This window comes from Diceros bicornis, chromosome 5, assembly GCF_020826845.1.
Source record: "Diceros bicornis minor isolate mBicDic1 chromosome 5, mDicBic1.mat.cur, whole genome shotgun sequence".
Classification (NCBI taxonomy): domain Eukaryota; kingdom Metazoa; phylum Chordata; class Mammalia; order Perissodactyla; family Rhinocerotidae; genus Diceros; species Diceros bicornis.
This window is the reverse complement of record NC_080744.1, coordinates 81027153-81149368: the sequence shown is the minus strand read 5'-3', so window position 1 is coordinate 81149368 and position 122216 is coordinate 81027153. Positions and strand designations below refer to the sequence as shown.

At 39.6% G+C, this 122216-nt stretch overlaps 1 protein-coding gene across 2 annotated transcripts; it reads right to left on the bottom strand.

The window, feature by feature from the left end:
* Positions 1–4746: 4746 nt before the first annotated feature.
* On the bottom strand, positions 4747–113230 carry CERS3 (ceramide synthase 3). 2 transcript variants are annotated; one of them, XM_058542322.1, is made up of 11 exons: positions 113125–113230; positions 87685–87858; positions 77246–77360; positions 71965–72083; positions 65933–65990; positions 64939–64989; positions 60505–60597; positions 57498–57626; positions 53982–54088; positions 42826–42979; positions 4747–7250 (listed from the first exon to the last, which is right to left on the bottom strand). In XM_058542322.1, the coding sequence occupies exons 2-11, from the start codon at positions 87855–87857 to the stop codon at positions 7095–7097; spliced, it is 1155 nt and encodes a 384-aa protein (XP_058398305.1). In that variant the 5' UTR covers position 87858; positions 113125–113230; the 3' UTR covers positions 4747–7094. The 2 variants fall into 2 exon arrangements, with proteins under 2 accessions (XP_058398305.1, XP_058398306.1); XM_058542323.1 differs by lacking the exon at positions 113125–113230 and adding an exon at positions 105516–105561.
* Between the last annotated feature and the right edge of the window lie 8986 nt (positions 113231–122216).

The window sequence follows — 122216 nt, the reverse complement described above, 5'->3', positions numbered from 1 at the left end:
TTTTAAATGCCAATAGAGATTATCTGGTAGTGAGATTGTGGGCTTTCATGTATACTTAAAAGATATTTACGGTATTAACAGTTTTTATAAAAAAGAAGGGGCTCTGGTCAATAACATCAGCTGTCTCAGGAGGTAAGGACTTGAAAGTAGCTAGCTTTTTCTTTTTCTTTTTCATTTTAACAACTTAAAAAAATTGTAATATACATACAGAAAAGTATACAAATCATAAGTATACAGTTTAATGATTTATCACAAACCAAACACACTCATGTAATCACCACCCAGATCAAGAAGCAGAAGGTCACTAGCACCCCAAAGCCCCCCTTGGGCCCCATCCAGGCACAGTCCCTCCCTCTCTAAAGGTAACCACTACCCTGAACTTTTACCATCATAGATCGGTTTTGTCTGTTTTTAAACTTTATAAACAATGGAATCATAAAATATGTATTCATTTCCATTAGATTTTTCTGCAAAACATTAAGATTGTAAGACGAAGCCACATTGTTGCAAATACCAGTTTGTTCATTTTTCAGTGCTATATAGTATCCCGTAGTATAAATATGCCACAATTTACTTATCCATCCTACTGTTGAGGGACATTTGGGAAGTGTTCTGTTTGAGCTATCACAAACATTGCTGATATGAACATTCACGTGCATTATTTTGGTATTCATATGCATACCTTTCGGATATGTACCTGGGAGTAAAACTGCTGGGTTATAATATGTGCATATATTCAATTTTAGGAAATGATGACAAACTGTTTTTCAAAGTGGCTATAACTATTTTCACTCCTCCAACAGTGTGTGAGTTGCTACTGTTCCGTGTGATACCATGTGCCATTTGGTACTATCAGCCTTTCTAATGATTAATGAGATTGAGCATCTTTTCATGTGCTTTTTGGATCTTTAGATGTGGTACTTTGCAAAGTGTCTGGTTAAGTGCCTTGCTCATTTTTTTTACTGAGTTGTCAGTTTTGGGGGGATTTTTTGGTAGGAGTTGTGTATAAATTCTGGATGTGAGCCCCTTCTTAGTTATAAGTGTTGCAAATATTTTCTCCCACTCTATGGCTTGCTTTTTCATTCTCTTAATGGTATCTATTGAGAAATAGAAGTTCTTTATTTTCATTTAATCTGATTCATTAATATTTTCTTTTATGGATAATACTTTATGTTTTAAGAACTCTTTATTCAGCTTAAGGTCATGAAGATGTCCTCTTAGGTTTCCCTTTCGAAGATTTATTATTTTACCTTTCACATCTAGAAGTACAAAAAACCTGGAATTTATTTTGTGTGTGGTGTTAAGCAGGGGTCAAGTTTGATTTTTATCTTTAAAGATATCCAAACGTCCTTGTATGCATGAGTTTGTTCCAGCACTTTATACACTTTTATTGTTCTGTCTATCCTTCTACCGATTTCCCACTGCTTTACTGTCTCTTTATAATAAGTCCTGGTTCTTAGTAGAATGAGTTCTCCCACTTCATTCTTTTTAAGGTTGTCTTGGCCAGTCGTGTTCCTTCGCATTTCTGTATAAATTTATACACACACGCACACATACACACACAAACACATACACAAAGTGTGTTCGGTTTTTTTGCATTTACATTTGCAATAACACTTTTTGTTCTTTATTTTGAGCCTTATAATTTTTATTTCTTGAAATATTACATTGGCTAAAATGAAAAATACAAGTTGAATATATTCAGGGTGATGGGCATCCTTGAATGGACATACCTGTTTCAGTCATAATCCCAGGGGGAAAGCTTTCAATATTTCGCCAGTATAGCATTATATGAAGCTGGCTCTACGCTTTTTGAAGATGCTGTTTATCAGATTAAGGAAGCTCCTTCCTACTTTTCTGTTAATTTTTTTTTTTTTTAATAAATGAATGTTGAATTTTATCTAAGGCTTTTGAAGATAGGGCTTTTTCCTTTATTCTTTTAAAATGGTGAATAACATTGATTTTCAAATAGTAAACCAACCATGAGTTCCTGAAATAAATCCCACTTGTTTGTAATGCACTCTTCTTGACATGTTACAGAGTTCAGTTTGCTTTTGTTTAGGAACTTTGCACCTATGTTCATGAATGATTTAGCCTATAGTTGTTGGGTTTTTTTCTCCTAAAATTCTCATCAGATTTTAGTATCAAGATTATGCCAGCCTTATAAAACAAGTGTGGAAGTGTTCCTTCCTTTTGTCTCTGGAAAAGTTTGTGTAATACTTGTGTTCATTCTTCCTTAAATATTGGAAGAACTCACTGGATAAGCCATCTAGGCCTAAAGATTGTTTTTGTTTGGGGGGGCAGATTTAAAATTTCAGATTTCATTTTGTTTTGTATAGAAGACTATTTAGATATCTATTTATTCTTGTGTGCATTTCTGACAAGTATTTTTCTGGGAAATTAAACATTTTATTTATTAAATCTTAAATATCTTCAAATTTATTGACATAAAGTTGCTCATAATATTCTTGTATTATCTGTTCAACATCGGCTTGACCTATAGTGACAGATCATTTTCGTTCCTAATATTGGTTATTTGTCTTTCTTGATCAATCTTGCTAGGATTTTATAAACTTTTTCTTTTAAAGAACGAACTTTTGGTTTTTTGATACTTTATATGATACATTTCCTATTTTATTAATTTCCTTTCTTACTTTTCTTTTGCTAAGGAAGATTCACCTGAACTAACATCTGTTGCCAATCTTCCTCTTTTTTTGTATGTGAGCTGCTGCCATAGCATGGCCACTGACAGAAGAGTGGTGTAGGTCCATGCCTGGGAACTGAACCTCGGTCGCTGAAGCGGAGAGCGCCAAACTTAACCACTAGGCCACCGGGCTGGCCCCTTTCTTACTATTTTTGATACATTTAGAGCATTGATTTCCATCAGCCTTTTTCTTTACTTATAAAATCTTTTAATATTATAAGTGTTCCTCTAAATTTGTCATTAGTTGAATCTTACATACATTTTATTATTTTTTATTATAGTTCAGTTTAAAATGTTTTATTACCATTGTGATTTCTTCTTTGTTATATAGTTTATTTAGAAGTGCACTGCTTAAATTAAAAATACGTGGTGATTTTTCTATTTATCTTGTTGTTGATAGATTTCTAGTTTAATTCACTGGGATCAGTGATCATACTCTATGTGACTGAAAACCTTTGACATGTTTTGGGATTTGCTTTAAGGCCTATCATATGGTCAACCTGGGTAAATATTCCATGTGCACTTGAAATGTTCCATGTGTATTCTGCAATTGTTGGGTGCACTATTCTGTATATGTCAGTTAGGTCAATTTCGTTCATTTCATTGTTCAAATCTTCTATGTCCCTATTGCTTTTTGGTCTGCTTGTTCTATCAGTTACTGAAGGGTGTGTTAAAACCACTCAAACACAATTATGACTTTGTTACTCCTCTTACTCTGTAAAATTTTTATTTATACTTTTTAAAGCTATATTATTCAGTGTATACAAATTTATCTTTTTTGTATTTCCTGGTGGATTCATCCCTTTCACTGTTATGAAACATTCCTCTTAATACCCACAAGTTCTTCTTGCCTGTGTCTGACGTTAGAGTAGCCACGTCAGCTTTTTGAGGAGAGAGTTTGCATAGTATACCTTTCTCTGTCCTATTACTTTCCACTTTTCTTTCTCCTTATATTTATGGTGTATCTCTTATAAGCAACATATAGCTGGGATTTTTTTTTTTTTTTTTTTTTTTTTTGCTGAGGAAGATTCACCCTGACATAACATCTGTGGCAGTCTTCCTCTATTTTGTATGTGGGTCGCCGCCACAGCATGTCTGCCTATGAGTGGTGTGGGTCTGCGCCCAGGAACGGAACCCGGGCTGCCGAAATGGCGCATGCCGAACTTAACCACTAGACCTCAGGGCCGGCCCTACTTGGGATTTTTAAAAATCCAATCTGGTACTCTTTGTTTTTACATTGGATGTAATGACTAATAAATTTGGGTTTAAAGCTACCATTGTACTAACCATTGCAAAACGCGCACAATGTTTTCTATTTGTCTTGCCTGTTCTTATGTATCCTTTTCTCTTTTATTATTTTATTTGGATTTATTTTGGATTAAATATTTTATATCATTGCATTTTTCCATCTATTAGTGTATGAAACTGCTAGTAGGAATAAAAACCAGGGGGGGTCACACAGAATCCTGACTGCTCTTCAGAAGCACCTGGACTCAGTGAAAATACAGATTTCTGTTTCTCATGCCAGAAGTACTAAATCAAAACGTGAGGCAGGCAACAGGCCAGGTATGTTTTAAGCTCCACAGGTGATTCTGATGGACAGCCAGTGGAACCATCAATCTAGACCCCATTTCCTCCTCCACATTTGAGGGTAGGTATAGAAAAGGTGGCTGAGAAAATACTTTTAGGATCAGCCCCCTTTCCTAGCACTTCGACAGTGCCTTGTGCCACAGCGCCCAGATGCCATGACCCAGGTGGACTCCAGCCCACAGGTAACTGTCTGTCTACACTGGCCATGGCCAAGAGGCTCACCCCAGTCAGGCCTGATCTGCTACTTCTTGTCTGGTGTCTGGTACCCAAGGCCAGCTGCTCTAATGTCCTAACTTGCCTCTGTTCTCCTCACTGTTTCCTCTGATTCCTGGCAGGGCATCTCTAGAGGACTGCCAAATCTCTGTTTCCACTACGTGGTAAGACCAGTGATGCTCTCCAAGAAGCCACGCAATGTGTGTGCTGATTCCACTCAATCACCATGCATGCTGGATTCTGTCTTTGTTTTATGGCAAGTCATTACCATTACAATAATATTGGTGGCACGGTGGACTGCATTTTTATAAAGTCATCTGGTGTAGAGCCTTTATTTATTGTAGAAAGAGAAGTTACCTTTAAAATTAACCACAAAAGTCCTAAAGGATGTACAAAAACACCTCTTAAGAGGTAGTCTAGTGCTTCCAGCTGCATCAGAGAGAGTTGAAATGGTCATATCACAATTTTATCTGTAACATTCAAATAAGAAATAAAGAACTGGAGGATAAAGCAGCAAATAAACAATTTTTAACCTTAAGCAAGAAGATATTTGGTACAGAGATAAGACCAAAATATATCAAGGAAAAAAAAAGTCTGTTAACTGGAAACAAGAAAATAATATCTTAGTGTGATCTTCTTCCACCAATAATATTATTATTATTATTAATAATAATTCAACAGCTACGCCCCAAAATGAGTAGAGGCATTTGAGATTTATAATATAACATTATACATATAATGCATGTGTTATTGTACTCATAAAGCAAATATTATGCAGAGAAAACTTGACACATGTTTTTCTATTGTTCTAACAATTTCTCAAAAACAGATTTTGTTGAATAAAGAATTCTGAAGGGTTTTTGGTTTTGGTTTTGGTTTAGCCTAAAGGTTTTAAAAACATCTTTTTATTAAAAAACAAAAAACGCAGACACTTTTTCTGTGTACAGCCCTTCCCGCTCCAGGGCCACAGCCACCCTGGTGGAGCCTGTGTGGATGCTCTACTAGGCCACAGTCCCAGCTCCTACTGGTTTATAACACAGGTCCTGAGCAAAACAGGATGAAGGTGCAAAATGTGACCAAAAAATGTGAGAGACTGGGGTGGGGAGGGGGAGGTTGCATATTCTGCTCAGGCTCTTTCTCTGCAAGGCTCTGCCTCTCTCCAGTCAGTAGAAACCTAAGATGTCTCTGAGATCTGCCCTGCACACTGGCTCAGGAGATGCACCCACTGTGGGGGCCAAGAGTGCTACTGACCCGCCAGCCCCTATCCATCCTCAGGTGGCCCCAGGAGCTGTCACTGACGCTAACACCTGTCCTTGGACATTGCTCAGGGCTATTTTCCAGCCTTTTGTTTTGTTCTGTTTTACTGTGATGCAGTCTGCTTGGGTTGGGTAGCAGAGATGAAATAGTGTAGCATCCTCTTTCTGTTTCCAAGATTTCCTTTTGGTCAGGAGCTCACATGTAGGTCAGCCCCAGAGGCTCAGGCTTCCTGGGTGATAATGGTTCAGTGAGCAACCTGACCTGCTCTGACTCCCCCAGAGAGGCCCCAGGTGGACCCAACGGCCACTGAAGCTCAGGGAGGGGCTCAGGGCAGCAGCAGGGAAAACAGTGAGAGACCAGCAAAAGACAAGAAGGAATGGCACCCAAACTACCTCCCCTGGGCCACTGGGCCTAAGGGAGGAGAATTCCTGGGAATTTGAGAATTACCTTTGGGCTGCTAACAAATAAATAGTCATCAAATAAAACGGAAACAACCTTCTAGGTATTTGCATTTCCAGGTATCTCTAGACACATTTAAAAGGAATGTTTTTTAAGATCGTGTCTTTCATTCAGGCCCATTCAGTGCCATGTTTAGCCAGGTTTCTCTCTCCCCAGCAGAGCTGGAATCACAGTGAAACGAGGGTCAGGTAACAAGAACACCCCAGTTGGCAGCCTGCACGTTCACTTCTGATATTATCTCATGGGATTCTTCCTCCGACCCTACCTGTGAGGTAGGCAGGGCAGGGGGCACTGTCCCACTGGAGAGATGGAGCACCAAGGCTTGGAAGGTTTAAAACCTGCAAGTGGCCCGTGAGCCCTGGAAATCCAGTTCCTGGTTCGGGCCTTCTGCCACTGTCCCATCGCCACCTCTAGCTCATTCTTGGGAGATGAGCTATTCTCTGTGGCCAAACATACCCAGAAAAAGTGGGTCAACTCAGTGCTTCTTTAACCATCCTGAGGAGAGGCAAGGTGGGAAGGAGAAAAGCCTGCAATGAAGTGAGCTCCTAAAAAAGCCAAACGTCTCAAATGCGTGAATGAACACAATCAGAACTGAAACGGTTCTCTGGAGAAATCTTGAAATCTTTGGCCAGTCTGAGTCCTAACTGCAGTAAAATCCATGGGGATGCTTATATTTAACATTTTAACACAAGTTAACGACATTTTGTTAAACACATCTTGTGGGGGTGGAGAGGAAGGTGGTGGTCAGGAAAAGGGAAGGGCAGAATCTGGGGTCCCTGGGGTCCTATAGGCCACAGAGATGGGGGGAGCACTTCCAGCCTCCAGGAACCCTTGCAGCGCACTGTGCCCCAGGAGCTATGTGGGTTTCAAGCTAATGGCCATGCTGACCGTTGGGAATGAGGGTCCTGTTGGCTCCGAGGCCGTTCTTCAAAGAGTCTTTCTCTTTGCCTTTGATATTCTCTTCCTCCTCTTCCTCCTCCTCCTCTTCCTCCTCATCCTCATTGTCACTCCTCACATCCTGCATGTCCTAGACAAAGGAAAGAATGGGCTGTGAGTGACGACCTTCCAGTAAGTCTTGAGTGAATAAGTAAACAAATGGGCCTAATTTAGAGGTATGGCTCCCTTCAAAGAAAACCCAAGATCCAAACAACTAAACATCCACCAAGACAGAACATGTCATGGGTCATAAAACAAACCTTAATAAACTTAAAGATTTGAAATTATACAAAGTATGTTTCAGGTCATAATTGAATTAAGCTAGAAATTAATATCAAAAAAATAATAGGAAAATCTCAAAACATTTGGAAATTAAATAACACACATAAATAACAGATCAAAGAGTAAGTCTCAAAATATTTTGAGAAAATATTTTGAACTAAAATGAAAACACAACATATCAAAATTTGTTAAATGTAGCTAAAATAGTGCTTATAAGGAAATTTATAGCATTAAATGTCTATATTAGAAAAGACTCAAATAATTCGAGCTTCCACCTTAAGAAACTAGAAAAAAAGAAGAGCAAACTAAGCCCAAAGCAAGCAAAAGGAAGGAAATAATAAAGGTATGAAATTGAAAACAGAAAAAACAATAGAGTAAAGCAATAAAATCAAAACCTGTTGCTTTGAAAAGATCTACAAAATTGATAAATCACTAGCAAGATTGACAAAGAAAAAAAGAAGGCACAAATTACCAGAAAATAAAAAGGGGATATGACTATCGATACTGCAGATGTTACAAGAATAATAACAGAAAACTATGAACAACTGGATGCATATATATTTGACAATTTAGATGAAGTGGACCAATTCCTGAAAACTACAAACTACCCAAATTCACCCAAGATGACATAGGTAAACTGGATGGTCTTATAACTATGAAAGAAAATAAATTTGTACTTAACAGTCTTCTGAATAAGTATATCATCAGGCCTAAATGATTTCACTGGCAAATTCTATGAAACATATAAAGAAGAAATAACACTAAATCTCCATAATCTCTTCCAGAATATAGAAGAGGCAACACTTCCCAATTTATTTTATGAGGCCAGAATTACCCTGATACCAAAACCAGAAAAAGACAGTATAAGAAAAGACAACCTCAGATCAATATCTCTAACAAACATAGACACAAAAATCCTCAACAAAATAATCCAAATCAAAAGCACCAATGTATAAAAATAATAATATACCACAATGACATGAGATTTGTCCCAGCAATGCAAGGCTGGTTCAATATTTGGAAATCAGTGAATGTAACCCATTATATTAATAATCCAAAAGGAAAAAATAGATGATTGTATCAATTGATGTAGAAAAATCATACAACAAAATTCAACATCTATTCATGATTAAAAAAAGAAAAACTTCTCAGCAAAGAAGGATAGAAGCTAACACCATACTTAATGGTTTAATGGTGAACGACTAAATGCTTTCCCCCTAAGATTAGGAATAAGGTAAGGAGGTACACTTTCACCACTCCTATTCAACATTGTACTGGAAGTCCTAGTCAATGTAATAAGGTAAGAAAAAGAAATAAAAGTCATATAGATTGGGAAGAAAAATAAAAGTGTTCTTATTAGCAGATGACATGATTATCTATGTAGAAAATCCTAAAGAATCTACAAAAAAACTCCTAGAATTAATAAGTGAGTTTAGCACTAAGGCTGCAGGATACAAGGTTGTCTTGACATGAGTGCAGCCATGTTTGGCCGCTCCATTGACCTACAGCCACCAGCACAAAAAGAAATACAAAGCTGCTTTCTGTGTGGTGGGAACTGGCCTTTTCCCGGGAACTGGCCTTTCTCCCACGGAGAGAGTTGCAAGTTGTAACATTTCAAGGCTCTTGGAGCGTCGTAGCACGGGATGGACTGGCCATCTGTGCCGGGCTGAGACGATAACCAAAGAGAACAATGCACGTACACAACTACTGGGCTGGGACGTTAGCCAGGGGGCTCAGTGCACGTACGCCATTGATAACCATTTGTGCATGGAAACACTAAATGCTTGCTCTGCAAACTCTGTAATTGCTTACTCTGAAAATTACTGATGGTATAAAAACTGCTGGAAACTGAGCCCTGGTGAGAGTTCCACCTGTGGAAGGGACGCCTTGCCCAGGACGTGTGATCCTTGCCGTGTCGATTGACAGAGCTCTCCCGGCAGTGGGGCGTGGATGTTGTGAGTAACTGATTTGATGTGAAGCAATTGATTTGATATGAAGTAATTGATTTGATGTGTTCTCTTTTGGTCAACCTGGTGTTTCTCTTTCTGGTTGATTTGTGTCATTTCTCTTCAGCCGATGTGGGTGTTTTCCCTTTCCAGTCGGGCTGATGTTTTTTCCCTCTTAATATTTGACCTATTTGGATCTGTTTGCAGACTGTCGCCTTTACTATCCTCTATATAATAAAATATACCTTCAGTCCATTTGTTTGGAGTGGAAAGTGTCTTTTACGTCTCCGATCGAATCCCCGAACCTCTCGTAACATAATTGGCGCTGTGAGCAGGATTCGATTAAGGAGATGCCTTTCCTATTCAAACGAAAGGTAACTGAAGCCAAGGTGGAAGAAATTCCAGGATGGGAGGACCCTCCCTTTTGCACTCTGGCTGGGGAGTGGGCTCATAGGTCAGGGTTATGTGAAGCTTGGGATGCTCGTCTGCGACGATTTGAACCGTTGGATGTGACCAAAGCTTTGCAGACGGTGGAGAGGAAAGCGAAAGATGATGTTTCTTTTTTGGCACGGCGAGGTTGGTGTTTGTTGACTGCTTATCGCCGGGCTATAGAAGATAGGGATAAGATACAGACAGAGAAGGCACTCTCGGAAAAAGAAAATTTAGATTTGCAGTCTCGCTTGGCTATGATTCAATGTCAATATCTTGCACTGGGAGATCAGGCTCGAAACTACCAAGCTATAGCAGAAAAGGCTGCTGTAAGACTTGTCAAATATAAATATAGAAAGAGAAGAGGAAAGGTAAACGAACGAAAAGTTCATATGGCCATAGCATCGGCCGGTCCTAAGTGGGACCCGGACACATGGGATGGTGATATCTGGGATGATGATTCTGAAACTGATTATGAGGAAGAGGAAAAACCGCCCAAATGCACAGAGGCACGTCCTCTTCGCCGCCGGCGGATGGAAATGGATGGTAATCATCCTGTAAGGAAAGATGTGATTGAGGATTTTAACCAACAAGAAATTTCTGATATTTTAGCCCGGGCTACACAAAAGCCTGGAGAAGCCATTATAACCTGGCTTGTTCGCCTATATGATATGGGTGCTACAGGAATTAATCTGGATGTAGGAGATGCTTTTAAATTTGTAATTTTGTCCAATGATCCAGTAATACGGGGAGCTTTCAGAGACTGGAGCATGAATGCTCACCCCCCAAATGATCGTGGACAAGACACTGATGGTACAACTTTATTGGCTCTTGCAGTAAAAGGAGCTCAAGATAAATACCCCACGGATGATATGTGGCCAGACACTAATAGACCATGGTATACTTTAAAAGATTGTGTCCAAAAGATGAGAGAAGAAACCATGAAACGGGCTGTGTTTCTGGGGTGTGGTGAAGCTTTAAATGAAATGACTTTAAGTGTCCAGGTGCGAAACAAGTTGATAAAAACTGCACCTCCAGCATACAAACAAATAATTACAACCCTTCTCATGAATGAAACTGAAAGCCCCATATCAACACTTGCAGATAAGATTATGCAGCTAGCAGACTTGGGAGACTGGCAGACAACTGAAAATTCTCCAAGAAGAGAAAAAAGAGAAACATTCTTTAAAAAAGATAAAATGACTTGAGGTGATATGTTTTTGGCTCTACTCCAGGCAGGAGTACCTAAAGACCAGATTGATGGAGTTGACACTAGAGAATTATGGAAATTATATAAAGAAAAAGGGCTGAATGTAAAACAAGTGAACAGAAGGGACAGTATAGAGAATGCTTCCAACCCAGCACCTACTGCACCTAGTGCACCACCTCCTCCCTTGGATCCTCTTATTGCTGACTTATGTGATTGAGGGGAAGGCCAAACCTCTGTATCGATTAGTGCCACTATAAGAAAAGATATTAGACCACATGTACCAATTAAAATATTTTAGAAGAATGGATCTACAACTAGTGTGAAGGCACTTGTAGATACAGGGGCGGAGGCCACCCTTATCTATGGGAATCCAACTAAGTTTCAAGGTACATCAATTTTGATAACTGGATTGGGAGGAAAAGAAATCCAGGCAGTTACCACTAATCTTTCTATGCAAATTGGGCAACTACCCCGGCGTACATATCTAGTTATGATTGTACCAATACCAGAATATATAATTGGGATTGATATTCTAAAAGGATTGACATTAAATTTGGTTGATGGACAATACCAATTTGCTATTAGAGCTTTGTCTTTTCATATTAATGCTGTAATTGTGGGATGTTTGCATCATGAAGTAGAAATTCCACCTGCCACGCAAGTGATCAATCAAAGACAGTATCGCATCCCTGGAGGACAACAAGAAATATCTGAGACCATAGAAGATTATTTGGCTGTAAAAGTCCTTCGCAGAGTAACTACAGCCTGGAACAATCCTATCTGGCCTGTTAAAAAAGGTGATGGGACATGGAGAATGACTGTAGATTACAGAGAGCTAAACAAAGTGACTCCGGCTATTCAAGCGGCCGTCCCTGATTTGATTACTCTTATAGAAAAAGTGCAATGTTATCCAGGCACTTGGTATGCAGTCATAGACTTGGCTAATGCCTTTTTCACCATACCTATACCTAAAAGTGTCCAAGAACAGTTTGCTTTCACGTGGCTGGGACAACAATATACCTTTACTAGACTTCCTCAGGGATATGTGCATAGTCCCACTATCTGCCATCGACAGGTTGCTGAAACCTTGGCAAAGGTACCTGCTTCTGATGATGTCCAAATAGTACATTATATAGATGATATTATGATCCAAGGAAATGAAGAAGAAAAAGTACAACAACAGTTAGAAAAAGTAATGGACATACTTGAGGAGGATGGATGGAAAACTAATCCAGCTAAAATTCAGGGCCCGAGTTCAAATGTTAAATTTTTGGGAGTACTTTGGAATAATGGAAAACAAGAAATCTTACCTAAAGCTAGACAAAAGATATTAGATTTTGCAGCACCCCGTAACAAAAAGGAAGCACAAAAATTTATTGGATTATTCGGATTTTGGAGAGCACATATTCCACATTTAAGTCGGCTCCTTGCACCTTTATATAAAGTTACCAGGAAAAAATATGAATTTGAATGGGGAATACAACAAAAAGAAGCTTTTGAAGCAGCCAAGCATGCTATTCAGACTGCTTTAGATCTATGGCCAATTAAACCGGGACCCATTGAGTTACAGGTAGATGTCATTGATCAGTATGCCAGCTGGAGTTTATGGCAAAAACAAGGTGCCCGACGTTATCCTCTGGGATTTTGGAGTCGCAAGCTTCCCTGTTCCAGTGAAAGATATAGTCCTTTTGAAAAACAGTTGTTAGCCTGCTATTGGGCTCTAATAGACTCAGAAAGCCTTACCCTGGGACATGAGGTAATTATGCGACCTCAGATACCCATCATGCAATGGATTCATAGCACGCCTGTCACTCATAAAATTGGACATGCACAAGAATTTAATATCATCGAATGGAAATGGTATATTCAAGACCGGGCCAAACCTGGCCCAAAGGGGTTGTCCCTATTGCATGAACAAGTGTCTCAATATAGCAGTGAGCCAACTGTGTCACCCAAGACTGATATAACAGAATCTCCTGTTAAATGGGGTGTCTCATATGATCAATTGACTGAAGAACAACAAAAACATACCTGGTTTACGGATGGTTCTGCCAAAATAATATCGAGCTCACGGAAATGGAAAGCAGTTGCCTACAACCCATCCACCCAACAAACAATTGTCACCACTGGAGATAATATGAGTAGCCAATATGCTGAACTTTATGCGGTGTATCAGGCACTTCAACAAGAACAGGGGCAACAATGTCATATATATACTGATTCATGGGCAGTGGCACAAGGTTTGGCAACGTGGATGCCACAATGGAAAAAACATGATTGGAAAATTAATGATAAAGAAATATGGGGAAAGAAATTATGGGAAGACATATGGTTATGGTGTCAAAACACAATTGTTACTGTATTTCATGTTGATGCTCACAGTTCTTTAATTTCTGCAGAACGAAAGCATAATTCTCATGCTAATCAACTGGTGCAGATTCGTGCAACGCACAACCCAGGCTTAGCACAATGGGTCCACGAAAAGAGTGGACACTTGGGAGAACAAGCTTCATACAGGTGGGCACAACAAAGGGGAATCCTTGTCACCCATGATGATATTGCCACTGCAGTACAACAATGTCAGTTATGCCAACAGTTAAATAAACGGGGAGTTCCACACCCCTACCAAGGTCATATCCAAAAGGGATTATTTCCCGCCCATACATGGCAAATAGATTTTATTGGACCATTGCCAAATTCTTGTGGCTATACTTATGCCTGCACTGCTGTTGATACATATTCTGGTTATTTATTGGCTATACCAGCTAAAGCGGCCACCCAACAGAGTGCCATAAAATTATTAGATATAATCAAGTTATATTATGGAACACCAAGGCAAATTCAGAGTGACAACGGTTCCCACTTTACAGGTAAGTTGATTCAAACCTATACCAAGGAAAATTATATAGAATGGATTTATCATATACCTTATTACCCCCAAGCTGCAGGCCTCATAGAACGAATGAATGGATTGCTTAAACAACAATTGAGGAAACTTGGTCATGGCTCATTAAAGGGGTGGCACAACCATCTAAGTACTGCTCTAAATATGTTAAATAACAGGCCACTAGGCCCTAATGAGACTCCTCTGTCAAGGTTGTTACCAGCAAAGATTACAGAAGTGGCAGCCGCCACCCATGAGTTTATGACCTTAACCTATTGGCCCTTGACTCAGTCTGCTAAACCGCCTTTTCGTGCCACGGCCGAAGCGGCTGGATTGGATTTATCTACTGTTCATTCTATTCAATTGCCCCCTAGGAAGCAGTCTATAGTCCCTACTGGGATAGGGGTACAATTTCCCAAAAATACCTTTGGTTTGTTAAAAGGACGCTCTGGACTGGCAGCAAAAGGTATTGATGTACTGGGAGGAGTTATTGATCCAGATTACCAGGGAGAAATAAAATTTATATTATATAATGGTAGTGACACAGTACTAACTGTAGAGTCTGGGGAACGAGTGGGACAATTATTGGTGCTTCCCCTCTTGACTCCAAATGTGTCACAAGGACAACCTCCAAGTGAATTAACTAAAAGAGGAATACAAGGATTTGGATCTACAGATGGATGGAAACCTGGAGCAAAAGTGTGGGTGACACATCCACCCAATGCGGCTCCCCGTGCCGCAGAAGTAGTGGCCCAAGGGCCCACTGCAACACTCATAGTAATGTATCCAGGAAATGAACAATTATATCATGTTCCTAAAAATTCTGTTTCTTTGCGTGAATAGATATTCCTGCTGTGTTTACTATGCTGTGCTGCACTTCCATGTCTGCTGCAGACCTACACGCCAACTAATGTCTCCGTAGGACAACCTTTGACCCTGCACTGCTGGACCAACTGCTCTACACCAGTGGGACCTATAACCTGGACTATGAATGGCCGAGAAATTTGGTCTCAGAAACATCAAGCAATCTCTCGGTACAAGCCTATATCTGACCAGTCACACAGAACTAGTTATAATTTCTCCATTGCTCTGTCTTCTGTTACCCTCCGTGATGGGGGCTGGTATTCTTGTATTAAATGGAAGAAGGGAAATCCAGATTCCCCGTTTCTTAAAGAAACTCGATTTATTAGCATCCTTCCTAATGCCACTACTCCTCTTAAAAACACTAATCTGTGGTTACATTTAGCTCATACAGTTCTTAATGAAACTGCTTTTTGTCTCAGAAACAGTAATAATCCTTCTGGACTTCTGCAAGCTAATCTGTTGGGTCTAGGTGTTACTTTACCTAATGTGTTACATGCTAAAGTTACTATTCCCCCTTCTTTAGTAACGATGCCCATATCAGGAGTGACCTCCACTACATGTTACTGTATTAATTGTACATATATTCCATTCTATTGTAATAAGACTATCCCTGTTAGTATTCCTACCCCCTCACGATTACCTGCTGGATATTTCTGGTTATGTGATAATGCTGCGTATTCACACATTCCAACTGACACATCTGTTGCATGTGGTATTGGTCCAATAGTTCCCCTTATAGCCGCTTTCCCTACCAAGAATTCTCGAGTGAAACGAGCACTCACTGCAGATTGTGACCCTCATGTTAACCTTCTTCCCATCTCTACTGTGGCAACGCTGGCCGCCCTTCTACTACCTGATCCTGGTGTAATTGTAGACAACCATCGTCAAATTGAACACCTTTCCTGCTTGTTGACACATGTAATGAATGATACTGTTAGAGCCTTCTTGGCTATATCTCAAGAATTACAAGAACTGCGTAGAGAGACTCTTATACAACGAGCTGCTTTAGACTATTTGTTTCTTCTTCATCAAACACCTTGTACTAAAATACCGGGTATGTGTTGTTTCAATGTATCAGATCAAACTAATGTTATCTTTGATACTGTACATGATTTGCAAGATCAAGTTAATAACATTTCATATTCTAAGGGGTTGTTTGATTGGTTACCTTGGGGTTTGGGTCCTTTATTGCGAGATAGTTTTATAATTATTGTAGTCATTGGATTTTGGATTCTTGGATGTGCCTTATGTACTTGTGTACGAAGTTCATTGTCTGTGCGTATGGTGTCTTATGGTTAATGGAGACGGCCACGGCCGAATATGTCTTGACATGAGTGCAGCCATGTTTGGCCGCTCCATTGACCTACAGCCACCAGCACAAAAAGAAATACAAAGCTGCTTTCTGTGTGGTGGGAACTGGCCTTTTCCCGGGAACTGGCCTTTCTCCCACGGAGAGAGTTGCAAGTTGTAACATTTCAAGGCTCTTGGAGCGTCGTAGCACGGGATGGACTGGCCATCTGTGCCGGGCTGAGACGATAACCAAAGAGAACAATGCACGTACACAACTACTGGGCTGGGACGTTAGCCAGGGGGCTCAGTGCACGTACGCCACTGATAACCATTTTGTGCATGGGAACACTAAATGCTTGCTCTGCAAACTCTGTAATTGCTTACTCTGAAAATTACTGATGGTATACAAACTGCTGGAAACTGAGCCCTGGTGAGAGTTCCACCTGTGGAAGGGACGCCTTGCCCAGGACGTGTGATCCTTGCCGTGTCGATTGACAGAGCTCTCCCGGCAGTGGGGCGTGGATGTTGTGAGTAACTGATTTGATGTGAAGCAATTGATTTGATATGAGGTAATTGATTTGATGTGTTCTCTTTTGGTCAACCTGGTGTTTCTCTTTCTGGTTGATTTGTGTCATTTCTCTTCAGCCGATGTGGGTGTTTTCCCTTTCCAGTTGGGCTGATGTTTTTTCCCTCTTAATATTTGACCTATTTGGATCTGTTTGCAGACTGTCGCCTTTACTATCCTCTATATAATAAAATATACCTTCAGTCCATTTGTTTGGAGTGGAAAGTGTCTTTTACGTCTCCGATCGAATCCCCGAACCTCTCGTAACAAAGGTCAACACACAAAATCACACACAAACACACAATCTTGATTTCTAAACACTAACGTAGAATCCTGAAAAATGTCCTCAAAGATATTAGGTCCTAATCCCTGGAACCTGTGAATGTTATCTTATATGGTAAAGCTTTTGCAGATAAGACTAACTTAAGGATCTTGAGATAAGAAGATTATCCCGGATTATCCAGGTGGGCCCTAAATGCCATCAAAAGTGCCTTTATAAGAAAAGCAGAGGGAGATTTGACACAGAGGAGAGGCAATATGAAAACAGAGGTAGAGACTGGAGTGATGTAGATATAAGCCAACAAATGCTGGCAGCCACCAGAAGTTGGAAGAACAAAGAATAGATTCTCCCCTAGAGCCTCTGGAGGGAACACAGAGGAACACAGCCTTGCCGCACCTTGATTTGGGTGCAAAACTGATTATAGACTTCTGGCCTCCAGAACTGTGAGAGAATAAAGTTGTGTTGTTTTAAGCCACCAACTTTGTGTAATTTGTCACAGCAGCCATAGGAAGCTAATATGACTAGCAACATCCAACTAAAAACTGAAATTTAAAAATCAGTAACATTCACAATAGTTTCAAAAAATAAAATACTTGTTCACACAAAAATAAATGTTTATAACAGCTCTATTCATAACTGCCAAAAGTTGGCAGCAACCCAAATGTCCTTCAACCAGTAAATGGATAAACTGTGGTATATCCATACAATGAAATACTACTTACCAATAAACAGGAACAGACTATTGACATTTATAAGAAGTCAGATGAATCTCAAAGGCATTATGCTGAGTGAAAAAAAAAGTTAGTTTTAAAAGGTTACCTACTGTATGACCTAGTAATGTCATTTACATGACATTCTTGAGAAGATAAAACTACACAGATGAAGAACAGATAAGTGGCTGCCAGGAGCTAGGGTGGAGTAAGGAGTTATTTGGGGTTATGGAATTGTTCTGTATCTTGATTATGGGGATGGCTACACAAATCTACACCTGTGTTAAAATTCATAGAATTGTATACCAACAGAAAAAATCAATTTTACTGATAAGTTTAAAAATCAAACTCAAAAGTATTCTTTTTAGAAAGCAAACACTCTGATTTTCCCAATGAACATTTGCTAAGTAAAATACTACTCATATGGGCATTTTGATTGTTGGGAATTTTCATTGTTGTAATTAGGATGTTTTCTATTTTCTTTATGCAGGGACTCCTTCAAGGACTGTTCTTAATTAGAAGTATATGTTTCTCCTCTTCTCTCACAGTATTCTCTAAGGAATTTTATGAGGAAAACTCCTAGAAGAATAACATTGTCCCTGAGGAAGAGAGATGTAACTACAGATCAGATTTCACTGCAAAAGATAAAAGATGGGATGAATTATTAAAACAATACCAAGAACTCAAGCTCTGGGCAAGTTGGAGGGGGTTGCACATGACCCCTCACCCTCTAAGCCTGTTCACAAACATCTCTATTAAACCCAGTCCAGGAAAGAAACAAAATATGGGAGATAGAGGCTGTTTTCTCATACATAATTTTTCAAGATGACATCCATAACCATATGAGTTACTTTTTCCTTTCGTGAACTGCAGACTAAAACTGACCATCTCCGGAGATTCTCGGGTATATGTAACCGAATACCTCCTCTGTGTACAACCTTCATGCAAACACAGCTTTTGAGAAAAACCAATGTACACACATTCTGCTGGCTTAATCACAGAAATGTAACTTCATGGGCTCTTCTCTGTACATTCTGCTCTTTTCCACAACAACACAGAAAGGGTCTCGAAATAAACAAGCTAACTGTAAACACTGAGGAATAAACTTGACATCTCATCAGCTAAGATGCAGCAGAGCAAGGCGCCCTTTCTGTGATATGCTGGGAGCTGGGATCAGAAGTGCTCCCCCTGCAGACGGAGTCTTTCAGGAAAGGGCCATGTTTGGCTGACATTTGCTTTCACAGATGGTGCCCCTTGGCCTCCTTTCCTTTCTCAGAAGATTTTGGTAGGGAACAGGGGGAAATTTGAATCAGAACAAAGAAACTACTTTCTCTCTAGAAAAGCAGACCAGCATCTACCTTCCCATTTCTCCAGGACTTGAATAACTGCTTTAGCTGAGAAGTAAACTGGTCCTTGAGGATGTTCCCCATTGCCCCAAGCCACATCATCCAGCACACTGACCTCTAGGAAGAGGCCCTGGACCATATGCAGCCTTTTGGAAATTTATGGCATCTCAGAGTCACAAAGGTTGGGGAGTACTACTGACTTAATGAGGAGCGGCTAGGGATGCTGGGCAGCCTACAATGTGTATGACATCCAAACGTCCTACCAGACCTGCGTGTAGGTGAGAACCTGTTTATCATTATTCAAGCCTTGAACCTAATTCCATTTTATATTCAAGCACAGGAATTTTAATTGGTTTTAATATATTCTCAATTTTCCAGGAATGCAAATATGTACATAAATCAGAGGAAGATTATACTTTGTTTTGTTCAGAACTTCACAATTTCAGAGAACCATGTCACTGACGGCAACACTACCAGAGGCATTTGAGTCCCCAGTACAACACGCCTGTGTCAGTCTGTGCTTGCAGCTGCCCCACTCATGGTGAGTCTACATACAAGCAAGCACAGCATCTGTCCACTTGAGTGTGTTCTTGAGTGTAGTCATACACACTACACAGGAAATGCGTATTTCATCAGAAATGCCTTTCATCGTATCTCTTTTTTATTACAGTTGGGGCATTATATTGTTTTCTGGAAATATGATTATAGGTGAGTTATATTACCTAGGAATTTAATTTCTGGCTAGTGAAAGGGATGTGGGTCCAATAGGATGGAGAACCACTGCCCTAGACGACGAATCAAGCTCAGAAAGGATTTCCTGGTGGTAAGCGTTAGATGAATGTATAGGTGGTTGCATGTTATGCAAGCTTGAATAATGTAAATTAGAAATTGAGTGGTATTCAAATATTAGCCAACTCTCACTCTATATTCAATTTTATTTTGTATATGCATCTATAATATAACAGCAACAGCAATGACCCTCTTAAAGGGCTCTTTTTTTCACCACCCTAAAAATCCTCTGTGCTCTGCCTATTTATCCCTCTCTCCCATCCTAACCCCTGGCAACACTGACCTTTTTAATGTCTCCATAGTTTTGTCTTTTCCAGAATGTCATACGGTTGGAATCATACAGTATGCAGCCTTTTCAGATTGGCTTCTTTCACTTAGTAATATGCATTTAAGTTTCCTTCATGTCTTTCCACGGCTTAAGAGCTTATTTTTTAAATTGCTGACTAATATTCCATTGTCTGGATGTACCACAGGTTTATGTATCCATTCACCTACCGGTGGACATCTTCGTTGCTTCCAAGTTTGGCAGTTATGAATAAAGCTGCTGTAAGTATCCGTTCTATAAACGTCCAAATGCTGAACACTGGACTAAGCAATTAGTATAAACAATAACGTTTCCTCCTCACAGCAACCCTAGGACATACGAGCCATTCTCTTTACTTTAAAAGAGAGGAAACTGAGGCTCAGAGTGGTTAAGTAACTTTGAGAAGGCCACATAGCTATGAGAGGCAGCCAGGACAAGAACCTTGCTCTGAGCTTAGACAGCTTTGAGTCACAGTGCTCTACAGAGTCTTGCTGGAGCTGTCTGCATGAATACTTGGAGAGACAGGGCACCCAGGAGGCAGCCAGCCAGTTCTGTTTGAGGTCAGGTCTCTGTATAAGAAAGCCCCCTCTGCTCTCCTCCTCTTGAGCTGAGCACCAGCTGACTCTCCACCCCTTCTCTCCCTATTCTGACTTTGCCCTTGATACCATCAGCACTGACTTTCAGGCATAAAATTTGAAATAACGAAAATCATCCCTAAGTAATTATTTTTATTATGTGAGACAAACAATGTCATGTTTTATTCTATCATATTTCGTTTAAAAAATGATGGTTGTGGGGCCGGCCAGGTGGCGCAGCGGTTAAGTCCGCGCACTCTGCATCGGGGCCCGGGGTTCGCAGGTTCTGATCCCAAGTGCGCACCGATGCACCGCCTGTCAAGCCATGCTGTGGCGGCATCCCATATAAAGTAGAGGAAGATGGGCGCGGATGTTAGCCCAGGGCCAGTCTTCATCAGCAAAAAAGAGGAGGACTGGCATCAGATGTTAGCTCAGGGCTGATTTACCTCACAAAAAAAAAAAAAATTGATAGTTGAGATCCACAAAACTGATTTGGCAACCTATTAATGATTTGCCACCCAGTTTGAAAAACACTGGCTAAGGTATGTTAGAAGAAAATGAGGTTTATAATCAGCTAAAATCAGAAAAGTTTAAGATATAAACCACAATCCATATTCTGCAAAGCACCTTTTCACAACTGCAAATATTTCCTAGTAATTACAACACAATAGAAATCAAAAACAAGTCAAGCTTACTCTAGGGGAACAAGGAATTTACATACTTGCTAAAAGTCAAGCCACAGTGTTTTCTGGAACACTACCTGTCTGCTTTGACAGAACGCCAAGACTGCTTGCACAAGCAGCAATGAGTCCGTCTCTCGGGACAAGCCAGTTTCTTTTCTTGCATTGCTCTTCCCTTTTATTGTTCTCTGCACACCTGCACCCCTACCCTCCCCACTTCTTAGTTGTCACTGGGCTAAGAGAACTTGTCTCATGCAAACTGTTGGCCCTGAACCCTCCCATGAATCATTAAAGGGCCAAGAAAATACATGCACAAACAAGTATCCAAAACCTTTGAAGAGTGCAGGCTGGATCTGGGCTTCAGCAGCCAAAGGGCTGTAGCTACTTGGTTCACAGTTCCCATACCTGCCAAAGCGTACCGCAGCACGCACGCTCACCATTACTGCCCAGCTGGGCCTCCCTTGGGAGAAGGTTTCAGCGGCCGCCATTACAGAGAGCATATTACTATTCTGATAACTTTAGATAATGTTCTTTCTAGAATTAGCAACTGACCTTTTTCCAGAAATGACCTGGGTTCTCTAGAATACGTTATTAACAATATTATTCATTCCACAATTGGAAGCGGATGAATATAATTTTTGCAAGGTCTTTTAAAAGTTTCCTCCAGCAACTCCCTTTGGTTACACAAAAGGATGGTGAAAAGAATAAGGAACAAGTCACTTGTGTAGGAGAGACCTTGTTACTAGTCAATAGAGGTTTTGGAGCCGCCACATCATTAAACGCACCAGTGCTGGCAAATGTCGTCAGCGTGGCACTCCAAGAGGGCAGAGAAGACGTGCGTTCAGAGGATGCAGTGAAATCATAGTACCTATGAAGGGAGACCTGCAATCAGTCTGAGGGCGTCCCATACACTAGGAGAAACAGAAAACTCTGAAACTGGGACCAAAGCGAACTTCCTCAGATTAAAGTCATGTTGAAGTGAAAATTCCCCTTCAAAAGGCAGGTTTTAGGAGCAGGGGCACAGAGCTGAACTGAATCACGTCCAAAGACATTCATCCAAGCACCGGAGTATCCCTAAAATAATGGACACACTTCCAAATACTCCTACTCATCCTTTCCTCTTGGGGGGGCTCATGAAAAAAATGCTTGACTCTGTAATCTCACATGGTAATTAGCTTTGGCTGGTGCCAAATCTCTCAGACACAGAATACCAGGACCAAGACCACAGCCCTGGCTCCCTGTAGTCCTGAGTGCAAGTCAGAGCAGTACCTAAAGTCTTTCTTTTAAGTTCTGGGGAGTTTGAATCCAAGTTGCTAAAAACATGCCCTAAGATGGGCTTATTCGCGGTTCTCTGATTCGTAGAAGGAAAACACAGCCAATTTTTGTGACTGGTCTGTATACATAGAATGCCTTCTCTTGAATTTCAGAGCTAGACTCAAAAGTTGCTTTTTAAATTGTCCCAGTTCACCAGGGAAAAATAGAATATATTCTGTTTTCCACTGATAGTTTTTATTTTCATCACACTTGCTGCTATCAATGTAGCTAATTTCCTTAAGAAATGATTTCATTTTGCTAAGGTTTACAGGCTTTTAAAAATGAGCTTCTAAGAGAAAAAGGAAATTTTAGAGCTAGATGGACTCTGGAGAGTGTCTGGTCGGGCATGTTCCTTTTCCAGATGAGATAAAGCTGCAGGACTCAGCCCCACCCAGCTCAGTGACACAGGGTAGTGGAGCAGAGCTCAGACTATACTACATGGCTCCTGATATAAATGCATGGACTGCTTTCATATTCTCTGTATTTCCTAAAAAGAAGTAAAAAATGCACCAGGGTCTGTGGTAATCACCAAATTGTGATGGATGTAGAAAATGATTTAATTTCATAAATGTAATTTGCTTTGGGGATTAAAACCTTTAAAATTAGCATATTCTCTAAATTGCCACATTTTTCATCCTTTAGAAACAGTTTTACATTCAATAGGCTGAAAGATCCACAACTCTAACTGGACAAGGAAATGCAAAACCATTTCGAAAAAAAATCACTAGGATTTAGGTAAGCAACACTTAGGGAATAACCACGGCAAGGTAGAGGATTAAGTATATAGCCCAGAAAATGTGTATTAAAATTGAAATGTTAAAGTTTGTTTCAAATATTAGCATCCAACAAAGAACTCATATGCACCATTACGAAGGAAAAAAATCCAATGTGACAGAAAAGCAGGCAAAGGATATGAACAGGCAATTCACAGAGGAGGCAACACGGTTGACTAATGAACTAGACAAAATGCTCCATTTTAGGAATCAGGAAAATGCAAATTAAAATGAGATAAAAATCTCACGTTCGTTAAACTGAAAAGTCTGATAATAACAAACAGTTGGTGAGGATGTGAGGAAAGAGAAACTCTCACACACTTGGTTTGAAAAACTGGCCATATCTAGTAAATTTGACTGAGCAATTCCACCTACAGAGAAACTCTCATACGAGGAGACCTATATAAGGACATTTATGGTAGCATTGACTGTGAAGAGGAGGATGAACAGCCTGGGGAATATTCATGTGATGGAATAATACACAGGAGTTAAATGAATTGATCTACAGAGTTACACATATCAATATGAATATTATTATAATGAATGAAGAAAACAAGTTGCACAATTATATATACACTAGACCATACCACTTAGGTAAAGTTTAAAAACAAGAAAACTCAGGGCTGGCCCAGTGGCTTAGCGGTTAAGTGCGCGTGCTCCGCTACTGGCGGCCCGGGTTCAGATCCCAGGCGCGCACCGACGCACCGCTTCTCCCGCCATGTTGAGGCCGCGTCCCACATACAGCAACCAGAAGGATGTGCAACTATGACATACAACTATCTACTGGGGCTTTGGGGGGGAAAAAAAAAGGAGGATTGGCAATAGATGTTAGCTCAGGGCTCGTCTTCCTCAGCAAAAAGAGGAGGATTAGCATGGATGTTAGCTCAGGGCTGATCTTCCTCACAAAAAAAAATAAATTAAATAAATAAATAAATAAAAATAAAAAAAAATAAAAACAAGAAAACAATGCTCTGTTTGTGGCTATATCCAAACATAATAAGCATATAAAAGCACAGGTGGAAGGACACCAGCTTCAGGGGCCCCCTCTGCAGAGGGAGAGAGAATAGGGTGGGGTGGAATACACCGGAATATACCATCTTTCTTCTCTAGTTTCTGTTAGGTGATTTCATTTAGCACACACTAGGCACTCCGTATATATTTGATGAGTGAGTGAATGAATGAATCTAATACCACAGCCTTAAATACCAAGTAAATGCAGATGATTCCCAAATTTATATCCCAGCGTGGACCTCTCTTCCAGGCGCAAAGTCAAATGATGGGTAGATAGACAATCTCCTCTCAGCTGTCTCACAGTCTTATCAGACTCTAGTCTCCTCCTCTTTCACCACCTTTTCTTGGTCTTCCATTTTCCAGCAAATGGCACCACCATTCACTCAGTTGCTCCAGGCAAAAACCTCCAGATCATTCTCAAGTCCTGCCCTTTACAGGAGCCCTCATTTCCCAGCCATCGCACTCAGCTGAGCTCTTTGATACAGGCCCCTGCACTCTTGTCTTCAGCGATTTCCAAGCTGCCTCAAATCTCTCTAGCCAGGCTCCAGATCCTGAGCTGGCTTGGCCCGTTGGCAAGCCCCTGCCTAGGATCTTGGAGTAGTATCAGAGCGCAGCAGTCAGCCGAGCTGTGCCACACAAGCTGGCCCTCTGAGACGCAGCGGCAGAGCTCTAGGTCCTGAAAGACCCCTGCTGACCTCTGCAGCAGGACTTGTGACAGACACTTCAGATAGTTCCTGTGAGAAATGCATAACATCATCACCTCCCCAACCGTTACACGAGGCTGTTCTATACCTGAGTTTCCCAACTGATGTGCCGGGAAGGGGTGAAAAGATATGCTGAGATATTGATCCCCTCAGCCCTTGGGGCAGCTCCCAGAGCCCTAGTCTCCTCCTGCTTTGCCATGACCGTTTACCCTAGCGTGCTGTACAAATATCAGTTTCTCCAGTGCTCTGAGGTGATGGAGGCTGGGAGACACTGTCCTAGACTGACTACAGAACAGATGAAATGTTTCAATAAGTAGCAACCTTGGAAGCAGACTTCCTCATACGTAGGATGGCTTGAACTAGATATGAGAAGCTGTGTAGTCAAACTTTGATTCTGACTCCCGGGGAGAAAAAGGTATGTGCGCAGGGCAGGAGGTGAGAATTAGCTGCCTCCAGGATATGAACGGTTCTGCTGGTTTAGACCAACATTCAACAAGGTTAAGAGGGGAAAAAATGATGAGAGGTAAACGATCACTAGTGAATTAGAAGGAAGGAATAATGACTGCTCAGCATGGTCAACATGACCTTATCTGGTGTGCCCTTCCCAACCCAACTGCACATAACAATGGAGGAATTGAAGGCTGTAGTGCAGAGAGTGCTATAAAAGTCTTCATTTTCTCTTGGTTACAACTGAACAATTAGCTACAACCTCATTCTCTCAATCCATCAGAACTTTCCAAATGCAGCTGACTTATTTCAAAATGAAATGGCTGGCAATCATTTCTGGTTATCATTGAGTAATTTTAAACTGACAATATTTACATCTGAAGAAACGCTAACTAGTTAATTACGGAGAGCTTGGCTTCTCAAAAACTAGTGTGTTTGGCTATTCCTGCATAAACCTAACTTTTCTCTGTATAGGATGACACTAGCAGGTGGGAAAGCAAGGAATAATTTGGGGACAACACCAACCACAAAGTGGAATCAACCAAAAGAGAGAGAAGTTCACCCATTCATTCCAGGGATCTCAGCCTAGGCACTCCTGACATTGTGGCCAAATAATTCTGTGTGTTCTGCCCATTATAGGAGGTTTAACAGTAAGTATCCTCAGTCTCTGTCCACTAGATACCAGCTGTGACAACAAAAAATGTCATCAAAAGTTGCCAAATGTCCTTGGGGGCAAAATCGCCCTGGCTGAGAATCACTGATTCAAAAATATTTCTTAAGCCCCTGTACATTGTGCAAGACATCAGGGATATAATGATCTCTGTCTTCAAATAACTTACAGTCTATTGAAAGAGCCAAACTCTAAGGAATTAAACACGTAACAATAAATATATAATTACACATTTGTAAGTGTTACGAAGTAGAGAATACCACAATACGTAGATTAGGGATCTCACTTAGATAGGGGTGATGCCAGGAAGGCCTTGCTAAGGAAATGGAACTCAGAGATTGTAACCTGAAAGTTAAGTAGGAGTGGTTGGGAAACAGTGGGGTAAAGGACATTTTAAGAAGAAGAAACAGCATGTGCAAAGGCCCTGAGATGGGAAAAATCTTGCAGCTAAAACATGGTAAGAAAGATGGAGCATGACCTAAGATGGGGTCAGGGAGCAAGCCTGGATCAGATTATGGATTTCAGAGGTCAGGGTCAGAAGTTCAAATTTACTTCTAAGTCCAACTGGAAACCACTGTGTAGCACTGTTTGAGGAGTTGGGAACATATCAGTGACCAAAACAGGCAAGGTGACTGTTCTCAGAAACTTCTGCTCTAATGGGGGAGCTGGTCTATACATAACAGTTTTCCCCATTGTGCAGAAATGGCTGGAGGGAGTCCAGACTGGGCATAGGCAGAGCACTTAGGAGGCTGTGGTCACAGTCCAGGAGAGAAATGCCAATGCTTGGATTGGCATGGTAGCATTCAAGATACAGAGGGGGTATTACTTAAGAAACAACAGTGCCCACAGGCCTCTAGGTTTGGATGGGCCTTTCAAGCTCATCTAATCTAGTTTCTATTTGATGCTGATATGCCCTTTTTAATAACTCGAGCAGAAGCTGTACATACTCCTGCCTGTACATCTCCAGTAATTCATTACCTGCTTCCTTTTTTATATGGTGCTAAAAGATCTGCCTCCTTGTCTAAAAGGAGTTGGTGTACTTCCTTCAAACATTGATCAATTTTTCAAACATTTAAAGATAGTTAACTCCTCTTCAAGCTAAATAATCCCATTTTCTTCAGTTGCTGCTCATATGACACAGTATCAAAACCCCTCACCATCCTGTGTATCTTATGAGAACATATTCCCACCATAGCCATCTCCCTGCATCGTACTACATGTGTAACACAACCAGCATCACTCAATTAATACATGATTTACCACTTTTACCTCCATCAAAAAAAAAAACAGCGAGGGGCGGGCCCGGTGGAGCAAGCGGTTAAGTGTGCACGCTCCACTTCGGCGGCCCGGCGTTCGCAGGTTCGGATCCCAGGCGCGCACTGACGCACCGCTTGGTAAGCCATGCTGTGGTGGCATCCCATATAAAGTAGAGGAAGATGGGCACGGATGTTAGCTCAGGGCCACTCTTCCTCAAGAAAAAAAAAAATAGGGGAGGATTGGCATCGGATGTTAGCTCAGGGCTAGTCCTCCTCACCAAAAAAAAAAAAAAAAAGAGTGAGTACAATAAATTTAAAGTCAAGCCCTGATGTCTAGGCTTTTGGCTTTATTTTTTGTGTAATCTTTTCTTATATTTTAAGATTCCAGAATATATTATATATATCTTTATCAATTAATCATGATATGCCTACTAGTGAAGGTAAGTATCTGACCCTGTTCTGTATTTCTCAAAAATTCTTGCAAGGATTACCAAACAAAATAAACTTTGACAATGAGAAAAATATACACCAACGCTAATAGGATAAAATGCTCATTTCAAATAAATGAATAATCTGTGCCACAGCACTTCCATACACCTCTGGGAATGACATCTGCAACCACAGCTTCAATAAAATTGCAGAGTTGTGTTTTTGAAATGCTTTAACTAAACTCTGTGCTTGGGAATCTGTGGCTTTACAACAATGTCAAAAGCCCAGGAGGTCATGAATGACTCATAATGTCCCACTGTTTTTTGAATGGCTCCACATCTAAATCCACAGTTGGCAATGAAACAAAGAACAATATAATAAGCATTTTATGCTGTTTTGAAAGCAAACTTTCAGCTTTAACTGTATGAAAAAAAAGTGCATTCAGTCAAAGAGTTCAATTTTCTGAACTACTATCAAAATACATTCCTTTTTGTTATATTAGTTCTTATTCTCCAAACTGACAAGGTCACAGAAAAAGACAATTCAGTTTTTCCTTTTTTTTTCCTCCTCAAAGGAGTTGCATTAAATTTAAATTGGATTCTATGAAACTTGGCTATACATGGACATTTCCTAATAGTAATCTGGAACACGAATTCTAGACCAGTGCTTCTCAAACTTTAATGTACATCTGAATCACCTAGGGTTCTTAATAGAATACAGACTCTCCTTCAGAAGGTCTCTGTGGGCCTGGGATGTTGCACTTCTAACCAGCTCTGGGTGACGCCCAGGCTGACACTCAGGGGCCACACTGCAGTTAGCAGGCGGTTTGTTAGGCCCTAGATCCTCTCTAGATTGCTGCTCTCCATAAAAAGAAGTTGAAGCAGAGAGTCGCTAAGGGTCTTTCAAGTTTTAAAATTCCATGATTTCATATAATTTTGATTTCCTTAGTCTCTATGTCATGAGTCTTTTCACTCCAGAAAGGCAATATAAAATTACAAGTATGTCTTCTTTTCTATAATAGGTGGTTGTTTTAAAATAATTAGTTAAATCATCTTGTAAAATGAGTCATGTTTTTAATTTTCCAGATAATTGTACTATTTAAAGCATTCTGTTTTTCTACAAAGAATATCGATGTGCTTGTTTCAACAGTCTGAATTTTCATTTATAAGAATTTTTTTACCATAGAACACCTATGTAACATGAAAGTCTACTGCTCTTGTTAAAATCTGCAAGATAGGAGTATTTGTTGAGGTCACTTCAACAAACTCTACAAATGTGGGGAAGAGTACAGCTATCTCTGCTTTTTAGAAAGCAGTCATCCATGTATGCTTATCTAGTGGTGGAGAAGACGCACACAGAACTGGTTTTCTCCACCTCATCTGGTGGCTTTCAACCTGAGAGGCGGAGTGAGTCACTTAGGTTGGGGGAAGAAGAGGACTGTTAAAAATTCCAATTTCTGGGTCCCATTCCCCATGGATTCTGATTTAATTGGTCTGAGTTAGGACCTGGGCATGAGTTTTTTTTTTTTTTTTTAAAGATCCACAGGCCATTCTAGTCCACAGTAGTCACCATAGCCAGTATGTAACAAGGTGATCTGAAATAAAAAGTGGGACTCCTGGGAGATCGTGTTCTGGGTGCGAGCAGTATACCTTATTCTGTGTTAGCCTTAAATATGATTACAATCCTCCCTTGATTAAAATATATATAAGGCGGGCCGGCCTCGTGGCTTAGCGGTTAAGTGCGTGCGCTCCGCTACTGGCGGCACGGGTTCAGATCCCAGGCACGCACCGACGCACCACTTCTCCAGCCATGCTGAGGCCACATCCCACATACAGCAACTAGAAGGACGTGGAACTATGACATACAACTATCTACTGGGGCTTTGGCAGCGGGGGGAATTGAGGAGGATTGGCAATAGATGTTAGCTCAGGGCTGGTCTTCCTCAGCAAAAAGAGGAGGATTAGCACGGATGTTAGCTCAGGGCAGATCTTCCTCACACACACACAAATATATATATATATATATATATATATATATATATATGGCAAAATGATCATGACTTTTTCATGAGCTGGCTTAAGTAGAATACTCCTGAATTCCTTTAATAGGCCTTTTAGACACAAGGTCCTCAGAAATGTTTATGTACCTGTCACCAAATGTCATATTATCCCATTCTTAAATGAAAGGTTCAAATGATAAGCTGATTAAGCAAAATGAAGTAACATGAAGGAATGTAACTTTCGACAAAATTCACCACCTTCACCAGACAATCCCCAAATGGAATAAATGTGGGTTGGCCCATGTGAAAAAGACTTAGAAGTTTTAATCAATTTCAAGCTCAATATGAATTAACAGCATAATGTAACTACCAGCAACTCAGTACAAAACTAGGCTATACCATCAGAAGCAGAGTTTTCACAAAAAGAGACATCAGACCTTCCTGATTTTCTATGAGTCAGACCTTATCTGGAAATCTGTGTTCATTTAAAGGAGAAGCTGGATAAAATAAAACAAGAGAGTGATCAGGTGAAAAGATTCAAAGCATGCCTCACAAGGTATAGTTAAAAAGAATTAGAAGTGTTTAGCCTGCAGAAACAGAGCCATAGCAGTGGTAGTAAGGCATGATGTTGGTATCTAAGGGTTACCATGTGGTCCCATGTCACTCTGTACAGCCCTCCATAACTGAGACATTGTCAAGATCACTTTCGAGGAATGCAGTAAGAAGTCTGTCATTAAAAACACTTTAAGCACCTAAGTTTGCAAATGATTTACTTGAGGACTTCTGGCTTTGAAGAACAATGGTAGTCTGATTCCAAATTTCCCCCTCACTCTCTCAAAATAAGTATAGAATCAACATAGACACATGCCTTTAATTTTCCTGGGAAACCAAGAACACTGTTTAAATTATTTATAAGAAGAAGAAAGAAATGTACAAATCCCAATGAGCTCTCACAGCCCTCTAGCTTGTGGCTGGGAAATGGGGAAAGGGAAGTTGGAAAAATGAGCAGGGTGGGAGTACAGAACTTAGAAGCAGCACAGATAATATCACCCCTAGAAAGGAAAGGGAAACCATAAATGCACAGGCTGGGAGATGGTAGTTCATAGCCCTTATTAAGGAGAAGGGGCTCCAAAGTGTGCAAGACAGGAAGTGTGTCAGCCTCAGAGAAGCAGAGCTTGTGGGGGAAAATCAGGTATATAGAGAAGAGGTGGTACACTTGGAGATGAGCAGTGAAGAGAAATAAGGAAATAAGAGAAGAAAATGAAGAATTCTGTAGAAAAGAAAGAGAAACAAGACAATGGGCTGGCTTAAAGACAGCAGTTATCCCTAGAATCGTATCATCCTCCCTTGATCACCAACTGAGAAGCTTTCATGAGTGGAAAGAGCAGTGGGTACAGCCAGCATGTTATAATTGAGTATAACATCAGGGACCCCACGGGAACAGATCACACATGAGAATATCCCCAACCCTGTCCCATATGCAGCAGAACAGAAGTAGAATTGTTACTCTAGAGCCAGGAGCTACAACATCAAGTGTGGTAGCCACTCACCACATGTGCCTTTTGAGCACTTGAAATGTGGTCAGTCCAAATTGAGATATGCTGTAAGTGTCAAATCTACACTGGATTTCAAGGACTTAGTATGAAAAAAATAACGAAAAATATCTCATTAACAACTTTTTGTGTTGATTGCTAAATCACTATATTAGCCTTAAATATGATTATGATCCTCCCCTGATTAAAATACATACCAGAAAAAAAAGAAATATCTGGCAAAATTGAAATAAGATAATATTTTGCTTATATCATGTTAAATATATTATTAAAAGTAATTTCATGTTTCTTATTATTTTTAAATGCTACTACTAGATAACTTAAAATTATATTTGTAGTTCACATTATATTTTAATTGGACAGCATTGGCCTAGAGGGAAAAATCAGGAATAAAGAAGGAACAACCTAATGGTTACACTTGCTTGAAAAATGAAACAGGCTGTCTCAGGAAGCATATTAACTATCGTTATTTAGAAAATAAGATATTGTGACTTCTCCTTCTGGCCATGATGGAAAAACAGGGACTAGATTATCCTAGCATGCTAAACAACTAGAAAACTGGATAAAATACATGAAAAAATAGTTTTTAGACACTGTTCAATAAGCAGTTCAGGTCCATGATCCCCAAGAAAAGGGAAATGAAGGCGGGGGTGGGGGGCGCTTCAACCGCCCCAGCTCACCACCTAGAGGAAGTTTCTAAGCTGATGCAGAGCAAAGAACCCAAAGGGAGCTCAGTGGTGCCAGTGAGTTGAAGGAACAGAAATTGGAGTTCACCAAAGCCAAGGAGGCCAGAATGTGTAGGGCAGAATGCTGGAGAGAAGGGAGCTGCACAGAGAGAGAGCTCTAGACATCTGTAGTGGCGTCCCGTTCAGTCTTTGGCTGAGTACTGACCTGTGCATGTGTGGGAGGAAAACACCTGAGGCCAGGCAAAGAGCTGACAAAACACTCCCTGGAGCTCGTACTGGGTTGGCAATTGGTTGTCTTCTCACCAGCCAGAGTGGAAAGAACTCGTAGTATACAGGCAGCAAGGAGAATACTAAGAAGGACTCCACTTAATAGCCATAGATTAAAGGCTCATCTTCTTTTTTTTTTTTTAGCCCTGAGCTAACATCCATGCCAATCCTCCTCTTTTTGCTGAGGAAGACTGGCCCTGGGCTAACATCTGTGCCTATCTTCCTCCACTTTATATGGGATGCCGCCACAGCATGGCCTGACAAGTGGTGCATCAGTGCGCACCCGGGATCCGAACCCGGCTGCCAGCAGCGGAGTGCACGCACTTAACCACTACGCCACCAGGCTGGCCCTAAAGGCTCACCTTCTGGTCTCATCTTAACAAAGCTTAAAAGCAGGGCTTGAAAGGATCAAACTCATCACAAGCAACTTAATTGCATATAAAACCAAAATACACTATTTTTACCACATACAAAAACACTATTTAAAGGAATACAACAAAAGCTAGCATCCAACAATGTAAAATTCAAAATGTGTGGCATCCAATCAAAAATTACCAGGTTTGCAAAGAAGTTGGAAAATATGGCACATAACCAGAGAAAATCCAGTTAATAGAAACAGACCCAGGAATATCAGAGATGATGGAATTAGCAGACATAGATGTTTAAAATAGCTATTATAAATACGCTCCATATATTCAAAGAGGTAGAGAAAAACATGAATATAATGAGAGAAGAGAGGAAGATATAAAAAAGACCAAATGTAATTTATAGAGATGAAAAATACAATATCTGAAATAAAAAAAAAATTCAGTAGATGGGATTAACTTCTGATTAGACACTACAAAAGAAAAGATCAAAAATCTTGAAGACACAGCAATAGAAATTATTCAAAATGAAGCATAGAGGAGAAATAAAAAGAGTGAAAATGAATAGAGCATCAATGACTTGTGGGCCAATGAAGTGGTAATTGAAATCCCAGAAGAAGAGAGCAGAGAAGGGAAGATGGAAGAAATTTTTAAAAATTTGTTGAAATCTGAATTCAATGAAAACTACAAACTCACAGATTTGCAAAGCTCAACAAACTCCAAGCAGAATAAATATAAAGGAAATCACATCAAGACACATTATAATCAAATTTCTGAAAACCAGTGCTAGAGAAAAGTCTCAAAAGCAGCCCGAAGAAAAAAAACACATATATTTAGAGTAGCAAACAGAAGAGATAATAGACCTCTCACCAGAAAGTATGTAAGCCAGAAGACAATGGAGTCCTTAAAGTAATGAAAGAAAGAAAAAAGGAAAGAAAAAACCCACAGTATCCTAAACTCAGCAAAAATAACTTTTTTAAGTGAAAGGAAAAATAAAGATTTTTTCAGACAAAAAAAACAAAACAAAACTGAGAGCATTAATCACCAGCAGATCTGCACTGAAAAAAATGAGTGTCCTCATGAGGGAAAAAGGACAGAAAAAAAATTGATACCTGATGGATACTTGTATTTATGCAAAGGAATGAAAAGAACCAGAAATGGTAAATATGTAGGGAAATGTAAAAGACATTGAAATTTTTTTATCATTTTAGAAAATAATTGAATGTTTAAAGCAAAAAAACACAATATAATATGGTGTTTATAATATGTATAACTAACATTTATATGCAAATTTATATTTTCATATATAAACATATAATATATTATATATAATTAAAATGCATGACAACGATAACACAAAGGACAGGAGTAAATAAATAAATACACAAAGCAATAAAATGAAGCCTTTGAAACATCTATAAACAATACTGTTTCTGTGCTTGGGGAAGAAAACATGATTTACCCCTACAGAGAAGGAAATGGACATATGTACAGATAGGCTATGATTCTCAACCTGGGTGATTATTCCCCTCAGGGAACATTTGGCAGCATCTGGAGACATTTTTGGTTGTCACAACTAGGGGTGAGAGTGCTACTAGCATCTGGTGAGTAGAGGCCACGGATGCTGCTAAACTCCTACAATGCACAGGACAGCCCCCACAACAAAGAATTCTCCAACCCAAAATGTCAGTAGAGCTACTGCTGAGAAACCCTGAGACAGAGGCAGGCCTGCTGATTTCAAGGATGCCTCCAGAACTCATATCACTCATAGGGAAGAGAGGTGAGCCTGACCTCCAGAACCTCCTGTGGAGGCTGGGGGCCAGGGAGGCTGCCTTCTCCACTGGTGATTGAGAGCAAGCAGATGAGGCATTCAGAATCACCAGATCTGCCACCTCTGATGTTTGGCTCCCAACACCTCTCCGAAACCTCTTGGAAAGGCCCAGCCTGATTCCAAACCCCGTCATAGGGCAGCATCCAGGGGCTCAGGCAACTGCAGCCTACCCACCCCTTCCCACTCTAGAAGCCTCTAAGTGGCAGGTTTTCTCACCAGGCACCTCAGCAAAGTCTTTCAGTGTCTCCTGGGTGGGCTAGGGCACAGTTACCTATGTTCCACAGGTCAAAAAGGACTTACAGCATGAGAGAAAGAAGAGTCTTTGGAGTGAGGGGAGAATAGGAAAAAATAACTAGAATTGAGACTGATTCAGAAACCATGGAATGTCTAGTTCAGTGGTTATAACACCACAAATTTCTCACAGTTTAGAGAGTAATTTCATTTATATCTTGGTATTTTATCCTTACCACAACCCTGTAAGGAAGGTGGAGCAGTTATCAACTCCAATGAGAAAACACAGGGTAAAAAAATAAACAAAGGACTTCTCCAAGGCCTCACTTCTAAGTGTTTGGGAACCCACGCCCTCTGATTCCTAGTCTGCCTCCCTACAGAGGGTAAATGCAGTCCTTTTCGTGGAGACTGGTGTTAGGTTTGGGGTAGGGCAGGCAGAGATGGGGGGCCACATGGACACTGTGGTGCACAGCCCAGAAGCCCCTTCAGGACTGAGGCTCTAATCCTCCAGCTGTGGGAGGCTCACAGCTGTGTCCCCCTCTGGTATTATCCCTGGCTGAAGGGAGCCACCTTGCCCAGAGTTACGCCCCCTCTCCAGAGGGCAGCCTACATCTAGTGACAGGTTAATGTCAAGGTACAGAGGTCCAGCCGCTTTGCCTTAAGTGGTACATCTCTGAAGGGCCACCCAGCTCTAGAGCTCTCTACGAGGTTGGCTGAGGCCTTTGTTGCAACTGCATTACAGTTCAACTTCTCCCTCTGCCTGGTCCAGCTCCCTTCACTCCCTCATAGGTGTGGAACGTCATAGTACCCCCGAAATCCTCCTGCATATGCACACACGCGCGCACACACACACACACACACAAATACTTGCAACTGATATGAGGAAGAAACAATGGCTACAGAAAGTGAGCAAGGTTGGCTTCAGGTCTCCTCTATGCCTTCACTGAGTTTTACCCTCCCCCATTACTCTCTTTTTCTGGACAGCCAAATCCTGGGGCCTTCCCAGAGCTGAACTGTCTTCACATTCTTCACACTATCTTGCACTCAGATAAGTGGGTAAAGGAGATTTTTGGGGGTGCAGGTAGATTTAGAGGCTTCTACCAAATCATGATACAAGTAGTTACCCATTGTGGCTACTACGTAGGACCAGCTCTGACCTTAGCCTACACCCCAGTTGTGGCCAGGTCTCAGTGGAGGGCTCTAGAGACTGGGTCAGTCGGCCCAACCCAGTCAAATGAGTGAGAATAGCCAATCCCATTCCTTGGAAAGACATGACCAAGGTTTCCTGGTTTACACTGAAAATATTACAGAAGCATACATATAGGACCCAAGTTGCTTGGAGCAACATTGAGTCTGAAGCCTGACTGAAATGACAAATCTTAGGGCACGCGTGCCGAATGGGCTGCATAGCAAGGCAGAGAGTACTCATGCCCAGTGCTGCTCTCTTTAGGATTTCCTGAGTCTGTTACACGTGGCAAGGAGATACCACTTGCAGAAAATAGCCCCATTGGGAGTCTAGAGTTCCATGATGACATACGTGCTATTACCAAAACAGAACATGAATAAAGCCATCTGCATCGTAAATCATTCAGGCACTGAAGCCCATATGATAAATCAAAATGAAAAGTTTTAAAAACTAGTTTATTTTACCCATATCTACAACTGAATTAGTTTTCAGGAATAAGGTTTCTTTTGTGTTATATAAAGCTCTATTCTGAGACTTATGTGGTCGGGGTGAGGAGGTGGCCACAGGAGGGGGGAGCCACGGAAAATCAGGGAGATTAACGGGGACACTCTCCTCTCACACCTGCTTGCACCAATCTTTCTGGCCCAAGAGCCCATTCATAAAACTTTCATATACTGGTGTGAATGTGTAGGTTTGTTAACAAGCCATGAATTGTGCTTATCCCCTTGTCTAGGCTGATACAGAAATAGAAACTCAAGTTCCATGTAAGACATCTGTGTGTACGTTTGTTTACGTGCGTGTATGTGTGTGTCTGTTTCTCTACTAATAAAATGAAGAATATGTGTTTCTTTCAGGAATGTATAAAACTTCATTCCATTTTTGTGAAATGATTTTTAAAATCATGGATACAAGAGATGTCAGAGTTGTTTTGTTTTTGTTTTTGTGTTTTGGTGAGGAACATCAGCCCTGAGCTAACATCTGCCAATCCTCCTCTTTTTGCTGAGGAAGACTGGCCCTGGGCTAACATCCATGCCCATCTTCCTCCACTTTATATGAGACGCCTGCCACAGCATGGCCTGACAAGCGGTGTGTCAGTGTGCGCCCAGGATCCAAACTGGCGAACTCTGGGCAGCTGCAGCGAAGCGTGCGCACTTAACCACTTGCGCCACTGGGCTGGCTCCCAGAGTTTTTTTTTATCTCTTTTTATTCGGACCTTCCCCCATGCCTCATCCTCCTTTTCAAGTTCAGCAAGATATGATCAGTGGCTTTGGGGGAACATCAGGGTCGACATTTGGGACAGAAGAAAGGCAGGATTTGAGAACTCGATACTATCCTCAAAAATGCTTACATTGGACAGCTCTCATTTGAACAAGTTCCTTCGTTTTACAGTGGCTTTGCTTGACTTCCTATGGATCAAATGACTTGAGTAGTCTGGTACCTCCAAAGAACTAGTATTTTAAAAACCATTGTTAGAAAACACGTATGGCACGACATTTAAGAGTATGCACAAAGGGAGATAATAAGTGATAAATTAAGTATGGAAAATCATTGTATAATTAAATAGTTCATGGGCAATTGCAGGGAAGTGAGGTTCCCCGTTTTTAAACAGACACCTAGCAGCTGAAATCTCCTTGAGGTAACAATCCACATTCAGCTGCTGGCATCCAGCTGCTTTCTGTGTCTAGTTCCAAAGAAACAGAGGGTGTATTGAAGAAAACTGAAACAATATCTTGTTTTACTTATTTAAAAATCCTAATATAACCTTTCTCCATCAGAGGTCAATTTGCCTGGAATTAAGAGCTGAAAAGACATGCTGTTGTCATCAGCAGCAGAAAGAGGTGTTGCAGCATCTGGATGTGTGCAATCACAATGACTATCCTAACAGAAAGAAGAAATAGTTTAGAAAAAAGCAATAGAAGAATTTCCAAATAGCTTGGAAGAAGATATTGAAAACCCCAGTATAAGAAAATGCCTGGATAATGTTATCTTGGTGTAGAAAGGAGCTATTTGACTGAAAAGGTCACTGTGTGGGTTCCAGTCCTGATTCACACAGCCTTAGGAAGGCTGTTTCTCCCTCTGGGCCTCCGTTTCCCCATTTGGCAGGTGAACTCCTCCTTTCGGTTCCGTGTTGCTTCCATCTCAGACTGTGAATGTGAGGTGGGGTCTTCTCCCAAGCATTCATCTTGGTGCCCTTGTTGAGCCTGTGGGTCTATTATAGAGGCCTCCTAGCCTAGGGCAAAGCAACAGCAAATCGGCTGGGGGCAGAGAGCTGTGAAGAGGCTGGTTTACTCGTGGCTCTGTCTCTTCCTCATGACATGTTTTCTTTCTTCTATTATCTTAAAACCATGCAGATGGCTGTCTATTCTACTTTGACTTATTTAAACAACTCTACCCTTTCAGGTTTATAAAAACTCAGGTTTATAATTGCTTTAAGCCAGAAAAATCCTCTAGTGGGCATACCCTTAATGAGATTTTCTAAAGAGTGACGGCTATGAAGAGCTGGAATTCATTGATGACTCGCACAGCAATGATAACAAAGATAACTCAGCAAAGTCAATGATAAGATGATGAAGTTTGTGAGAACTGAGCATAAGCCACACTAAATATGTATACGTGTGTATGTGTGTACACAGAGAAACACATATAAACACATACACATGAAATATGTCTTTCTCACGTTCTGAGGACATATGTTCACAGTAGAGGATGACTGGGGAGGCAGAAGAGCACAGCATTAGCAACATGGGCTCTCAAGTCTCAGGCTTCATGGGCGTGAATCCCCACTCCTGTGTGACGTGGGGCAAGTAATGTACCTTCTCACTCACCTTCATTCTCTTCCTCTACAAAGTAGAGACCACAATTTTATGTGGCTGTGAGTGGTAAACTGCAACACAGTAGTAAGGATTTGAGGAAAGGGTCATGTGTCCTGGCAGACATTTAGCAGTCTCTTCTAGTTCTAAAATTATAGGGGATTCTTTATTTTGAGGCTGAGCTGAATGTATAGTGTGGAAGAATATTAAAATTTGAAACTCTTTAAGCCAAGCAACTTTGCACAGTTATTTTTGTTATCATTACAAGGTTACAAATTCTGTTGTTTCTTGAACAGATTGTTAATCTAGTGAATCTGTAAAAATATTCAAATATATGGAAATATAAACTGATAGCATTTCTATACTACCCTATTTCAACCATCAGTCTTTGTGGTATCTCTATGAAGTCTCGTTCAGCAAGGGGTTCAACACTCATATTCACTATTACCTACTAACAAGAGAGACTTGGGGGCTTCTCAGACATTACAGATTTTGTATTTCTTCCCTAACACGCTGACATCTGAGAGAGTGTGTCAAAAAGGATCATCCAGAATGTGAGTCATGAAAGTCAACGGGCAGAAGACAGCTTAGAAAACTGTCCCTGGAGCCCTTGGCTGCAAGTCAAGGACTCTGATGCCTGACCTCAGCTGCAGCACGGTCTAAGGGAAAACAAGAGAGGCCTTGATGGGGAGCTGACTGCCAGGCCACTGGGAACACACAAGCTCTCTGTGATTTGGCACAAAGAACCTTGGTAAATAATAATAACGACAACGATAATGGCAGCTAACTTTTATCCTATGTTTACTATGTGCCAGAAACTGTTCTAAGGGTTTTCTCCAATAAGGCCGGTACTAATAACATCACCTCCATTTACAGATGAGGAAATAGGGGCAATGAATAGAAGTAATATGCCCAAGGTCATACAGCCAGTCAGTGGGAGAGTGTAGTCGGAATCCACACAGAGGCTGGACTCTTAGCTATTACCCTAACTGCTTTACTCAGAAGTGATTTGGGATTACTAAATAATTACAAAACATTTCCTTACGCTTTTAAAAAATTCAAAATAAGTTAAAGGATTTGTGCTGTGTTTTAGCCTATTATCTTGATTACTCAATTTGTTTATGTCCTCACTATTTTTTATTCTATACAAGTATTTTAAATTAATTTCTTCCCTGAATTCGAATAAAGGATAATTAGAAAAGGCGAAGTATTACAAGTTAAGAGATTCCTTTCTATCCTTGGCTTTGCCATAAAATTGTGTGAATTTGGTTTAGGCCTCAGTCTCCTCATGTTTATTAGAGGGTTCCTTCTTTAACTAAAATAGCTCAGCGCATGTAAAATGTCATTCTGTGAACTTAAGACACACTGCCTGTCGAGTGCAGATGGCTGGGGCAGGTTGCCAAGGGGCTAGTTTCTCCATCCTGGCTTTAGTGACTGCATGCTGCAGCCCCTCCCTCCATGTCTTGGCTATGTACCAGTCTAAGATGTCACAGAGAATGCTTGAGTTGGCCAGGACCCAGTATGATATTTAGAAAGAAGAAAATAAAAGCTTAAGGATGATCAAGTTCTCTTAACTAATATTAAACAAAAGCATGCTATGCTCTTTCTAATTCCCTCTGAAAGCAGTTCTCATGTTTGCAAAGAGAATGACAGGATGAATGTGTCAGCCCGTCACACTTCTCGACGTGATGTGTGGGCTGGTAGTTCCATGCAAATTCATGGAGACCATAAAAAAGATTAATAAATTACTTTGTAACTTTCCACCCAAAATGGAGGGTTTTTCCCCCCAAATTATTTATTCATTTGCATATTCAAAATTACTTGTTAAAAGGGCTACCTGACATAAGGAACTTGAAGGGACAAATGCTCAATCTGTTATAAGATTTAAAAGAAATTTTTAGAGGCCTATGAACTTCTGCAATCCCATTTTTTAAATATCCAAGCATTAGTCTCCTTAGTAACAATCAAGGTGTGTATTAAATGCTAAAGATTTATTAAATAGAGTTGAAAACTGACTTGTTAGTTGTTCCTCTAAGAATCTCAACTCCTGCCTCTATCCCTCTCCTCCCCTCTGCAATGCAACCATGCCTTCAAATAGCATTCTTTAAAAGCAGGCTTTATGGCTTTGGAGGAATAAGCTGATTTCACAGCCAGCTTTGCCACTGCTGTGGAAAACAGAGTGCACATGCAAGCCAGCTGCAGTCACACGAACTGCAAGGACTGGGGCTGCGGGGCCTCCACTACTGCTGTCAAATTGCAATTGGAAACAGCTTTTCCAAAGTACAGCATGAGAAATCAGGAATTCCTGTCCACAGCTCCCCAACTCACTGGGTTTTTAATCAGGCCTGGCACAACCCATTAGAGATTAGAAATACAAAAATTACGATGAAACTAAACAAGAGTATCTTCTGGTTTCCAAGTTTTGTTCTTCCTGGATCCCTTCCAGGCCTGTAACTATTGTCACTCACCAGTCAATAATGAACAGTTTCTGCCTAGGGATAGGAGCTCCAGGAAGGCTTGACCCAAAGGCACGCCAGGTTCAGGTCAGCGCCCTCCTTCACCCCAACCCCTGGATGTGCAGATTATCTAAACACTCAAATTCCTAAACTTATCTCAGTTCTTTCAACTTTATTCGTCACTTAAGAGATAAAATAACTTTTGCAGAGATCATAGAAAAACTATTTAGAACATTAATGAACCAGAGACATTCAATGAAAGTTTTCTTCTTGGCACTCCAACTTTAAGGGAGAGTCCACTCTCAAGAAAACTAGCTCGAGTCAGTAATTTTGTTTAAAAAAACAGAACAACTTTCAGGATTTGTTTTGAGATTAATCTAAATGTAGTCCAATTTCCTATATCTCTGTCTGGATCTAGAAGGTAAGAGATGGTAGAAAACCCAGAGGTCAATTATTGAAATGTCCCTTTCATTTGTCAGCTCTTCAGCGATCTTTGAGACACATTTACTAAAGTAGGAAAATGAATTAATCAGAGAATTGATCAAAAAATGAGCTTATCAGATAAATTACCATATACCTGTTATATACAAGTCACTCATTCTGATGATGATATAATGCTGTGTTAGACATGGATGGTAACACCTGAAAATGGGCCAGCTGTAACTTTCACATTGAAAGATCCTTAATTAAAACTCCCTTAGATGCACGATTTCCATACAAAGGTGCTATGATCTGATTTTTTTTTACTTGTTTTAAAGGCTCAAGTCAAATTCCGTCTACTCAATGAAACTGTCCCTGGTCCCCTTGAGTCAATTAATTTCTCTTTTATCTTTTTTTCCATAGCAAGTTTCTGCGATCTCTCTTTAGCACAGCACATTCTGTACAACAGAGGTAGTTGCAAGTAGGTGAATATAGATGGTGGACTGTTTCCCCAAAGGTAGTGATTTTCTTATTCGTTTCTTATTCATTTCTGCAGCCCTCCCCTCCCCTGTTCTGGAATTAAAGCCCAGAAATGAAGTCAAAACAACACAAAAATGTCTAAAATGTATTATTGATTTGTTATTTTTTAGGGAAGAAGTTTTCAGGAAAAAAGTATTGGCAAATGATGGACAATATTTCCGAGTAGGAGAAAAGTCAGAGGAAGAGCACTATGTACAAATTGGATGCTCAGCAAAGCTAAACATAAGGCTTTGAAATATTACTCAGCTATCACCAATATGCTTATCCCAAACTAGAGCAAATTTAGACTCATTAGGACACTCTTTAAAAAGCAGCAATTTTTGGATAAAAATTTCTTAAAAATAACTTGTCCTCTAATAAAAGCAATTTCATAAAAGCACCTTAGAGATCCACTTAATGAAAAATCTAATTACATTTTAGAGAAATTTTTATCAATAATGATCAAACCAAGGAAAAAAAGAATTCTGGTTAACCATAAATTAACTAGAATGTTCCATAGTCTGGGCTCACCTTCAAGCTGGCAATGATGTCTTGTTAAGGCAGTAAGACTTGGACAGCTCTTACCTTCAAGAACATACATCTTATGAGCATCTTCAGGATGAAGTAACTCCAGTAAAGGTGAAGGATTTGCAGGACCATGAGCTGGAGGTTGAGGAAGATGTATGAAAAGAAAGGCTCGAGGTAGTGCATAGGCAGAATCAGCGTGCAATATAAAATCCTGGAAAACCAAACGGAGGGGAGTATTTCCTTACAGCCAAAGTACTTGTGAATTTTCAGCGAGAAAACAAATACTTTTTTCTCCCAAGGCATACAACATTTATTTCATTTCTAATGATGTTCAGGAAATTCTCAAGAGAAAACAATATGATAATATTGCCTTTTATGTCATTATTGGCACGTCACAAAAAAATACAGTCTGCCTCCTGGGAGAAAAGTTAAAGCAAATGGAATTTTTATTGCCACACTGCCTGCACTGTAATGTCTCTGTACCTCGGTTTCCTCTTTGCAAACAGAAGAGCATACACTAACACTACACACCCACCCAGGGGGAGGCAGTGGAGATGTGCAGAACAAATGAGATAACACATGTTTACACGCCGTTATTATTGCCTTAAGACACAATTTCATTTACTTGGCATCAAAGGTGAATGGGGAATTCTACAAAAATAAAATTTCCAGATAAAAGAGGCTTTTAAAGAAGCAAAAATTCCATTATTACTCCCACTTCCACTTATAAAGTGAATTGCATACTTTACTAATTTCCTAAACAGACTCCTGGACACAATCTGAACTGCTCTCAATGACTCAGGATGCACAGTGCCTTCAGATACTATTGCAGTATGAAGGGCTATCTGTTCCCTTCCCAAACTTCATACACTACTATAATTTTAGAGTTCTTGGATAGGTCTGTGTATAAGTATATTATTCCAATTACAAAAATAATTTATTCATATAAAATTTGAAAAATAAGGAAAAGAAAGAAAATTGTCCATCATACCATCACTTTAAACAAATAATATTGTAACTTTTGTGTATTTTCTTCCAGTTTTTTCCTATACACATTTATTTTAATTTTATTTTTTAAATTAACATACAGTAAAATTGACTTTTTTAGGAAAAAGTACAATTTCTATGAAGTGGTTGAACATTTTCTACAATCAGTGCAACTAATTGGGATATTTGATCCATTTCTCTGCCCATTCTTCCATTTGCCAGTAACTACAAAATAAAGTTTTATTTTACTGGTTTTTCAAAGAAAAAAAATTGTTTCCTCTACAGCTTTATGAATTACAATACATGTATAGGTTTGTGTAACCACTACCACCATTGGGATACAGAAGAGTTCCATCATCCCAAAAAACCCCCTTGTGCTATCCCTTTATAGTCACACCCTCCCCCACGCCTAACACTTGGCAACCACTTACCTGCTCTCCATTCCTTTAATTTTGTCTTTTCAAGAAGGACATATAGGGCCGGCCCCGTGGCTTAGCGGTTAAGTGCGCGCGCTCCGCCACTGGTGGCCCAGGGTGCGGATCCCCCGCGTGCACTGATGCGCCGCTTCTCCGGCCATGCTGAGGCCGCGTCCCACATACAGCAACTAGAAGGATGTGCAACTATGACATACAACTATCTACTGGGGCTTTGGGGAAAAAAAGGAGGAGGATTGGCAATAGATATTAGCTCAGAGCCAGTCTTCCTCAGCAAAAAGAGGAGGATGAGAGTGGATATTAGCTCAGGGCTGATCTTCCTCACCAAAAAAAAAGAAGGACATATAAATGGAACCATAGCGTGTGTCAGCTTTTGAGACTGCCTTCCTTCATTCAGCATAGTGCCTTTGAGATTCACCAAGTTGTTGTGGGTATTAATAGCATGCTCCTTTTTATCACTGAGTGGTATTCCATCGTACAGATGTACCTCAGTTTATCTATTCACCCACTGAAGAGCATTTGGGCTGTTTCCAGGTTTTGACATTTATAGATAGAACTGCTATAAACGTTCATGTACAGGTTTTTGTGTGAACATAAGTTTTCACTTCTCAAGGGTAAAGGCATGGGGTGGAACTGTTGCTTATCAAGTGGTAAGCTTACATTTAACTTTATGAGAAACTGAAAACCTGTTTTCCAGAGTAGCTGTATTGCATTCCCACCAACTTGGCATTGCCCTATAGAGATTTTTGCCACTGTAGTAAAAGCAGCACTTGTGGGATTTTATGTTCAATTCTATTTAGCTTTAAATCAAAAACATTTTACACCACTTGGACAATTTGGTGTATACAGTCTTTCCCCAATTGAAGGTTACTTCTTTAGAAGTGTATATTCCTAAATATGATATTATTGTTTCAAGTTGTACATTAAAAGTATATAAATTCAAGGTGTATATTAAAAGCTATTAAAACTTTGCCAAATTATTTTCCAAAATTATAACAATTTATAAGGCCACAAGCAATTTATGAAAGAAGTATTTCATTGAATCTCCAACCAGTATCAGGTAGCTTTAAAATCTGCTAATTTAAAAAACAAAATAATTTCAAATTGCATTATTTGCAGTGCTTTGACAGGCCCTATGTCTGCTTAGTTGCTGTATTTCCTCTTTTGTGAGTTATCACTCAAGATTTTTGTCTATTCAAAAAACAATTATATAAACTCTGAACTCTATATAATAAAGATAATGGCCATTATCCATTTTACTTATGCAAATATTTTTTAGAAACTTTGGAATTACAGAAAAATATAAAGAGGTTAAATAAAAATCACCTAAAATCTCACAACTCACGGGAAACCCAGTACATTTTGGTGAACATAATTCAAGACCTCTCTCCTAAAATACATTCTTTAAGGTCTTTTTTTTTTTTTGTCCATTCCCCATCACATGATTTTATATAACAGGGATCACACTAAGCATGTGATTTTGTACCCTGCTTTTTTCACTCAATAATGTGTTACAGAGAGCTTTCCATGTCAATGAACCTATCTATACAGCAGGAGTCAGCAAACTTTTTTGTAAAGGGACAGATGGTACATATTTCAAGCCTCTGGGCCATTCAGTCTCTATTGCAACAACTCCACTCTGCCTTGTAGTGTGAAAGCAGCCATAGACAATACATCAATTGATGGGTATGGCTGTGTGCCAATAAAACTTTATTAACGCAAACAGTCAGTGGGCTGGATATGGCCTATGAGTCATAGTTGGCCAACCCCTACCATATACCATCCCAATAGCTGCACAGAAATTCATTTTATAGATATCATAACTTATTTCCCTTATTGATAGACATTTGTTTCCCAAATTTTCATTACATTACAAAGAACACTCTGAGAATTACTTGTAAAGACATTTTGATAGAATCATTTGATTATTTCCTGAGAATAGCTAAAATCCTGAATCAAAGAGTATACTTATTTTTCATTTTGGAGCAATATACGAAACTGCTTTCCAGTAAGACTGTACTAGTTCATTGTCTTGCAGCCAGTGTACGAGAACACTTGCTCCTCAGATCTTGACCAACATTATATTTTCTAAGTCTCTGTCTAAAACATTGCACTGCTGATATTTACATTTTTATTTCTTATGAAGTTAATATATATAGAATTGGTTATTTTGATTTATACTTTGTGAACTGCTTGTTCACGGTATCTGTGCATTTTTCTATTGAGGTGTTTACTTTTATTATTGCCTCACAAGTGCTCTTCATATATTAAGGATTTGAACATAATTTTTTATCGTCTTAAATATCATCACATAGTCTGATTCAACCTTGTTTATGATTCTTTTCGGCAAATCAATTTTTAAAATATTTTTGTAATCAAATTTATCAATTGTTTCTTTTATATCTAGCTTATATGTTATGCTTTAAAAGACATTTCTCACCCCCATTATTATAAAACATATTTTCCTAAAGTCCTGGCTCTATGTAGCCTTGAGTCACTTCTTTGTGCATTTTCTGAATTGTAAAATGAAAGCGATGAGTATTCATTCAATAAACATTTATTGAGCACCTACCAAAGTGCTACCTGGCACTTCATAGGAGCCAGGAATATAGCAATGAATAAAATGGACCAAAATCCCTGAACTAGCTTACATTTTGGTGCCCAGGGATTAAGGGAAATAATATATGTAAAGCCTATTTGCATTCGGATTTGCTGAGTCTTCAAGCAATTGTGTGCCGTATTCTGTACTCTCTCAGCCTAGAATGCTCGCCCCTTTTTCAGTTGAAACTTTTTTCATCCGTCAAAGCGTGGGCTCTCTGCAGCAAAAGTCTCCATGCTACTCTGATCACCTCTGAATTTATAACTTTCCTCTAGGCTCCCCACTACCAACTTCTTTAGAGCATTTGGCCTGATTTCAACCTCCCTTGCAGTAATAGTTGCTTGTATGAGTTGACTCCTCACTAGCTGGCAAGCTTTCCAAAGGCAGAGGCCATGACGTCTTCAACTTCATCTCTGTATCCTTCCTTTACCTGGGCCAGGCCCTTGCCCCTTCCTCAGTCCCCTACTGGGAATTTGCCAAGGTCAAAATTAAGAAAGGAATCTACTTACAAATATCTCCTTTACTCATTCTACCAAAGAATACGGATAATTACCTAAACATGTAATTACTCATTGTGATCCATGCAAAGAAAGAAAGAAAAGGACAGGGACATATTGCAGAGTCCTTACTGAACTAATATTTCCCTGTTCCCTCTAGTTGAAGGGAAGACACAGAAAAGAGGCTTCCAGGTGGAGGGAACTACATGTATAAAGGCCCTCAGGTGGGAGGCATCATGGAAAATTCAAGGGCTAAGAGAAGACCAGTGTGGCTTAACGGAGAGAAGTGACGGGGAAGAACGGTATAAGATGAAGCAGGAGAGGTGAATGGAGCCATCTCATGTTGGCCTTGCAAGTCAAGGTCAGGGGCATGGTTTTCATTGTAAGAGCTTTGGAAGGCTCTGCCGGTTAGAAAGGGGAGTGACAGACTTGGCCCAGAATCATCAGATCTGGGTTCCAGAGCTGAGGCCACTATTGTCTTGCCTCATAACCTGCACAAGTCTCTGAGCCTCACATTCCTTGGACAGGGTGTAACTAACCCTACCCGTCTGACTGGGAGGCTCCAGGGGGACATACAGCTAGCTTTGCAAACTGTAGAGTCTTAGAAATGGAAGAGACTGGCATTAACATGCAAATGCCTTCAGAGAGAGCTCAGCCACTACAGAGAGGAGAGGTCAATGGCATGGGCTCTGGAGCCTGCTAGATTCGGATCAGGGCTCCTCTGTGATCTTCAGCAAGTTACTCAACCTCCTGGGCTCCAGTTTCTTCTGTAAAATGAAAACACCACCACTCACCTCATCAGGTTGTTATGAGGATTAAATGAGTTGACAAATGGAAAGAGTTCAGCATACAGTAAGCACACAAAAGATGGTAGTTATAACTATTACTATTACTACCACTCTGAGGACTGCTTTTCCACCACCACTCCTTTTCCTCCGCAGAGGGCTCACATCAATAGTACAGTTAGAGCAACACCCAGGATAGAGTGCTGCTGAACCAGCTGGAATTTCTGCTGAGGGGAGAGGAGGAGGGACCTGCTTTGGAGAGGGAGAGCAGGCCCAGGAGCAGTGGGGACTCTGTGCTGACTGAGCGTTCTCTGCGGGAAGACAGAGGGGACTGGAGGCCCAGGAAGTGGAGAGGAGTTCAGAAGGGAGTGGCGGTTGTAGCCCTGGAGACAGCAGGTTGTGGGGCTGCAGTTACATTTTCAGGACCTCTTTCTATCGGTCTCAGTATCCTCACTAAAGGAAGGTCCACTCTCTCAGTCTCACTTTCTTCTCCTCCTTTGCTAAAAGAAGAATAGGAAGAAGAAAAAAATAAACACATCTGCCCTTCCCAGTTTTGTCCCTAACACCTGTGCCTCATGTGTGCAGGCACACACATGAACACACAAACACTTGCACAGTTATCTCACAGGCTGAATGGAATTTCCCTTTTTACACAGAATGCCAAGAGACTCCTGACTCCTCAGTTCCCAGAACCGCTCTGCTCCGTCCGCTGGCCTTGAATCTCTCCGGATGACACACTACTACTGTGCATGTGCATTGCAAAGCTCTGCCTTTTCCCTGTCTTCAGTTTTGTTTCCCATCTTCACTCTTTCAATCACTAGAGCTTAGATGGTTTGAAAAAATCCCATTGTGAGCATAAATAGTAGTTGGTTTTGCTGGGCTAGATAAGGTAGCCACCAGAAAGTTGTATTTTTCTAAAGAAAGTTGAAAGTTAAAGGTCTTTTTTTCTTGCTAATTGCAGGTGTGAGCAGTAAGCCTTTTCAGGATAGCAAATTCTGGCTCTACAGGTGAGTAACTGCCTACTTTATATTTCAGAGATGTCTTATATTTCAAAGTGACTGTGTAGGTGAAGAAAACAATAAATGCTTAGGGATAGCAAATGATGCCTGCTCTTAATCATCCAATTTAGTAATTTGATTTAAAACATATCTGTTCTGTATTTCAAATGCCCTGTTTCTAGTCTTAGTTCTTTCACAACTAGTTGTGTGATCCTGGAAATACCTTAACTCTTCACCTAAAAAATAAATAGAGGTCTAAGTGCTTCAACAATGTCAATGACATGAAAGACAAAGAAGAGGTAAGGAGCTGTTCCAGATGAATGACAACTGAATGCAATATGTGATACTGGCCCAGATCCAGTAGTGAAGGGGAAAAGCAATAAAAGCCATTATTGGATCAATTGACAAAATTGGAATATGGATGGTAGATTGCTACATTTCCTGAAATTGATAACTATACTACTATTCTGTAAAAACAAATGTCTTTGTTCTTAGGAAATACACACTGAAGTATTTAGGACTAAAAGGATATGTTGTTTGCAACTTTCAAATGGTTCATAAAAAAATGTATGTGTGTGTGTGCATTGAGAGAGAGAGAGAAAAAGAATGACAAAGTAGATGGGGGAAATGCTAACTGGTCAATCTGGGTAAAAGGTGTATGTAAGAGTTCTCAGTAATACACTTGAAATTATCCTGTAAGCTTGAAATTACTTCAAATAAATAAATGAATAAAGGGGTTGGACTAAATTATGAATAAGGTCCCTTATTCTAAAATTCTATGGTTCAAAGAAGGGCGATTGTTGTAGCTGTCCTTTATAAATTTATAAGCAGCAAAGGAAGTGCTAAGTGTGTGGGGTGCAAGGGAAGGACCCCTCTGAAGGCACCCTGTTGAGCGAGACCTTGAACATATGCAAGGAAATTCATTGTCTCCCATCATGGGGAGTCCAACTGGAAAGTCTAGTTCTGAGACACACATCTGCAGCAGTGGCTCAAAGGAGCAGCCCCAGTTTCAAGAGAGCCATTCTCGCATTGCACAAAGCCCCTCCTTTCCTCTGGTGGCTGCACAAAAGGCATTGCCCCCAAGAGGGCATGGAAACTGACCGTGGCACCATTAGACTCATGATCTACCCTCAACTTATCATTCAGCACAGAGGCCCCAGGTCTTTTGAGGATAGAAAGGTTGTCTAGAAATCTTGAGAGAAAGAACTGGAGTTGTACATTACACTCAGCTTTCTCTGTATCTCGCTAGCCTCAAGCATACTTGCTTTCCTCTGAGTTTCCTTTTGTTTAGGTACAACTGTGGCCCCTCTTCTCCTGGCCTCCTGCTCTTTCCTGGGATCTTATTTAGTCGATTCTCAGTCAGTGTCAGCGGGAGTTAATTACATTGATTTTCTAAACATTGTTACAGGAACAGACAAATGTCAAGCTTACAGGAACAAACACCCCAGTCAGCTTTCTCCCACTCAACCCTTAGTCTCACCACAAAATGTGCAATAAAAGCAGTTGGGAAGAACAGAGCAACTAGATTGTAAATTGCCTCCCACAGTACCTCTAAAGTGTCTGCATTTTGAAATAGATCTATTATTTGCATGTTGTTTGGTCCATAGTAAATTCCCAACAAATCTGGACTCATAAAATATCCTTGAAAAATGAGTCTGCAGAGTTACAAGTTTTAGACTGATGGTTGGAGCCAGGCTAACAAGGAATTGACTTTTCCTCTTTGGCACCACCAGATGATTGTGTAATACATTCAAGCTGATGGGAAGACTATTTAAGCTAGAGCAATACACTGCAACTGATCCTTTCAAAAACCATTGAAAATCCATCTCCCAAACTTCCAATAGCTTAGTGAGGTTTTCCTCAACCTTCCAGTGAGGATCAGTCAACGTCAGTACAGAAAAGTTTTTACCAGCAAAGATTTTTTACAGTCAAGTCTGTTAATACTGGTTTATTTGCAATCCAAGTCCCTGAAGACAGCAAACAGTGGTATTGGCTGCCCTCTGTAGCCAGGCTGGTGAATTCAGTGAAATATCAAGACCAAGAAAATGCCAAATGCATGTAACTAATTCTCCTTGAAATCCAGAAATGCTGGCAAGAGAATGAAACTCTTAACTCTAGGATTTTTAAAGTCGAGGGTGTATGGGAAAGTAACACACCAACTCCACTTCACTCAACCCCAACATGATGTTTGATTGTTTGCTGGGCAAGAGGAAGCTTGCTTGTTGGCTTTGGGACATCACAGAGAAAGTCTGAGGTGAATGTCCTTCATTGCTAAATCAAAAGTCAACCATAGCAGCAATACTCAAAAGCTTCTCAGAGAGTTTCCCAGATGGAGAGCTTCCATGGTGTGTGCTTTTAAAATATGTCCACAAATTCTTTGAAACTACTCCCATCAAGAAATGGAATCTAATTTTCCTTCCCTCAGATCTAAGCTGGCCTTAGTGATCCGGATCCAGTGAAGAAAATGAGGTTGGAAGTGACATGACATGACTTCTAAAGCTAGGTTATAAAAGGAGATAGATACAGCATCTGCCTCTCTCTGTCTCACGCTGCTTACCCTTGAAATCCAGCTGCCATGCTATGAGGAGGTCAGGCCAATGGAGGGGCCATGTGTAGGTATTCCAGCTGACAGGCCCAGCTGAAGTCTCAACCAACAATCAGCATTAACCAGCTGATTTTATATGTATTACCTCAACCACATGAGTGAGAAAGCCTTCCAGAAAATTCCAACTCTAGCTACCATCTGACTGTAACCACATGAGTAAAAACCATCTAGCTGAGGCCAGTCAACTCACAGAACCACAAGAGATAATAAAATAAATGTTATTGTTTCAAGAGAGAGGTCTGCAAACTATGGCCTGGTGGTAAAATCTGGCCTGCAACCCATTTTTCTACAGCCTGTGAGCTAAGCTGATTTTGGTACATTTTTAAAGGGTTGAAAAAGAAACAAAACAAAACGAAGGAAAATATGCAACAGAGACCACATGTGGTCCTCGAAGCCTAAAATAGTTATTTTGTGGCCCTTTACAGAAAAAATTTGCTCACCCCTGCCTTAAGCCACTAAGATTTCAGAAGGTTCATTATGCAGCTACAGATAACTGGAACATAGTAAGCAGTGTTGATGGGCAAATGCTAGGTTTAGAGGGCCACGAAAGTCACACTGAAAAGCCACAATTCAACTGTTATCTGCAAGTCAACACTTATCCTACCAATAACTGCTGTCGTACAGCATTCAAATTTCACAAACACATTTGCTCAGCCAAAGCAAAAGTGAAGGTAATGTGATTCATCAAGCAAGAAGAGTATCTTAAACATGTATCTTAGATTTGATTCCAGATTAAACTCCAAATTCTGAGAGACTCAATAATTTTAGTAATAATAGCTGGCATTTACTGAGTCCTTACCATGTGCCAGACATTGTTGTAAGCTATTTTATAGGTATTACTTCCGTAAGCCTCCTAACAACCCTTATTTCCACTTTACAGATGAGAAAACTGAGGCACAGAGAAATGATCCAGCCTGTCCAAGATCACACAGGTAGTAAGAGTGGAGCCAGGATTTGAGTCCAGGACTGACTTGCATCCATGAACTTAACCACTGCACTTTGCTGCTCCTCTCCAGAAAATATCTAATCAAGACACCCAGTCCTGGTTTGTTTTTTTTTGTTTGTTTGTTTTTTTTGAGGAAGATCAGCCTTGAACTAACATCCATGCTAATCCTCCTCTTTTTGCTGAGGAAGACCAGCTCTGAGCTAACATCTATTGCCAATCCTCCTCCTTTTTTTCCCTCAAAGCCCCAGTAGATAGTTGTATGTCATAGTTGCACATCCTTCTAGTTGCTGTATGTGGGATGTGGCCTCAGCATGGCTGGAAAAGCGGTGCGTCGGTGCACACCAGGGGTCTGAACCTGGGCCGCCAGTAGCGGAGCACGCGCACTTAACCACTAAGCCACGGGGCCGGACCCCAGTCCTGGTTTAAAGAATGCAGCTGGCTTCCATAGGGAGGGCAGCACCCTTGGACCTATCTGACCAGACTTCCCTGGGTGCTAGTCAAGGGTGCTGTCTATCCAGTAAGAATCAGGCCTGGGACCTGGGTCTCCATCTCTTTCTCCTGGAACCTAGGATCTTTAATAGCTCTAATTTTTCTAGACTAGCTCCAAACTACGGTTGGTTATAAGCTGTTCCTTCCAAACCATCAAAGTCTTCCTCACATTTTTCCTCTGGTTTCTCTCAATCAACACATGGAAAATTATGCTTGCCAAAGGAATGACTGTCAGGGGAGACACAATATACGTTCTTCATTGCCAGCCCTTGGCTAAACAAAATCAACAGACTGATAAAGAGCCAATCAATATTAAAAGGATATCCAAACCATTGTTAGGACCAGTGATCATGGAGAATGAAATGAGCATCAGTTTCCTCATCTGTGAAGTGAGAGTGGCAATACCTACTTTTATGACTTGTGTAGACTAGTGCAGTGCCAAGACACATAAAGGGCCTAATCCAGCATCTGTCTGGCATTCAATTAATGGGGGTTATAATTACTGTAATTTTAACATGGGACACGCCTCTCTTTTAAAGAGTTGATAATTGTCCAATGACATTTAACTACAAAAGCTGTTAATCACAAAGAAAGATCCACAATCATGAAATACGACATAGAGTAAGAGCTGCTTCTTACTTGTTGGGTTACACATTTTCCATCTCCCTTTGTAATAAGCCTTTTCCACATTGGAAGGTGTTGTTTTAATCATTTATAAACATTGCCGGTTCATATTCTTTTCTCCAACTGAACTTGGCACAAAGAACTAGAGATCAATGTAAGAAAGAAAAGGCAATGCTCTGACTTTGGCAACGTGCCAGGGCCACCTCAGCACAGTGACCAAAGCCATGGCATAGCATCTCATCTACTCACCAGAAAGGAAAAATAATGAGGCGGCTGATGAAAAACACAGCGGAGAAGATGAAAAACAAGATGTTACAGGTTTGCCTCCATCTGGCATAAGAAAACATCTTAGCAGACTGAAAACAAAGAAAGAAATTGCATTCAGATAAAGTGATATTAGTATAAAAATTTTAAGTTAAATATTTATAAATGAAATGGTATGATGTCTGTGACTTGCTTCAAAATAGTCTGGGTGGGGAGTGGGGTGTGGATGGGGAAATAAAGGAAACAAAATTGACTATGTTGGTAACTGTTAAAGCTGGATGATGGGTCCATTGGGTCCATTATACTCTTCTCTTTATTTTGTCATATGTTTGAAATTTTCCATAATATAATGTTAATAAAAGATACGTTAAAATGACTGTAATACCACTCCTGTCTTTCACAAGCAGTACAGGTTAGCGTAATTAATTTTAGCATGCATTTTATTTGGGCATTTGTTTAATGTCTCCATTTAACTGTGAGGAGAGCTGGATTGAAGAAGGCTGGGATATGAGTGAAGTCCTGGGATGGGCTGGGAACACTGCAATCAAGGTGGCTACTTTAAGGCGGATGACAGAAGAGGTAGAGTTAGGAGGCAACTCTTGGTGCCCTGTCCTCGTTGAAATGAAATTTTGAGCACTTGATTTTCTCTACTTACTTTATGCTAGTCCATACTGCTTATATTATCTGTGTTGAATAAAAAGAATTACACAAAGAGTTGTTTAATGTGGTATTAGAAGGTTAATTGATGAGGATTCTCCCTTGCATTATGCAGTGGAGCCCAAGGCTGAATGGGAAAGAGTCTGGAGTTGGGGATGGAAGGTAGGTAGGAGTTGCTGAGTGCAGATCACCCCTCTAGGGAGTGTGGCTTGGGCCTGGGCTGTTCCGGAACTGAAATTGCTCCAGAAGCTCAAGGCCCCTCTACAACAAGAGAGGCAGCATATTTACATTTCAGGAAGGGTTTACATTGCATTTTCCATACTTTTCCATTCTTATCACGGGGTAAGAATATTATCGCACTTTGGTGTTGGCAGAGGGACCACGAGGGAATAGCCTGAACTGCTGAGATAGAAGGCTAGTATGCCAGGTAGGTAGGAGATGGGTATAGGGGGAGAGGCCAGAAGTTCAGAGTGCCTGGAATGGAGTGGGGAGCCATTTGAAGGGTCAGAGGCCAGGCCAGGGCAGGTAGCTAGAGATGTGCACAGACATGAAGAGAGCCCACTTGTGAGAGCAAAGTAGCACTCCTTCGGGCAAATACACACATAGCCTATTCTGGACTGTGCAAAGATGGATATCTCCTTTGCTAAGCATCAGTCTGGATACTGTTAAAAGTGTCGGGTCCTGGATCCAATCTTGAACAGGTGGAAAATTAGAGAGGATCAGGAAGATACATGAAGAAGGCAAAAGGTTGCTTATGAGTAAGAACTGTAGATGTTCAAGCTGTTTTTCCTTGCAAAGAGTGAGCTAAGAAATGACCAACGAACTGTCTTGAGGAATATGAAAGATTAATAGGCTCCACCTCTAGGAAGGTCTAAACAAGGGCAAAAGTTGTACCATATCTGGGTTCAATTAGAATTTGACTGAGAGGACAAACACTAGAACAAACCACTCAAGGAAGCTGTGGAATAGGCATCCCTGGAGAATACAAAAAAATAGGCCCCATGCCACTACTTAACGTTGTCTCTACCACCAGCTGATGGAAGGTACTGGCCTTGCTCATTGAACCTCAAATTAGATCATGACTTGTGAATCAAGAATGATTCATGATCACTAACAACACAAAGCTGTTCTCATAGCTTATCCATGAAGGGACCTCTGAGTTTGACATTTCATTTTTCTTCTATTTTTTACCTAAGGACCTCAGAACATTTTCAAACAGTAATGAGCTAAACTTCACAATATACCCTAAGGGGTAGATATGACTTCTCATGTTACAGCTGAGGATAGAGAGCAAAGCATTAAGTGATTTGCCCAAGTCACCTAGGGAGTTATGTTGTGTCAATGACAGGGTGGGGGAGGGCAGGCAGGGACAACTCAGTGTGCTTATTCCCAGTCCCAAAATCTAACTCCCTTTTAACAACACAATGAAGCTGTTTTTACAGTGAACACACACCAAAGGTAATTGAACTGAAGGGTTTAGAAGCAACAGAGTAGCATAAAATCCTTAAGTCATGGCCAATGTGGTCTTAATTACCAGGCAGGGTTACTGAGATATGATAAGAGAAGGAGGTAATTATAACAAAGATGGCTATATTCAGAGAGCAACAGATGGAAAAGCTGGCACAATCCTTCTTTTGCTAAACCATTTGCTGCCTGAAGCACATACAATAGTCTTGACCTTTAGAACAGGATTTACATGTCTAATTACAATTACACACAAGAAACAAAATTCTGTACACAGCTAATATTTTAACAGTAGCCAGTTGCTTTGCAATGGCTTCAAATGGCTTCTGTTTACATCTAGAACAGTGTTTGGCAAATTACAGTCCAGCCTATGGGCTAAAGCTGGTCAGGCCTTGAGTTAAAAATGGTTTTCACATTTTTAAGGGGAAAAGAAAAAAAAAAAAGGAAGAAGAAGAATATGTGATCCTATGTGGCCCACAAAGCTAGATTTACTATCTGGCCCTTTACCAAAAAGTCTGCTGAACCCTGATCTAGAAGAACAAGAGCCTACTAAATTAAATTTAATTTCTTCCATATCAACCTATATTCAATTATTAGCTCTTCAAGAGGCAATCCTGAACATAAAATGGGTTAGCATCATTTTCCCCCGCTTCATTATAAACGAGTACAGTTAAATGATGAGCTCTGGGAAAGGTGGCTCTAAGGACAGCAGGAGAGCTGGCAGTTAAGAGGACCATTGGACCACTGCCTCAGGGTAAACAGGAACCAATACATAACAGAAACATATAGAGAAAATAATTTTAATTTTGCTTTGTTTCTTATATTTTGTGTGGTATGGGATTAGGAAGACTCTTGTTTTAATGCCCCCTGCTCCAAAACATTCCTTCCTTAGAAAATAAATATCAAATATTTAAATAAACCTCAGCTCTCATTCCTTAAAGCTGGAGGAGGATCAGTGTGGGGCAGTGCAAGCATTCAATGGGAATTCAGCTTTGGCTTACGTGAATATATGGTGCCATCCAACATTAAGAATCCATAATGTCATAAATCCCAGTTTTCCTTTTAAAAGATTAGAGTTTATTCCTTCTTCAAATATCTCAGCTTACTTCCTGAGCTAGTATCTGCATGCAACTTTCATAAGTAGAATCCCACAAATTAACCTCTCTCAAGTACCATGGAGAAAGAAAGTTGGAAACTAAAAACTAAAAGGTTTCATTTCTTTGAGCTTGAAGGATCTGGGGACCCAGAGTTATCCATGGACTTTGGGTGTTTTCAGGACAAAGAGCACTGCTAATTCACTCACAGACAATTCTTCCTGTAAGGAGTCACAGAAACCCAGGACATGGTATTGTTATTATTTTTTTAACGGCAAATGTTTACCTCCAGCCAAATGTCAGCCACATCATGCACAATCATCACGAGGGTCCCACTGCGAATATAATTAGCACACCAAGAGAAGCTCATCAAACTAATAGCAGCCAGGTGGTGGATGACATGAGCTAGAAAATCCTACATAATTAGGGGAAAATGGAAATCATTAAGCAAATACAGTTATTTCCCAATCACTGGAAGAGCTAATAATAATAATAATATTTAAAAAAACCAATAACGTACATCTGCATGTTTTGAAATTTGTAAAATGCTTTCACTTTAATTCTTAAACACAATCCTTATGAGGGAAATAAGATAAGTATTATCCTCAGTGATGAAGTCACTTAACTTAGAGACAGCATTGAATAGTTGTCATCTAAGTCCTAACATCTCCTGTTCTCTCCACTGCCCCAAACTGAATATATGAACACACAGACACCCTTCATATACATAAACACATAAGCACGTTTCTGTGTACATTTACATTGTTTATTCCCTGTCTAATTCCCAAAAGGAAAAAAGACAGACATATGATATAATAAAACTGCACAATCATTAAAATAGGAGTTACTGCATATGAAATAAGTAATAAATGAAAGTGGAATAACTATATTAGTAAATCTAGGCTAAGGAGAGCTACCACAATTGAGCATAAAAACGTACAAGTTTTCTGCAAAGAAGATATACAAATAGTCAATAAGCACATGAAGAGACATTCAACTTCATTAGCCATCAGGAAAATGCAAATAAAAACCACAATGAGATGCCACTTCACACCCACTAGGATAGCTATAATAAAAAAGATGAACAATAACAAGTGTTGGTAATGATGTGGAGAATTGGAACCCTTATACATTGCTGGTAGGATTGTAAAATGGTGCAGCTGCTTTGTTGAATTGTCTGGTAGTTCCCCAAAATGTTAAACATAGAATTACCATATAGCCCAGCAATTCCACTCTTAGGTATATACTGAAGAGAAATGAAAACATATGTCCATGCAAAAACTTGTATTTGAATGTTCATAGCAGCATTATTCATAATATCCAAAAAGAGAAACAACTCAAATATCCATCAAGTGATAAATGGATAAACAAAATGTAGTATAACCACACAATGGACTACTATTCAGCAACAATAAGGAATGAAGTACTGATACATGCTTCAACATGTCACATTCAACCTTGAAAACATTATGCTAAGTGAAAGAAGCCAGACACAAAAAACCACACATTGTATGATTCCATTTACATGAAATGTCCAGAAGAGGCAAATCCCTAGAGACAGAAAGTAGATTAGCGGTTGCCAAGGGCTGGGGAGATTAGGAGAAATGAAGATTGAGTGGTAAAAGGTATAGGATTTCTTTCTGGGGTGATGAAAATGTTCTAAAATTGACTATGGTGATGATTGCAGAGCTCTGTGAATATACTCAAAACCACTGAATTATGCACTTTAGATGGATGAATTGTATGGTATATGAATATCTCAATAAAGATGTTTAAAAAAACTTAAAGATTTCAGTTTCCATGTAGCCAAAGTAAAAGAGTAAATATGACAATAATAACAGTCTAATTTATTGAGCACTTACTGTATATCAGGAATTGCTTTATATGGATTAACTTGCTTAATCCCCACACTAACCATAGAATATAGGAACTATTTTTAGCTTCACTCTGTAGACGAGGAAATCAAGTTTAGGGAGTTTAACCAACTAGCTCGAGATATTAATGAGAGGTGAAGCCAGGGATTCAAACCCAGGCAATCCGACTCCAGAGCCTGTGCTTTACCCACCTCCCAGTAGTTTTATGTCTCTGAAGATATGTACTTACAAACATATGACATGTATCTACATTTAATTTTTGAAAAGGTGCTCAGTGCATCTGTAAATAACAAAGAGAAATTAACTACTGAAAAGTCAAAGGTGGGAGAAAGACGGGATCATTACAGCATCAACCTACCTGGGTATATCTATGAAGACCTTCTAAAAAATGATTATTTTCAATTCTATGCCTCGAGAAAATGACTCAACCAAGTAAATTTCAACATATTCTTAGCCTAAACTAAAGTTAGTAACAGTTTATCTATAGCTATTATTGAATTTTATGGAAAAGGAGATCATTTCTATCAGATTTTTTCACAGTATACTCTTATACTTACATTCTATAAGTTTTCTTTTAAGATCTCCAGTTGACTGCAGTTGACTGGGCTCCTTAGCAATGGATAATGTATACCATCACCCACACAAACATCATTTAGTCAACCCAACTTGGTTTTATCTCCTTAATATTGAATTCAACTTAATTTTATTTATCATACAAATTTTGCTTTTACATAAAGGGTAGCGTGTGAAGTATATGCCAAGAGTATTCATCATTTGATCTGTGTTGCTAATGCATATGATGAAATCTTGTGGCTGCATTGAGAATAATCTAATACAGTTTTCTGTACCAGCAAACAGGAATCAGTAACAACCATACAGTTCCTAAAATGCCTCACTTTGTGACCTCAGAGGATGCATTTAGCATGCCTGTGACTCAGTTTCTCTGAAAATAAAGCAAAGCTAATAATGCCTGAAGCAAAGTTTCCTCACGAGGATCCTGAATGAATTAAGGAAAAAATGTTTTCAAAGTCTTTGAATACATCAAAAGAATTATACAAAGTGGTTTGTAATCAACTAAAAGATGAGTCTGCAAAATTAAAATTACTAGCAATTTTCTGCCTTGCACCCAAGAACATTAAATTCTGAAACCAAGAGAAAGAAATGGAAAACATAAAGGAAAGTTCTTTTCTTATTGAATAAGAATGGAGCTTCAAGGTTAAAGTTTCCATAATGTTTCACTACAAATACTTACCCAGGTACCAAAGCATGAGTATAATTTGCACTATTCTATGTGCTATAAAAAGCTATAATCTGAAACTAAACACACATAAAAACATAATTTAAAGATGAGCATTTTGAGTAGGTGGATGAAACTTTTTGGAAAAATGGATAAAGTAGCTTTGTAAATAAGACACTTACCTTCCTCTTGACATCAGAGCCAAGGCTAAATACAAGAGACCAATAAAAACTCATCTCCAAAATGTAGTACCAGTACTGGGATGGCAGCAAGGGCTGAGGAAAATGAGAGTATTCACTACTTTAATGTCACCATATAAATGACTCATTTTAAGGCATTAAAACTATGTACAGGGGGCCAGCCCCACAGCTTAGCAGTGAAGCGTGCGCGCTCAGCTACTGGAAGCCCGGGTTCAGATCCCGCGCACACACCAACACACCGTTTGTCCAGCCATGCTGAGGCGGCATCCCGCATACAGCAACTAGAAGGATGTGCAACTATGACATACAACTATCTACTGGGGCTTTGGGGAGAAAAAGGGTTAAAAAAAGGAGGAGGATTGGCAATAGATGTTAGCTCAGTGCCGGTCTTCCTCAGCAAAAAGAGGAGGATTGGCATGGATATTAGCTCAGGGCTGATCTTTATCACAAAAAAAAACCCCATGTATACCTATTTATATTCCACAAAGTTCCCCCAAATAATGATGGTTTATATTTCAACTTCCAAGAAGGAGTCGGAGGTAATATTTCAAGGCATTTTAATTCTAAAAGAGTAGACAAGAATTCCAAAATCAAGTTAAATGTTTTGTTTAAAAGTTAAAACTACAACGGGTGTAACTGCCTTATTTTAGATGAGTAAGAGTTAAGTTAGAAAAACAATTTAAAAATCTTTACTTAAAAACAATGGCAAGTCTGTTCTGCCGGTCTCACAATTTATCTTGTTTTATGTTTCTTAAATACTACTCAAAATCTGATGTCCTAACTTCTTTTCTAGTGACAGGCTGGTGATCAGAATTGGCCCATTCTCAAATGGGACAGTAATAAACTATGTACAATTATTTAAGTACTCTAAAAATGTCTTCAGAGAAAAAGAATAAAATTTCTACTGCCAGAATTTTCCTTAATAATTTTGTAGTGTGTGTGTGTGGGTGCTTATTTTAGCTAAGTTGAGACATTATATTACTTGGTTACCTTAATGCCTCCAATGAATCTCACTTTCTCATATCCATGCCCTGATATAGTGTCCTCCCACATGTGCATGAACTTATCTTGGGCTTTGGTTAAGGTGACATAAGCAAATATGATGCAAGCAGAGACTTCATAAGCACCATGGAAGAAACCTGAGCTATCCTGCTGGAGGCCACAAAGTAGAGAATCAAGGTGCCTACTGCCAAAAATATAAATGAGGGTACCAGGGACATGAGCCATCCCCTAGCCAGCCTACCAACTGACTGGAAATGCACAAATGAACTCAGCTAACACCACATGGAGCAGAAGAACTGCTCAGCTGAGCCTAGCCCAAAATGCTAACCTGAATTATGAGCAAATAAATGGTTGTTATTTTAAGGCACTAAGTTTTGGGGATGGTTTTTTATACTCCAATAGATAACTGATACTCTTGAGAAATTAAGAGTAAGTTGGAGGCAGAAGATAATAAGATTAGGGTTTGGCCTAGATAATGCCTAAGTACCTTATGGTCTAACCTTCTTTGATTCTTCAATACTAACGCTAACACATTAAGAGGAATAATTTTTTGGTCAACTCATCATCCTCGATAAGGCAATAAAAGAATGAGACAGAGTGCCTGCTTTTTTCTATGACAAATAAGCCTGTATGAGACTAACCTTCCTAGTGAGAACAACTAAAAAAATCTGGATAAAATACAGAACTAATATCTGTTTGAAGGCATCAGAGAGCAATCAAAGAGTCCAGAACCCGTTAAACCAAGATTTTAAAGAGAAGAAAAAGGTATTAAAGTGAATCATTTATTTCAAGCGAATCCTTAATTCAAGAAGTACTACAGACCCTAAGCAGGATAAATTCAAATAAAACCATACTTGTGTTACAGCATAAAGTCTACATTTGCCAATGTATAAGCAGAATGGAGCCCAGAGACTAAGAAGCAGAAGAAGTTAAGTAGGACTTTTGGCAATCTCATAGTGCTAGGAAGGAAACTGGTGTTCAGGGCCAGCCAAGGAAAAGCGGTCCTGGTAAACATGGTAATCTTTTATTTAAAAGCACTCTAGGAGAACACCCTAGGAATATGGGTAAGTTGTAAATACATCTGCCCTCACTAAGACTGTAGTCCATACTGAATCAGCTCAATCACAGATATTATGAAGGTGATCTGTCTCTACTCTAACTGCCTAACAGAAGTGAAAGTAAATCCTCTCAGAAGGAAGAAAACATCATCTTGAGCATCTATAATTTTTTGTATACAATGTCTGTCATTCAGTCAAAAGTTATCAAGCATAAGGAGACAGGGACAAGAAAGAGAACAGACCCCACAGGTAATCAAGATACTGAATTTATCAGACTTGGACTTTAAAATAACTTTAAAAATTTGGTTAAAAGGTGAAAATTTTCAGTAGAGAACTCGAATCCATTAAAAAAGAAATAAATGAAAATTTGAGAACTGAAAAATACAATAACTAAAATTGAGAACTCAAAAGATGTGTTTAACAGCAGAATAGATACTGCTGAAAAAAGCACTAGTGAATGGGGGGGACATGAAAGTGGAAAATATCCAGAACTGTGAAGGGTCTGAGATTTTACCCTACTTGCAGGTTAGCTTGCCACAGTTTCATGGGTGCTGGTGGAAGATATGAGACTCCTGGATCAGAGACAAAGGATAGTTTATTACTCACAGTAATAGCAGTTGCCAGAGTATCAATATTTGGGCCAGTTCTCCCAACCCAGTTCTCATAGGGCTAAGCAAAGAGGGTCAGACGACATCTGCACATGCAGTGGGTTGTGTTACAAGGGAAGAACCTTGAACCAGGGAACCTGAATCTTTCATAATGGACAGTAACTTGCCTACCCTTTGCTCCAGGAGGAGACATCATCCCTGTCTTCCAAGCTTGTTTACTATACAAACATCTTTGAAAAGATAACACAGAACAAAAGGCAGTCAATGCTTCACTTCATATGACATGCAGAAATGCAAGAGACCTGTGGAGAATTGTCTCCCAATAGACTGAAACACAGAGAGGCAAGAGGATGGAAAATAATGGAAAAAGCATAAGAGACATATGGGACCAAGTATAAAAGTCTAACATATTAGCACACATGTAATTGACATTGAGAAAGAGAGGAGAGAGAGAAAGGAACAGAAGCAATGGCTAAGAATTTTTCCAAAACTGACTTAAGACATCAAGCCACAGATTCAACAAGTATTATGGACACCAAGGATAAATTCAAAGAAAACTACATTTATGCATAACATAATAAAACTGCCAAAAGACAAAGACAAAATAGTAAAATCAGTCAGAGAAAAAAGATATTCTGTTCAAGGAAGCAAAAATGAAATGGACAACTGAATTCTTAAAGAAAGTGATGGGATCCAGAAGACAATGGAAAGGCATCTTGAAAGTGCTGAAGAAAAACTGCTACCCTAGAATACTATACCCAGCAAAAATATCCTTTTAAAAATGAAGGCAAAATCATAACATTTCAGACAAGCAAAACAAAGGGACTTCTTCAGCCAGAAGGATAATAATTCCAGATGGAAGCCTAGACATGCAGGATGCAAGGTATAGCATAGAAAGGGCAATTTCATTTAAAAAACAATAATACTAATGACTTGTACCATTTTAAATATTTAAAGGAGGAGAGTATATGGAGTATTCTAATGATTTTTCAGTGGCTGGAAAGACGTAAGAGCAGTAATTTGTACTAGATTCTAATAATTCAAGAATGCATTTGGGGGGCCGGCCTGGTGGTGTAGTGGTTAAATTCACGTGCTCCGCTTCGGCGGCCCAAGGTTTGCAGGTTCGGATCCCAGGCGTGGACCTATGCACAGCTTATCAAGCCATGCTGTGGTAGGTGGCCCACATAAAACAGAGGAAGATGAGCACAGATGTTAGCTCAGTGCCCACTTTCCTCAGCAGAAAGAGGAGGACTGGCAACAGATGTTAGCTCAGGGCTAATTGTCCTCACCAAAAAAAAAAAAGTAATAAATGATAATACATTAAAAAAAGAATGCATTTGGTAATCTCTAGGATAATTACTAAAAGAATATAAGCATGCATAACTGAAAAGCTAATAAAAGGGAAGAAATGGAATAATAATTTTTTTAAAACTTGACTGTCCCATAAACAAGTAAGGAGAGAGTACAAGAAAAGGAAATGCCTCAGGTGGTACAAATAAAAAATAAACAGTAAGATAGTAGATTTGAACTCAAATACAAAATTACCTTAACTGTAAACAAACTAATAGAATGAGACAAGTGATGGATAACGAAGGAAGAAGGATGAGTAAGCTCCACTAGAGAAGGAGCCAAAGGACTGCACAGAAGTGGACAAAGAGTAGGAAGAGGGCACTAAGACTTCACCCAGCGGGTAATCTGTGGGGCCTGAGTGATGAAGTAAGAAAGGGACTATATCAGGAGGGACTCACCTGTCTGGGATAGCCATTCCAAACCTCCAATAGGTCATATACCCAAGGCTTCTGAAAAACAAGGAACCAAGAGAGAAAAAATGTTTGTCAGAGTCAAAGGCTGATTTCAGCAGAAAACATAAGCTCTTCCTGATGTCATTATAGGGGCAAAGATGGATAGTAAGACATACTTTTGTCATATTCCTGTTGCTCCTGATGCACGTCTCTCTTTCTGTAGATTACATGTTACTATACAACATCTCTGTGACATTTGTAACTTCTAGTGAAGCTGGGACCAAAAACAGTGCTACCTCACAGAGGAAATTACTTTTAACAAGTGAATCTTCTAATGAAATTATTTCTGAACCAATTAGATTACTGCTTCTGAGGCAATAAAAGTATCTTGAGACATCCGTGGTTATAAAATATCTTAGAAATCTTGAGAGAAATCTCTAAAAGCTGGTTAACTTCTTTTTCTGTGAAAAATTTACTATTAAGTTTATACATCACTTAATCAGGTAATCATTTAATAATTATTTACACAGACAATGCAAAGGTAATATGGTAAGGAGAGATTTGATTTCTGATGGATGAGTAATGAAAGTCTTCATGGAACAGGTGACATTTGATATAGGACTGGAAGGAATTTGACAGGTAGAGATAAAGGAGGGAAGGACAAGCCATTTCTGGCAGAGGGGATAAAATGTGCTAAAATTCAAAAGTGAGGATGTACTAGTATGTTCAGTGGATTGTCAGGTGTCCAGTATAGTTGGTGCATGGGTTGCATGAGTGGAGATAGGGAGAGGTTAGATTTAAAAATTACCTTTGCAAATGCAAAGCTTTAAGAAGGCTTCGAAAGACAGACTGAGGAGCTGCTACTTCTCTAGGCATTAGAGTGATTAAGGTTTAAAAGCTGGTTATTTTATTGAAAGTATTATATTCTAAGAAATTCACAGGCAAGAATTTTAAAAGTTAATGACAAATTTCAATCAAAGGTATAAAAAAGACCACTTACATCATAAAGAAATACAATTCCAGCAACAGTAATCATTAAGTAAAATGCAAATCGCCAGCTGCCAAAAGAAAGAGAAGTCTTGTAAAGGTAACTGATATCTAGGGGAGAAAAACATTTTGTATGACAGAGTCTGGAAAGAATGCACATTCTGAAGTCAGACAAATCTAAATTGATATCCTAAGTTTGCCTCTTGTTAGATGGCTACAACTTTAGGTAACCTCAGGGAGCCTTCACTTCATCTGTAAAATGGGAATAACATTACCTCAAAATGTAAAAAAAATTGAAGATAATTCGTGGAAAGTATTCATTATAGTGCCTACTACGAAGTAAGCAACAATAAGTGAAAGCCGCTATTATTGTGCCTAGTCCAGTTCCTGACACACAATAAACAATGGTCTGATATTAGTATTATCTAATCATTTATTTTATCCCCATTAATTCCCAGTGGAAAGGTTTCTATGTGGCCAGACTTTAGTCTCATCTCTAAAAAAGCAGATTTTGAAAGAAAATCTTTTTCTCATATATGGAGAAAGACCTCAAGATAAAGAGACTTAAAACACATATCAATCAATGTAATGCATCGGTCTTATTTAGATCCTGATTCAAATAAACAAAATGTAAAGAAAACTATGAGATAATCAAGGAACTCTGAACACTGATTGAATATTTGCTGTTATTGAAGAAAAATTTTTAGGTATGATACTGGTATTGCAATTATGTTTAAAATAGGGTCCTTATCTTCTAGAGATAAATACTAAAATACTTACAAATGAAATCATACAATGTCTGATATTTGCTTCAAAAGTAATCTTCAATAATAATTGGGTGAAGGTGGTCAAAAGGTACAAACTTCCAGTTACAAGATGAATAAGTGCTAGGGATGTCATGTCCCACATGATGGCTATAGCTAACACTGCTGTGTGTATGATATATATGAAAGGTGTTAAGAGAGTAAGAAGTTCTCATCACAAAGGAAAAAATTTTTTCTTTTTCCTTTTTGTATCTATATGAGACGATGGATGTTAACTAAACCTATCGTGGTAATCATTTCACAATACATGTAAGTCAAGTCATTGTAATGTACACCTTAAACTTGTACAATGCTGTATGTCAATAATGTCTCAATAAAACTGAAATAAAAAGAATTATTCACCAAAAAAATCTGTGGTGGAGAAGAGAAGTAGGCAGGAGCATAGATGACACAGGATTGCCTTGAGTTGTTAATTACTAAAGTTGGTGATGAATACATGGCATATACACAGTTCTCTTATACTAGTATTTCTACTTTTGTATATGTTTATAACTTTGCAAAATAAAAAGTTTTTAAAAATTACTGCTATTTTATCTAATGATTGCTGAAGCAACAATAATATTAAAAATAATATTTGTTCCTTACATTTGTGTAATGCCTTATAGTGCTTTCCTCAACGGACCTGTAAGATAAGTAATAAAGAGGAACATAGGCACAAACCCATTTTGTAGATGAAAACTCAGGCTCTAAAGGCTAGGTCATTTCCCCAGCTCACACAGCTAAGCAGGAAAACAGCAGAGGCAGAAGAGCAGGTCTTTGGACTCTGAATCTAGCAGTATTTCCTGAACATTGTCACTGCCTCTAAGCTAGATGACAGTTTTTCTTTGTGGCTTCTTTTGACAGAGAAAAAAGTAGGGTTCAATTACTCAGAAAGTTGAACCATAAAAATACCCAAAGGGCATTTTACAAAATGAGCCAGTTGAGACCAATCTCAACTTGTTTTATTTACGGTTGGTCCAATGAAGGCCCACACTTAGATGTAGAGAGCATTTCCTTGGCTCCCTGGACAATCTTGGCCAAATAGGAAGCACAAAAAATGGGACATGATAAGACCTGCCAGCCACAAAGGAAGCCATATGTCTAGGGCACATCTCATATTATTTGTTTCTCAAACACTTACTGACCTCTTGACTCTGTGCCGGGCACTGTGCTAAGCACACACGTGTTATCATGTTTTACCTTCACAACAACCTCATGAAGTAGGTACTATGATTAGCCCTTTTTTATGGATTGTTGCTTGACTCTCACAATAACCCTAAAAGGTACATAAGATCACTACTACCAAAGGACACTGTGGTTGAGAGAGATGGTACAACTCAGGCAAGGCTGTACAGTAACAACCAGATGCAAGAGTAAAACCCAAGTTTCACATTTTTCTGGACAAGTCCTGTCAGTTGTCATTACACTGTGCCAGGGGTTCTCAAAGTATGCACCAGGGACCCTGACATCAAAATGTTTTCATAATACTAATAAAATGCTATTTTCTGTTTTCACTCTCATTCCCTCACAAGCGTACAGTGGAGAGTTCCAGAGGTTATGTGACATGTGATGGCATCATTGTTCCGACAGCTGATGAAATGTGTGCTTGTGTAGTCTTATGTTTTATAAATGTCTCAGTTTTAATTTCTAATACAGTAAATATTAATAGGTATAATACACATAAGTAAATGCTCTTTGGGGTCTTTAATAGCTTTTAAGAGAACAAAGGGGTTCTGAAGCCAAAAGGTTAGAGGACGGCTGCACTTCACTAATAATAAGATGAATAATGACGCATTTGTCAATGCTGTTTTACTTGCTTCAAATGGACCTAAGGTACTAAAACTTTCTTTTTTCCCCAGGAAAGGCTGAGACGAACATAATGGTGAGGGAAAAAAACTCTTGGGAAAAAATCCAGAAAGTGATTGGTTAGGTTAAGATGCTAATAGTGAAAGAAGATGAGACTGCAGGGTGAAGTCAGGGAGGAACTGGACAGAGCAAACTCAGGCCAATGGGGAGAGAAGCTGACAGGGCCAGATCTTGGGCTCAACAGCGGAGTGGCTAAATGGAGCAGGTGGTGAACCTGTCTAGACCCAGCCAGGCATGGTGGCAGTCCACCCAGCGGAAGGAGACCTCCTCCCTCCATCACTGAGGAGCTCCCTTGCCTATATACATCAGGTACTTGGAAACTTCCAGGTATTTTTATAATAAACTTCTCATTGCTAGATGGAAATGCTTATTTTAAAAGAATAGTGGTCAGATAATATGGAATTTGATTTGAGAATAAAGGATCCACTATGGATTGAAATCCTGAATGCTGTGCAACAGGGCTTAGGGGTCATCGTTAACGAAAGTAACCAAGGAAACAATACACTGAACTTAAGGTATTCAGAGGCTAATTCATCCTGATATTATAGAGAAGTGTCTGCCTGTTGGAGAGTAATTTGTAAAAGCTCAGTGTTGGGAAATAAGTTTCCTGAGATTTCCAAAATGCCTGGGTCTAGGTATCTCCTGCTATGATTCCTGTAGCACATCCCAGAGCTGACGGAATAAAGTGCAGTCCCTATACAACTAAATAGTTTGACATTTTGCTTTAGTTTATTTAATCCATAATAACTTCTAACAGTTATCTGACTTTGAGGAAATTAGTGACATTGCAAAAGAATAAGATAAAGCTTAAATTTTATTTGTTGGCCCCCTCCTATTTCCTGAATACATTGTATAATTTTCTCCATTGTACCTTTGCCTTACTTGAAACATAGAGCCCTCAAATCCTGCTTTCTTTTCTCATGGAAATCCTGACCCATTACTCAACGTCTGGCTTAGGTCTTATCTCTACAAAGCCTCACTGATGTATCCAGCCCTACTGTCGCCATCTCCTCTGAATGCCCACAGTGTATCTAAACATGACTGTGGATGGCAGGTGTACATGCCCGTGTGCCACCGGGGTGGAATAACAACAGATATGTGGTTTTGTAAGTGATAGTCTCATCTCCTTGATAAGCTGATTAAGGCTAGTGACCATGCCTTCCACTTTTATTTCCCTCTTAAAATCCACAACTCCACACAGTCTAGGATAGTGCCATGTACAGAGAAGATAGTCAACATAACCATCTGCTTTGCCTGACTGATTGATAAGGGCAACTCGAAATTCCCTTAGCCTGAACTCTGTGGCCAACTTTCCATGGACACACTGACAGCCAGATTCCCAAATGTTGGGCCCTGTCGACCCAAACACTTAATTGACGTAGGGGGTTCCTGCTTGCTAAGAGGTAAGCATTAAGTAGTAGGGGGTGGTTCAACAGAGCAGAAAGAGTATCAGAAAAGGAGTCAAAGACTTGAGTGCAACAGCCCTGCCAACAGCCAGGTGACCTTAAGCAAGTTCCTTAAACTAGATGCACGTGTAGTTTCTCATTTCTTTTTTCTCTCAGTTTTAATGAGATATAATTGACAGACAGCACTGTGTAAGTTTAATAGTTTCTCATTTTTTACACAGGGCTAGCCCCACCTTCCCTGACTTGTCTCGCATCATTGGTGGGTGGGTCAAACAAACATTATTTAAAAACTGTAAGGTACTATAATGTATAAGAAATTACCAGAGAATTTCATTGGAGTATGATTCAGCTCAGAGGGGAAGAATTAGTCCCTGCCTGGGGACTTTATTTATAAAGATAGAATCATTTACTAGAAAGAATAAATGAATGACAGCAGGAAAACAGGAAGATGTAATGTGAGACCAGTTCTATTTTGTAGTGTTTTGTGGTGATGGTTTAGAGAGAGTCACTTATGCCAAGCTGACATCAGTGGCAACACAATATTAACCAATCTCTCAAGAGCTAAAAATCAGAGAAAGCTAGTTAGAAAACAAACCAGGCCATACACCTCGAGCCCCTATGCAAGAGGCAATGGAAGCCTACGATGAGAAATGAGGGTTTGTTTCGAGACACCCTGAAGATTTGGTCTGTGCCTCTAAACATCACCAGCGTCACAGCTGGATGAGAGTACTCAGGAACATATAGGTAAATTAAAGGAAGCCATTAAAGCTTAGCCTCCCACAGGCTCTGTTTATTTATTTGAGAGTCTTACATCAGCTCTCTATTCATTTCACCATCAAAACAAAAATACCTGATGAAAGTCACTAGGCAATGTGAGGACTTCAAGAAACGGGCAGAAAGAAGGAATAATATTGGTGTATAGAATCTGTCATCAAATACAACCCAACCAACGTGCATTTGTCTGGATGTAAAGAAGAGGAACAAAGACAGACAATGACCTAATCCACCCTTCTTGCATAGGTATCAGTTTCTGCCACCAAGGGAGTGACCTAAAGTACCGCAATATTCTACAAGAGGGAAAAGAAACCCACAAGAAAACAGAGCTCAAATGAAACCAAAAATAAGGGCAACACAGCCTCACTGCCCTCAGAACCTATTCAAAGTAGCCAGCTCTGGCAAAAATCCTACCTGGTGCCCCAGCCCACCCTGACAAACAGACTGGGAAACCCAGAGGAACTGGCCACCCAATCCATAGGCAAGGGCTGGGGATAATGAGCCAAGTGAGACAGACGTCCTCTCAGTTAGTGTTGTAAGAGGAGAACAGACATCCTCTAAGACATTCTCTGCTCTTACAATGTGATATAGTAATTATAATGTGATTGGAAATAGGTGATAAAGTCTTGTGACCTAGGGCCAACTTCTACCCTCGAAAAGGTAAACAACAGTTAAGACATTTTAATTATGTTTTCTGGACTTCAAGAGAAGTACATAATATCTCCTCTTCATCTTAGAGATGAAGATGGCCTGGGTCATAGAGAAGGAAACTGATGCAGAGTAGGTAAATAAGTGAATAGCCTAAAACACCCAATTGGTAAGTGACAGAGCTGGGCTCGAACCATTCTTCTGTTCCAACTTCCGTGTTCTTTCTGAGATGACCATTTTTTTGTGTGTGTGTGAGGAAGATCAGCCCTGAGCTAAGATTTGTTGCCAATCCTCTTCTTTTTGTTGAGGAAGATTGGCCCTGGGCTAACATCCATGCCAATCTTCCTCTACTTTATACGGGACGCTGCCACAGCATGACTAGATAAGTGGCGTGTAGGTCCATGCCCGGGATCCGAACCTGCGAACTCTGGGGCGGACAAAGCAGAGCGCGTGAACTTACCCACTACACTACTGGCCCAGCCCCTAAGATGGCCGTTTTGCTTCGTATAAAATTGTAGCATTTCAAAAGCTTTGACTGTCCTTCTTACCAAGCTTCCTGGAATTTCTTTATCCTGCAAGGCCTCTCTTGATTCCGCCGACTCCTAAACCATCTTTCCACCTGGCGCTCTGTCAAATTACACTTCTTTGCCAGTCCATAAATATCAGTCTGAAAAGGGATGAAGTGAATAAATGAGTGACGAAGAGCAGAGTCAGACTTGCAGGCAGTCAAGAGACAGTGAGATTGGGTTACAAGAACTTGTGTGCTAGAGAAGAGAGAGATTCTTCATTAGACGTTGAGCCAGTGAATTTACTTGTTTTGCTTAAGGAATCTCACACACACACACACACACACCACCCCCCAAACAACAGAGAGAATGTTAGTATCCCAGCACTCTGAGTTACTAAGAAAGATCAATTCTCCATTAGGTGGTAGCAACCCATACATTCAAGTTGCATATGTGAGTTCACTCGGCTCAATTTTATTTAGTGCTTCCTAGGTGCTGGGTAGAGTAGTACCATTTAAGATGTCAATTGAATCCAACCTCCTCATTTTTCCTATGGGGAAAATGGAACCCTGAGAGTTTTAGTAACTTGTCCAAGACCTAAAATTAGTAGCCAAGTAATGACAAGAACTTAGGCTGTCATGCTTTCTGTCATTTCACATGATCTTTCTAATAGCTCCAACAGGAAAAACTCAAAGAGGTGTTGGCCATGACACTCACATTTAATCAGATGTAGAGCCTATTTCAAACTAATCCAAAATAAGTCCTATCACAAAAAACAGTGATTGCAGAATATAATAATGATGACTGCTTCTCTTCTGGGAAGAAGTTATAGGTTATGATTTAAAACTGGAAACAATATGGATTATGGATTAGCTCAAAGGTCACAAACTTGAAGTTCTCCTACGGCCAGACGAGAAACAGAAATGACTGAGTGGACCAGGTCTGTTTCATTGTGGAATTTTAAGTTGTGTTCTTTCAACACAGGCATGTTTTGTATGTTAAACCTACAGCACTCACCACTTCCACAATGAAATAAGCTCTGTAATTTTTTTTTAAAAACTAGCCCTCTTAACCTTTCATTTTCCAATGTGAGTATAAGAAATATTTCAGTTTCCTCTTAAATTTACTCTGAGAAAAATAAAATTGCATAAAACTGACCCTCAGCTTCTGTGTTGAGGAAATAAGCAGGAGCCATATGGATGCAGCCAACAGGACAGCACATGCCCTGTCCCCAAGGTGCAGCTGTGACCAAGCTCTGGCTGATGCTCCCAGAGTGAAAGTGCAGTCCCAGAATTTTGATGTGAAGTTGCTAGGTTTTTTTAATGTTGACCAATATCTCAAAGCAAATTCAAACCAACTGTGGACCAAATTGTGAGGGCCAAACAGAGCCTGCCCGTGGGCCTGACGGCTGGACACCACAGTTTGTGACCAGTCATATAGCTTCTGCTATGTTTTTGAGCATAGTTCATACAATTGTTCAGATGCACAGGGCAAAGGTAGATGAAATTCATAAAGAAGCTCTCACACTGAAGACTAATTGCAGCTTCTACATGCCTACTAAACTGCTAGCCTGTTACTAAATCTGAGATAAAGAAAGCAAAATGAAACAAAAACAGGATATGGCCCATATTACACTCGGTTTGCCTATAAACTGCCCTCTCTAATACCTATTCTTTTACAGGTCAAGGGTTCACCTGCTTTTGTTTTTGTTGTTGTTGCTGTTTTGTTTTGGCATTTTTGAGGAGACTGAGTTGTCAACTGTTTATTGGTGCCTACTTCTTGCAGGCCTTGTGCTAGGCACTGGAGATCTAAGCGAACAAGACTGATATGGGCCTCCCCTCCACAGGGTAAAGTCTGTCTGGTAATGAAGTCAGAAAAAATACCCACAAAGAATTCTAACAAAATGTGATGAGCATTAAATAGGGGGAGATTAGGGTGCCATGAGACCTAACTTCATGTAGACAGTTCCTGGAAGTTACACTTAAGCTGAACCCTGAAACATGCCCCAAGAAGGAGAGGATAAAGGAGGAGAGTGTCCTGGCAGAGGGACCAGCATGTGAGGTCGTCTGGAGACGAGATCATGGGTGAGCAGGGAACACTTGTGTAGGGTAGAAACCTACAAAGTGGAGAAGGGGGAAGATGTGGCTGGGGTCACTTCAAGGAGGGCCTTGTCTGGAATTTATCTTGTGGGTTACAGGATGTTTGCATTTTTAAAGTCCCCCTTGTGCAGTGTGTAAAGAATGAAGAAGCAGGAGTGAGACAAGGTAGAGACCGTGTTCACTTTGCTCTTTTGTCCTAGGCCTCTGCTCCTTTGCTCTCATACCGAGGGCCCTGCACCCCAGAATGGAGAAATTTGAAGGTCTGGATTCACTAACCCAGACAGATCATGCTCATCACACTCCCACTCAGGAAGAAAGAACACGGCACTATTGAGGCAATACAATATGGCAGGGAACTGAAAACAGAGGATCCAGCTCTGCAACTTTCTAGCTATGTAGCCTTGAGCATTACTCTGACCCCCTGTGGAAAACAGGGTAGTAACAATGAGTGTTCACTTCCTGCCTCACAGGAACAGTTAGAGGATCTGGGCACTCCTGGAGTGAATGTGCTCTATAAACTATCACGTGCCATGTCAGTGCTGGAGATTGTGGCTGACCCCAGAAAGGAGACCGTGGACTGAAAATCATTTAAGAAAAAACATTCCTTTACTTCTAAAATAATTTGCAACATGAACAGATCCCCCAGTCAGAGGACATAAGTCACATCCTTTTGCTTGGTTCACAACAGGACATATTCTGAAATGCTGAAGCTCTATATTCTGTATGTCCATCGACTGAAAGGACTGTAGGTCTAGCTTGACTGTTTTAAAAGTTTTATTCATTCAATCATTCAAAATATCTAGTGAGCCTCTACTCACTAGTGCCAGGCACTCTTTTAGATGCTGGAGAATCAGCAGTGAGCAAAACAAAGTCCCTGCCTGCCCTCATACTAGAATTTTCCCAGATCTGAGAACAATCCAATTTTATTATCCCATCATTTCTACAGGTATCTGCTTTAAAAATGCATCTGGAAGATAGCAATCGAACATGATTTGAAGCTTTTTTCTTTTCTGTTTTGGAGCACAGATGAATCTGGGTGAAAGTCAGTCTTGGCAAACCTGGCCTTGTACACTACAATATTATTGGGATAGAAATCCTCTTGCAAACAAGTCTTTAGAAGTATTTTCTTATTAATACATGAAACAGTATTTACTGAACACCTACAATGCATAGAAAATTGTGCAAAATGTTATGGGAACAGAACCCATAATGTGTGTGTTAATGTGTGGAGGTATTGTGAGATTATTTTGTTTCCACATCTGAAATCACTATGAAGTCATGTACTTTGCCTTCCTCTATAATATTCTATCTTCCTAAGTTTTAGTACTTTTAATTTATGGGCATTTTACTGGCCAACTTGTTATCTTGATCTGCTATGCAAACACTGCCTCAATTTTGTAATCCACAAGCAATATAAATTAGGAATCTTAATTATTTTCCTTCATCTTCTTGGTTTAGGAGATAAAGCTTTCTAATACTTTGGGGTTGATGTATAACATTTCTTCTTTTACCTGATGTAAATGTCCAAATTATATCTACATTAAGCCATACTCTTGTCAACTGAGTTAGAACAATTAATACAAACACAGCTCCAGCCTTTGAAATACAGTGTTAACATTTTGTTCACAGATAAAGAAATCACTTGGGCATAGTAGAAACAGCACTGGACAGGGAGCCATGGGCCAGGTTCCAGCTTTGGATTCAGCACTTCTTAGCCTCATGACCTTGGACAGCTCATTTCCTCTTATTAGGTCTTACTTTCCTCATCTCAATCATGAAGAGGAAAGATTACCTAATTTCTAAATCTCTTTCAGCTTTTATTAGTTTTTCTTTGTCACATGGCTATTTTCTCTCTATAGCAGAGAAACTTGATCAGGACAAATTTTCTACATAATTTTAAATATCCTAAAAAGCTGACTGGAAGCTTTTGCTACAGCAAGCATAGCAAGTAACTGATAGCATAGCACTGTTTTTTATGTTTTATACAAGATATTACCAAAGTTAGTTATTCTCAAATACAAACAGAGAAGGATAATAAGGACTCTCTGAAAGAGTCCTAATTTTTCATAAACACAGCTGAATAATTTCCCTTTTGAAAAATGTAAAATGATGCTCAGTGGTAATAAAAGTATTTAGATGAACAACAGCAGACTGTTAGAGCATATGGAAATAAAGAACATGTAGCAATGGCTTGTCAGACTGTCCTCATTTTAGAAAAAAAAAAAGAAGTCAAATACAGAAGCTGAGGGCAGAACAAATTAAAAGACAGTGCAGGTTAGCCATGAACAATTGTGGACGTGATGCCTCGCGCTACGTGGTCAAATCTCAACGTGCCTCCTTTGTGCAGAGAGCCCACCAGACCAACGATAGTAATGGTCATGGTAGAAACAACTGAATCCAGCAAATAAAGTTCAGGACTTTAAAAATCTATCTATCCTAAAACTGTGGTAGTATATACTCCTGACTTTTAAAATTACTGGTGATAGCTGTCTGTATTCATCATAGAGGGTATGCCACTTTTGGAGAAGTTTTTTACGTCATCTCTCATTTTAACTATGGAGGTATAATGAAACTAGACCTGTCTAGAAACTATTTTTTTTTTTTACAACTATTAGGTTAAAACATTTTTCTATGGAATGTAAACATGCAGTGTACTACATTTCATAAAGTACATCTTGTATTGTGAATACACTTCTGACTCTCCTAGAAATTCTATTTCTGGGGAGTGGGCAGGAGCATAGCATACTTCTGAGTGTGTTGAGGCCTTGGATAAAATAAAGTGCTCTATTCATGAAAGTCACCCCAATGGACACTTTCATAATGTGTGTAATGTATATTGATGGGGACAGAATCATCAGCAGTGTCAGATATGGGCTACTCTGCCTTACCAATGATCTTTTGAGATTAGTATACTTTGTATATATCCTATCATTAAAAGTTAAATTTTGATCTTTATACCCAACTTATGGCATTGATTGTTAGTGTTCAATACTATAGTTGAATGCAATAGTTCAACTATTAACATTTGTTATTTTACATTATAATATTTGTTATTTTATATTACGCTTGGAACACTGTATAACCTGTCTATAGAGAAAAAAAAATGAGTCAAATCATTTGCCAGTCAACTGGAACAGATATCTTGACAGATAAGCTAAGCCATAGATGACTGAAACATTAAGAAAGGAGGTTTTTAAATCCAAAAACAAAGAATTTGTACTTACTTGAGATGGTTGCCTTGCGGAATGTTTGAAAAAATTCTCTAAGATGGTATTTGGTATAATCTTTCGAACTTTCTCTTTAATGCCAAGTGTTTTTGCTAGAGGTAGAGCAATAAACCTACAAAAATATGAAAGAAAGAAAGTTCAAAATCTGAGAATGAATCCACAATGACACCAGAAAACTCAAGCTGTAAGTTTAGATTCCAAATGAAAGATCAGTCATTGGTTCATGTTGTCATTGTGCTACCAACAGCCAACATCTGCCTTGCAGAAGTTCAAGGAAAGCAAATTTTGAAACCTTTTATACAAGCACTAACTTAAAAAAATAAACTACTTTCACAGTTCTAAAATCCATTTTATGTAAATCCAAATATATTTATACACAGGATCAAGAAATTGGGAGAAGCCATTCTACTTAGAGTTTCATTTTTAAGACTCCCAGGGATTAAAATAAACAACAGTTTTGTTATTAAGTTTTACTTGGTGATATTACCTTAAAGAAATTACTATGTTCCTATTTGAAGTTCTAACTTACAAAAAAAATGGCATGACTCTTTGGGAAACAGATATCTAGGAATGGGATTGATGGGTAGTATATCAAGTATACATTTAACTTTATAAGAAACTGGCAAATTGTTTTCCAAAGTGGCTCTAACAGTTTGCATTCCCACCAATATTGTGCTAGAGTCCCAGTTAATCCATATCCCTGACAACACTTGGTACTGCCACTCTTTTTACGTTCAGCAATTCTACTAGGTGTGTAGTGGTTTTCATTGATTTTCCACTCTAATTTTTACTATTTCCTACCGTCTGCTTGTTATGAGTTTAGTTCGCTCTTCTCTTTCTAGTTTCTTAAGACACAAGGTTAGATTATTGATTTGAGATCTTTCTTCTTTTTTAAAATAGAGTTTACAGCTATAAATTTCCTTCTAAGCACTGTTTTTGATGCATCTCATAAGTTTTGGTATGGTGCTTTCTTTTTCATTCATCTCAAAGTATTTTCTAATTTACCTTGTGATTTCTCCTCTGACCTACTGGTATTTAAAAGTATGCTATTTAATTTCTATATATTTGCTAATTTCCCAATTTCCTTCTATTAATGACTTCTAATTTCATTTCATTGTGCTTGAAAAACATACTTTGTATGATTTCAATATTTTTACATTTATTGAGACTTGTTTTATGGCCTAACATATGGTTTCTTCTGGAGAATGTTCCTTGTGCACATGAGAAGCATGTGTATTCTGCTGTTAGTGGGTAGTGTGTTCTATAGATGTCTGTTAGGTCTAGTTGGTTTATAGTGTTGATCAAGTCTTCTATTTCCTTGTTAATCTTCTGCCTAGTTGTTCTATCCACTATTGAAAGTGGAGTATTGAAGTCTACAACTATTATTGTTGAGTTATCTATTTCTCCCTTCAATTCTGTCAATTTTTGCTTCTTGTATTTTGGGACTCTGTTGTTTGTTAGGCACATATATGTTTACAATTGTTATCTCTTCTTGATAGATTTAGTATTTTTTGTGTGTGTGTGAGGAAGATCAGCCCTGAGCTAACATCCATGCCAATCCTCCTCTTTTTGCTGAGGAAGACTGGCCCTGGGCTAACATCTGTGCCTATCTTCCTCCACTTTATATGGGACGCCGCCACAGCATGGCCTGACAAGCGATGCATCGGTATGAACCCGGGATCTGAACTCAGGCCGCCACCAGCGGGGTGCGCACACTTAACTGCTACGCCACAGGGCCAGCCCCAGTAGATTTACTCTTTTATATTATAAAATGTCCTTTGTCTCTAGTAACAATTTTAAAGTCTATTAAAGTCTAATGTTAGTACAGCCGTTCCAGCTCTCTTTTGGTTACTATTTGCATGGTATATCTTTCTCCATCCTTTTACTTTCAACTTATATATGTCTTTGAATCTAAAGTGTGACTCTTATAGAAAGTATATAGTTGGATCATGTATTTCTATCCATTCCTCCTATTTATGCCTTTTAGTTGGAGTATTTAATCTATTTACATTTAACGTAAATTACATTTAATTACTGATAAGACAGAATTTATGTCTGCCATTTTGCCATTTGTTTTCTATATTTCTTATGTCTTTTGTTTCTCTAGTCTTCCATTACTATCTTTTTTTGTGTTAAATATTTTCTAGTGTACCTTTTAATTCTCTTTTTTTTTTTTTTTTTACTATTTTTAAGTTATTTTTTTCAGTGGTTAACCTAGGGATTATAATTAACATGTTAATTTATAACATCCTAGTTCAGAATCATAACAAAATTATTTCAGGAATATACAAAAACTCCATTACCTCCCCCCTCTGTGCTGTTATTGTCATATATTATATATTTATAAATTGTGTTCTCATCAACACAAATATATGATTATTGTTTTATGCAGGTGTCTTTTAAATCAGATAGGAGAAAAATCTGCTACAAACAAAAAATTCATTTATACTTCTTTTTATTTCTTATGTAGGCACCTTTACTGGTGCTCTTTATTTCTTCATGTGGATTCAAGTTACTGTCTTGTATCCTCTAATTTAAGTCTGAAGGACTTCCTTTAGTATTTTTTGTAGGATGGGTCTGCTAGCAACAAATTTGCCCAGTTTTTGTTTATCTAGGAATGTCTTAATTTCTCTTTCATTTTAAAGGGTAGTTTTGCTTGGTTAACAGTTTTTTTCTTTCAGCACTTTTTATATGTCTTCCTTTTGGCGTTTTACCTTTGTGGTTGCCGTTAAGAAATCAACTCTCAATCTTATTGAGGATCACTTGTATGTGATGAGATGCTCCTCTCTTGCTGCTTTCAAGATTCTCTCTTCGTCTTTGTCTTTTGATAGTTTGTTTGTGATATATCTAGATGTGGATCTCTTTAAGTTTACCCTATTTGGAGTTTGTTTAGTTTCTTGGATGTGTAGATTAACATTTTTCATCAAATTTTGGGAAATTTTTGGCCATTTATTTCTTCCAAAATTTTCTAGTCTGTTCACTTTCTCATCTTCTGGAACTCCCATTATGCATATATTGCTATTCTTAATGGTGTCCCACAGGTCTCTGAGGCTCCTCATTTTTCTTCATTCTTTTTTTTTTTTTCCTCTTCCTCAGACTGCTGACTCTTTCTCCTGCCTGCTCAAATATGCTGTTGATCCCCTCTAGTGAATTTTTCATATGAGTTATTGTACTTTTCAACTTCCAAATTTCTATTTCGTTTCTTTTTATAATTTATTATTTCTATCTCTTTACTGATATTCTTGACTTGGTGAGACATCGTTCTCATTCTTTCCTTTAGTTCTTAAGCATGGTTTTCTCTAGTTCTTTGAACATATTTAAAATAGCTGATTTAAAGTCTTTGTCTAATAAGTCCAACATCTAGGCTTTGTAAGGGACATTTTCTATTGATTGCTGTTTCTTCCTGTGTATGGGTCATACTTGTTTCTTTCAAGTCTTATAATTTTTTGTTGAAAATTGGGCACGTTAAATAATATAATGTGGCAACTCTGGAAATCAGATTATCCCCCTTCTCAGAGTCTGTTGTTTTTGCTTTTTGTTGTTGTTGTCCATTTGTTTAGTTACTTTTTTGAGCTAATCTGTAAAGTCTATATTCTTTCTCACGTGAGGACACTGACATCTCTATTAGGTTAGCTTAGTGGTCACCTAATGATTAGAGCATGTTAATAGCCCTGGGCACACTCAAAGCTCTACAAATTCAAGTGGCCCTCTGATTTCCAACAGTATGTCAGAGCTTTTCACAGCCCGCTATGGACATCTCATTTCCCACCTTTTCCTTTTAAGCTTTTTGGTTAATCTATTTTTTGCTCCAATTGTTATCCACCACTCCAGGCAGTTTCAAAGTTAATCAATTTTCTCTAGTTGTTTCAGACAAACACTCCCAGGGAAAATGTTTTTCTCATTGTGGAGTTCTGAGTCAGGTCAAATAAAGACAGCTCTGTGAATAGTGTCTTCCAGGGAACCACCAGACAGGTCAGATAATGACAGTTCTCTGATAATGATGCTTTGAAGGAGCTCCAATTCTGTTCTGCTTCCTTCAATTGCTGTTAGGCTGCTGGTTTCCACTGAAACTGAAGGCTGTGGTTTTTCAAGGCTGTCACAGAGGTGGAAAGGGCAGGACAGGAATAGGGCAAGTTAAAATGCCACAAAGTTTGCTGTTCTTTCTAAGAGTCAGCTGTTTTTCTCAAATAACAGTTCCTGGATTGCTGTATGTCTTTTGTTAATTCTGAATTCTGAAAAATTGATTTTGACAATTTTTGCTAGTTTTCTGATTGCTTATATGGAGGAGAGAATTTTCAGAATCCTTACTCTAACATTTTGTTAACCTCCAGTGTGTAGTTGTTTTATTTTGCATTTTGCTAATGACTAATGATGTTGAACATCTTTTCATGTGTTTACATGCCATTTGCATATCTTCTTTGGTGAAGTACCTGCTCAAATATTTTGCCCATTTTTAAAATCAAGTCATTTCTTTCTTATTGAGCTATAAGAGTTCTTTATATATTCTCAGTTTGTCTCTCTTCAGATATATGTTTTGCATATATTTTCTCCCAGCCTGTGGCTTTTCTTTTCCTTTTATTTACATCTTTTAAAAATAACTATTAAGGCACTTTTTGATAACATATAATTCATCCTTTTCAAGGATATTATTCAGTGATTTTTTTAGTAAATTTACCAAGTTGTACAATCATCACAATGAATCAGCTTCAGAACATTTTCATCATTCCACTATGATCCCTCATGAATATTTACTGTTAATTCCTCTTTCCTTTCATCCCTGCCCCAGGCAATCACTAATCTATTTTCTGTCTTTATAGCTTTGCCTTTTCTGGATATTTAATATAATGGAATCATACAACATGTGGTTGCTTGTGTCTGACTTCTTTCACTGAGCCTAATGTTTTTGAGATCCATCCATGTATTTGGATGCATTTAGAGCTCATTCCTTTTTATTGCTGAATAATAATCCATTGTATGGATATACATACATTAACAATGTCTTCTGAAGAGCAAACATTTTAGCAATTTACCAAGAGAAATAAAAGCATATACCCACACAAATTCTTTTTTTTTTTTTTTTTTTGTGAGGAAGGTCAGCCCTGAGCTAACATCCATGCCAATCCTCCTCTTTTTGCTGAGGAAGACTGGTCCTGGGCTAACATCCATGCTCATCTTCCTCCATTTTATGTGGGACACACCACAGCATGGCCTAACAAGTGGTGCATCGGTGCGCACCCGGGATCCGAACCCGGGCCGCCAGCAGCGGAGCACGTGCACTTAACCAGTATGCTGGCCCCCCACACAAATTCTTGTACTCAAATGTTCATAGCAGCTTTACTCATAAAAGCCAAAAGCTGTAAACAACCTAAATTTCCATCAACTAGTTAAAGGATAAATAAATTGTGGTATATATTGAATATATTGAAAGACTACTCAGCAATGACAAGGAATCAGTGATAAACATTACAACATGGAAAAAATCTCAAAAGCGTTATGCCAAGTGAAAAAAGTTAGACACAAAAGACTACAATCTATACGATTCCATTTATAGGCAATCCTAGAAAAGGCAAATTATACGGAAAAAGCATATAAGTGATTGCCAGGAGCTAGTAGGTAGAGAGGGGATTAACTGAAGGGAGTACAGAGGAGTTTTTCAGCTGATGGAAATCTTCTATATCATGACTGAGGTGATATTACATGACTGTATACATTTGTCAAAATACATCAAATTTTGGATGAATTTCGTATGTAAATCATATCTCGATGATGCTGATTTTCTAAAATAATGATACATCCCTATTCTTCCTTTAGTTCTAATAAAGGTTCTATCTTCTGCCAGGTCAGTCTCTTCTAGTACTTACTTAGAAGTTTCTGTGTTTAATTAAATGCTGAAAATTTTAGTTATGAATGATCATTTAGTCCCTTAATTCTTTTTTAACCATGGGAGTTGAAAAAAAATTTTCCTAAGATAATTTGACAAAATGTATAAGCCTATCAAACTTCCAGATGGACTAAGTTCTCCTGGAAGTGGCCCATACATTTCAGAGACATACAAAAACAAACTAATTATGTGCCAGATGTACACAGAGCAATGTAGATAGATCATAAAACATAACATTGTGTTTGAGAAAAAAAAGAAACAAAATAAGGTCTTATCATCATATCATTTATGTCAACTAAAAATACATGCACTTTATGGTTATGCACATATTTTACTGGGTCATATAAACAAGCCATCAAATACATTAGAACCCAGCAGGGAGGGAGTGGGACTAGGAAATGGGGATAAATGGTAATCAGTGAAAAAGTTAATTCAACTCAATCAATCAAAAGAGGTCTTACATAGATTAAAGACAGCATGCTATGATTTGAGGATTATGATTAATTAATTCCCCCTTTGCAAAAAATGTCCAAATAAAACAAAACTAAGATGTCCTTAAAACTAACAGAGTCTGAAAAAACATACTTGACAGGGTTTTAGATAAATAATGGAATTGGTTCACTTATCCAACCTACTAGTTGAAAATTTTTATTGGAGAAAACAATCATCGTTTTTACTAGTAGAATAACACAAATACAAAATGATTTAATATGAAAGCATTCTCAATCATATTCATTCAACGCTATCTCTCAAATGTTAGAAATTAGGAAAAATAAAAAAGCAAAGCAGAATTGAGCTAAAGAAGATTTATGCAGTAAGGGAATATAACAAATCGCAAAGCCAAATGACGTATAACATTCCCGTCTAGAGGGTCATGTGAGGTATAAGTATATGGATATGTATATACAGTGGGTAAATATACATATCCATAGCACACTTGCTGATATGAGGAATACATCTATATTAAAATCATTAATTTAAACAAGAAAGAGAAATATGGTCCTGTTTGTTAACATGTCCAGGCTTCACGGACAGAAATAACATTTTCAATAGAACAGAGGAAGTATATAAGTACAGTTTTCTACTCAACATTATCCTTACTTTTCAAATAAATCTAGAAAATCAATCACTTCATCTAATGTAAGTGTAAATAAATATGAATAGGTTCTTAATTTAAAAACTATTTTGAAAAAGGAGAAAAGAAAGAAGCACAATAAATATTTGATAAACTGAACTGAAAAGAGAAGGGAAATGACAGGTCTTAGCTCTAGAAGGACCTTAGGGATTAACTCGCTTGAACTTTCATTTTATTGATATGGACTAGGAAAAAAAAAAAAGTCCAAGAGGAAGAAAAAAGAATGTGAACTTCTGCTCCCATGTAAATGGTTCAAAGTTAGGTTAATTACCAGGGAATGAGTCTGTTAGGTTTCCCACTATTGCAGAACTGAGCCTTTGGAAGTCCCCATTCAGACCCCCGGACAGCCCCCTCTTCATCTAGCACTATGTCAGTTACCCATGAGCCAAAAGCCAGCAATCGCAGACTGGCCCCCCCACCCCATTTTAATATTCTTTCATAGAATAAAGGGAAGGCAGACCTAGGCAGATATTAAGTATGTGAAGTTTAAATACCTCTCCTAAATAGAAACAGTAGCCTACTGGCATAAGATTGATTCCCAGTTCCTAAGGATTCAAAAGCTCTTTGAGCAGAGTTCATTCAGAGAGTTTTATACGAGAGAACAAAATATCTGAGCAATGAAGTCTCAGATAACACTTAAGTTTAATGTGCATATTTTGAGACTGCTTCAATTGAGGACAGTTAGTAACAATCCTTTTTCAACTCCTGTAAATTGCTACACCTACCTTTATTTAAAGAACGATGGACATACTATCTCATCAAGCCCTTATGTTGGGTAGAGGTGGGGAATCCATTCGTTGTACAGGTAAGTAAAAGAAAAAAGATTACCTTCTGATTTTACCAACTCCACCTCTGCCTTGGACTCTTCTGGGACCATAATTTACTCCAAGATAATGTGTTTATTCCACAAGTATTTACATTTGAGTAGCTTAGATCCCCTTTAAATCACACTTCAGACACATAAAACAAAGCTTAGAACAGTCTGGATAAACTAGTTAGAAACTGCTATTCTAAACCAAAAAAAAAAAAAAAACAAAAAAACATCAAAATATAAGCCACAAACTAAAACTTGTACGGAAAGGAAATCCTAAATACAAAGCAAATGTCAGTCACTTTCAAATGATGTACTTGTTTGTTCTTTATCAATTCTATCTCTCTACTCTTGCTTTTCTAGGAAGAGACATTACTTCCTGATCTTAAATGCCTCCTGGCTAGCAGTAAAGGATAAAAATGAGCCAGTAAAATCACAACTCCTGGTCACTTCATAGAATGAGAAGGTGTAACATAAACACAGGCTAGGACAAAATAAGGAAGCTTTCTTGTGATAAATATATCATAGGATATACTGAAACACAGTGTCAAATTTACATGAATTTTTAAGATAGTTCAGAAATTTTCACATTTGCTATTATCTCTTTAGGCTATATCTTCTGTATTCCCAAGAGATATTAATTTACTCTTTTTTGCCCTCAGGAGTATTTCACTGTAAAAGTCCAAAAGGTACTGGTATAAGGGAAAATAAAAAATCAACAATCCTGAACCTAGTATCATAACACATGGGTTCAAGTCCCAGATCTACCCTTTACATACTAACTGTGTGACCTTGGCCAGGTCACTTACCTCTCATTTTCTTTTTTTTATTTTTATTTATTTTTTATTTTTTTTAATTTTTTACCTCTCATTTTCTCAACTGAGATCATACCACTTGTGATTTTATATATCTCTTAAACTCTAAGTTCTTATTAAAATTCAAGGTATAAATAATATTTTATGTATAAGTGGTTTAATCTAATGCAAATGATATAGAATCCCTGGGAAAAATATAAACATATTTCAAAAAGCATGATTTCTCTTCCATGTTAAATTTTCCTTCCTTCTATTGCATTAAAAGTGATATGAGACTAGTGGAGCAACACATAGCTTTCTGTCAAGTCATAGAATGGAAAAAGCTAAGACTGGGTTATTGGGAGTTAAAGTTATAAGGAGATAGGAAAGATGATCTAGACTATACTTAATCCCTTGAGAAGCAGCAAGAATGGTCCTAAGAATTAAAGGAGGATTAGAGTTCTTCCTGATTGTTATTGGCACGGCCAAGACCAAGACATAACAAGGTTGTCCTCCACAGCTGTGCTGTTTTAGCAACCAAAAGAATTTTCTAGTTCACTGTCTTGATCAAAATGTAAAAAATGGAGCTGTCCACCAAAAAGTAGGAAATTTGCAAAGCAAATAAGTAGAGGACCGGGCTGCCAAATTCAAAGATCACCAGACACTATGCAAGAAAAGCAGGTATTTCAGGATAGTAAAGAGTAATTTGCTAATTTGGAATTGCAGTGGCACAAAATTCTACTTTATTTATACATTCTTTGACAAATTCAAACGTGCGAGTAAAAAGTAGAATTAACTGTCAAAAAAGAAGAACATTTTCAAGTGTTCTCAGCTATGGTTTAGTGGTGTCCAGGGGTTTTCTCTTCCTTCCAATAGCAATAGCACATTGTTGGCCCCAGTAAAGTTGTTATTTGTACAAAAACCTTTGGGAGAGTCCATGAAACAGAGCTGGTCAAACTAACTCTTGAGATAAGCACCCTGCAAATGGTTATATACATATGATCTGCATTACAGTTAGTCTTGGACAAAATGATCTCTATCAGATTTTGTCTTAAGTTTTTCCAACCCGTGACATTTGAATATTTTTTTTGCTCCAAAAAAATTAATGTGCTAATAACAGTTTTTTGAAATAGAGGCAACTACAGTGATTATAGATGAACATTTATCTCCTGTTATCATAACACTAGTACAGTTTCAATAAAAAGGTTGGAAATAATATCTATTTAAATTAAATTAAGAAAAAGAAAAGAAGTTTACTTTTTCTGAGAAAGCAAATTGATTTTTTTTCTTTGAGTTCTTTATACTTTGGAATGAAACGCTGCTATTAAAACTTTCAATAAACCTTTAAAATAAACTATGCTATAAAGCAATATTAAGTTTGGACTTTAATGAGGCATTTTTGCTATTTTATAGGCATTCTAAAATGATAACGCATCTCCTGGTCATAGACTCTTCTAACGCTGCTTTTATGGAAATGCATATCCTTTGTCAGACAGGATGGTATATGAAAGACGAACTAGATTCCTGCACTGTCATTGACACTAATAAGCTCTGTGATCTTAACCTCTCTTGATCTCAATTTTCTTCACTATAAAACTAAAGCAGTTGAGGAGATCGTGTTTCTAATTTTTACTTGTTCAGCTTCTAGATAACATTTGGTGTGCATTTGATTTCATGAATTCCCTCAAGAATCTGTAGCCCATTAGTGGCAACCTCTGAACAATAGATTCTTTAAGAATCTTACCAAGATTCTATTATTCTAGACTTGGGGCAAAGAAGGGGAATGGGAAGGAAAGACACACAAACGCTACTTACTTTTCAAAGAAATGTCTAATAATCAGCAAGCCAAAAGCATATGGAATTGTCATATATAAATGAGAGGGTTTTGCAAAGACGAGTCCATCGTGATCTTCAAGATCTGACCATTTTATTGTTGGAGGAAGCCAGAATCTTTCCAACCAAAACCATTCTTTAAATGTCTGAAACATTCTAGAGAGATGGAAAAAGAATACATTAGGCCTGTAAAACAAATACTAAAATTGAGATAACACTGAACACCTTTACTCAAAATACCTAAACCAGAGAGTTCTGAAAAGAAGGCAAGGACAGAACACTATTATTTAATGGGTTTCATGACTCTTCATTGCATTAAACAAGAATTACTCTGCCAATACTCTCAGAACAATTTTGGCTGTGGCATGGCAAACTGAAGTTTCACACACCACTGTTCACACTTTCACAGTTCACATATTAATATTATGGGTATGTCTTTTCCTCTTGTATGATTCTGTGATATAAAAAATAATTTAACAATAATCTCTACAACTTCAACATGCCAAAGGTCAACCTCATGAAAGCTCCAAGTATGTATAAATCTTCACTAGTATTCTAAGAACTTCTCTAGGAGATAAAGAACAAGCACATTTAACTTCATATTACAATAAGGAGTTCAAATTAGTCCATGTCAATAAATATTTGAGATTCTATTGTTTGTCAAGCACTGTGCTAGGCATTGAGGATACAAAGATTAAAAAGACAGCATTTTTGCCTTGAGGACCTTATAGTCTTGTGGGCAAGGCAGGCCTGAATAGACAACTTTGACACACTATTTTTTAGGTACAGTAAAAAAGTATATACAGGGTGCTGTGAGAACAAGATGATGGGAACTGAGCCCAGCCAGGAAGTGTCAGGGAAAGATAACTGGAACAGGTGATCCTTGATATGTCTTGAATAATAAGAGGAAATAAACCAGAGAAAGTCAGGAAAATGGGGAGGAGGGAACAGACGTTTTAAGGAGAGAAAGGACTATGATTCAGTAACCAGAAAAGTAGAAGAGCACAGAATCAGATGTTCTAATCTCATTGTGTAGGCTGTGACCATTTTAATCTTGACATTTTGACCTTGTGGACATTTTGATTTCATCTTTTAACAGTCAATCAGAGAAAGGAGTCAAAATGTCCTCAGATTTACAAGGTGTTCAAAATAACTTATCAAAACCACTTGATTTGTAAACGACATGGTGCCTGTGGAACACTATCAGCAGTTTGGTATTACTACAGCATAGGAATCCAAGGTGTGGGATGGTGGGTTACACATGGGTGCCCAGACAGTATCCGTTTATTGTCCTGGCATAATTATTATAACGATTATTATAATATTATGCCTCCTTTCTTTCAGAAGTGTTCCTGTTTGGGCAATAAATAAAGTGAAATAGTCACTCTCACCAAAAGGCTGGTGAGACAGGTAGGACTTGGTCATAGAGGGTCTGCAATCCATGCTAAGGAGCTTGGACTTTAGCTAACGGAGCCCACTGAAGAGTATTATGCAGAGGAATAACATGGTCAGATATTTTAGAAAGGTCACTTTGGCAGCCAGGTCCCCTGTGAACCCATTATTGTCTGTGTGCCGATTAGAGGATGATGTCCCCTCTGGGCAGACATAGCCTTTCTACCCAGTGGAAAGAGGGCTGGATTTCAACCCCTACAAGCCTCCTTGCCAGGCACATATATAGCCGCTCTATTGGCAGTGGTATGGAGCATATTTCAGGAGACAGAAAGACTGGAGAGCAATTAGGAGCTTAAAGTAAGAGATGCAGTGAGAAGTAGGAAGGTTTGCACTAGAACAGTGGGATCAGGGAACTGAATATGCTGATAACAATGTCCTTCACGAGATTAGTCATGAGACCAAAACTGGGGAGAGAGAAAAAAGGAAGGCCAAGAGAGAACTGACACTGGGAGAAAAAACCCCAGGAAACTCAAGGGAGCCAAGGTCAAAGAACAAGTGTGGTGGGAGTGAGACTAAGGACCCGAGAGAACAGGAAGACTCAGTCAGAGGTAAGGATTAGAGAGTGGAGTACTCATGCTACAGATTTCCAACTTCAGACAAGGAAGAATTCAGAGTGCGGACACCAGTATCCTTCAGAAAGATCCCCACCAAAACCAATAACTGAATCTTGGTGAGATAATTCCTTACATCGTTTCATCTCCCATCTGCTGCTCAGAGACATGCTCATCCAAAGTGGCACTAACTCGGGCCTGTGTGGAGAAGGCAAAAGGTTGCCTTCTTGTTCATGTATTAATCATTTTACTATAATTTCTACCCTGGGGGAGGGTAAGTCCTGTTAATACAGTTGCAAAGTTGTGCAAATATGGTGGAGCAAAGACAATGAAGAAAGATTTAGTGAATAGTTCCCGTCTATCAGGCTTTGGGGCTACAGAAGGGAAAGGGATGACCCCAGACTTCAGGGAGCTTACAACTGAGTCAGGACTGATGTGGGTCTGGATGCCAGAGGAGGCAGTGAGAACTGAAGAGTTGTTAGGAAGGAAGAATTAACAGGCTCTGGTAAGGGAACCAAGGATTCAAGCTTGGTTGCCTGGGCCATCTGACATAACTGACCAAAAGAGGAAACTGAGAGAGGAAATCTGCTTTGCAGTGCACAGTTATGGCTCAGAACAAGAGCAGGCACAAGTCTGAGTCAAACTCCAGCTAAAATTCAAACTTCCTACAGATCGTAGAAACCAACCTAGGTCCTGGGAGTCTCTGTCATGGACAAACCTTGTACCAGGCCTTGTCCCTCACTGCATCAGAACGAGACATGCCTACAAGGGCAAACATATTTTTTCCTAGAAGTTTGCCTCAGCATGTTCATTACTTTATTGGCTCAATAATAAAAGGACAAATAACCCAATTTAAAAACGGGCAAATGATCTGAATCTATATCTCACCAAAGAAGATATACAAATGGCCAATAAGTGTCTGTGAAAAAATGCTCAACATCATTAGCATGAGGGAAATGCAAATCAAAACCACACCAGAGATACCGTTCACACCCACTAGGATGGCTATAATCAAAAGGTAACAAGTGTTGGCAGGATGTGGAGAAAATGGAACCCTCATACACTGCTGGTGGGAAAGTAAAATGATACAGCTGCTGTAGAAAAGTCTGGCAGTTCCTTGAAACGTTAAACATAGGGTTACCATATGACCCAGCAATTCTACTCCCAGGTATATACTCGAGAATTGAAAGGATTCATGCTACAACATGGATGGCTCTTGAAAACATGCTAAGTAAAAGAAGTCAGACACAAAAGGCCACAGATTGTATGATTCCATTTACGCAAAACATCCAGAATAGGCAAATCTACGGAGACAGAAGTTAGGTTAGTAGTGCCTCAGGGTTTACAAGGTGGGTGTTGAGGGAAACAGGTAGCGACTGCCAATGGGTATAGAGTTTCTTTTTGGGGTGATGAAAATGTTCAAAAATTGAATGTGGTGTGGTTGCATAACTGTGAATTTACTAAAAAACATTGAATTGCACACTTTAAATGGGTGAAATGTATGGTATGTGAATTATATCTCAAAAAAAAAGAGTTACAAAACCTCCTTCTCAGCTTCATCCCCTTTTAACCTTTATACCTTTTAATCCATGACTCATCCTGAACTTCATGCTAAAGCTCCCTATTATTTCATTTACGGGGCTTAAGTTTTACCTCCCAAATTCACCTAAGTCAAGCTTGTGCCCACGAACCCAGATAAATAAATAAATAAAGGAAAGAATATATCCAGATTCAGACTTCAGCATGATTTCAAAGTTCATGACTTTCTGGAGAAAAAAGAATAGCATGCTTTAAAATGCAAAAACAGACTAACTCCCCTGAAGTGGAAGTGGCTCTCCCAGATGACAGCCCTTGAGCATTAGGGTGTTCAGTAGACATCCACAAGCCCACATTTTAGCTCTGGGCAGTGGGCTTGACAATCCAGGCTATCCCTCCAGCCAGCCTCTCTACCATCCCTTTATTTTCTCTCAAGATGAGAGTAGAGGCTAAGCAGAGAGAGAAACGAGGTTAAGAAAACTGGGACGGGCCCTCTCCTCTAATCCTCTCTGCCACTTCAGTCTATTAGCAAGAAATAGGTCACACTCCCTTAGCCTCCCAATAGCTGCTCCTAAGGCCACAAGCCTGTGCCAGGACCTCTGGCATCCTTCATAGTCACCTTTCCCTGACCCTAGTGTACTGGATGTGCCATTTTGGAGATAGCCCAGCATTCCAGCCCTCAGAGTAGCAGGAGAAATCACCACTGTGTGTGGAGTTGGTCAATGCCTTTCCCACTGTGAAAGTCAAGGTGGACAATTTTCCATCTGCTGGTGGTCAGCCTGGGGCAGCCCAGGCTTCGCCAATTGGATGCTCTTCTCAGGACTTTGAGTCTGGAGCAGACAGTGATATCCAGCAGCAGCAGATGGCCTCCTGCCTAGGTGGTGGCTGCTGCTGCTGCTGAAAAAATAGTTGTCATCGTCTCTCAGCTCTCAGACGGTCTTCCTGAAACCTTGGTTTCTTGGTTTCTATGGTGATCCAGGTCTAGTCCACCACCCTTCCTCTGGTGCTGTGAGTCACTTCCAATACAGTCTTTTGTTTAAGATAGTAAGAAAGTGGTGGATTCTGTTTCCTACTACAAAGAATGCTGACTGATACACCTAGCATTTTCCCCACCCTCCTTTAGGAGAAACTGACAGCTCCAACTCAGTTGTCTGAACCTTAAATTTAGCACAAGTGCCTGTTCTTAGGATTTTCTTCTAAAGTTTAAATGGAGAAGCAGGAATTTCCTTGAATGACTAAGGAAGGGCAGACAGCATTTGTCAGTTTCTCCCTCTGTTTAGCCTCTGATCACATCTTGCCAACAATAGGCACTCATTTGTCTCTTTTCCTTCTTCTCTCCCATTTTTTTCTCCTGCTCTGCTTAAAATTTCAAGTCTGACAGTGGCACTCACAGTCACTGCTTAAGGCTTTTGTCATTGTTGTTGTACAACGTAAAAGAGCCTGCTGGCCTCCGTGACACAGCCTTAAAAAGATGCCGGGTAGATGTCAAAACATTACCTACACAGTGAGTGGAACAATACCTTTATGCTGTGTTGATGGTCTACGTATTGGAATATTTAAACAATACCCAGATGGAAAGAGAAATAGAAAATATTGAGATGGAGAGATACTTGCATTTTTAAAACCTCACAAATTATTGCCCTAAAAACAAAACCTGAGCATTTGCAACAACAAATCTGTCATTCAGGGACCTGCCTGTGACTCAGTCACTTTTTGGACAGGCAGAGAAGCCCACTGACTTCCACATTAAACTCACAACCTATGTCTCATCTCTATTCATTTGGCTCAACTCTAGGTCTTTCTGGCAACTGAAAAATTGTCAACTGTTGACAGCTCTCCAGTCTCTGCTTGGTTCTCTCTCGGAAGCAAATGCATTTATTCACTCTTTGGCCATTCCCAGTCCCTCTTTTTCTTATCAACTAGTCAAAGTCCCTTTTTCTCATCTCTTGTAGATTCTCTAAGTACTGAAATTCCTATTTATATAAAAATATCTGAAGAAACAACAATTTTTTTAATGTAAAAGAAATCTGAAGCTATTTTTTAAAATAAGAAATATTGGGCCGGCCCGGTGGCTTAGCGGTTAAGTGCGCGTGCTCCACTGCTGGTGGCCCGGGTTCGGATCCCGGGCGCACACCAATGCACCACTTGTCCGGCCACGCGGAGGCTGCGTCCCACGTACAGCGACTGGAAGGATGTGCAGCTATGGCATATAACTATCTACTGGGGCTTTGGGGGAAAAAATAAATAAAATTATAAAAAAATAAAATAAATAAATATATATATTTATATATATAAAATATTTATATATATTTAAAATTCATATACAAAAATATATAAAAATATAAAATAAGAAATATTTGCAAGAAAAATACCTGCAGTTATTCCTTTTTGATTTGGCGAAGCATCAGTAATGGAGGTGGCATCATAGCCCAGCTGTGTTTTCCCACCTGCTAATACTGAAATTTTTAAACTCTATTTTCAATTCCACCTGCCAGTAGTTTGCAGGAAGACAATCTAACTAACGTAGGTTTTTATGACTCATTATTTTCTGATCTCATGTATACAGAACCCAACAGGGTGAAGGAAGCCTGTTGAGCCATGTTCTCAGATGAACACCATTAAATTCGACCTTAGGAGTAAAGAAATAAAACCATCTGGGCCACAAGTTTATCACTATTTGAAACGACACTTTTGTAAAGTATTAAAAAATGTGGCACTTGAACTATTGCTGAGGTAAAAACTCCAAGTCAGGCTGAGGCTTTCGACAGCTTTTGGTAATTATCCATCCAATTCCTGCTGTATATACCACATCAGCTTAGAAGATCACTCTACAGAACATATCTCTGGGATAGAGGAGCGTGACAAGAAAATATCTCTACAGAATAGAAAATGTTCACAACCTCTGAGTATTGTTATGGTTGGAGGATGTGAGAGCTGGTGAGAGCCCTGGAGACTGGGTGACCAGCTAGATTACAGTGGGACCAGGGTTCTCTGGTGAAGAGAAAGTCAGCTGCAGAAGAGCAAGGACCTTGCCCGGCCTGTGCACTATTGTACACCCAAAGCTCTCCACATAGCAGACACAAAATAAGTATTTGTTGAATGAATGGATGGAAGGTTTATTGAGGCTGGAATGGATTTGTGAACCATCAAGGAGGGTTTCTATGGCCAAAAATGATACCTAATTTAATTATCTACAAACAACTTCATTTTTATTAGTTGCAAAACAATTTTTAAAATTTAAATGCAGGGGGTTAGGTAAATATGTTTATCTACATTTAGTCTGTTTGGGTTTCTTTGGAACTAACTCTATTAACTCTGCCAAAAAACTGGTTATGCCTTTAAGATAAAACACAAAGGAAAACATTAGCAGCTACTTGATTCCTGTGAACACCGTAAGGACTGAGCCAACTGTAAATTTCAATTCTAAAAGCATTTTAAATTATGCCATTTCAAATGGATGAGACAATGCAAATGATAGAGTAACTTAACTCTGAAGGGTATTTATTATGATTAAGTTAATGCATAAAAAGCCTATAAATGCCTGGGCTTATAGCTGTAAGAAAACTGAAGAGAAAAAGAAAAAAAACCCCTACACTTTATGTAAAGAAGTAATTAACTTACAATAAGATAAAAACAATTTTAAGTAATTCTCTCATACTAAAATTTAGAATTATATCAATTTAAAGCCTCAAAGAAATTCAGAACAGACTTAGAGACTAAAAAAAGAAAAATTCAGAGTATTTGTAGCAAAAACATGGGATTGCCTCAAAGATGTCATTGATGAGTATCAGGATGTCCTAAGTATCCATTCATTCTGCCTTTTAGTTACAGGTCCCCTTACCCCCACCTTCAAGTTTTACCTGGGCACCGGGCCGCCCTGCCATGTGAGACCACATTTCCCATCCTCCCTTGTGGCTAGATGTGGCTGTGCGTGACTATGTCTGGGTCAATGACACAGGAGTGGAATTGATTTGGGTAATCTCCCTAAAGACCAAGCTGCATGTCCTGATTTCTCTCTGTCTTCCTTCCTGACAGCTGGAAATGGGGATGACAGAACAGGAGCAATCTTTGAAGCCAGTTAGCACATTAGCCCTGGTCCACTCAAATCCGGACTGTTTCATGCAAGAGAAATAAACTTCTATCTTACGTTAAGTCATTGAATTTTGCAATCTTTTTGTTATAACAGCTTAGACTATAACTCTAATTAATACAGAGAGAAGAATAATAAGGAAAAGGTAAATAAGAACTATACTTTACATTGCTTCCAAGTAGATTATAAAATCTAGAGACATCTGCTCATCAAAAAATACCATTAAGAGAATAAAAAGGCAAGCTCCAGACTGGGAGAAAATATTTGCAATACAAAGGACTTGTATCTAGAATACATAAGGAACTCCTGCAACTGAATAAAAAAAAGTTAATGGACTTCTTCCATAAGTCCATTGTGGGCCTGGGTTTCCATTAATATTCTGCCTAGTGAGGGGCATCCTAAGTATTTGCTCCGCCTACCAGGCTTCTTGTAGGGAGCTTGTGCCAGTTATTAATTTATTGCCTCTCAGCTCCAAATTGACCCTTTTTGCCTGCTCTGTGAAATGGATCTGGTCCTTTTACCTGTCTCCCTTTGCCAGCTGGCCCTGAAGCTTTGTCAGTAGAGGGTGATGGAGAGACACTGCAAGAGGAAAGGGTTTTGCTTCCTGGGTCTGGTGTGCTCCCAGGGAAGGCTCCAGCAGCCCCCAGCAGCCAGCAGATTCTACTGGCACCTCCCTTAGGAGTTTTGTGGCAGAGTCTGCAGTGAGACACTTCCCAATGAACAGCTGTCCCCAGCACCCTAGAGGGCAGATTTCCAGCAAGTTGCAGACTGCTGGTTTCCAGCCAGTTCTGCTGGTACTGTAGTGACTCCTCTGTGCCCTCTCCATCAGGGTCTGCACATCAGCCCTGGGGGGGCCTCTTCCTTGCTGCTCTATCTCAGCCCCAGGAGTTGTGACTACTCCTATAGCTGTGATTCCTACACTCTTTAGAGTTCTTCCTACTAGCCAATCCTTCATTACTACAATCCTGATTGGACCCAGACTGCCTTAATGGAAAAGTCCAACCATCTTTATGTGTTTACTCTAACACTAATTAACAAAAGCTATTCTGAGCAAGTCAGAAAGGCCTCTGAAATTCAAATCAGAAGGGAGAGGCTTCTCATTTTTATACTGTATACTTTCAGTACTGTATGTAGAGTTTATAGATTAAACGATGACTTGATATTTCAAGAAGTGTGCTTCTGCCCTTTTGCTCCCACTGATTCTAAAGGTTAGGTTAATGTTCCGATGATCCAGCTATCACTTTCTACTAGAGCAATGCTTTTTCATTGTTAGTAAACATAATTGGGATATTTTTCCAGCAAAACTTATAAACCCCTAAAATGCCAACTAGGCACTTGGCATCTGTATGGGGTCAAGTTCTCTTTCAAGCCAGGGCTATACCCTAGTGCTATTCTCTTCAGGCCGTGTTTCTCTTGGCTCTGTAATAAACTTCACAATAGGCCTTGATCTAGGTTCCTAACTTAAATAGCCCCTTCCTAACTTAAATATTGAGCCAGTGAAGTTTAATTCCTAGAAAAGCACAAGGCGGAGTTACTGTTTGCTGTTGTGTGCAGACGAAGCCCCACTTAGGGATGGCTCTGCCAAAGGCCTATTGTTCAAAGTGACTCCAGTCTTCCAGCCGTGTTTGGAGGCAGCTCCCCATCACCCTCTCCCTGTGCATACTCTCCTGTCACTGAGAAGCCTGTAGCACGGCCCTGGGCCATTGGCATCTGGTCTGTTCTTCCAGGCTCACTTGTGCCACCTTTCTCCTCACTTTGTGATCCCACAAGCCGGGTTTGCTTTCTGACCCTTGAAAGCGAAAGAGTCAGTTCTTTGCAGGCTTGAGGCATGTTCATAGACTGTTCCTTCTGTCTAGAATGCTCTTTTCACCATCTCCATCCCACTCTCTCCTCCTTATCTTACAAGGCTCAATTTAAGTGTCTCTAACATCTTTATCAAGGCTGTCCACGACCCCTACTCCCCCATTGCTCTCACAGCTAAATAAAGTACTCGTGTTAGATGCTGCCATCTCTCCCTGTTCTTTTTCTTCATAACAGGTATCACATTTGTAATTATATATTTGTACGTTGATTTGATTAAAGTCTGGCTCCCTCTTTCAACTTCAGGATCCACAGGGCAGGGACTACACCTGTTTTGCTCACAGCAGCGTTTGTAAGTTGGCATACAGTAGGTGTACAAACAGTAAGTGCTCAGTAGGTATTAGGGGAGGCAGTATAACACAGTGGTCAAGCACATGGACTTTGGAGCCGGACAGCCTGGGTCTAAAGCTGGGTTCTGACACTTAACTAGCTATGTGCCCTTAGACAACTAACTTCACATCAGTTTCCCTACCTACGAAACAGAGATGATAATTGTAGCTCCCTGATGGGGTTGTTAAAACGGTAAAACGAGTAAATACTTGTAAATCACTTTATTACATGCCTGTTAAATGATACTGGAGTCAAGCTATTAAATATCATGTTTCCCTTCTTTTTTTTTTTTAATTGCCAGCTTTTTTGTGTGTGTGTGAGGAAGACCAGCCCTGAGCTAACATCTATTGCCAATCTTCCTCCTTTTTTTAACCCTTTTTCTCCCCAAAGCCCCAGTAGATAGTTGTATGTCATAGTTGCACATCCTTCTAGTTGCTGTGTGTGGGACGCCACCTCAGCATGGCCAGACAAGCGGTGCGGCAGTGCATGCCTGGGATCCGAACCCAGGCCGCCAGTAGCGGAGCGTGTGTACTTAACCGCCGGCCCCCAAATTTCCCTTCTAAAGAGAGGAACTAACTGAACTTTCAGGTCCTAAATTCTATAACTGACACCTATTAAACTAGAAGAAGTTATTTAAAAATAATATTCAGTGCTAACTATGATATAAATGTGTCATATATATCATTTACATATAAATGTAAGAGGCAACATAAATGATACCGCCCTTTTGAAAACTGGATAATAAATTTTAGAAGTCACTAAAATGTTCAAGCCTACAAAGGATTACATGTAAAACTGGACAAAAAAAAAAATGTTTTAACTATAATTAATAACTAACACTTCACTGTTAGTAATAATGGTTTTTTAAAATCTGGAATGTTTAAGTACATTTTAAATGTTAATTCTATGTAATAATATTCAGCTAATGCTAAAAATTATGAAATTTATCAACATGGAAAATGTTTATGACATGTTAAAAAAAGAAAACCAAAACTCAAAATTATATCTATACTATAATCATATGATGGCATATGATCTCCCTATATTATACTATTTTTATACATACACATTTATGTGTTTGTGTGTGTATGTGAATACAAAAGCTATAAGGAAACATAAAAACAATTGATATGCTAAAACGGTAAAATTCTGGGTGTTTTAAATTTTTTTATTATTGTTTTCCCAATACACACCTAAAAGGTGTTATTACGATGATTTATTTCACATTAATATGTTTTTTTAAGAGGCTAATTCTTTTAAGTAAATGTTTCATATACAAAAGCTAATAGCTGATTTGAAGTAAAGCAAGTTTGTTACCTAGGTAAAACTCATCACGACATTCTTACACACACAAACAGCTAACTATTGAATTCTACTGTATTCTAACAATTTCAGAGAAAATAAAAAACGCACACCCTTAGTCAACACAGGCTCTTGAGATCTATCTATAAACTGACTTCGGATTCTGGGGGTAATAAAGATAAGACAGAAAACGCAGTTTAAGGAAGCAGTATTCACCAAAAAGTAATTCTTCTGGATGCCTCTTCACCTTTATCTAGGCCAGTTCATCTCTGCTCTGGCCATTATTTGACAGAGATTGCCACAGCCCAGCTCAGGACCAAGAGAGATAAATGACCAAGGAAGTTTACTTAGACTGGTAACATGGATAAGAACTTGCAGAAAAACAGGTATGACTGAAGTCAGAAGAATGTGAAGCAAAGTTACAGAATAGATAAGTCTTAGAGGAATGCAAAGAAAAGGGGTCCAAGATGATTGGGAGGAAATCCAGGCGAAAGTTACATAGGATTGATAATTCTGCCATCAAAAGTAGAATTCCCTTCCCCACTTTTTCTTTTTTTTTTTAGTTAACTTTAGAAGCCTAAAATATAAATTAATAGCTGGATAACTAGGCAATGGTGTTGCAATGCAAAGAAATTTTAACCCAATTACCATCACGTCAGCATTTCCTTTCCAATTGCTATTAAGTATTTTGCTTCTTTCTACCAAGTCCTTCCCTGCAAGCTCTCCTCCCTTGCCTGGTGAGTCACCCATCTTGCTTCACAGATTACCCTGTTATTAGTCTCAGGCACATGTGAGTGATGTCGGCAAAAGTAAGGGATTGGGAACCTCAGCTGCCAGTGACTCACAGAGGAGCCTGAGGCGAGGCCCCTGATTCTGTCTCAAGTTTTCCCATTTGAGAGACTACAGAATTGGCTGAGTGTCTGCAAAGACCTCTTGTGCCTTGCTGAAGGGTGCTGCAGGAGCTTTCCTGCCATTTAGTTCCAGGTAAAAAGGGTCAGTGAAACTTCACACATCACACCAGGTAGCTCACTGTCTTTCAAACAGCTGAAAAATTTGAGAAAGATCTATGGCTCTGGAGTCAGAAAGCCCAGGTTTGAGGGCCAGCCCTGTTACTTAATAGCTAAGTGGTCTTTGGCAACTCATTCTCTCTGAATCTTCATTTGCTCACCTGTTAAATGGTGCTAATTCTACCTACTGCAAAGACCTGCTGTAGATTAAGAGTGATTAGGTATGTACAAATACCTGAACACAGCAAAGTGCTGGATCAATAGTAATATTATTTTATTATCCTAACCTTATTGGGTGTGGGCAAGGAATCTGATGTCAGACTGGTTTAAATAATAAGATTAAATACTAAGTTTAAAAAGACTCTCCAAGGGAGAATAATGGGACACCCTCCTGCTCCTTCACGGCTGCCTTCCCCCCATGATCTCCACATCTCTCACTGCTGGGAAAAGATAATTGGTTTTATGTCCTTCTTTCAATAAGAGAAGCCTACATAATGGGCACAAACTGTGCTAAGCAGAAAACCTGGGGAAAAGTCCTGTAGAGGATGTATTGCACAGTGTCTAGTGCCAACCTTTTCAAGGATCAGACTCAGCTAGGGGGATGCCCAGATCTCCCCTCACAACACACTGGGGCAAAATTTCCAGGACAGGACATGTGGGAACCCAAGGCCTATTGGCTTATCAAGAATAGGGGTTTGCAAATATGAATGCCCATCTTCATCCGCTTCCAGCTGCATGACCTAGGTAGAGTAAGTGACGTCCTCTAAGCGTTGAATTTCTCATCTGTAAAATAGGTATAATAATTTTTATTTTTGTAAAGTCTAGATCAGGATTAAATAAGGTCATGTGTCTAAGTCACTTTGTGCAATGCCTGGTATAGAGTAAGTGCCCGATAAGCTGTAGGTGTTAGTATTGTGGTCACTATTTACATTTTCTCATCAATGGCACTGTGGACTTCCAGGTGGTACCACAGTCAGCCATCATTCACTGATTTCCTACAATACCTTGATCACTGTTGAGATTACCCATACCAAGTGTTGGTGGGGCAGCAGCTTTTCTGAGGGATGAGTGTCACTTGACAGGGTAACTCACTTCCTCAGTGACAGCAGGATTTCTCACATCAGGGAACCCGTCTTGGGCAATGTCACCAAAGGAATCATTTTATGAAACAGAGTAAGACCTACAGAAGGGTGTAGGGCCACATCTTGATCAAGATGGAATCTGGAGCATCCGTCTCTCTCACAGATGAAGAGGAGGCCAGGTTACTTTTAGGAAAGGACTTGGGGTTACCAAGGCACACTGAAGAAACAGCCCCAAATTTTAACATTTTAAAATATATGTTTATGTAATACTTAAAGGCAGCGTTTCTGGTCATACAGCCTGCTGCCCCTGCAGAATGAAGCACCCCTTGGGAAATAATGAGATGACAAAGATTCTAGTAATCCTCAGATGAGGGTGGGGTGCAGTGGGTGTGAGAGCCTACAGTAGAGGGCAGGAAAGTGGTGAAGGAGTGCAGAAAAATAATCTCAATTACATATTCTCAATGGCTTTCTTTTTTGACTCAGAAAAAATAAAAAAAGTTAGAACAATAAAAGGCATGATTTTCCTCTGGCAAGAAGTGCCAGCATGGGGCTGGGAGACTGGGTATCTGCTGGAATCATCACTGTTTTCTCCCTTGAGCAAATAGGGATGGGTCATCTCCCTTCCTTGGCCAGGGCAACTGCTCCCTCTGTCTACCGCCACCAGCCCTTGCTATTTATTCACCAAGGGAAAATAACTCATAAGATCTCAAACTGAAAAGAATTAGTCCTTCCTGTTCAGCCTCTATCTAATGCAAGAAGCCCCTTAAAGAAAATAAAAATGTGTAACACCCAGATTTTAAGTAGATGGGGGAAGAGAGAGAGACAGAGAGACAGACAGACAGAGACAGAGAGACAGACATGCAGGGTATCTGCAAAGTATGGAACAGAGAGGAAAGATTTCCTTTATTCATTATACTTTTTTCTGGATTAATAATGAAATCTATGGCTTTAAATTTAGAGATATCTTGCCTGCAAAAGTATCTGGAAGAAAAACCGTCCTGGGTATATTGTATGAAAACGTAACATATTTAAAAATAAATATTGCTGGGGGTGGTGTAGTGGTTAAGTTTGCGTGCTCCACTTTGGCGGCCTGGGGTTTCACTGGTTCCGATCCCAGGCGTGGACCTAGGCACCGCTCATCAAGCCATGCTGTGGCGGCATCCCATGTACAAAATAGAGGAAGATGGGCACAGACATTAGCTCAGGGCTAATCTTTCTCAGCAAAAAGAGGAATATTGGCAACAGATGTTAGCTTAGGGCCAATCTTCCTCAAAAAAATAAAATAAAAAAATAATTCACACGGGCCAGCCCAGTGGCATAGTGGTTAAGTTCACATGCGCTGCTTTGGCAACCCGGGGTTCACGGGTTCAGATGCTCGGCATGGGCCTATACACTGCCCATCAAGCCATGCTGTGGCGGCATCCCACATACAAAATAGAGGAAGATTGGCACAGATGTTACCTCAGGGACAATCTTCCTCAAGCAAAAAGAGGAAGATTGGCCACAGATGTTAGCTCAGGGACAATCTTCCTCACACAAAAAAAAAAGAAAGAAAACACTGTGCTAACAACAATACAGAGTTCCCTAGGTAAGTGCCACATCTGGCACGGGGTCAACTCCTTCCGCCCTGGGGGAAGGTGGGACATGCGCCAATGTGATTTTCTGGTTAGTTCTCTGTTGATGCTGGTTTGGGGTTTATGGGTTCCTAAACTTTCTTTTTAAAATTTCTTCTTTTAACTAAGACTTATTAGATATTTCCTCAAAATTTTTCCAAAATTTTTCTGCCAACTAAAAAATATAGTTGGCAGAAGTGCTACTGTAAAGGACTAGTCTGAATTTTGTGAAGCAGGACCACATGTGAACCTTAAGAAGAGAGAGTGACAGAATAGAATTGGAGCTGAGTTGACTAACTTGCCAACTCCACGTGCTGTATGAGGGGATTCAGAGTTCTTCTGGGTCATTCATGTTAGTGAAACTTAAATATAAATGTCTTAAGGTTGACCTAAAAGAAAGGAATGCTCTCAAAGAAAGTGAACAAAAGGATCATATGATATTCGGCTCTAAATATCCCAAGAATAAATATTGTCTGAAATGTACATAAGAGAGATGTTACTTTAAATCTATGTGGATTCTCTTAAAATATGCCAAGAGATGCTGTCTGAGCCTCAGTGAAGTCTTACTGTTCAGGAGGAGGGAGCGCTGGATTGCTTCTCTTCCCTGTCAAGTGAAGCTGTTTCTCAGCAAATTTTTCTTTCTGCTAGTTTATGAGTTTGGGAATGTCACTCATCTGCCATCTTATGAAATCTAAGCAATTTCAAACTTTGCCGTGCTGTTAGGTGGATGTTTATGGGGTGTGGCAATAGAAGAGGAGTCACATTTACATATTCCATAGCAATTCTGAAATTGCTCAGCCTTTGTCACTCTGTCATGCATCAGTCAGTGATACCATTAACCACTAACTGTGTACCAAGGGCACTGAGCTTGATGACCAGCAGCAGCCCCACCCTTACACCCTCACCTTATTTTAAAAGACCTCTGGCCACACCTCTCTCCCATGGGATGAGGAGTCCATAGGCCCAAGAGGACATGCCCACTGCACCCCATGCTCCGTTTCTAGACTTGCTAGGGATCTACAACCCTAGAATTCCCTGCCCAAACAGCTCGGAGCCCACATCCAATGTCTGCATGGGCCCTTCCCCAGTCTGTCCTCCTAAAAATGACAGCACAATGTACTTTTAGGCTTAGAGATGGCCAAAAGGAGACATCTGGGGAGGGGAAGAGAGGACCTGTGCTTGGACACACACACAGGGGTGTCTGCACACATATGTACTAGGCTTCTAGCCAAGCAGGACAGGACTGGTGCTGGGAGGAGGGACAGGGCCAGGCTGAGGGCCAGATGCCTCCCTATGTATCTAGCCTGGGCCCCTCCAATGTTAGGGGCCCAGAGCCTGTCCACAGGGCCTCAGAGTAAGTCTGCAACTCTAGAAGTCCCAGGAATTCTGGAAGCCAAGGATCTGTTGGCTGTGCAGCCACCAGAGGGGCTGGTAGATTGACCAAGACAGAAATCCTCATATAACTCCTGACTGTCCAGCTGGACCACTCCTTCCCAGAGAAAGCACCTTCTTGGTTAACAGGAAGTAGTTATTCACTCTGACTTACTAATGCTTCCCAGTCCTCTTCACCAGCAGGCTACCTCTTCAGTATTGACTCTCACTTGACTAGAAAGTAAGCAGGGGAAACACATTTCTGATTGACTGGTTTTACCTTCAGCAAAACTTTTGGTAATAAGGTGTAGAAAATTAAAGGGTGAAAGAAGGGAGGTGCATTGGTCATGATCCCCTTCTGAGTTCGCTACTGACCCACTAGGAATTGGTTATGCTGGGAGAGTGGGGAGGTGGGGCAAAGCCCCATGTAAGCAAGGACTGTTGGTACAGGGGAAAGTGTAAGGGATGTGAGTCAGATTTCACTGCCATTCACACCTGGTTTTGCAGAAAATTGGGAATAATAACATCACCTTTTCACAGACCATTACAGAAATCAATGAGATGATTAAAATTATAACAACTATAAAATATATCACAGTTTATAAAGTTTCTTCCACAAGCATTCACTCATTGAATTCTCACAACAATAATAATTATTAATACTCTCAATTTACAGGTGAAAAATGGAGCTTAGAGGAATAAAGCAACTTGCTCAAGGTGACACAGAGCCACACTCAAATTTAGGCATTGAGAGTAAAAATGCTACTTCTCTTTACATCACTTGATTTTCCCTTTCATCAAGTCAGTATTTGTGAACATGATTTGTGAACTCTTCACCATACATATGATCCTATTTTATTTTCATTTTTGATGATTTTACACAAATGTGATTTTTTTTTTTTTCGTGAGGATGATCAGCCCTGAGCTAACATCCGTGCTAATCCTCCTCTTTCTGCTGAGGAAGACTGGCCCTGAGCTAACATCTATTGCCAATCCTCCTCCTTTTTTCCCCCAAAGCCCCAGTAGATAGTTGTATGTCATAGTTGCACATCCTTCTAGTTGCTGTATGTGGGATGCGGCCTCAGCATGGCCGGAGAAGCGGTGCATCAATGTGCGCCTGGGATCCGAACCCGGGCCGCCAGTAGCGGAGTGCGCGCACTTAACCGCTAAGCCACTGGCCCGGCCCCTACACAAATGTGATTTTGAAGGTTCTTGTCCTACAGGTAAGAGATTGGAAGCTGGAAACCTGCAGGACAGAGCCAACCTTCCTCCCTCCCGATCAGAGCAGCAGGGGTGGGGGAATGGAAGGAGGAAGGTGGGAGTGAGGCCAGAGCACAGGTGGCAGATACCATCCAAGATTCTGAGGCCCTTCACCACCTGGTGCTGTCCAATGAAACTGTCATTCAACAGCTCTCCTTTCAGAAAGAAAAGAATACGAATCTACAGTATTTCATACAGAATAATATGGTACTTGCCTTGCCCAAACACCACTCAACCTCAGAACATGAAAAACAATACCACATAATAAACTTTTGAATCACAGATGTAATTTACCAAGATCAAAATTAAGAAAAACCAATAGAGGTAAAATAAAATAAAATGTAAATAATGATAATTACCTTGAGTGTATATGATAGCTTACTACCAAGGAGCTGAAATACTGTCTGTATGTATATATACGTGTGTATATATATATATATTTATATGTATATATATATTTATAAAAGTGTCGTGTTTACTTTCACAACATCCCTGCAGACGCAGAAAAGGGAAAAGTAATTAATAGACTATACAATTATACCTGTAAGTTTCCTTCTAACTCTAAAACTTTAAGTCAGAGTTACATACCAGTGGTAGAACTTAGTGCCGGTCAAATTGGGCCTACCAATCAGTTTTGTTTGACCTGTAGAGTGCTTGAAAACAACTCGAGCCAACATTTAAAATTCAGGAATTTTCACACAAAAATCCAGATTTGTAGCTTCACCCGAAAAATCAGAAGATCTGGCAATAATCACAGGAGCTGCCGGCGTTCAGTGAGGCATAAGCTTACTAGCCTGGTCCACTCTAATTTCGGTTACCTGACTGGCTTTCTAAGGCATTTAACTTTGTGACTCCTCATGTCTCTAAGATTTATCGATATGAGTTATGTCTTCAAAGTCAGTGTAACTTGAGTAAAGATAATAAGGGCCTAGCATGGCCTGGTATAATGATTATGGTTATATTACAGCACACAGTTTTTCAAAGGGCCAGTTGTGACACATTAGTGCACTGGTTCTCAACCCCAGCTCTACAAGGGAATTCCCTAGGAGAGATTTTTAAGCTATGCTCTCCCCTTGTCCAGACCAATTAAATCAGGATCTCTGAAGATGCTGACCTGGCATCAGTATTGTTATTGTTGCTTGAGAAATATAATTATTGAAGTATAGCATACAAATAGGAAAGTAAGAAATAAAAGTGAACACATCTGTCTTATAACTAGCAGCCAGACCAAGAAACAGAATATTGCCAGCACCTCAGAGCTCCCTCCTAGTCGCTGCCCCACCTTCCCCAACTATCCTATCCTATCTTCTAGCACCATGGATTAATGTTGCCTGTTCTTGAACTGTATATAAATGGAATCACACTGAATGCATTCCTTTGCATCTGGATTCTTTCCCTCAACATTTATGACTGAAATGCATCCAGGCTGATGCACATAACAGTAGCTGACGCATTCTCATTGGTGTTTAGTATTCCACAGTATGACTATAACACAATCTATTTTTCCATTCTACTGTTGATAAAAATTTGGGTTGTTTCGACTTTGGGGCTACAACAAATAATGCTGCTATCTCTGAACATTCTTGAACATGTCTTTTGGTAAACATATATATGCATTTTTAGGGCATTTACATAGGAGAGGAAAAGCTAGGCCATAAGGCATATGTATACTCAGGCTTAATAAATCGTGTTGAACAGTTTTCCAAAGCTGTTGTGCCTACATCAGTGTATGAGAGTTCTAGCTGCTTCACATCCTCGCCTATGCATATATCGCCTGTCTTTTAAATTTTAGCCTTTCCGGTAGGTGTGTAGTGGTCCTTCACGGTGGTTTTAATTTGCATTCCCCTAATGGCTTATAAGGTTGAGCATGTTTCATGTTTCTTGCCCATTTGGATATGCTTTTTTGTGAAGTACCTGTTCAAATCTCTTGCCCATTTTTCTCATTATGTTAGTCTATCTTTTTAAATGGACTTATTTATTTGTTCTGGATATGACTCCTTTTGGTTATATGCATGGCAAATGTCTCCTTCCCCATTGCAGCTGGTCTTTTACTCTTTTAATGGTATGCTTTGATAGAAAGAAGTTCTTAGTTTTAATATAGTCCAATTTACAGATCTTTTTCATTATATTAGTACCTTTTGTGTTTTGTTTAAGAAATCACAGCCTATCCCAAGATCATTAATATATTCTGTTTTGTCATCTAGAATAATGCTGTCCGATAGAAATATAGTGGGAGCCAAAATGTAGTTTAAAATTTTCTAGTAGCACATTTTAAAAAGTAAAAAGAAACAGCGACATTAATTTTAATAATATATTTTATTTAACCCAATCTATCCAAAATATTATCATTTCAACATGTGATCAATATAAAAATTACTGAGATATTTTGAATTCTTCCTCTATAGTAAGTTTTTCAAATCTGGTGTGTGTTTTACACTTAGAGCTTATCTCTATTTGACCAGCCACATTTCAGGGACTCAATAGCCACATGTGGCTAGCGGTACCATACTGGACAGTATAGATCTAGGAATTATATTGTTTTACTTGTCACATCCATATTAACATTTATATCTGTATAAATTTTTTAAGGAAAATTTTTTTTTGTGTGTGTGTGTGTGAGGAAGATCAGCCCTGAGCTAACATGCATGCTAATCCTCTTCTTTTTGCTGAGGAAGACCGGCTCTGAGCTAACATCTATTGCCAATCCTCCTCCTTTTTTCCCCAAAGCCCCAGCAGATAGTTGTATGTCATAGTTGCACGTCCTTCTAGTTGCTGTATGTGGGACGCGGCCTCAGCATGGCCGGAGAAGCGGTGTGTCGGTGCGCGCCCGGGATCCGAACCTAGGCCACCAGTAGCGGAGCGGGCGCACTTAACCGCTAAGCCACAGGGCCGGCCCCTATATCTGTATAAATTTTGAGGTTAGAATCAAGATTCATTTTTTTCCACATGGATATTCAAATTGCCATGCTTTCCTTATTATATCAATATTGTCATAAATCAAGGGTCCAAATATGTGGAGGTTTCTTTCTGGAATCTCTAGCGCATTCCATTGGTCTATTGTGCTTTTGGCTTTAGTAATTTTTTTTTTAGTTCCCTAGTTGATTCTTATTTTGAGCCAGTACTGAGAACCACTATCAGTGGGTCACAAAATTAATTAGTAGGTCATAACCAGAAATTTTATAGAGTTGAATGGAATAGATAAGAAACATCAATATGTATCAAATATTGTTCTGTGAATCTTTTATTTCACTTAATGTGTGTGTGTGTGTGTGTGTGTGTGTTCTAAGTTGAAAACTAGAAAGTATTTCTTACCATCAGTGATAGTCAAAAAAAGTTTGAAAACCTCAATAGCGTCATCTATAAAACAATCACTTAGGAAAAATTAACTTTCATATTATTTTACGGTCATCACTTAGAAATGCTCTGAAGTTTTACTCTCCCACAACTGGTTATAGACCAGAATCCCACATAAAGTAGATCTCCACTGGAAACAAGTCAAGGAAAGCCAATTACAGCTAATGAAACAGGAGGAGTTCATTACGAGACCCTGCAACTTTGACCCAAAGTAGAATATGATAATGAGGCTATGATGTGAACATTACAAATGAAAATCACTAATCTGCACAATTTGAGTTTTGCTCAGCATCAGCATATTTTATGTTTTTAAAGTTTTAATCGGATGTCAAACAAGAAAACAAAATTTGAGGGGAAGAAATTGAAGCCAATTTAGTTATTAAATGACGTCAAGTAATCTTCATTATTAAAGAAAATGCTCTCAGAATTTTTGCTTAAATCTTGAAATGATTACTTTACTGTTCAGCCTGTGTTAAGATCAATCTAATCAACAAATGTTTTTTGACTATCTGCTAAAATATATCTGGCAAAGAAACTAAAATAAAAGAAAAAGACCTTGTTCTTGCATACAAGTACTCTGTAGAGAATAAATGGATTATGGCATATGATTCTTCCTCAGCAAGTACTTCATTTTAGAACACGGATATAATAAATAAAAATTATTTCAAGCCCCTTAATGTAATATTTTATCTCTTCAAATAACCTAAGTATATACCTTAGCTGTGAAATTTAGTTTTTCCATTATGAGAAATGTATTTGGTGATCATTTCATAATATATACAAATATTGAATCATTATGTAACACCTGAAACTAATATAATGTTATATGTCAATGATATTTCAATTGAAAAAAAACAAGAGAACTGCTTCCATTTCTCCCTTCTCTAGTCCCGGCGACCACATATCACGTTTCAGAAGGCACAGCTACAAGATGGAAGAACGCAGCACAAGCTACGACAGGAGAAGAAATAAACCTTTGTTGCACACACAAAAAAAGTATGTATATTTTGGTTTTGTTTTTATTGTGCCTATGCACATGAGTGTGTGTGTACCAAATTTTGGTTAAATATCTTAGTTTCCTAGTATTTCCTGGAGACATAATTCAGGAAACAATAAAAAGGAAACTAAGCGTTAGGCCTGTGGTCTGTTCGGTTTACTCTCCTAAAGAACGTAGCAAAAACCCCCTCCATAGACTTTCCAGTGACAAAGTGGGCAGAGAAAAATAAAGAAGAAATGGTTATTAAAACGAACCAAAACCCTTTAACTTTGTATTTGAGCAGCATGTAGATAATCACAGCCTAAGAAATTTTAAAGTCTCATACTTGGGAAAGGTGAAATGTGTCTCAAGGTCAAATCTCCTTCTCACTAGAGCTATCTTCTATTTGTTAATGGGCTTTCTCAGATGTTAAGGTATGATAATAATGAAATTTGGAAATAATTTAACTTTTTAAAAATTATTATTATTATTTTTTTTGTGAGGAAGACCAGCCCTGAGCTAACATCTGCTGCCAATCCTCCTCTCTTTGCTGAGGAAGATTGGCCCTGGGTTAACATCTCTGCCCATCTTCCTCTACTTTATATGGGATGCCGCCACAGCACGGCCTGAGGAGCAGTGCGTGGGTCCATGCGTGGGATCCGAACCTGCAAACCCCAGGCTGCTGAAGCAGAGCATGGGAACTTAACCGCTATGTCACCGGGCCGTCCTGGGAAATAATTTAACTTTTAAAAACACAGTGATTGCTGAAGTTCACTTGCAATCAAACATCTGTCCACCACCTACAAGCTCCGTGGAGAATTTTGGCTGTTACATCATTGTACCAGGTCAAAGATTCTTAATCTCTCCATTCACTTGCCATTTGAGGTTTTTATACCTAAGCCCTAATTTATTTTAACTAGGCTTTTAGTTTAGTTTACGTTTTCATCATTTAAAGTTCCCACTACGAGACACAATCTTAAAGCAACACATACAGTATGACCCATAAAATTACTGAGATTGATTGATACATAGGGCTTAGAAAAATATGTCCTGCTACTTTAGAATGTCTTCTTTCATAGTGCCAATTGTCTGGTCTGTCTAGAGCTGACACAAAGACTTCTTCAATCACTCTGGGTCCACCCAGTAAATAAAACTACAAACTCAGGCTGCGTAGGCTCAATAAGGTCAATGTACTGGGTGTGCAGGTGTTTCCAGGGAAAGGAAGAATCCAATTGCATTTGATTCCAGAGGGAGCTTCCCTGTGTTCCTCTCCTCTCTCTCTGCTCTGATCTGTAGTACACTGGGATTCAAAATTAGGGACAGATTGCCAAACACCATTCTTGATGCCAACTTGCCTACTTGATAAACTTGACTCCCGGCTTTTAGCCAGTAAATAAGTCAATCACTCTTATCCCAAATCCATCTTTATAAAGGTGTATTATTTCTAGTTCAATCTTTGTACTGCACTCCTAAATTCACATTGGGGAGGCCTTGGAAAGCCCAAGGCTGATGTATAGATGGGCTGGCGCCCAAGGTAAATGAATGGTTACACACACTACACTCTGTTCCATGAGATTTTGGAGCCAGACCCTCCTCCCATGTGCACCCTGCTTGCAATGCTTCTGCTATGGCTTTGGGGGCCCAGGAAAACTCAGATGAACTCCGTGTGTGTGTGTATGAATACATGCATAAAAACGTATCTTTCCTGACCTGTAACTCTGCAATGATTAGCACAAAAAACTGACTTTTGAAAAAGAAGTATCTGATGTTCTTGCTTTTTGCCTGATTTTACTATGCTTTGGGGGACTCTTAGCACAGGACGTTCACAATCCTGCTTCAGAGGCTGTGTCAAAGCCAGATCAGCTCCACCATGAATGATCTCAATAATCACAATGTGATTTTCAAAGAAAGTCAGGCACACTATGATATAATAAACAAGCACTAGTCAGCTCCTTGAGGGCAGGGTCTTGCCTCTCTTGTTCACTGCTGATAAGAAGAGGATCTAGCACACTGAAGCATCAGCAAATAATCGAAGAAATGAATATGATTTATGGAAAGCCTACCATTTGTCAGTCACGCAGAAGGCACTTTGCATACCTTGTCTTTCTATTCCTCATAATGAACAACGCTGCATGATGGATGTTATAACAATTAGCTTATAAATAAGGAAACTGAGGTTTGAAGAATTTCACTGACTTGCCTAGGTCACATAGTTAGTAAACAGGAAACAAGGATTCAAATCTAGATCTGCTGGCCCTTCTAGCCCATGTTCTGTCGACCACACCATGCCTTCACCCAACAGTACAAGAAAATTATATGACTTTTGGTATTTTGCTATAAGATACTAAGTCAGCATATTTGCATACTATCATAGGTTCAGAAACTCCTCTACACAACAAGGACTCTGTGAAAAGCTGGTGGAATAAGATAGGAATATAGAAGTCTCCAATCATATATATCTCCGTGTGCAGAAAGGCAACAGAGTTCTGGCTTTCTCACTTCGCTGCTATGCCACTATAAGTCTCACTAAGCCTAAATTTCATCATCTGAAAACTGCATAATATGAGTCCTATCTCATTAAATGCATATAAGCACAGCAAGGACTCAAAAAATGTAGATTATTACTAATCCAGAGTTATCCTCAAACTTACATAAATTGATTTGATTGCTTTTAGAAAAGGCAGAAATATTTTTAATGGGAAGACTATATAATTATTATCTATATGAACATATGCCTATTTTCCCCTTAAAGAATTTGTCCCTTTGTCCAGTAATTCTACTGATGAAATTTTAAGTGGAAACAGCTTTTTTTAAAAAAAAGGCTTGTAGGGGGAGAGGAATGAAAAGGTGCTATTTAAAGTCTGAACCTCACTCACGGTAGAGAAGGCACTCGAACATTATGGATTAATGCATAAATTAATATTCATCACCTGGTGAGTCCCACAGGTTTCTTTCCCTTGCTCTGTGTAAGGCTTTTCAGGAAATAAAAGTGCTTAAAAGAACATCCTCACTAAACGTGGGCTTGGGGGTTAGAAAAAACAAAGTTCTGTTTTGTTTCTCTGAACGAGGCTGGCAGTTTTAGAATTAATCAGCTAATGTTTTCTGGACATGATATTGAGAGTATCTCCCTCAAAACAGAATCAGCTTAGAAAAGTTTGCCACTGTGTGGTGAGCAAGCTCTGCCTTGTTCCAACTTCAAGACATTCTGAAATGGTCTGCAATGGCCTTTGCCATGCCGCCTGGAGATCTGCGTCACTCTGTTCATCTCACCTTGAGTCAAGGCTTTCCTAACAAACCAAGCTAGGCTGACTGGGCATTCGGTTCATGTGATTTCACTCTCTGAAGAATTCTTTCTATCCCTTCAATGAATCAGTTTAAACTTGCCAAAGTGCAAGTGACACCAGTCAGAGGTAGAAGTTTGGACTCAGCACTAACTCTCCACTACTAAAGACTTCTTGAAGTAAAACTCATAGAATAAAAGGCTTCAGATCTCTTTTCTGTATCTCTCCCAGAACATCAGGCCAAAAATGAGCATTTTGATCTCTCTCTTTCTCTCTCTCACACACACACACATAGCCAAAGCCGACTTGGTTTTGAAACTTCTCAAGTAGTAACGACATCAAGGAAATGGTGCCTACCTTTCTGAAACTTCAGTCCACAAAAGATGCCTCTTGCTTTTGAAGAGCAATCACAGCCAGATTTCCAGAGTTCCAGACAGCTTCCTTCTCATCAGAGAGCAACACACCTCATCTCTGTGTAAGCTCTGAAATTCTTTCAGAGATCCACCCTCTAAAGTTGCAAGTCAAGATTTCTGACTGAGGGCAATCAGTGACGTGAGGCAAAGTTAATGGATAGCACCTTCCGGTTCTTCCTGATGGGACGTGGTTTCCTGTTTCACCACTTGGAGAAGAGAAAACTGGAATTCAGTCAGACAGGGAATTACAAATGCATTAATTGCCTCATTGTCGTTACATTTCAGTGTACACAGTCATTAGTCAACTACTGAACAGGATGGTCTGTTTGTATTAAAAGGAAGGGGTTTACGCAGAGGAGAGAAACCTGAAACACTGTCGACAACACCGCACTATCATCCGAGCTATAGTACTCTCCAGAAGCCTGTGAATACTGGTGAGGCTTTTTGCTAACTAAATCACCACCACTGCCGCCACCACCACCACACCACGAAACTCCTCAACTAAGGAGCATTAGTCCACAGAAATGCGATTTCTCCACCTGCTTTCTAGCAATTGAAAAAAATCGCTTTTTTGAACTACAGAACCACCAAAAAATAAAATAATCTGGCCATCTTTTCTTTTTAGAATAGTCAGATGTAGTTCGCTTTGTCTTCATTTGTGTCAGTCTCAAAGAACAATCATTACAGACGAAAGACAAACCTATTAGTAGCGGGATATGCGCATTGTTTGTCTGTGTCTGCTTGAGGCACTTCAATTTCAAGCGCAAGTGTGCCTACATTTGACAGGTTTATTTGAGATCTTGGACCTTTGGGGGCCATTTTCACTTTCTCTTGCCTGAAGATGAAACAACTCCAAGTGTGGATTATTTAAAGGTGCTTTGACAAGTAAGAAAGCTTCAACAAGTTGATTCATGTACCCCTCCAAAGCCAAATCGCGCCTCCCAGGAGGTCCAGGAGGCACCGCCTGCTCTGAAAGACTGATTCACAGCTCTCTCATTGGCTGACTTCATCTGCTGAAAGACATCTTTCTTCTTTTGTCAGCTAACAGATGACAGCAACTTAAAAACTAACTAGAGGCACAGAAGGGGAAACACCAGTTTCAAATTTGAAACTCCACAGTTTCTCAAATTTTGCTAATTAATTTAGTTCAAAGGAAGAGGATTGGTAAAGGCCCTTTCACTTGGCACTTGTTCACTCAATTCTCTTTAGTCAGTTTTTCTCTTGCAGACTTTTTATTTTTGGTGAGGAAGATTAGCCCTGAGCTAACATCTGCTGCCAATCCTCCTCTGCTTGCTGAGGAAGATTGGCCCTGGGCTAACATCTGTGTCCATCTTCCTCTACTTTATATGGGATGCCTGCCACAGCATGGCTTGATAAGTAGTGCGTAGGTCCGTGCCTGGGATCCGAACCTGCAAACCCCGGGCCGCCGAAGTGGAGCACGCAAATTTAACCACTATGCCACTGGGCCGGCCCCTCACAGACTTTGTTTTTCTTAATAAATTCATAAATTTTAGAGCTCATCTAGCAGGAGGGCTGAACCTCCAGCAGAGTGGTCACTAAATGTGGCAAGTTCAGACCCTCATCATATCCTGCCAGGAGACTACTGAAGAAGTTTTGCCTGGTCTTCCTGATCCCAGACTGTCCATTTCTAGTCCATCCTCCTCTAACTGCAATTTGACTTATCTTCCTAATTAAAAATTATTTTCTTTATCATGTCTCTCTCTCCCGCTGATAAAGCTCTACCAGCCACCTTTACCCTGTAGTACTCCTTAGCATGAGAGACAGCCTGGTGGCAACCTACTCCTCCAGAATCTCCTTTTGCCCCTTCCTGCCACTTTCCAGGCAAAACGAACAGGGAGCTCTGGTGCCCTTTCATGGGCTGCTCTCTGCATTCTCTGCCTGACAAAAGTCCGACTCCCCTGCCAAGTTCCTCAGCTCTCAGCCCTCCCTCTTCTGTGATTATACCTACATTATAACACTTACTCCATTACTATAACTTAACTGGTTTTGTATCTGCTTCCCCCTACACTGAGAATCCTTAAGGGACATACCTTACACATCTTTATATCCCTGGAGCTTAACATAGCGCCTAGCTGTTCAATACTTGTTAAACAATTAACACTCAAAATTGTGAGCATCCAACACTCATTTCCACTCCACGGATATCTGGGGAAGAGAATACTTCTGAACTCTATTCCAGATTCCCTTTCTCAAAATTAAGCCAAAAGAGTAATATAGAGTGATATTTTTTGTTTTAGTCACTTGTATAATTAAATACATGTCATCTACTGATGAGATGTAATGTTCAAATCAAATACGAAGTATTTATACATAGCTCAATACCTCCTCTATCATCAACACAATTCCATCACCATCTGTCAAGATGTAGTTCCTCCTTCGTCGAGACAGGTGTAAAAATTAACTTGTTGCACAACCTATGCAACTGAGGACAACAGCTAGAGGGATGGAAGTGAGGAATTCGAAGGTTTGCTAGTTGTGATTTGGGGGAGCTGTGTCTCTACATGTAAGCCTAGTCTGTCTGTGCATGACTCCTCTGAAGACAATAAATAAACACAAATATGGTTCTTCTGAGGACTCCTAAGGTAATGACTTTCTTTTTCTCTTTCTCAATTGTGTCTCAAGATAAATTTATCAGTTCATTGCTTAACAGAAAAGAGAGAACCCTGGGAAGCATGATAGAGCAAGATGCATGTGTGGGTGTCATTTCTTCTATGTAATACTTAATGATTTCATTTTATGAGAAAACTTTATGAGTGAGTTAAGACATTAAATAAGTTTTATATTTTGAATCTTCATTAATAGATATTATCATTTATTATAATCTTAACAATTTGTTGCATTTTAAAAAGTGAACATCACACCTCTGACACCTGAATGTAGGCAATTAAGCCTGATACTAATGGACAGGTTTCCTGGGGAGCTGTAGGGGGTGCATTACAAAATTGATGAGTTTTTACACACAGAGCAAGCTTGTGACTAAATGCTACTAAGTGAGTAAGTGTGGAAAACACCTACTGAGTATATTTCACAGAGTAAAGTAGGGGAGGGAGATAAGAGCAGTGTGGACCTGAGTGAGGAAAACCCCATCAAGATTCTGGAGAGCCACCTAGAACTCACAAGAGGAAAACAGAGTAAGCAGGACACAAGAAAACAGACTCTGGGCCCCAGCAGGAACCACAGAACCAGCTATTGGGCCCAAAGCTCTGCTCACCAGGAGCAAAGGGTGCGCAGCTGTGCAGAGCGTAGACATGGAAGAAAGGGAGGCAGGGCGACTTTCGATACTCCAGGTTGCATGTTATCTTCCGAACCAATCCTTAACCTAATGTTCTAGAGAAGAACTCTTCCCTCAAAGGAGAGAATCTCTTCCAAGAAACATAATGAATACAGTTTTGGCCATATTGATCTTAACATAACCAGTCCAATTTTCTGAGCTCTTACTATCAACAAACTGTTTTCTTGTAATTTTTCATCTTATCATTTTTAAAAACTTTTTGAATGCAAAGGTTTGCTCACAGACAGAAATGCTAAGTCAAAATGCCACCAAACTGTGTATTCTTTAAATAGGTATGCGGAAAAGCTCCCATGGGATATAATGAAACAAGCAAATGCCTTCACAAATGCCTAGACCTAAACTGATGGAATTTGAAGACTACATCTTATTGACATAAAACAGTTCCCCCAATCATTTGCCTGAATCTCCACCATGGATTATAGATTATGGGACCTGAATTGCATCTCCCTTACTCGCAACCCCAGGTTCCACACTTCCTCTGGCCCAGAGTTGCAAGGTTCCCTGGTAGATCACTTGAGAGGCTATCTTGGGAGAAAGAGAAAATTGAAGAGAAGATCATCAGAACTAATGGTTCTCATACACTCATACCTGAGTGCCCTCTCTCCTCCAAAGCTCCATCCCCTCTCCTGCTTTATGTTTCCCTGTGTGTCGTGTTACTTGAGCTCTTATTTACCTGTTTATTGTCTGTCTCTCCCATTAAAATGTCAGCTCCAGGAGGGCTGGGATTTTTGTCTGCCTTGTTCACTGCTGATTCCTCAGGAGTCAGAACAGTTCTTGGCACAGAGTCCACACTCAGAACTGAGAGTACATTTAGTTATTTAGTTAGTTACAATTGTGTCTTCCTTTCTACCACAACAGGTAGTCACTTTTTAAAAAGTAATTCACTGGCCTTTTTCAAAACTTAAGGTGGTATTGCATGTCATGAAGATAGCCAGTTCTACTTGGAGTTTGTTGGGAGGAGAGGAGGTTTTTCGCTTGAAGACTTAAGTCTGTCACATACCGAGTACTTGAAGCAAAGGATTTTTAGAACCCATTTGGCACGTGGTCTGGGAAGGCCGTGGAGCTATATAACAGCCAGATCCCACAATGTCATGTGAGCTGGCTCTCAACAGCCTCTAGGTTCACTGCCCCCACTGAGGGCCAGCCAGAAGGTCTGTGCAGACAGCCCCTGGCCACAGATGTGGCTGTCGGTGATGGAGCAGGCCACATCTCAACTCACCTCTTCCAGAAAGTTTTTATTGTTAAACCTGAGTCCCACTCTATGCTCACTATGTGGTCTTATTCTGTTGGCTATGTGATTCCAGACAAGTCACTTAACCTCTCAGTCCCTCATATTTCTCAAATGCAAAATGAGGAAAATAACAGCAACACCTCATAAAGTCGTAAAAACATTAAATGAGTTAATATATATAAAAGCACTTAGGAGAGTACCTGACACGTAGTGAGCACTCTGTGAATGTTAGCTATGACTATGATTATAATAATAATTATTATTTAATCTATAGGCTTTATTCCTACGTTACTTTGTAACAGACTTTATTTCATGCATATAAACTGTTTCTCCAATTAAATCTTGAGTACAAGGACAGTGTAGAGTCTCCAAGTAGCACCCATTACCATTTTCTGAACATGGTATTTATTCACTAACTCATTGCGCAAGTATTTATTGGGTTCATACTGTGTGCCAGGCACATGATGTCTTTTGAAGGAGCTAAGGAACTCAAGAATAAAAATACAGCATGGCTGCCAAAACTGATACAGACTCACACTTATACAGATGAGCAAAAGCCTTCATAAACCTATTATCCAGAGTGCAGAAGGAAATCTACATATGTGTACGTGGGGTGAGTATATTTATATGCTCCACACAGGTACAAATTGGGGCCATAGAGGAGATGGACTCTCAAACATTTACTATTTCATATCCCATATGCATGCAGGCATAAGCCATGGATTTTAAATGAGAAACTAAGACTACGTAACATAGCATCAGGAAACAGACAGAAGCCAGCAGATAAGTTTTCATCCTCAAAATCACCAGTCCCATGATTGTCTCAGTCTGTGAGGCAACTTCAACATCTGTGCTCCCTTTATCCAACATTGTGCTGGGCATCTAAATAAATATTTCCTGTGCTTTGAATGGACTTATATGAGTTGCACCAGCACTAAATAGGTAGGAAGAAATAGAAGGTAAGAGGGAGATGAGTGTTTGAATAAATATCTGGGCTGTCATTACTACATTATGTGTGACAAGACAAACAGGAAATAAAACAAATGTATTGCATAAGGTGCTTGAAACAGAAAGAGGACGACAATGTCCCTGACCTCAAGGAGATTACTATGTATCTTTTCCCTCTTACTCTGTTCTCTCTCCTATCACATACCCTAAATGCCACCTGCCAACAAAGCACTGGGAGATCTGCTTGGCTAATCTGAGACACCCAAGAATGGGCACCTCTCTTCAGCTTGTGAATTCCTGGATGTGATTTTTTAAAAGCTTCTGAATTCTTGGGTATGATTTTTTAAGAAGCAGGATGGAGTGCCCTATGAAAAGCACAAGCTGGACTAAGTTTCATGATGTCAGCCAACTAAGACTCATTCCCAAGAAAAAGACACTCACCCTTCTGCCTTCTTATTAACAAAAGATTTGGTTACTCCACAGGGCACTAAAAACACAGACCAGGCTTGAGGTTGAGAGTGAGTGTGTGTGGGATTGAGGCTGGTGGAGAGGCACAATCACTCTTTGGTCATTTCTAGACCCTCTCAAGGTAGAGGTCTAAACCAAGTGCACTTCCCCTCATCAGTGGCTTTTGTGCCACTGAAGCATCCATGGTGACCAGAGCATTCCAGTGTGACTAAAAGTGGTGCTGAGATCCCAATCCTGGGGGGGATGTTTCCTGTCCCTTTCTGGTCCCCAAGGTAGAGCTGCCCTCCTGACTGCTGTGACCAAGTAATCTCAAAACACAGCTCTCAGCAAATTACTTCCTTGCTCCAGAATTTATGGCTTCTTTATGCTGGTTACATTAAATCTAAACTTCCAGGACTATCTATTTCCTAAACTCCCCTCCAAAATGTGATCCCCACCCACTCTATCCCACTTTACTCTCCACTCTACCCCAAACTCCCCTTGAGCTGAGCCAGCGGCTATGCTCACTCTGACCTTTGCTCACGTCCCACCTGTGATCTTTCATTATTCAAGTCCCATCCATTTCCTCTGGGAAACTTTGCCTCCCAAATTAACCTGAATCAACCTTTCTCTTCCTTGACTCTTTACACTTATTATCCAAATCACACCATTAGCCCCAGTTTATATGCAGCCTCATTCTTCAATAGTACAGCATAAAATACTTCTGTAACACAACTTGATCACAGTGTGTGTATGTGTGCACATATACACATGCAGGTATGTGCCCTGTTTCCACTAGGCTGTAAACACCCTATGATGCCAGATCTTACCCTAGAAACACCACCAGGTTCACAGGAGACTCTCAATAAATATTAGCTAAGGATCTGACAGCACTCCCCCTTGTTTGAAGCTATATGTACCTTCTGCTGCTGCTCCTCCTCCTTCCATGGTATTTTCATTCCTTTAACAATTATTTATTGAGTATCTCCTATGTGCCTGAAAACAGGGAAATCACAGTGAACAAGGCAGCTACAGTCCCTGCTTTCTAGCTACTTAGAGTCTGGAGCTTTGGCTGTGGCTGGAAAAAGCAAGCACCTTCCCTGAATGTCAGCAGTCATTTGCTCTCCCTCTGTGGGAGACTATCCACAGGTCAACTGAACTACACAGCAAGTGCTGGGGTCGAACACTTCGGGAGACCCTAAAGGGATATGAGCAAAATACCACACGCCAAGTTGATTATAAAGTGTCCCTCATGGCTTCTACTGAGACCTCAAATGAGAAAAAATAATTCTTTTTTACGTCTTTCACATTAGGCTGGTTTTGAATTAGAAATTCAGATGTCACAGAACTGGTTTCACTGTTGGGTACTGTTTAGAAGGGTGCTATAGGACAGGGTGGTTTGTAATCACTTATCTCTTTTCAAACAGATGCCTCGTAACTTCCCTGAAATAAACCTGCCAAATATTGGTTCTCTTAAAAGAAACCAGGTATAAAAATTAAGTTTCACTAAAAACTAATAATACCAAATGTTTGCATGAATAATTAATAATTGTAATGTTCATTCATTCATACATTTATGGAGCTCCTATTATAGAAGTTATGATACCAGTAAGTATGGTTAAAATAAAAATAGTTTGCTTGATTGTGTTAAAGTGTATGCAAGGCCCATTTGCAAAACAGAATACAAGCCGTTTACAATTAAACTCTGCCTAAACAATAGAGGATAAATTGTACACTGGGAAATTATTTCCAACAACTACAGTTCAAACTTTTAGTTATTCAAATCCTTAAAATCAAAATCAACCAAACAACCATTCAACAAATACAAATATAAAATATAAAAATAACTATTACAATAAGCATTAAGGGCTTCAAATTTTAGTTAAAAAATTTTTTAAATCTTTTATCAAAGCTGAAAACAAAATCATCTGACTGTCTAAAACAAAATCCCTTTGGCCTCAGATACGCTCTGTATTAAGGTCCTAAGTTTTCAGAGAATATAACATAACAACTAGAACAGACCAGAAAACTCTTGGACTGTTAAACTTCATTATTGGGTTTCAGCAGGGACAATGTAAAGCAAAGATCCATATGGCCACACATGGCAATAGAAGAAACCTAGAGGGGCTGGCCAGGTGGTGTAGTGGTTAAGTTCACGCACTCTGCTTCAGTGGCCTGGGGTTCGCAGATTGGGACTGGGCACAGAGCAACACACCGCTTATCAAGCCATGCTGTGGCAGCGTCCCACATATAAAGTAGAGGAAGATGGGCATGGATGTTAGCCCAGGGCCAATCTTCCTCAGCAAAAAGAGGATTGGCAACAGATGTTAGTTCAGGGCTAATCTTCCTCACCAAAAAAAAAAAGAAGAGATCTCTAAATCATGCATATTTTCACAGTAACAGTAATGGTTTTGGCTTCCATAAGCAGCAACCACCAGAGTGACTGATCTGGGCTACATCTCCATTCATCTGAGTGGGGTTAATTAATATCTAGAGAAGATGGAGCCAACCAAGCAATTCACAAAAACCCACGGAGGCAAAGGCAAAGATGGAAAACCGCTTGGCCCCGTAGCCCTGGGATGCGCCTAACGGACTCTGCAAGGTCGAGTATGCAGGGAGGCAGCAAGAGGGGCAGCGGCAACTGGGCCGGACACGGCGTTGGCCTGCGCTGAGACAGGGAACCAGGACACGGCCTGCGCGGGGACGGGGACACGGCCTCTGCCTGCGTGGGGGCAGGGACCCGGGACAAGGCCTGTGCGGGGACTGGGACACGGCCTCTGCCTGCGTGGGGACAGGGACCCGGGACAAGGCCTGCGCGGGGACTGGGACACGGCCTCTGCCTGCGTGGGGGCAGGGACCCGGGACAAGGCCTGTGCGGGGACTGGGACACGGCCTCTGCCTGCGTGGGGACAGGGACCCGGGACAAGGCCTGCGCGGGGACTGGGACACGGCCTCTGCCTGCGTGGGGGCAGGGACCCGGGACAAGGCCTGCGCGGGGACAGGGACACGGCCTCGGCCTGCGTGGGGACGGGGACCCGGGACAAGGCCTGCGCGGGGACACGGAACCAGGACAGGGCCCCTGGACAGAGCCTGCGTG

Excerpts from the sequence above, each read along its gene's own strand:
- CERS3 (XM_058542322.1), bottom strand. The coding sequence starts at position 87,857 with ATGTTTCAGACATTTAAAGAATGGTTTTGGTTGGAAAGATTCTGGCTT. Across the intron at positions 65,991-71,964 it reads AAGAAATTCCAGGAAGCTTG|CTGGCGATTTGCATTTTACT; the intron begins GTAAGAAGGACA and ends TTCTTTTGGCAG. Across the intron at positions 64,990-65,932 it reads GAATTGTATTTCTTTATGAT|AAGCCTTGGGTATATGACCT; the intron begins GTAAGTGGTCTT and ends CTTGTTTTTCAG.